The sequence below is a fragment of the Trachinotus anak genome, unplaced genomic scaffold (genome assembly GCF_046630095.1).
Source record: "Trachinotus anak isolate AG129_WGS33_773 ecotype Australia unplaced genomic scaffold, CSIRO_AGI_Tana_v1 ptg000008l, whole genome shotgun sequence".
Lineage (NCBI taxonomy): Eukaryota > Metazoa > Chordata > Actinopteri > Carangiformes > Carangidae > Trachinotus > Trachinotus anak.
In genome coordinates, this window is record NW_027273859.1 from 3,314,042 (window position 1) to 3,441,979 (window position 127,938).

Genomic DNA, 127,938 nt, shown 5'->3' on the forward strand with positions numbered 1-127,938 from the left:
GACCTATTTGAGGATCATTACCCATTCAAATATCAAATAATTAACTGCTTTATAATTCAGTATAATTGTTTTGCAATTAATACATTATTTTGTAAAAAAAAAAAAAAAAGTATTAATGCCTATTTTTACTAGACAACAATAAAATGTTTTATTAGTATTTCCATGACACTTGTGGTCCTCCATACAGATACGTGAAATGAGGTAATGAGAAGCAGCCACAGACTACAGGCTGCCTGCCCGCTGCTGCGCTCCGGCCGACCCACTCTCCCCGTGGGTGGAGTTAAAATTCACCGACGCGCTGGTGAAGCTGGTTTCTAAGACAACCCATAAAACATGCATTTGCAGTTGCGAAGCTTGTTTCATCACCTCAACCACAGCGAAGTGAGCTGCAGGAAACTGAACGCACCGCCGGGGCGCTGCAGGAGACGCGTTAGCTGTGACAGCAAAAGTGTTAGAACAACCGGGATTTCCTGCACGAACAACAAACTAGAACGGATATATGAGGCGTAATACTTCATCAAGAATATAAAACTGAGCTGTGTTTTTACCCACAACTACGCTGGGGCAGAAGCCATGTAAGTAGACTATTGCTAGGCTTTGTTGTCTTCTGTGTTTGTAGAAAGTTTAAAACTGTCTGCTACAAAACTAAACAAGAAAGCAACAATAATATAGACAGATATCATGTTCAAATGAGGGCCGCATATCAAGTATGCTCAGAGATTGGCCTGTTATTCCACAGAAGGGCAATGTTAATCTACCATCAAGTATGTTAAATTATTATTTAATTAATTAATTAGGTAATACAATTAGAAATATGCCAGAAATATTAGAACTCCAGGTACAAAAACCTCAGTGGGGTCTGTACCAGCTTACTATTAACTAGAATATGTCTGTGGTTACCTTGCAGTGGTTCCCAACATAAGAACTGAGACCTCTTAGGTAAGAGTGGGTTCTCATAGCTGGTGCAATTTTGGATCCGGTTCCAAGCTGGTAAAATACCTGTTTTCCTTAAGCTCTGCAGCCAGTGAATCCCTCATCAAAACCTCCATTCACATTCTCTGTTTGGTTATTTTGCCTCTCTCTCTCTCTGATGCTACAAGCATAAGCAAAGAAAAAAAAGACTGGTGGACTGACTTAAAGTTCCAAAGTCAATGAAACAACTGCAAAATGTAATATCTGTGGGATATTTGATATATTGACTTATATCATTGAGAAGGAGGAGGGCCTGGCCTCAGCCTAGTGTTGGTGTTACAGAGACACATTTTGTGACCTGCAGGGGACCTGAGGACAGATTTAATTAATGTCCCAGAGCAGTGACAAAATAAGGAAAGGAACCACACTCCATCACAATGTCAAATCAACTTTAGGGCTAAATCATAAATTATCTCAGGGCACTGAAAAAGAGCATACTCTTTATAATGTCATTCACTGAGACCCAACATTCCTCCATGAACGAGCACATGGTAACAGTGGCAAAGGAAAATTCCCTTTCAGTGGGTAGAAACCTTGAACAGAGCCTGACTCATGGGGTGAGAGAGAAGGACAGAAAGAGAGTGAGTGAGTGAAGAGGTGGAGGGGGTGGTTCCCTAGTAATTAAAATAAGACAATAATAGGACTTTTGTCTTGTTAGCTCTTTGAGTGAAATAAAAACAACACATATTTCAACTAACAGATGTCTCACCATACATCCACATGTCTCTGCCAAACATTATTTAAACAGATTTGCACAGGGATGTGAAAGGATTTGGTTTTGATAAGCGGATATGGAACTGCATTCAGATTTGATACAATGCTGTCGAACCCCGTCAGTGCCTTTTAGGGGTCCTACCATAAATCTTAGAGGTTCCCAACTGATTAAAGGGATGATGACAGGCAGAAAAACATATTCTGACCCCCAGCGGCCCAGAAGGTTGTTTGTGTGGAAACTGATTTGTTTGGTAATGCACAACTAAAACCCAATTTAATACTGGCATTGTAAAGGCTCTTTATAGTATGGCTCCTGCAATTTGCCCCACGTTTATCTAGGTCCTGTCCTGTAAAGGGGCCTTTATCAAAATAGGTAAGTTTGTAGTAACTACTGAGGGACCACTACTCAGAGTTGTTTTTTCTGCTGTAAAATCTTATTGCAATTGCAATTGCAATCAATCTTAAAAACAGGTGGCAGCTACAGTATCTCCAATCCAACATCTTTTCCAAAGCATTAATATTGTCACCAGGAAATAAACTAATATGTGACACATTTGAAATCAAGGATAAACATTGTCTTGTGTCTGCCAGTCAGTCTCCATGTTTCAGTGTTGCTTTGCTTGACAGTTATGTGTTGTACTGTGTCTGTGGTTTTGCTTATGTGTTGTTGCATGTATGTGGTTCCTCCTCAGTTTCTTCACAGAGACCTCTTGAGTTTGTTCCATCATCCACAAGATGCATATGAATAGCTTATTAAACCAATGGAGTAAGTACTGAGAGATTTAAATACTTTTTGAATTGAAAACTCTTCTTCATGGTGCTAACATTGCATTTCTTGCAGTAAATGCATTCATAAATCATGTATCTTCCAGGCAGAAGTGATTTTGATGATTTTTATCTGTATACTCACTCAAAAGTAATCTGACACTCAACTGAGAAACCAAAACTTTGTCAGCTGACTTGATCTATGTGTGCAGTGCTGCACTGCTTTATGTCAGTGTCTCACATCCATCACAGCACTTGCACTGTCATGTATTTTCAAGTATCAGATAAATATGGAATCCCAGTGTTCAATTCATAAATAAAAGAGACGTGATGACATATGTAATCATATGAATAAACTTTGTAAAATACAGATGAACTAACAATTTGTAGCCTTAGCTCAAAAAGACCACTCATGCTACCTAGGTAGCAGGTAGCTGGCTAACTAGCTGGGTGGGCTCGTGAGCATCAAATTGTGGAGGCAGTGTTAGCAGTGTTCACTAGCTTCTGTTCAGAGACAGACTTCATGTGTTTTTACTCTCTCGATTCAAAATGCTGCTGAAGTAACACTGTATTAACCAGCTAATCTTAGCTGCTGAGCTCCATATACACAGTAAACGCACAGATCATACACCAGTTTTCCTGAGCTCTGTGGATTGTTCTCTCTTGGTGCGTGATTTAGAAATACGACCAGAGCAGAGGTACAAAAAGCATCAGATTACGCTGGTCCCAGTCCAAAACAAACACCTGTATATGACAGTTTCCATTTGATATCGAGAACCACATCTAAATGGAGGATTGTTTCTAGTGACCACTGGCTTGTGTGCTTTTTATTTATTATGTGAAATGATCCAGATATATCCATATTATATCTGTAGCCTTTTAGCCTGTGTCGAATTAAGTAAATCAAAGTATATGGATGTAATAGTAAGTAATGTCAAGTATGTGTAAATTACATGAGGTTAAAAGTATCTTTTCCTGAAAGTACAGTTTTGCTCTGTGGGGAGCTGGTTGCATTGTAATGAGCACTGGTCTAATTTAGTGACTTTCTATTTACCTTCACTCTGTTACTATACACGCTACATGCCTGGGAAGCTTGGTTACTTAGCTACAAGGTTCACTGGCTGTGTAGGCTGTCTTTGAAAGCAGTTTTTAGCGAGCCATCTGTGCTGCTCATCTCTGTCCCTTAATGAGGGCTATGGAATATTATATCATTCAAAAAGGTAAGGTAAGATCTATAATCTTAATTTTGTAATCTTGTATATTTAGGTATCTGTCTACAGATCCTTTTTGCAGGTTTGTGCATTCATTTTCAGTCTTGTAATCTTACCTCACAAGCTGAGGCAGAAAAACAAATGCGGATGTGTCCAGTATGTGTGTGCTCACAGACTTTTGACAGGTTAAACATCCATGAGCAAGTTTCATGAGCCATTCACAATATGTAAAAGTTTGGATTTCTGAAGAGCTAAAAACACTGAAGGGTAGAGGCAGCAAGTAGATGGCTTCAGATGCAGCACAATTTCTTCAAGTCAATGGCAGTAAATTCAGCCATAGAGACTGTATTTTTTTCTTAGTGTTGGCATTGGTTTTATGGAGTCACTGCTCGAATGGGTGGAGCTAATGCTTACTCTAATGTTTTTGATTTTCTGACGGAAAAAAGAAGCAAACTCATTACAATTTTTAGCTGATATAAACTCCTGAGGTAACTGTGTTGGGGGATTTGTTAATCTATCCACAGTGGCAAATAGAGCATGAGTGTTGTTAATATTCCCAAGTAAGATTGTTATATGGAGTTATATATATGGAGCCTCTCTTTAAAAATGGCATAGTGAATTTGAAGCTTAGTTTTACACTCAGCCTTTTTGCATTCTCTCTTTTGATTTGCTACTGCTGTGACATTTCTCCATGGTGCTATGTTTACCAGAGGTCAGTTTAACCTGGTGTAATAGCATCAAGGACCGTTAGAATTTTAGATTAAAACTAAGATGGTTGTCCCCAGACTCTGCTGTTATACTTGGTGTCATATTTATTGCTTCCTTAAACAGAGTGCTGGTATTCTCATTAATGTACCTCTTATTGGCAGTTTTGGATCTGGTCTGGGTGATTGGAGTGACGTGCCAATCAAAGAAAACACATAAATGATCAGAGAGAGCCAAGTCAGTTACATTCACAGTAGGAATACTGAGACCCTTGCTGACAACCAAGTCCAGTGTGTGACTCGAACATGAGTTGGGCCAGTTACATGCCATACCAGATCAAACATATCAAACAAAACAATAAGTTCAATGTGAATATTACAATCACCAGTTATAATAAAAGTGTTACAATCTGTAGAAATGATTGACATCATTTCAGAAAATTCATCAATGGAATTTGAGTTGTGTTGTAACCATGTTTCAGTTAATAACATAAAATATTACTGGTATGGAGAGATAAAACTAAAAGTGCTTTGTTGGCAAGTGATTATCAGATGTTAAAGGCAGCTAACTTTAAAATGTTGGAACGGCTTAGAACCATCTGAGGTTTATCTAAGGAATGAACAGGTATTAGGGTTGATGTGTTCACAAAACATGTTGAGTGCTGCCTGCTTAGTCCACTTTTTCTGTTTCTTATGAAGATGGGAATTGAGGAAGCTTCTGGCGCACGGGGCACTGGCTTATCCTGGAAAAGAAATTGTCAATAAAGTGAACTGAGTGGGCAGTACATGCATTTGAATGTCATGTATTTAATGCCAACAATCTGCTATATGTCTTGGCTCCTCTTCTAACTGGTGGTAAAGGGCCACTGATAAACAACTCAGTGTTCAGAGAGTATCTCAGACACCTGCTTCACAACATTATTTGTTCCTTTGTGCACAATGATCTTTTTCACGGTTGGATGTGCGGCCGCAATATGCGGGATTCATGTCACAGACCATATCCTTGGGAAAAAGAGTAATTTGGCATTTTTGTTGCATATGCTTCTCACATCTTTTATAGCAAAGTCACCCACAATCAGAGCTCCAGACCCACTTGTTAGCTTTCCCTCTAGCCTTTTGCTTTCTGATATACCCTCAGCCCTTGCCCTTCTCTCTGAGGATGAGCGATTGTCCAGGTCATCAGACGGGCAGGACATTCAACTTCTGACCAATCAGTGTACCACTTACCTCCGGTGTGACGCTGTATTCTATCACCTGCCAGATATAGTTTGTACTGCTTCCAGGGCAGTGTTTCCCACACATAGAGTTTATTTGGGTGGGCTGCCCAGGTATATTAATGGCCACTTAAGTATGTCTGGCAACCCATTTAATATTGTTATACCTCTGTGCCGACAATGTTTTTTTATGTTTTTTTGGTTGCCCGTATGTCCACAAATACGTCTGTCCGTCTGTCCATCCCATTCTTGTGATCGGATGTCTCAGTAACGCCTCTTCATATTTGGCACAAACATTCATTAGGACTAAAAGATGAACAAATTCGATTTTGGTGGTCAAAGGTCAAGGTCACGATAACCTTACAAAACACGGTTTTGGCCTTGTGAATGCGTCATCTCAGTAATGCTTTGAGGGATTTTTCCTAGCACAAATGTCCACTTGGGCTCAAGGATGAACCGATTAGATTTTGGTGATCAAAGGTTACTCAAGACTTCACACAGCAATTATGACTGCATTTCACACAAATGGTCAATATTTTCTATGATTCTGGATACATCAGGGATGTGACCTTAAACTAGTCTGAGTGGTGGAGGCATACTGTGGTAATACTAATTTTATTTTCATCTTTTTATTTACCTGAGACAACACCATCTGAGATAAATAACTAGTGTACAATCTCCCCTTCCTCTACCCCTCCTGTTCCACATGCCCAGGATATTTTTTCATTATCTGGTTTAAAACAACCGATCAATGGCCATCCTGGCTAACCTATTACTATGAAGCAGGTTCAGGCAACTTTGGGTTTACTTATCCGGCTAACTAATTATAAGCAACATCATCAGAACCATGAATTAAGTGCTTACAGTGATATTTAATATGGAATGTAAACAATGTGATCACACGAATAGAAAAGAAACACTAGAAATAATTTATAGTAAAAGGCTGAGGATATGCTGAGTTTCTTACTGAGTGAGTATTTTAGCTCTTTTGTCTGACGATGAACAAACTACCCTGAACATGTGCTGCAGATGTCAGACTGTTGCTGCTGCTGCCGAAAAGGGGACTTGTTACTGAAAGGATAAAGATAATAATACTTAGCTGCGGTTGCTACTCTACTGCCTGCTATTTGGTGTCAACTTTTCCATGCTTCAAATGCTGCATTCAGGTTATCCATCCACATTTTTCCTACAAACATTGCGGGTTGGCTCGACTATTGAATGAGGTCAGTGTCGGGGTGGAAGTGGTGGTGGGAAGCGGTAGAAAGGGACATACATTGTAGAGATACATTGCAGATACAATGTGCTGTTTGCACATTTTGTTTGACCTCCAACACAGTGTCTCCAGCCCACTTGCCCATCTCTACAAGTGGCATATTGTTTTCAAACAGAATTTTTCCTTGCAGAAAAAATTTAGAGTCAGTTCTCTGCCAATGTTTCAAAGAAGCGTCAGGGCAACATTCTGTTGTGGAATAAAATTTGCACTGCTTGTTTGGATGCCATGCCTAGACTCTCCACTCCCAGATGGCCTGCATGCATTTGGAAAAAGGAAAGATTGAAGTCACTTAATATGACTGTTTCCAAAAGGGACTTGTTCAGTCCCCTAGCACAGCTCTTCCAACAGATTACCCAGGTCAGTGTATCCATAACTGTTCTTCTTCCTTGGAACTTGGTGCTGGGACTGCAACAATAACCACATTACCACTTCCCCATGGTATTAGGTGGTGTACCGCAGGGCGGAGCACATTACAAACATGACTGTAATAACAGCTTTCTGCTGTTTCTGAGAGCGTTTCCATCTTCATGATGGTTATGACGTAGGTGTTGTGCAATCAAACCTGTAATGAGTGTTTACTATCTGTTCTCTGAATTATCCTGTTTGTTTAGTTTGAGACTTGGATGTTCCAGCATAAAGAGCCAAAAGAAAACAGGCAGTGTGAATTAGCTCATGTGGCGAATGAGTTGACCACAGAAATACTTCACAGGTTAGAAAAAACAGTGTAACCTGAGCTTGAGAAAGGTAAATGACAATAGTCTGTGAGGTCAGTGGAGCGGAAGAAACAGAAGAAGACATGTATCCTGTATCATGTCTTCAGTGACAAGAGATTGTTCCAAGGAAAGACCTCCAAGCAAACAACAAATTTGCAAAAAACAGATTTTGTCATTTCACATTAGATAGATTTGCTCAGGCCAAATCTTGCCTCTGGATAGAAATTCTATCCATCTGCATGATGCTGAAGATGTTCCCTGTTCGTTAGCTCTGTTAAGCTTGGACTGCAGCGGTTTAGAGCAGCAGGCCCAGGTCCAGCCTCAGTCTACACACAAACTGCACGCTATCAGACTCCAGAAATCTCTGCTGGGTCAGACTATACTCAACCTCTGCTCTAAATATTAGGCAAAATCTGTATCCATGTCTTCCGTTGACAGTTTGAGTGAAATCCATGTGCCACAAGTATAATGTGAAGCCTTATCAACAAATTCTTCATTTTGAAGTTTGAATAACATTTAAAAACTATGAAATTTCAAATGAATCGTGCACTTACTAAAATCCTACTTTTTTATCCTGATTAAATTTTCTTTTGCCCTCATCTACCAGACTAAATTAAATGTTTCGTACGTAAATAGCCAAATCAGTCTTTGTAAATGTGTCATAAACAATGTATTTATGTTTTGATCAGACGAAACATGGTTCCCAGCAATAACGACAGCAGGAAGCAAAGTGGAGTTAGTGCGAGCAGCTGGTAAGACTGAAGACAGCTGTCCAAATGTAACCAAGTCCACCTTCCAGCAAATCTCACTAACTAACTAATAAGTTATCTCTTGTGTTCAGCTATTTCCAGTCTTTAAGCTAAGCTACTAACAGGCTAACAGCTTCATACTGACCATACACACAGTGATGTGATTACTTTTAATCACGATTTGCATGTGCATCATTGCTGCCTCGTGTGTCCCGCGTTCCTTGAGAGTGCTAGTTGAGCACATCCTCCCAAATTAACACCATTCTCATAGCCATGATCTCAACATCAGCAACAGTGTAATTGACCTGTGTGTATCAGTGGCCTAACTCTTGACAAAAATGCAAATAAGCATATTTCCCAAAATGTTCAAGTATTGGTGTTGAACAAAGTGCTCACTTCTTTTGATATCAATTTGAATTTATTTTATTTTATTTATTTTATTTGTTTATCCCAAATGGTTATCTTTTTCATCAGCCTGTTGTCTTCTGTATGACATACATTCCATAACTGAGATACACATATCTTTCAGCAAACACTGTTCCCTTCTCTATAGCCAAAGCTGATGCATGTTTGTGCGCATCCAAAAATATCTAACAGCATTATTTTGCACTCATTTATATATAAAAAGAAACACTGGCTAAATGATCAAGTACAGGTAACACACAGGCTTGAAACAGTTTTGTGGTTGCTGTTAAGACACTTACAGACTACATATTTAATTTTATTATACTGAAATGCTGATTTTAGATGACTTTCCTGGAGGCTTGTTAAAGTATGACCTAGTGGTTCACTGGTTATTGTAGCAGCAGTCTTTCTGACAGTATACACTTCAGCCATATACAGTAAGTCAGTCATGCTGAGCAGTGATATCATTACCCGTGGTGCTGTGTCATGCTTCGTTAATGAAGTTTTGCTTTCACCTCTAAATTATAGAACATTAACCTGACTGGAGTTCTGTGGAAGCACAGGAACACTGTGCATATTATACTGGAGTTATCATACCATTATTGCCATTACCATCCATTACATACTGTTTACAAGACCAAGTCAATATTGCATTAGTTGGAAATAGATTTAAAGTGATTGATCTGTGGTAGTACTTCCCATGGATCCCTGCACATTCTGCAGGACACTGCCTCAGGCTCATACCACCAAACATTTATTGCTGCCGAACATGCTATTTTTAAAGCTGTTGCCCAAATTAGTACTGCAGTACGATCTCTGGATGACATCAGCATGTAGGTCTAGTATGTGTGTCGTGTGTCATTGATACGTAGCCTGTTGAAGCTGTTGCACAACCCCCACTGTCAATGCATTTCAGGAAGGCACATTGACAGAGGTATTTTTAACTGGGGTGGGGCTCATTTACAAACGTTAAGGCTTTTGAGTAGTCAAATGCTCTAAGCAAACCACCAAACAAAAATACATTATGCAAAGCCTGGGATGGATGGAGTGGATGGAGGACATGTTAGGTAAATGCAAAATTATTTGATTGTGCTAAAATTCCACGGCATACTAAAAGGACAGCAATTGAGAACCACTGGTCTGATAGCTAGCTAACCACTTAGGCTACGTCCACACTACTATGTTCTTGTTTTAAAATGAAAATGATTTCCGTCCAGACAAGTGTTTTAGCTCCGTATCAGTAATGCGTCCATATTAACACACCTGCAAATGCATACATATAGGACCATTCATGGCCACCGGGCATACGCAAGCCAGTGTAAACAGGAAGCCAAGTCTACTCTCAGGTGTACTCACCTGATAAGTTGCAGAAAATACTATGAACGAGGAAAGCAAACACAGTTGTACTGTAGCGTTAATATGCTCACTATGCTTATGACATGGAGATGTGCTGAGGTGTGAACCACTTTAAAAGAGCAGTGTGTGGGATTTAGTGGCATCTAGCAGTGAGGGTGCAGATTGCACATAGGAGAACCTGCTGTGGCCTTCAGGTAATGAAAAAATGGGAAAGGCCCTCTCTACATTCAGTGTTTGGTTTCCCCATTCTTGGCTACTGTAGAAACATGGCGGTCCAACATGGCAGACTTCGTGGGAGAGGACCTGCTCCCTGTGTAGATTGGAAGGGCTCGCTCTAAGCTAATGAAAACAGAATGTTTCAAGTGCTTATACACTATTAAAACATAATTATGAATAACATTCCATTTCAGCCAATAGACCCCTCTGAATCCTACACACTGAGCTGTATTTAAAGTTTACATCCCAAATCTTCATTTTCTTTATCTTTGCCTTGTCAGACAGTGATATAACTCAAAAGTAATCGAACCCATCTCTGCCTTCAAAAACCTGCAGACGAAGGCCGAGCTCTGAGGCTGCTGTGGCTCTGAGGCCAACATCTCCTTGCTTAGCAAAATCCATGAGGCAACTGACAGCTACTGTGGCTTGGCACAGGCCGGTTTAAGAGCTCAGCTTTAATGCATGCGGCCACAGCCAAAAATGTCAGGACTAGAGGCTGTTAAAGGTAGATCAGTGGTCTGCTATGGTGCAATTGCCTTGGCTGTCTATATATTTTATGCCTGAAGTCACTGGGGCACAGAGGATGCTGTTATTCACCTAAAATCTGAATTCAAGACTTCGTTGGCATTAATTAATTTCCAGTTTTGCTATGGAGTGCAACTAGAAATTATCCATATTTGTGTGTGTCTCTGTGTGTGTGCTTGGATATTTTATGGGGTCTCAGGCAGTGCACGTCCTTGTGTGTGAACTCATGAGTGAGTCACCACCCTGACATAAGCTGAAGGTAACAGGGTTGCTCAGAAGTCTTTGGTTCACAAACACACACACTCACACAAACACACACACACACACACACACACACACACACACACACACACACACACACATATATATATATATATATATATATATATATATATATATATATACATAGCCTCTGCTTTGAGCTAATATCACATGCATGTATGATCTTTTGGGACTTCTTCAGAGAGAATCCTTGTGCTGAGAAATCTCACTTCTGTGTGAACTGATTTTTTTCAGTGAAGCGTTCATGGGCGTCATTCCTTATCAGCTGAGCGGACGTCAGCGCGGTGATGGCCAGCCCTGATATTCCTGTTGACTCGCTGTGTTTTCAGACGTAGGTCAAACTCACAGTGGGTTGTGATAAGTGCCTTTCACTACAGTATTTCCTGCGTGTTGTTTGTGTAACTTTCAAATCCTGAGTGTGAAAACACACAAAGATTGGGCCGGTAAAGAATCACGTCTCAGGAGAGCTGACAGCACACCAGCCAAGAAAAGCAGACAAAGTGGGAAACGGTGTGAGGAATACAGAAATGGAGAGTGAGAAAGGAGGAGAGACACAAAGTGCAGAGTGTGTCTATCTTCAGCAGCAACGGTGAAAACAAAAAAAGATGTGAAAAATTCTGTCAGTGCAGCGACATTATTGCAGAATATTGATGCGAGATACAGATGAGAAGGAGAAATTATGTCACTCCTGATTTTAGATGGTTTAACATATTAACAATGAATTGAAATGGCTGTTTTTTGTGAAAAGGAGTCACTCGTAATGATAACCACACAGAGAATTGTCACCCAACTCTGTGTTTCCCATCACCTGTATGGAGAGTTTTAGTGTCTTTTACCTCATTGTTTTGGTGGTACGGCCTGCAACTTTACTGATTTTGTTCAGTCTCTCAGCTCTCCTCTGTTGATCAACAGGAGAGTGAATATTGGACTTATGTTCAGTAAGTGACTCCATGGGCAGCTCACTAAAACTGACAGTACGTTTGTCCTGTCTCTGTACTTTCTGGGGCACTCAGCCACATGTCCATTTGTTCTTACTGAAGCAGCTAATGTTAAAATATTGGTCACAGATATATAGTTTCATTTAAAATAAACATAAAGCAGCTGGGCACTATAGTTTCTACTGAATAATGCATTCTGTTGTGTTTTGTTGACACACACCCTCAAGCATGCCAAAGAAAAACAGCATGGTTGGTACAAGGAAGGACAAGGTTTTGATGGGGAGAGAAAAAAAGATCCTCATCAGTCGAATCCAAAATAGGACAAAGCCTGTCAAGTGTGTTCTGTGTAAAACCTCTGGTGGTTTGTGTGAGGTATAACTTGCCTTTTTCATTTGCATAACAGAAACTCATGTAAACCATCAAAATAAACCTGCAGTGTATGTTCTTGATGTTTTTTCCAGTTAAATTTTAGTGGCCTCCTTACGCTCCTAGTGTCTGTGTTGTACATTATAACGTAAAAATGCAGGTAATGTAAGTGTTTAGGGTCATGACATGAGGAAGGAAGGAGCGGTGGAGGACAGTAGTGAGACAGAGCGAGTAACAGCTAGATGATAGGGCTGCACTGTAACCTTTTCTCTCTGACAGTGCTGGAGCTGAAAGTGCAGTGATCCAGAGCCGAATGAACAAAAGCAGCCTGAATAGCCGGGGTTGATTCCCCCAGTTTGATTGTAGAAACCCTACCAATTGTGTTTGCGTGTCAGCGTGTGCTTTCCACCAGCGTCACTGCAAAGACGAGAGAGGCTGTTGTCATGGGAAAAACAAACTCTGACCTTCAGTGTTGTCACACCCGTCCTCTGTGGCTGAAATTAGGTCAGGAATACCCGGTCTATCAGGAACAGAGAGCCAGCTTTGCTGTGGTGACTGAAGTTTTTACAACACTGCTCTTTACACTCAGCCACAATGCAAACAATGAAATAATGGCAGTTTGCTCAGCATCTGTTCTGGATCTCTCCCTGTGAAAATATATTCTCCTATTTGAATTGATGATGCCAGGCAGGATTACAGTTTACTTTGTGTTGATTTGTCCAGTTTGCCAGATTGACATCTCTTAGTTGCTGAATGATTATGATATAAGAGTCCCTTTGGGGTCTGGGATCCTACAGTGTTTTGGGGACTGAGTGTTCAGAATTATTTTTTGTTTACTAATTGTTATTATTATTGAATGCCGGCCTACTCCTGTCCTGCATGAATTGGATGCTGTTTTACGTTGGGTGTTTAAGGCCATTTTGGGAAATATAGCTGGCAATCAGCTTAGTTAAACATAAAGACTGGAAGCAGAGGGAAACTTCCAGCCTGGCATCTTGTCTTGTTGCCACCATGAAGTTGCCCTAAAACTAGTGAAGACTTCAGGAACTTACAGGCCTGGCAAAGAAATATTTCCAGCACAAATGTCCCTGTTTAATCACAAAGTGTCACTTTTATATTTTGGTTTTGTACAACTAGTGCATTTACATGCATGCTAATATCCTATTCTGGTTATGTTTTGTGCATGTTAACAGCTTATCCCAGTTTCAGAAACCTGAACGACACCTTATCCCAGTTTTGAGAAACCTGGATATACTACCTGGAGCATTCTGACATTATGGCATGTTAACACTTATCCACGTTTCTGAACCATATGAAAGCAAGACACACCTGCAGGCATACAATGAGAAACCTGAACTCTGTTATAATTATGTATATGGAGAGGAATAAGCAGGTGTTTCACGCTATATCCCGAAACTGGATAAGAGTCAAAACCAGGATACTAAAACACATGTAGATGCACTCACTCATTGTGGTACCCTTTGAGCAGAGCAAAATTAGGTGTTTATACTAAGCTAAGTGTGTCTAAGTGTAATTCCTATTACTATTCCTATAGTCCTAGAACTCTATATATCTCTCAGGGTGTCAATTTTTCCATCATCTTTTCCCTCTGGTGCAATCATGCAGCAAGTGGACACATGCTTCACTTCCATAAAGGTCAGCAGGTTGAATTGTCAAATGTTTTAGACCTAATTTTATAAAAATTATATTTTATTGATTGTAATTATAGGTGATAATTAGTGTTGTTGTCTCTCTGTCATGACAACAATTCTCAATAAAGCAGAAACTAACGACTAAAATGTTGGGTGAACTACTTCTATTATTGAAAGCAGTAGAGTATGTAACTTTTTTCAAATATTTTTAGTTGAAATATACTCCATAACATATCTTAATGCGAAGAGGTGCGGTCAAAAGCCTCTGTTAACTTGCTGGTTGCATATGATATTCCTTTCTAAAGTTTTTTTTAGAAAGTCTCAACCTCCAAAACCATAAAGACTAAAATCAGGGTCGGGAACTCATGACTGGTAATCGATATGTGAACACAGTACTGGTCTACTACTCCTATCACATCAAGGTTTCAAGCCAGTATTAGCTGCTAGAAGAAGTCACTGTGGCTACTCACAGGCTAGCAAGCTCTCTATGCCTGCGTTATATGAGACAGAGGGAGGGCTGGGCTGTGAAAGGCATATAGTGGGAGGAGCAGAGAGGTTTGCTTTCCAGACCAACACAAGCACAAGCTTGATTCCAGAACTTGAATATTGTAGCTTTGAAGAAAAAAATTTAAGTTTGAATAAATTCTGGTCAACTAAGGTTTTTGTTGATTGTGCTGGAGCTGAGCTGCGTACTGTAGCTTCTTGTGAACCATCATTGGTTATCATCCATGTGAACCATCTATGTTATCAGCTGCTGACAAATTCAATTCAGATTTTCTTCTTAATACTTTCTCACAAAGCACCATGCACTTTATTAGGAACACCATATTAGCACAAGATGTTGTAAACTTTCCTTCCTCTGCTTCATGTTGACATGACTGCAGCACATCATTTCTGCAGATTTGTCAGCTGCACATTCATGCTGTCAATCTGCTGTTCCACCACGTCCCAACAGTGTTCTCCTGGATTCAGGTCTGGAGCCTGGGGAGGTCGCTGAAGTTCACTGAACTCATTGTCATGTTCATGAAACCAGTTTGAGACTTGGTGCATTGTTATGCTGGAAGCAGCCATTAGAAGATGGTTAACTGTGGCCATAAAGAGATGCAGGCTATGGCATTGAAATGTTGCATGATTGGTATTAAAGTATGCCAAAACTTCCCCACACCATCACACCACCAGCCTGGACTGTTGACATAAGATCCATGGATTCATGCTGTTGACACCAAATTCTGACCTTATCATCTGCTGCCGCAGCAGAAATCCAGATTCATCAGACCAGGCTTCATTTTTCCAGTCTTCAACTGTCCAGTTTTGTTGAGCCTGTGTCCACTGCAGCCTCAGGTTTCTGTTCTTAGCTGGAGTGGGACCTGACATAGTCTTCTGTTGTTGTAGCCCATCCAGAGTCTGAGACTCTTTTCCAGACACCATAATTGTAAAGAGTGGTTATCTAAGTTAACAAAGGCTTCCTATGTTCGGTGAGTATACTGTACATAGTCTATATACTGTATATCATTAACTGGCATTATGTGTGTGCAGTAAAACACACTGCAGACAGGAAACAAACAGGAAAAAAGAATTTAAAAAAGGAGAAATAATGAAATGTATTATACAGATAACTTCAAACATGATCATGGCCATACAGAAGTCTACCTTCAATGCACATTTACCATCCGTCTCTGTTATATTACAGTATGTTTTGTATCAGCCATATAATTGTTAATTATACCTACATTATGTCCGTTGAGGACAAACATCTCACTTGACCACTCTGAACAGCGTGTGTGTGTGTGTGTGTCTGTGTGTGTGTGTGTGTGTTCAGTGACCAGCCCTGTTATCCATCGGCCCTGCTTCTATTTTCAGTTCCTGACATTATTTACCGTCTTTGTTTCACTCTGTAAAGTGGAGGCACTTTCTCTCATCTGATCAGCTAATAAGTGGGAGAGTGAAATTAGACCTTTTGTGAGCTTTGCTTTCATCCAGGATTGCTTTCATACTGTGAAATGCATAAATTGTCCTTTTGGTTGTCATCATCTTTTTGTGTTGATCAGTTTAGCAGCATTGTGTAGTGAAATTATTTTAGATATTGTTGGGCTGACACTGTATATACCTGTACATAAATGTAGATATAGAATATAAATATGAATTAGTGTTTGTAACTTGGTGCTGGTCAATGCCTGTAAGACTATAAGCTTAAACTGCGAGTGAATGAAAGTCAATCACATTAATACGTGATGCTCTGGTTCAGTTAGCCCTTCAACAGATTAAATTTGGAATATTTTCCACTCTGTCTGTCAGTGTCAGCGATTTTCCCATCAATTTAAAAGGTTGGTCCAATATCTCTCTCTCTCTCTCTCTCTTTCTCTTTCTCTCTCTCTCTCTCTCTCTATATATATATATATATATATATATATATATATATGCTATGCTATACAACAATTGTCATTATTATTATGTTTCCCCACTTTCCCAGTGGACATCTCCAGGATGTGTGATGTGGATGTGTCGTCGGAGCCCACCAGCCCCACCCTGTATGGTGAGTCTTCAGACAAGTACTACCATGTGGACCGCTGGCAGAAGCTCCGCACCGCCGTCCGCAAACTGGAGTTCTGGGAAAACTTTACCGCTGAGCTAATCGGAAGCGGATTTTTCTCCAAAGTCTATAAGGTATTTCCTCTGTCCTCTCCTCACTTTGCCTTGTTGCCAGCCTACGTGTGACTGCCGTCAAAGCTTGCTTTGTTCCAGCCACTAATTGGGACATTCTTGCCATTCTGTGATTGGCCCACCAGCTTTGGAGACCATGGGGGCGCAATACTCATCCCCAGCTGAGACCTTACATAACTCCTAATGTGAAACAAGTGCTGGAGCAGTGTAACAGGAAGAGCAGATTTTCATACATTTAGGCTTTGTCATGATGAAATGAGCTAGAAAGAGGCCACAGGATGGATGAGTGAATGGGGAAGTCAGAGCTTTGATGTTTTTGAATAAAGAGAGATTGAGAAAGTACAGTTTTCACTGTAGTACAGCTCTCTAAAAAAAAAAAAAACACAAATCAGTTTCCTACCTACACCTTCAGAATTTATTTGAAAAACTCCTGTCACACTATCTCCACTTTATCTCTACCAGCCCCCCCATTACTACAGCTACAACTCCAACTGCTGTTACTACTTCTACTTCCACTGTCTCTGCTACTCATGGACACCAATATCCTTCAGGTGATGCACAACACCAGTCGGAAGGTGATGGTGGTCAAGATCTACAAAAACGATGTGGACCAAGACAGCATTGTACGAGAGATCAGCCTGCTGCAGAAACTCTCCCACCCCAACATCGTCAGGTAACAGTCCGCTCAAGTCCCACCTCTTACTGAAGCCTTCATGGTTTGTCTAATGGGTTGAGTTCTCCTACAGCAAAAGGAGCTGCTTGAGCATTTCCCTCATGACACATTCAGTCTCTCTGTCTGTCTCTACAGTAGCAGTATTTAAGGCATTTAAAGGACGCAGATTTTGGCAAGTTTGCCATTTGATTTTTATGCCACATGGAAATGAATAGAAACCAAGACTGCCTGAAATAGTAGGAAAAATTTAGAAGAAATTATACGGGGATGAGCAAAAAATGTAGTGATGAATTCTTTTGGGCATGTAGGGACCACGTAGGGTTCAGTATACTGACACAACATTCTAATTATCTTACATAAAAAGAACTATTAGCAAACGTTGCTTATTTACACAACAGACATAAAGTGACATTATGGAGTTACTCTATGTGGAGTTGGGTTCATCAGTCTTTCATGTATCTTAGGCTCCACCAAGTCCTGAGAAAAATATCTGGCCCTTTATGGGGTAAATACTCCACAATATTCACTTGTTAGTTGCTAACTTGATACGTGATGTTTGACGCTGAGTAGGTGGTGTATAGTGGGTTTCTGATTTTCTGGTGAAAACAATGTGGAGGAAACTGACATGGATGAGAGCAGTGAGGCTGAACCCAAACAGAAAACGGTTCATAAAACCAAAACAATGTGCTGAAAAATACTGAAAAGCTCTGTAGAACTGAAACAGCAGAGTCGAGGTTTATCACCAGTGACCCCTTTATAGCCATTGTTTTTTTTTTTTAAGGTGATTAAAGCAACCTTAAAATTCAGAACAGAAATTGGTATTAAAAACTCAAATAGCTTGCCAGTAAGAGTGTTATCAACTGTATTTAGCTTGGAGCCTGTAATCTGACTGAAGAACAGCCCTTCTGCAGCTACAGTCAGCACAAATGAAATAAGACCTTGGTGCTATTTGACACAGGTCCTGTCATCTACAGCAGTTACATAAGGTGAGAAACCAGGCAGACATAATGTTTGTCTAAGCAGTCTTAACTTAGCCATATAGCAGGGTCATGGCAGCAAGTTTATCAGAGTGTAGCTTTTTGTAGCTGCTGAGGTCATACTGTTAATGTACCTGGTACCAAACAAAACGAAATGTCAGATTAAAAGTTTGTTGAAGCCATTGTCCTCAAGACAATGTGAGGTTGCTTCATTGCTCTTCTTTAAAATATCAGCTTTAAAAATAAACTGTGATCAACAAACGACAAAATCACGTCTGAAAAATCTAAATAAATTGATTTAGAAAAATCTCAAACAGAAGAGGGACTCCCAAATTGCTAGTTACCAGCTTGTGAGTCTGCGTGTATCATCTTGGAAAATGTGGTCCCTAAGACACCCACTGTAATGCTGATTTAACCATTTTAAGTACGTTTATACGTCTGTGGATAGTCAACAAAACCCATAAAAAGACTAAAACCAACAGTGAATGCCTCCTACTAGCAAGTATTGTTGCATTCACAGTCTGATATTTCGTATTTCTCTGTGCCACAAAGCTCCATTGTTAAAACAGTGAGCCACACGGTCGCACTGGGTGACATGTTCTTTTATTACCATGAACATTCATTCTCTAGTTTATTTTGGCTCAATCCCATATGCACGATCCTGCTGCCAGAAATTCTCCCAAGAACATCAAAGGTGGATTAATCCACCACTGGAAATAGTCCCCAACAAATGCACTACTTCCTGTCATTTGAGTCGTGTTAGATAAAAACGACAGTGACCAGCTGTTTTAGGGAATTACTGAGCCTTTTTAAAAATGAAACTGAATATTTTCAATCACTTTTTAAAGATTTTGGTCTTTGGTTGGAACCAGTAGACTTGTTGTTAAGAGCCAAACGCAAGAGAGAATAGTACTGTAAGAGACATTGTTGGTTTTGGTCTTTTCATAGGATTTATTGACAACAAGAAAATTAAATAATATCACTAGCCTTATTCTTTCATTAAGGACCATATCAGCATATCTTATTTTGTTTCAAATATAGTGATTATTAGCTCAACTTAACCAAGGGGTCTCTGATTTGATAAAATGTTCTGTGAGGGGATCGATGTCATGATTATCGTCAGTGATAAACAAAATGAAAATATAGCATATACATAAGCAATTTAAATGACCAAAAAAACATTTAATTAATTGAAATTAATTCAAGGCTATTTTCTTGGGAAACTCAACTTAAATCATCAAGTGGATAAAAAAGCATGTAAGCAGCACTTGTGCTTCCTCTCATTCTAGATATCTGGGAATCTGCGTCAAAGAAGATAAACTCTATCCGATCTTAGAAGTGAGTCCTTCCGTTTTCTTTCTTGTTTTGCTGGAGTCTTTGTTACTGTGTATGTTCCCAGGCTGGCTTTGTTACAAGTGTGGAAAAACACTATAGATAACACTGATGGGAGCTGATATTGACAATGAAATGTTGAGCTACTTGAGTCAGGTGTTAATTATGCAACTGACCTTGGTCCAGCAGTATTTGCAGTGATCTTGAATCTCAGATATTATCATAAAGGTGGGGCTAGCCATTGCTTCAGAGTAATGAGACTGTACATGGGAAGAAATTACACATAATCATAATCTGATCTACAGTAACTTCATGTTAATACATAATATACAAAAAAAACTTAACTAATGCTTTATTACTACTCGATTTCAAAGTCTTTCTTGTTTTTAATTATTTTTATTAATTTTTCATATTGATGAGTCTTTTATTTTGACACTGTTTGTTGGCTGTTTCAGTATGTAAATGGTGGCTGTCTGGAGGAGCTTCTGGCCAGGAAAGATGTTCCCCTGTGCTGGAGAGAGAAGGTGGACCTGGCCTGTGACATAAGCAGAGGAATGATCTATCTGCACTACAAGAACATTTACCACAGAGACCTCAACTCAAAGGTGAGACCCTCAGTCCCCTGTGTAAGTCCACTGTCCTACAGGGATCATTAAAGTTCCATCTCATTTATCATCATCTGCTGTCACAACTGCTACTCCAGTCTGCCACCACAGAGACCTCACAGGGCATGCACTGTAGCTGATAGTGTCGCACCAAGACAGATTGAGAACTTGAAAACATGCATGTACCTTCAAGTGTACCATCAGAGCCCATACCTCTTGGGATTTGTAATAATTGCAGACGTTAAACTTTAACTGATATGTAACATAAACTGCCCAACACACATAGGCATAGTGACACACTGGTTCTCAGCCACATTTTCTGAAACACTCTGGAACAGAGGGCTTTTAATCTCTATTGTAGAATTGGTCTTAAAATTTTAATTTCAACGGAGGCTTCTTCTGGTTGATGGGCTCCATTTGGATTTACAGGTATGTGAAAGACCAGACCACATAAGTGACAGATATAAAACATCACTTCTGGATGCAAAGCAACTTCACCTCTTATCATTAACAGTTCCTGCATGTAGTAGACCTTGACATTTATAAGGCCAAAGAGAAGGAAAACTTTATCCCACAGTCAAAGTAAATTGACAAAATTATTTTGTGTAGCGTGGTAGGTGAGTACATGCTAGTAGCCTAACCAGTCAACCTCTCTTTAGATGCCTACCTGTCTCTTATCTACCCCAATAAAGAAAGCGAAAGAGATTGAGCTCACACTCTGGATTTGAGAGCCCTGGTAGCACAGCTGACAGACCATGTAGTAAGAGAGACTAGGTCTTTGGCCTGAGTTCCTCCCAAGACATATTTTCCCCACAACTGTAATCTGTGGTTTGTTTGCAGTCTCTTTAACTACCAAATGCTTTGGAGTTGTTGCATAGGAAAGTCAGATGAGTGCAAACGTGTACGTGGTCCTAGTAAAAGGCAGAGTGTTATAATCGTCTAAAAATGAAAAGAAAAACAGAAACAAAAAAGACCAGAAATGATTTAATTAAAACGGCGATGTCAGAAGTCCAACACATATTTATTTCTTGTGTAATATATGAAATACATTATGTTCAGGCACATGTGTTTGTTCTTTGTTCATGTAAGTCTATTTTTTTGCAGAATGTCAAAATATATGAGTAAATGAAGCATGTCTCTCACTATATCCCCTCCAACATATTGATATTGCTAATAGTATTTGTTGTAGTGTAAGTGTAGAAGAGGAGAAGAATTTAATATTTAGTAGACTGGTTTGAGTTTTATCAATAATTTCACTTAAGTCTTTTGTTAAACCACTGGCAAAAAAAGTGTTTTATAGACTGTGATAACTCCGTCATCTGTTAGAAGCTGATCTTCATCTGGTTTGGGAAGCATTGTTATTAAGCCTTCTTTCTTTATTTGAGTAATTTCTTTATTATCAATACATTTCTCAAACATAATGAACCAAAGGACAGTTACAACATATACAAGATTCAACCAGATGACTATTTGTTCCTGGACATTGGCCTTTTTTCCTCTCAAATATTTCTGGTTTTGAGATGCGTGTATCACAGTCTATCTTTATCTGAACTTTGAGGAATAAATTCTCTCATGGCGTTAATAAAAAGTTTAACACTCCATTTGGTTTAAATTGGAATTATATATAAAACGCAAATATATTTGGTACAAAAAACCCCACACATTACTGCTGTTGGGAAAAATGTGTGTTGGGTGGAACTCAGGCCAGAGACCTGGTCTCTCAACTATTGTTGCAGAAAAATAACATTATATTTCCACCGTGCTCAACTTTGGACTGGCAGAAGCTGGTGAGACAGAGGCTCGTCCAGACATGATGTCATGACTTCAGCTCTCTGTTCGAGAAGATATAAGAGTCTGCTTTAATGAAAACGACTGCATTTAATGGTAGAAAGATTAAATAAAAAAAAAAAAATCCAAGTTTTCATTTATTAAAAAGTTAAAACTTCAAATTTTACATATTTCCTAGTAGCCTGTTTGTCTGTGGCATGGCTTTATTGTGGTGTGACAAAGTCACAAACTCCATATAGTTGCAAGTGATTGTAATCCAAACCCCACCCTGAGAACTGCCACCACCCTGAACTTTAAATTTGTTGAAAGAAAGTTTACCGGGGTGAAGTTCCTCACTGTGCCCGGTGTCTTGACATGTGAAACTTCTGATGTCAGTGTTTCAGGGCATCCAAAAGGCAAATGACAGAGCCTCTTGAACTGATGCAGTCATTGTGAATATGCCTCAGTAACAGATTAGCTTGTGCTGAAGCTATGGAAAATTGAGGCCCCTTTTAATTAGTGCTTACAAGCTTGCCTTCTTCTCCTTGTATCTATAAGAGCTTTCCATTTTTGTTCCCCAAACCGTTACTTTCCTTGGCAGAGAGGTGAGGGGCCAGGGCTAAATTTAGGGGTGAAGTGTGGGACTGAAGTTTTTCTCAGGAGAGCCTCGTAATGACAGGCTACCGGATGGAAAAGGCCTCTTGTGCAATGGGAGCCAGATGCTAAGAGATTTAACTTCAATACACACACCCAGTCACACACGCACACACACACACACACACACACACACAAACTCACTTATAGTAGATACGCAAAGACAGACACATTTGGTTTTTTTGCAGCCACCAACAAAGCTCTTCCTATACATACAGATTTATACCCATGCATCAATATTACACACACACGTTACACACTAGACATTCACACACACTTCAGGCCACCCACCATTGTTACACAACTGTCATCACACCTCCAGCTCTCAGCATCTAAACTCACTGAACCATGATTTGTCTTTTTCTACAGAAATTATCAACTTTTTAACAAAGCAGCAGATATCAGTCAGTCAGGCTGATGGAGGCCACCTATACCTCACAGGCAAACCTAAAAGAGTCACTGACTCTCTTCACGTGTGGTGTGGGTGAATTATTTAGTGTGCTGGAAAGGTGCTGACAGCAGATCCTATTGAGCCTATTGATAAGTGGGGAGAATGAAGAGAGAGACTGTTTGTCTGGCAGTGGGATGTTCACTTTGTTCCAGGGAACACATGCACACTCAATGGAAACACATTCAAAGATCAAGATGTTTTAATATTAAAGGCAAAGTGGACAAAAGGGACTGTTGATGCTGCCTGCTTTTTCACATGTTGACCTTACACTGCCATCTGCTGACTAAATGTTACATTGCAGTTGCATTAACCTGCAGCTGCATTTATGCCTGTCCTGTAACTGCTGTTTGCGTTTCTTCAGAACTGCCTGATCCGGGTGACGTCTCGGGGACGGGAGGCCCTGGTGACTGACTTTGGCCTGGCCAGGGAGGTGGTGGAGCTGCCAGTGAAAGATCCTGCCAGGAAGCTCTCACTTGTGGGCTCAGCCTTTTGGATGGCGCCTGAGATGCTCCGAGGGGAGCCGTACGACCGCAAGGCACTGGATAAACTTCCTGCTTTTAGTATACGCACTCCTGTTTCAGCTCGATACAGATTTACTGTAGAGTTTAACTCACTACTTTGCTCATTGTCATGTAAGCAGGAAATATAATGTAGGGAAATGTAATGTAGGGAAATTAATGATGATTAATCTACTTATTATTTTCTCAATTAAACTGTTAATTGTTTGGTCAGAAAACAGTGAAAAATACAGTTTCCTCAAGCCCGTCCATGGTGGCAGCAGATATCAGTCAGTCAGGGTGATGGAGGCAACCTATACCTCACAGGCAAACCTGACTGAGTCTTTGCTGTGCACTGACTCTCTTCATATGTGATGTGGGTGAATTGTTTAGTGTGCTGGAAAGGTGCTGACAGCAGATCCTATTGAGCCTATTGATAAGTGGAGAGAGTAGAGAGAGACTGTTCGTCTGGCAGCTGGATGTTCACTTTGTTCCAGGGAACACATGCACATGTGGTGTTTCAAAGCTTGTTTTTCCAACCAATAGTCTGAAACCCCCAAGATTATCAATTTACTATCATATGAGAGAAGGAAATATAGCAAATTATCACAAGTGAGAGGCTGGACTTAAGTAGTGTTTATAAACTCCAAGCCAATCTGTCTGTCAGCCTAAATTATTGCATCTCATCTCTCTCTTGTTCCAGGTGGATGTTTTCTCCTTTGGCATCGTGCTCTGTGAAATCCTGGCCAGGATTCCTGCTGACCCAGAGATACTACCCAGAACACAGGTAGAGCTCAAAAAGAAACCCACTCTCACAGAAGATATCACTTAGTATTAGATTCATATATTTTACCTGATATTAACTTAATATCAGGTGAAATATATTTTATATTTTACCTGATAAAATATATTATATATAATATAATATATTACCTGATCCTGATATACATACATACATACATACATATACACACACACACACACACACACACATATATATATATATATATATATATATATATGTATGTATGTATGTATGTGTGTGTGTGTGTGTGTGTGTGTGTGTGTGTGTATATATATGTATATGTATATATGTATGTATGTATGTATGTATATGTATATGTATATGTATATATTTCATATATATATATCAGGTAAATATATTTTATATTTCACCTGATATTGACCCTAACTGTGGACTATATCATAGAAATGTGGTTCTCAAACTTGGAGAGAACCAGACTAGCTGTTTCCTGAGTGGTATCATTGTCTCAACAAGAAACGGAATAAGCCTCTTTCTTCAAAATGTCGAACTATTCCTTTAAAACAGACTTTTACTGGATTTAAAGGAGTTATTGGTAAATTTGCAAATAAAAAGCAGTCAGTGCTAAGTTTGGCTATAGTAACAGCAAAACCTACAAATGGCTCCTCTAAGGACATAATAATATTAAATGTTAGCACTTAGCAGTTCTTCATTGTAAAAGTACTGACTTGTATGAGCCATGAATACTGTTCTTTGAAACAGCTTGTGAATAGCAGCATATGTTAGCTTAAAATGTGCTGTTACCAATTTATCACAAGCTGTGAAAGGGACACAAATGTTCATTGTCCCAGGTACACACACACACAGTGTGTACAGTGTAGCACACAGTGTTACTCAGGACACAATGCATGGTAAAATGTGCCATAGTGTGCCCATACTGCAGTGACTGTTAATGGAAATGTGTTTCAGGACTACGGGCTGGATGTGGAAACATTCAGGGAGTTGGTGAGCGACTGTCCTCAGCGTCTCCTGGAGTTAGCAGCCAGCTGCTGTATGGTAGGTAGATATAAGAGGCTACATGGAAACACATGAACACAAAAACAAGATTACAGCATTGTTCTCGCCTTGTACAAAAAGTCGAATTTAAATCAAAAGCTATAAGACTGGTATGTTTAATGTGTGAGGACAACTGAAAAAAATACTAGACATAAAGTAATTATGTATTAAAAAGTAGTTTAATTAGTGTTTTATCTTGCTTGATAGTTAAGTTAAATGGAGGCACATAAAACGAGATGGATGAGCATCAAAGAGATAGTAAGTGAGCCACTAAAAGAAAGAGAGAGAGGATGTTTCATTTATGTTCTTTATTTCACCTCAGAAAAACATGCAATATAATGTTATACAATTCAACTACAAAATGACCATTATAAATGACCTTTATAAACTTTATGAAAAAAAGGATTTACTATAGAATAGACTGCATTAGTTTTAACCAGGTGGAATAAACTGGCAACTCAGTGTATATGACATGTTACCTTACCTTATGTCATTAATTTGATATTGTGGATAACTCCCAGAAAAAGGTATATCTTCACAGAGCCACTGTCATCTTTCCAATCCAAGGTGGAGTCCTTCAGACGGCCGGCGTTCACAGAGCTGCTGGATGACTTGGGTGAAGTTGCTGAGACCCTGGAGCTGCCGCCAAAATCTGATCTGACCACGAGCTGAGTGGTTCGCCTGTAAACCCCACCTATTCAGCTTTAGGACCAGAGGGTCTTGGATTATCCGTCACTGTCGGGACAGGAAACTGGACTGAATAAAAGCAAAAAATACTTGATCAGGTGTTCAGCCCTCTCTGGCATCAATCTTCTCCACTGCACAACACATGACCATCGTGGAACCTAACTTCACTGATGTGGTGCAGATATACAGTGTTAGATGTTTTCAGTGAGTGATGGAAATTATCCTGACTTCTTACGGACACAATGCTTTGACACATTTGTGTACATATAAATAGCAGTTTGACCTCTGTTTTCTTGGCACACGTCTTACTGGAGTAAAAATTTAGCCCGTCTTCCTTCCTCTGTTCCTCCTATTCTTTGTGAGTGGTTTATTTTGTAACCAATGAGACAGGTGATCAAGTCTGTTGATGTACTCTCTGCCTCCTCTGTCTGCTTGCCTGTCCCTTTTGATTCTGTAGGCCTGGACTCCGGTTCGATGCTTCTCCCACAGGAAATTGCATTTGTAGACTGAGTGAGAATCTTCTGCTCTCTACTGGGACTTTAACCAAGAAATCACCAGACATTCCTCAATACCAGATGGGACAAAAACTGTTTCTGAAAGCAGAGAAGCAATAGATACACACAACAAATACAGGGCTAAGGAAACAGGAGCTGAACAGATTATGAGTTGTTTTGTATGTTTTGAATAGTTGAACTTGAGACAGAAACCTCAAATATGGCAAAGTTAAACCCAATCATATTATGCCATATTTAATGTTGGTAACCTATTAATACTGAAAGTATTGATAGAAAAAATTTTTTTAAGGCCATTAGAATTTACTTAGCATGATGACTTTCCATTTTCAACAGCATTTGGCTGCTTTTGTTTTCACCTCGTGAAAAACTTGTAAGTGTGTGTGTGTCATCATGGCAAATACGTGGTCCTGGAGACACCTGCTGCAGCAGGAACTACCACAGAGGAGAGTGGCAGGCGTTTAAATGTCTGCGGACAGTTTTTGACACCATGAGAGAGCATCACAACTTTTCAAGATACAGTCATGAAACTTTTCAGGTGTGTAGCTGACATCAGAGTGAACGCCAAACTCAATGACCGGTGTGGTATGACCGATGAGATCTGAGTAGTCATGTATAATTTAGTAATAACTACTGAGCACTGAGTTCAATCACAAATCACAAAAAGCAGCTATTTTTAATAACCATGTGCAAAATTTAACGTCCTCATCTCTTTTTCCTTTGACGTAGTTTGTTATTTTTTATGTTTATGTGGTTACTTTGAGCAATGAGCTGTGAGCTATGTGTAAATATGTAATCTTTTATCTTTTGCTTTCTCTCTTTTTTTGATTCTGCCACCTTTTAGGGAGTGAGAGTGTCCAGATTCTTTTAAGTTTACCAGTTTTGACTAATTTCTGGTTTGTGTGTTATTGATTTTTCAGGCAGCTACAATACAAAATGAACTCAGAAAAGCGACCTTTATTTTCTGCCCTATTAACTTTCTTCTGCTTTTTTTTTTTTTTTTTTGCACATATACACAATAAAAGAGTGAAAAATATGACACAATACTGAAATACAATAAACACAAAAAACCCTAGCAGACTTTTACATACAGAAATAATACAGAATTGGGTAACAAACTCACCACGGAGAAGAATGTCTGAGAAGGAGAAAAAATAAAAATAATCCATAACTGTATTTCTCATGTAGACAGTTACACAGGCATTTTCTTCATTCTCCAGGTAAATTATCATTCAGACTCACTGTTTCAGTTTTCATATCATGCTATGGAATACTAATGTAACATTTTCATTTATTCTACTGAAATAAACTTTGCACAAGAAAGTTTTAGTCCCATTTAATATAAATACCTGTGTGTAACTTATATTTTACGTTTATTGGCAACAATGATTAAACTTTATAAATGCTCATTAAATGTATTATTAACCAGGATGATTCAATGGTAGTTTTTTGTAATGAAATGACTGATATACAACCCATTTGTACAGGGATTTATTAAATATTTTTTCATTTTCACTGTTTATTTATATAATGCTTCTGTAGCCTGACATCCTGCATGGGCCATTCTGCAGTAGGATGAAGAGCAGCATGTAGCTAGTAATTCAGGGGTTCTATGAGTCCGTCCATGGCCACTCCACCACAAGACCACAATCTGAGTCAGAGAAACTACAGTGGATGATTGTAGGTGAAAAAAGGCTGTTCTTGAAATTTGTTTTGTGTGGGAGTTAGAGGACATATCCTCCTAGATCCCTTATAATGGTGCTGGAGGCCAAGTAATAACTTCAGTTTTGTCTGAATATAATAGAAAATAATTGCTGGTTATCCAGGTCTATATGTCCATGCAAATTTGAAGTTCTGCTAACTGATAGGTTTCATCTGGCTTGCTCAACAGGTAAAATTGGGTATCATCTGCAGGACAATGGAATGTTTTTCCCAATAATTTAATAATTTAATTCCTAATAATTTTGCCTGAAGGAAGCATATATATATATATATATATATATATATATATATATATATATATAAAGTAAATAAAACTGGTGTGGATTTATTGTTAGCGCTTACAGACTGAAACTGATCTGATAAATAGGACTTAAACCAGCTTAGTGTTGTTCCTTTAATGCCAATTAATTGTTCCAGTCTCTGTAATAGAATGTGATGGTCTATGGTATCAAACGCAGCACTAAGATCTAGCAAGACACGTACAGACACTGAAAATCCTCAAATAAACTACTGTTATATAGAAAGTCTGATTGACGACTGCTTTCTCAAGGATCTTAGAGAGAAAGTGAAGGTTAGCTATACAGTTGGTTGATAGTTCAGATGATGAACTTGTCGAAGTTAGTTGGTGAAGGTCGATGGGGTTACACTAATCCTGTGTTTGAGGATGAAGCTGTTAGGATTAGGCCCCTGTGGGCCCTGTTTCCCTGTTCCCTATTCCACAGAGATCTGGAGAAGTGTCGGAGCTTCCCCATGCAGTGCGACATGGTTTTCCATCTGTGACCACTCACTTTCCCATCTGATTCCACCAACGTAAGCTATGTTCTTGGGTTATTAAGGGGAAGAATACTGGCATGGGCCAAACCTATGAACTGAAACAGCACCACTCTGCACTTCGACAAGTTTGTTGCTAAAATTAAGTCTCTGTTCGATCACCTGAATTATTCTGGCAATGCTTCCAATCACCTGTTCAACTCTGCCAAGGTAATCGGAGTGTAGCTGATTACTCCATGTAGTTTTGGACGCTGGGTGCAGATTCTGGTTGGAATGATGAAGCTATGTGAGGAGTTTTTGTTAATGGACTTAATAAGAATCTCAAGAATGATGGCCCTGAGGAGCAGTCCTGGTTCATGCTAGACCATGATATGGTGAGGGACTTTCATTGGGCCAATCCTAACAAGTCTGATGGGCTCCTTAGTACTCCAGCCTCTTATTGAAACCAGGAACCACTGTGCCAACCAACCTGCTGGAGAAAAGTGGGAGGGCAGAGGACACACCAACACACACACACACACACACACACACACACCACTCCGGCACGTAACACTTTCCCTCATGTGTTTGTTTGTCCCCAGTTTGCCTTTTGGTCTGTCTGTGTGTGTATGTGCCAGTGTAGCAGGGTGCCCCCTGTTCAGCTCCACCACCCCCTTACCCGCAAAGACTCTTTTTATTCACAAACTGCTAATAAAAGAATCATCTTTTGTTGCACCTCAGTTTGTGTTTTCTGCTTCGTGGGTCCACAATATTCTAAAACCATTACAGAATCATTGCCAGTTGAAGGCAGGGGGTGGTAAATTTTGTCTATAATAGTTAGAATTTGATTATTAAAGAAGTTCATGAAGTTGTTACTACTGAGAAGTGCATGGATCAGTAGAGCTGTGACTTTTTCACAATGTTTGTTTTAATTTGTGGGTTTGAGAGTTAAATCAAGGGGTTAACCTCCTTTGTCTTATTATCCTCTTTTTTTACAGGGACAATAAAGTCGAGTGTCATTTGCACTGAGCCCGCAGCACTAGCTGTCAAAAACCAGGCCACACGGCCATGACAAAACAGGGAGATACACACCAGTAGGGGCCTCATGTACAAAGACTTGTGTAGAGTTCATACTGAAACGTGGCGTATGTGTGAAACTGGAAATCTGTGTATGCAGCAAATAATTTAGACGTATGAAACCATGCGCACGCAGGATTCCACACACATTTGCTTTGTACTTCCCAACTGACGTGGAATTGAGCACACGTGTACACAAATACCACACTCCATCGTCTCTCCCCCCGAAATTGAATATGCTAATGAGTCTACATGCCTGGACTACCCCGCTCTTCAGAACCAGGAAAATGGCAAAACCAAATGGAAAAATTTCACCAAGTATGAGGTGGCGGTGCTGTTTTCAGAGGTAGGGACCAGAAAAAAATATTTTATTCTGATCTCAGTCCTCTGACATCAATCATAACAGAAAACAAACGGAGTGGCAGAGGCGGTTTATGTGGTGAGGTCCTGACCTGCCTCACAGCAGAATAGAGTTTTCTTCTTGTACATTATCCACGTTCTCTTGATTGAAATTAGTAAAAACAGTTTACAAAAGTATTTTGTTTATTTAGCACACTATACACCACAGTGCACTGTTTTCATTATGCCTATACACACAAGTGGAATGAAGAGATGCGCCAGACAAGCAGTGAGACTATCCAAATCTTTTCAGACTTTACACATTAGTTTACCCACGGAAGTAAATGACTCACTCAGACAGACAGGAGCTTGTCAGAAAGTTTAAGAGGAAGAAAACAGCATGTCTCTATCCCATGACTTAACTTATCTTAACACACAGCACAGTCAGGAACAGACAGTTGCTATGAATTAATAATACATTTCTAAGTTAAATTAATTTTAAATCAACTCATTGGATGCAAACAGGACAGCATCCACCCCCAAATGTCACGTTGTCTTTAGAACATTATTAGTTGTCAGTGGTTTTAGATAGAGACATGAGACTGTTTTCTCCTCTTTAACTAAAGAATCAGAGCTTTCTGACAAGCCACTGTTTGTCTGTGTGAGTCATTTACTTCTATCGGTAAACTACTGTGTAAATGCCTCTTCAAAATACAGTCAGCATCATAAATTACACACTATTTAATTTTAATACAATTGAGTGCTATTATTATTATAATGCATGGTATGCATTGTATGCATCCCTTTGGGACAAAGTTCCTATTTGGAGAGGAAAGAAAGTCATAAAATCTCATACCGCCTTTTTATGGAATCATTTATCTATATTTGCTTATCCCATCAAAACTGTCAATTACAAAGATAAACTTGTCAAAGGCATCTTAAATAAAATCTACAGAAAACTTAGCTTTTATCTCAAGTGCCATTCATTGATCACACATACACACAACTAATAATACAACTGATGTCCCTTTTTATACCACTTCACTCTCTACCACTGACTCCCTGCAAAACAAAGACAGCTCTCTGCATGGGAACAGCAACAGTACATAGACACAAATTATGTAGAGGAGAGTCAGTGGTTGTCGACGTTAGATAGTGGACAGAAATTCCTAACACACGTGTGATTAAACAGTGTGATAAGTGAAAGTCTACCTCCATTAGATATGTTAACTGATGCATATGTCTGCTGTGTACAGGTTTGTGACATTGTTTGTCCACAAATTATTGTTACCATGGTCAGTCAGGGGAAGAGCTTCTCAACACTGGAGTCACAAGCAGCTGAGCAACTGATGACATGTTATAGCCCATCGTAAACCATTTAAAAGACTACAGAGAACTCTGTCAAAGATATTCTCAGTTGTTAGTGTCTAGATCGTTCTGGATAGTTCTTAGGTCTATAATCTAGTTCTCAGTCAATCTAGGTCTATCTTGTTCTAGTTGTTATGTAGTTCTCTTGCCTTTGACTTTGTTACCCATTAAACCAAACTCTATACTGAGGTGATGGAAGGTGAGCTTATGAATGTTTGTCGGCCTGCTGAGATGGATGCATCTCCAGTGAATCTCAAGAGCATCTTTTCATATCAAGGAACCACCTGCACGGCCACTACGATCTAGCTGTTAATGGTTAATGCTTGGGGTTGGGGTCTTTCAAATTTTTATTGTTCCTTTTAGGGCAGTCAGCATTAATCGCGATGAGATTAAGGGCTGTGCATAAAGCATTATTTTTTTTTAATCATGTTAATCTCGTGCCACCAAAGATTCTTTATTTTACACCTTCACTGCTGCTGTTACCAAAGATTCTAGAGCGCTACATTCTAGAACCTTTTGCTGCTGCTATTATGACCCTTTGATGCACCCTTACTTGTCGTCAAGCTGCCACAGACACTTCCTACAAAGATTTTACATGGCTGAGCAAGATACTTCATGGCAAGGGGGGTGGTTCCTGTCTGCATAAAGGGGCATGCTGGGAGACCTGAAGTGTTTAAATCCAATCTTCATAATTACATGTCAGACTTGCTAACATTAGTTTCTAGTTCAGACAGACTGATGGTTATGTGAAGCAAGAGAACAGTTCTGAAACGCAAAATAATTTTAATCATGCAATTAACTATTGAAATTCAGCAATTAATGGCAATTGAGAAAAAAAATGTATAGTTTGACAGCCCTAGTTCCTTTAAATTAGCTCATATTAATGAAACTGAATGATGTTCATAGATGTAATCATACAAAAACTGTCATGCACTACACACAGTTTCTTTCATTTTCATTGGATAATTATTTTTTGTCCCATTAAAAATAAATCTGTTGCTTTGTTTTCTTCATTTGTTGCTTCCCTTCCACTTTTCTCTTCCCTTCAGCTTACTCTGGCTCTTGTCAGGTTTGATGCACTAAGCTTTGACTCCAATTCTGTAACAGTAAAACAGTATGGGTTCATATATACCCCTGGAGCTGCTCGCTTTGCCGAGTGACTAATCCAGCTTTGACAGAGTCCATTACAACAAATACTAAACTACCATCTTAACTTTTCCTTGCTCTTAGTTTTTTTTTCTAAGTCAGGATCTAACAAACATCTGTTGCTACAGCTGTGGGCAAACTGCTTTTATGTCTTCTTAGCGGAGCATGTAGTAGTTTCCAAGCAGCTGCTGACCATGTTAATTGTGTCTTTGAAGCAAAGCTTTTTAACATAATCAGTGTGGAAACATAATGGAAATATTTCTAATTAAGGAACAAAGCGAGACTTCCCTTTAAGCCATGACCTAGGTGTTCAGGTTTTCTCCTGCCTCTCAAGACTGTCCAGTCCCTCACACTCTGTCACACACAAATACACACAAACACACACACACACATACACACACACACTGTTACATAAAAGCGCCACACAAACCCATCGAACGATCATGAAAGATTCAGTGGCTCCTTTCAGGTTTTTTTTTTTTTGTCAACACGCTCTGTCTGCCCTCCACCTCTCCCACAACATCAGAATAGAAAGAATAGGCTTGATGAGGATGAATTATGCAGACAGTGATCTGTTTTTGTGGGTGTTTTGATGAGGTCTGATGAGGATGATGATAGGCTTTATATAGTACCTCTCTGAATGCATAAGGTCATACATGGCAAGAAAACTATTGCACTTGCTAATGTGTGTTTTTGCTCTTATGAAACACTGGATCACGAGCTTTGTCATGCAATCTGACTACTTTGGCAATATTTTGCCTCAAAAAAAAAAAAAAAACATTCCAAAAAATTTGGTGATATTATGGCAGCAATTTATCAGTGCCAGTCAAATTCCTAAAAAGTGACTAAATTTCAAACAGAACTAAGGTCTATGGTCCAACTTTACATGTCCTCTTACATAAAAATGGAAATTGCCATTGTCCACAATAGTTTTAAAAACAAGAAAGTCGTCACTTTGTAAAGTGTACAAAGTAAAGATAACATAATCTGCTTTTAAAACAGTATTGCTAGAAAGGTGAGGCTCAAGTCACATTCTATAGGAAGATGGGTATAAATATGTTCATAGTTCCTTTTAGCCTGTGAGGCTTTGAATCTGTGACCTGTGAAGAAACCTTACAGGAACAGTGTTGGGGTGAGATTATTTTCCAGTCTGTTGAATGCCTTCAGACGGTGGTGAGTCAGTAGAACTTGTTGTCCAAAAATGTCCAGACTTACAGAGAAAAATCTGGGGAAATAGCTCTGTGAGCGTATAAATGTGAAGGATGGTGTGGTGAAACGTCTCTCGGTAAAAAGGTGAAAATGTTTAACAGTCCTTTCAACTCTAAATATTAGCTGACAACATGGGCTTTAGCTTTATATAATCACAGAAACAAAGCCGTACCAAAATTATCTATATCATCATAACCCATCTGTGGCTAAAAAGGTTGCATCTTCATTTCCAATTTCCAATTTTGAATTAACATTTTCAAAACAGTGAACATTTGGATTTTTTCCATCTCTTACTTAATACTTATGGATAATTATATTATGTGAATCTATAGTAAACCTTACACACAGGGGAAAAATAGTCTGCCACTGAAGAGTACAGGTCTAAAGCAAGAACAGCACACACATACTCATTTTGGTATATCTGTGCTTAAATCAAGTATTATTCTTTTTGGAAACTTGACTTTTATTCCACTGACGATTACTATATTTTTGACTCCACTACATTTCTATGAAGTACTTTTTACTTTGCAGAGCATTCAGTCACTGGAATGAATTTTCTTTTAATTTGAAAATGTGATATAGCACACGCTGTGTTTGCCACAGGAGAAAAATAAAAAAAAAAACAACCAAAAACAAATCACAGCCAACTCAACTGTCAGTCATGTTGTGATTGCTACATTTTTTGAGCAGTTCAGTTTTAACTTGGCAGTGGCAATGATGGCTATGTTAGAAGATAGAGGTGTGTAATGAGGCTGGGTTGTGTTTTTTTTTTCCTGTGGATGCTGCATCTACAGCAATTCGGCTGTAGATGCTATCTGTTTGATGGACATGTGCACAAACACAGAGCTATGTCAGAATATTGCCATGATTGTGGGATGAGGGGCGAGGAGAAAAAAAAAGGTTGTCCTTTTGTTGATCCAATTGTGTTTTTATGACTATTTCTTTAGGTTTTGTAGTATATTTTACAAGCTTTCTTTTCTACGGGTTGTACAAGTAAGTCAGTGCATTGAGTAAAAGTACTCCAGTACTTTAACCCGAGTAAAAATTTGACTGAACGACTTTCACTTGCATTGGAGGTACATTTGACAAGGAGTATCTATACTTTGACTAGTAATAGAGTTGTGCACTTCGTCAACCTCTGCACATGCTGCACTGTGCGGTTGACAGACATTACTCTGACTGTCCACAGAGTGGTGGTGTTTGCTCAACCAAGACTCTGCCTCTTGTTCCACAGCTTGAATTGCTATGGATGGGAAACGCTGGGACAGAAATGTCAACAGTTTACTATCTTTATTCTGAAACCAGAGACTGTAAATGAAAGGTTAAGATGAACCACAGTGTCATCGGCTGCACTGAAGTAATGCCTCCCTGGTCTAAAAGCATTTCAGGTCTGCTTTAAATGGCACCTGATGTGTTTTTTTTTAAATCACTGTCACAATGTGCTAGCTGTGCAGTTACTGAGAATACATACAAATATAGTCAGGATGTCAGTTACTGATTGTGCTTGAGTAGTGGAGCCAGTGTCACTTCTTGCTGGAGAGGATCTTTATACTGCATATCTGGCCAGTTTTTGTTTGACTTTAATGAGGAGAAAAACTATTTGTAAGAGCATTGAGTGCCTAACAGCACAATTTTTTGGTGGTACAAAACAGCCAGTCCCCTTAAACCTAACCTGGTGGCCCACAATGAAAAGTACAGTGTGCCAAGTTTCCTATTTTTGATAATCAAACAAATGTCTTCAAATTAGTCTAGTGTTAGTATTATGTATGTATTAGAATCTTGTTGCTAATGGTTATGATTTCACTATTCAAATTTTTGAAACAAATTTACCATATTCATTCAGTCTTACTGATCTCATCAACCGTTCTTTCAGCAGCAGCAGGCAGCGGTTTTCAGCAAGGAGGCTCTGATTAGCTTCCTGTGCACGACCTGCTCAGCCCCAAACAGCAGCCAGAAAGTTGTGTAAATAGCCAACTGTTAATGTGTTCAACAACTAAAAGGTTCCACATTAAAGGTTTATGTGGCAATAACATATTAGTGAAGTGTTTACTGCTTCAGATGTTAAGTGGGCTTTATCCTCTGTCTGTGTGTGAGTTCTCTTGCTAAGTCGAAGCATTTTTCCAGAACCAAGGAGCCTGTGCAGCAAAGGCACAACCTCCCCTTGTTATGCCTCTGTACCTCGACAGCCAGGGTCAGACGCATCATGCTTTCGGGTTGGGTTGTCTGTCTGTCTGTCTGTCCATCCATCCGTGTCTATCCTATTCTCCTGAACGTGATACCTCAGTAACCCCTTGAAGGAATATCCTCTGGAACAGTTAGAAGACCCAGACTGGCAGACCTGAAGACCCAGTTCTGTGTTGCATCATATGCGTTGGACCCATACCATGAAAACCTTGTCTGTAATTAACAGTACTTTAAAATGGATCCTAAAGGAGACTGATATAAAACCAAGACTGGTGTGATATGGTTCTGGTTGGTATTCTGGCTGCTCGATTTTGAATAGTTTGGAGTTAGGCAAGTAAACAAGGCCTTACAATTATCTAGATGGGTGGTTATAAAAGCATGTATAATTTTCTCAGTGTCACTAAAAGACACAGAATCAGTGTAATTTTGGAGAAATTCCTCAGCTGATAAAAAAACACTACTATGGGGCTACTCTCCTCACATAGTATTCCAGCCACAGTCCAAGATAATACCCAGATTTTTTTTGTAGCTGACTTAATGTTAGGAGGCTGTATTTTGAAATGTGTTCTGTTACTTAGAGCAGATTCAGACTCAGACAATTACCGGTAGTTGCGACATAATAAAAGGATTTTATTATATTTTGGCAGTAAGAGGGTGAGTCTTCGGGGAATGTGGGAGGAATCCGGGAGGAGGACAGGATGAGTGTCTGCAGGTGAGTGGCGTGGTAGCCGATGGCATGGCAGCGTGGAGGATGCAGAGAGGTGTGGAGGTAGCGGGTGAGTGGCGTGGATGGTTAGTGGGATTCCCAGCAGGAGCAGATGTCAGCACTAGAGCACATAACTGGAGCGAGGAGAAAAACACAGGTGAGACAACTGTGATCCACAAAACAACAGCGCAATCAAACTTTGTAGAGACACTCGAGAGCCTGAGTGGCCTGAGGTGTTACCACATGAGACGTGGAATAATCTGGTGACGAGTGGGTGCATGACCATGGTTTTTCTACAGAGCTTGATGAGGATTGAGTTGTAGGTGTGTCAGACTACCAGTGCTGTGCCACATCCCTGCTGAGAGATAATCACACACTCACACACACACACTCACACACTCACACACACACACACACACAAAGGGAAGATGAGACACAAGGGAGAAACTCATAGGGAAAAAAAAACACAGACACAGGGAAAAACTGGGGGGAAGCTGAGGTTACAGCAGGGCTGTGACAGTGTTCAGGGCCAATGAAGATGAACTATTCTCTTTGTCAGGGTTTGACAGGACCTGCTGCTTTGATTGACAGGTGGGTGAGTGTATGCTTGCTACAAACCAGCATGCAGCGAAGTCTCGGCTCCACACGCACCCTAGCCCTTTGCTCATTTTTCAGTTAGTCGGGTAGAGTCCAGCACTGCCAAGATGGTGATGGCGGAGCAACCCACTGAGCTTCAAAACTGCTCTTCAGAGACCTACGGGTGACGTCATGGAGATTACATCCATCTGTATTTGCAGTCTATGGTCTTTTATGTCCTCTTAGCAAGGCCATATCAATGATTCTTTAGAGCCTTTTCTTTGGCATCACAGGCCTACAGTTGCCTTTTTTTCTGGATGGAATGCAACAGCGGGGTCAATCTTATAATTGTAAATGTCCCTGTGTGAGTGAGTGACTGACTGATCATAGCTGAATGATCATATTTCCACCTTTGTACAGTTGGAGTTTCCCTATTGGCTGTTGCTCTTTCAAAATGAATTGGTGCAAACAGTTTCTATTAGCAGCACGTTTACAGCCTGCATTGTTGCCAGCGACTTTTTGGCTTTTGGGGCCTTTATTTACCTCAACTGCAGAAGACACCAGGCTTTTTAAGAGTCAGGGCTTTATTTGTAATTCCCTCTGTTTATGTAAATAGTTATAGTGGTATTTCAATATGAAGAGTTCTTTTGATCCACTCATATTAAAGTGAGTACATTATTTTTTAGTACAAACTCAACAGCTCCTGTAATAATTTCAGATAGAAATCCCTTTAGCATTTCAGTGGATGGAAAGCCTTTATTTCTCAACAGGGCTCTTGTTGTTGTGCTGCAGTCAGCATATTGTCTGGTTCCTGGTGTTTCTGTTGTTCACATGCTATTCAGATCTGCTAGCTTCTTTAGCTTAGCAGTTACCGATGGCTACTCTTTCTCCCTCCCACTCCTCTGCTCTGTCTTGCTTGGTGTGTCTTATGATTAGCTATTCTGCTGCCCTCTTTAGAGATAGGGGCACATAAATTTTTTTGTCGTAATGGAGGCGAGGCTCAGTGAATTTGAAGCATGACTCTGCTTCCCCACAGCCTCTGAGTAGCCAAGAAGCCAGGGTGGCTGGGTGGCTTCATGATAAAAGTTCATAATATAACATAAAAGATGTTTAGCATTGTGCTGCTGCTGCTTCTATGTATAGTCGTTGGTGTGCAGCGTATTGATGAACCCTTTTGAACCATGTGCCTGGAGCAGTGTGTTATTTCCACCATCAGAATAGCAAAAGTAATACGGACATGCCCTAAATGCAGTTGCACCATGTGCTTTAGACCATGCGCTATATATCACAGTTTAAGATCAGTGAATACAAAATCATTGCAGTGCATGTCAGTGAATATAAAATCAGTGCATATAGTAATAAAACAAGAGCAGAAACCATGCATGAAAACACACAAACAAACAAATGCAACACAGACCACAAAAACAAATACATAAAAATGCATAGTAGTTGGTGTCATGATTATAATTCTGGCCATGTTTTAACCAGGACTGGACTGTTTTAATAAACGTTTTAAGGAGGAAGGGAATTCCAGAGGGTTGTGCCTTTAAATTGAGAAATAAATGTGTGAAATATGTTAAATAAATGTCTGTGTTTAGTGTGTGTGCATGAAAGTGGGTCTTCATGACATCTGTCCTATGTTGTAGAGGGTCAAACAAGAAAGTCTTGCCTCAGTGCTGGTTGGATGTTCGCTAAGCAAACCTTAACTGCTTGTGTGTGTGTGTGTGTGCGTGTGTGTGTGTGTGTGTGTGTGTGTGTAAGTGTGTGGAGAAAATGTGTATGCATTGCCTCCTAGACATGGATTTAAATATGATGAGCCCACACCTGGTGAGATAATGAGTTTCTGGACTTGTGGCTGAGACTATAAAGATTAATATTCCTCATGTCTCACTTAGCTCATAAAAAAGCCATAAAAACCCAGGTATTCAACAGTGTAGAGACAAAATATGAGGGTCTCTGTGCATATGTTTGTGAGCATGTGATTGTAAGGATAGGTGTGTTTGTGCAACCAGAAGTGTGTAGCTTTGTGAGTGAGTACAACAGGCACTCACTCACAAAGTGTGTGTGATGGTTGTGTTACTGTTAGGGTAAGGGGCTATGCATTAAGTCCCCAAGAACACAGTAGGATGTGTATGCGTCTGTGTTTGCTAATGTGTATCATAAGGGTCTGGAATTGAAGTTAGATTGCCATATAAAAGCAACTATTAAGGTTTTTTATGAGTCCTCCTGCTGCAGGATGTTATCAGTGCAGTAATCACTGCAGGCCAGGCAGAATGTCTGTTTAATAGTTTAATATTTTGTATAAAATGGAGGTGAACACAGGAGTCTGGAGGGGAGGAGCAGATGATTTCACTCCTGGAGGAGAAAGGTATGTTTACACTGACCTTCATCTAACACCTCAAAAACCCACACTCTCCTGCAGAAAGTTTACACATGGTTGGACAGAGGCATAAATGCTCTGGAATCACATCATATACCTTAAGCTATATGTGGCTATTTCTTGAGTTTTGGTAATTCCATTTTAGTTCGGTAAAAATTTTATTTGTATAGCACCAAATCATAACATACATTATCTTAAGGCACTTTACAATATTATAGAGAGAAACCCAACAGTTGCCACAGAGAGCAGCACTTGGTGACAGTGGACAAAACCCCCTTTTAACAGTAAGAAACCTCCAACAGAACTGGATTCAGAGTGGGTGGCTGCCTGCCATGAGGATGAAAATAATAAACCATTAAACTTGTTCTGACTAGCTCTAAATCAAACAAAAGATCAGTGTCTATGATTTGTGTAAATAATGGTGTATCCCATTTGTTTATTTAGCATCCTCATTTCTTCCTCTCTTCCTGGTGAAGAGACTCAGTAAATGTGTAAATGGGATGAACCTAAATGTTTGCTGCATCTTTTTCTATTAAGATGGTATTGAGTTAAGTCCTGCAAACATTAACAGTGGAAAATAATCTAGTTAATAAAAATTTGAGCACAGATTTCCTCACATGGAACCTGTTGCTTCATACAGGACATTTGGATGCAGGCTGCTATATCAAATCACAGCTGTAAGGATCAGAGCATAGGCATGACGTCTCATTCATGTTCAAAAGCCTTCGTTTTTATAAAAACTAGAATTACCGCCTCACAGTTGTATGTCTCCACGACTAAGACTAGTTTCAGATTACATCCCTGTACCAGAGTCATATAAACTATGGTTAAAGTTTAATGTCATCTTAGCATATAAAATAATAAACATTTGCGTGAAATTTTGTCATAATTGCTGTGTAAAGTCTTGAATAATGGCTGAAAAGTGTTTTGTGAGCTCACACTGATCTTGACCTTTGACCTTTGAACTTTTACTACCAAATTCCAAGAAATACCAAGAAATTCCCTCAAGGTGTTGCTGAGATATTGCGTTCACAAAACTGCATTTTGTGAGGTCACTGTGACCTTGACCGTTGCCTTTTGACCACCAAAATCTAATCAGGTCATCCTTGAGTCCAAGTGAATGTTTGTGGCAAATTTGAAGAAGTTCTGTCAAGGTGTTGCTGAGATACCATGTCCACGAGAATGGAGGAGGATGTACGATGGATGGACGGAAAACCCGAAAACAATATGCCTCCGGCTCTGGTTGTCGCTGACGCAGAGGCATAAAAAATATTCACATTGTACAGGAGCACTGAAATGGTAATGATATCACACTGCCACATTTTGGCAGTTGTAATAAAACTGTGTTGATGTTGATAAAAATGAAAAGGGTGACATGATGATCACAGACATCCTTAAGGGTGACTGACAATTTCACAAAATGTTGCTTTCCACACACTCAGAGAAGTAACCTCACCTCAGCTTCATGTGTGTTAAGTTCGATGTCACATGAATAGTAACTCTTGTGGTCCTGCAGTGGTTAAGGCACAAGGGTTACCAGTGAACACTAACATACATACATGATTTGAGCTGTGAAACCCAGTTTGGGGTTGACTGGACCCTTGCTGCTTTGCTTTTCTTTTCCAGCATCTCTCTTCACTCTCCTATCCCATAAAGACATCACAATGAAAAAAATGAAAAAAAACCACAGCACTACTGAAGTAGTGGCCCTGTTGGTTTTGGGGATTTTGGGGGGTGAGGAGGTCTGTGAGTTTTATTTTAGTGGCTAAGTGGTCCTTGGTCTGAAAAAAAAGAGAAGAAAAAAAAGCAAAAAATAAATAAAAAAATAAATGCTACACAATTGGACTCTTTTTATTATTTTTATCTTTAATCTGATAATCCCAAACATCAGATGTAGTCTTTCTTCCACTGTACCTACATTTAACTACTTGTGGGAACCTGACAGTATTTCATTGGCATCTGATTCCTGCAAAGACATTACAGTTTAAATTGCAGGCTGTATTATTAGGTGTCGACAAATTGAATACCTCCACTTATTTCAGTAGACTTTGCACCTCCTCCGGTACGTGCCAGGCTCTTTCAACACATCAACCAACACATGGAGCCTTTGATGGATGAACAGCCTGGAAACGTCAGACTCCAGGCATGAAAAAAGCAGGCCAGGAGGATACAGCGGGATTCGGCATGGCGTCAGATCAGTTCCCTACAGATTCACAATGTATGGCCTGAATAGTTCAGACAGATGGGGCATCTGTGAAATAGTGCGTGAAGGTGTGCTGTGGGAGATGGCTTTTAAGATCAATATTTGGAGTTGAAGAAAGTGGGTTATATCACGGATCGAGATCCTGGCTGATTAGACTGTCATGTGATGTTGGTTCAGGTGGCTATTATGTGTGTGTGTGTGTGTCTATAAGTGTTTCATGATAAAAAAAAAAACAGGGACATGTTGCCAAAGACTATTTCGTGTTTCATTCCCTGACTATTAAACAGCCCACATAGGAGTTTGTTTTGTAATAGAAGGTTTTGAATAGTTTTGTTTTCAGGTCAAAGTCAAGAGTCACAAATTGCTAGTGTGCGTGTGTGTGTCTGTGTGTGTGTGTGACTTAAGTAGGCCAGGATGAGTCTCTGGTCTACAAAGAGGGAATTGGCAAAAGTGAGCTAATATCAAAGAATGAAGCACAAATTGATTTTGGAGGATGGATTTTTGGAAGGACATTTGTGTCAGACAGAGGCAGCTCACAGGCCAGCAGTGTGTGCATTTTTGTGAAACCACGGGACAAGCAACCGGTCTAACCACAGGGGCCAACTCCCTATCCATCTTAATTGGCAGGTGCTTTTTGCACTTTTTTACCCACAGTGCTGTTAAATTTTATTGGAATCTCTCCAAACTACCAGGTATCCAACAGTCTGTTATATGTTCATCATCCACCTGAAATAAAATCATTTACAGCAGTAAGCTATCATATATATTGTACACACACACACACACACACACACACACACACACACACACACACACACATTCGTATATGTAAATATATACATATAATATTTCTTTTCTGAATTTGTGGCATCACCAATGCAAAGGTTCAGAATGTGAATAAAATGATGGAAATATGGAACAACACATACACATTTTCTGCTACATGTTTACCAAGGGAGAATGATTCATGAAATGAGGACTTAGCCTATATTACATCTCATTAACAACAAACTTTTAGCAAGTTGTTTAGCAGGTCAGTCTTGGTCTGGGGAAAAATCACGAGGACACACAAAGAGATGAGGGAAGCCTTTTCTGTGTGTACACAGAGTGACACAGCGAGTCCAGGATCTACTGGTTTATCACAGCAGATGGTGTGTTTGTTGTTATGAAGTTTTCACAAGCCTAAAAAGCATAATGATCCATGAACATTTCCATCTTTGAAATTGTAGTTACAGCTTCAAATTGACACACATCTTAATAGGTTTTACACAGAGAGGTTGGCAGATTTTACATTTTGGAGGAGTAGTGGTGTCAGTTTGATACTTGGTGTTGCCAGGGAGAGAAAGTCAGATCAGTGCATCATAACCAAATGTGACCATAGATTTGTAGGCTTCACATAATCACCTATAATCATGTGTAGCACTTGTTCTACAAATGACTCACCCTTAGAGTGTTGAGAGAGCTGGAAAAGTATAGCCAATGTGCATTAGTGCCAAGGCGTCCTGTTACAGGAGCATCTACAGAGCATACAACAACATGAGGGAGGAGGGGAAGCCAACGAGGGAGTCTGGCCATTCCAATACAGATGACACCCCCACCCTGTGATCCCCACCTCGCCAAGTTTCAAGTCGATCAGATCAGCTGTTGTCAAGAAAACTGAAGAACAGACAGAAATACACAATGAGATTTCTCCATGTATTAGTAAGATTGGAGTGCACCCACTGACGGAGGATTTACTGGTGTGCCAATAGTGAGTGACTGAAGATAGATCAGGGTTGGCAGAGGAGCAGCGGACTATCGTTGGGCTTGACAGAGTCATTTGTTATCCACTGACCACTAGCCAAAGCTGGCCCAATGCCGGCGTGAGGACTCCAGCACACAGTGATTAAGTGCAGCCAAGTAGGATTTTAAAGCGGAGGCTAGTGGAAGAAGAGGTGAGGTGAGGGAGTGAGTTTGTAGGTTGTCCCTCAGTTATTGTGGGGGCTTGTGGATGCTTTGCACTGCACATGCAGAGCCACACAAATGGTCCATGATTTCACAGCCTTCAGGTGTGAGTGATTTCACTGGGATATGGGGGTGTCGTTCAGTAATTCAGGTTAATGTGGAAAAAAAAAGTATGTGTGAATTATGTGTGGAGTTTCCCTTTAAAGGATCACACCACACATTTGCTGGACAACCCTTAACCAGACAAGAATGTTGCTCCTTGACAATTCTGCAAAATCACAGCTTATGTGTAGTTTCCTCATTATCAAAATGTCCTGCATGGAGTTCATTCAAAGCATCGTCACCCAAACACCAGTTATATCAGTGCTTTTATCGAATTGCTGTGACATGTTTGTCCACCTCTGTGGTGGCTGTGGAGTGGTGGCTGTGGCTCCGACAATGTCACACAATCACCTTTTTCTTGGATGTACTGTAGCTATCAAAGCTAATCTTTGCATTAGCAGCAGGAAGAGAAGAAAATGGCATGAAATACTGCTGCAGCTTTGAGAAAATGTGTCAGGCTGCCTCAAAGGAAAGTCAGTGAAGAAGAAGCTCAGTCCCCTGTGTATACCTAACACACACATATCCACACCCAAAGACATGCAGAAAATCCATAATCATACACAGACACAAAAGCCTATTTGCAGACAGACCTGGAAGAATCAACCCTGTAGATTTTGAAAGAAAATGTATTTTTGCTCTTTGTATATATAGTGCAGATTGACAGTGTATTTTATTTGTTTCCGCTCATGGATTCATGTTTTATTGGTTATGTTCATGTGACCACAAGCACTTCAGGTGAGGGAAAGACTGTGTTTGAAAAGACATTTATTTGATTATTCAATATCTAGCCAAAATCACAATGAATCCCGAACCTGAAAGTTGCAACAGTTGATTTTCTGGACAGAGTTGTTGTGGCTAACTTGCAAACAGCTGCCTATTGGCAACATAAGCATTCATTTCATGTCATGTTTCTGGCAACCTGACAAGTCCAATACTCACTGTCATTCTAGCTCTGTTTTTGTCTCTCCCAACTCCTGAGGGAAACAGGTGTCTCTTCAGCTGCTAAATGTTTCACCAGCCCATCACAAACCTTATCTGTCTTGGAGGTTTTTTTTAGATCCTTTTCACTGAAAATAGCTAAGGCATTTGGAAATGACACTATTTTACCACTACTAGTGGTAAAAGTGAATCAAAACAGGTATGTTGCAGGATGCAAAACCAAAACCATGAGTTAAAAGATGCTGAGGGGAACAGCAGTCAGGGGATAATTCTGTGTGGGTTTGTCATACCTTTCACAATGTGTCAGTGTGTCAAAGCTTTTGTCCATGTGGAACATGAATTACAACAGCCTGAACATAAAGTCCTGTAAATAAAAATGAACAAAAGGTCACATATTTTACACTTCTCTGGTGTTTTATTTGAAGTTTTGATAACCCTAAGAAGATACACTGCCTGGCCAAAAAAAAGTTGCCACCAAAAAAAAAGGTCACACACTCCAATATTTCGTTGGACCGCCTTTATCTTTGATTACGGCACGCATTCGCTGTGGCATTGTTTCGATAAGCTTCTGCAATGTCACAAGATTTATTTCCATCCAGTGTTGCATTAATTTCTCACCAAGATCTTATATTGATGATGGTAGAGTCTGACCGCTGCGCAAAGCCTTCTCCAGCACATCCCAAAGATTCTCAATTGGGTTAAGGTCTGGACTCTGTGGTGGCCAATCCATGTGTGAAAATGATGTCTCATGCTCCCTGAACCACTCTTTCACAATTTGAGCCTGATGAATCCTGGCATTGTCATCTTGGAATATGCCCGTGCCATCACGGAAGAAAAAATCCATTGATGGAATAACCTGGTCATTCAGTATATTCAGGTAGTCAGCTGACCTCATTCTTTGATCACATACTGTTGCTGAACCTAGACCTGACCAACTGCAGCAACCCCAGATCACAGCACTGCCCCCACAGGCTTGTACAGTAGGCACTAGGCATGATGGGTGCATCACTTCATCTGCCTGTCTTCTTACCCTGATCAGAAAAGACAATGAAATCTTACTTTGTACAATATGGGACCTTTAACATCAATCAGGGTGTCACCTTTTCACACTAGTGGAAAGTAATTAAGTACATTTACTCAAATACTTAAGGAAAATTTTGAGGAACTTATACAATACTTTGTATTTTCATTATCTATACTTCTACTCCACAGCAATTAATAGGGAACCATCAAAGCTATTACTTTACTAGGTGACAGTTTTAGCTACTTATTTTGAGGCTTAAGATTTTCATTTTTTTTGTTGTCAGCTGTAATATACATATCTGCTCTGTAAATCTCTTGTCCTGTGTTCTCCTTTGAAGAAAAAAAAATCAACCAAAAAAGAGAAATTTATATATTGTATATTATATTATAATATACTATATTTTGCAACCTGCATACAAGCAAGAACCCAAACACTGACCAGACGAAAGTGACCTGATAACACCAGATTGCTGCCTCCTTGGCTAAGTTGCAGTCCAGCGGCAGCACATTTAACAGAATGTAAACATACCTGCAAATGTCATTTTGGTCCAGTTAGATGTTGGTGTGCTCCGTACTCTTCAGTACCATGAACAACACACTGTCTGCCCATGACTATAGCTAATGTAGCTAAAGCCAGGTTTGTTTACTTTGTCTCTTGTTCCCTACAGTGTAGCACAGTTTGGCCGTGTATCCCAGTGCTGTCAATCAAACACAGACACGGACACACCCCTCCAGCCAGGAGGATTTCTGATATTTCCCTAAAGACCCCTTTTTTCCGTCTTTTTGATTAAAAAAGAAAAAAAAGTGAGAAGTCTAAATGAGTTTTCAGTTGGACTAGGCGACATTTTCAGTGTATGGCTTTAACTTGTAATGGAGTATTTTTTAAGTGCAGATATGTTACTTTAACTTAAGTAATGGATCTGAATGCTTCCCCCACCTCTGCCCTTTATTTACCAAAGTAATGCAAAGAAATTCAGAACAATAGGTGCAGATAGCTATTGTTTTTTTTCTCTGGGGGCCATTAACAGGTTAATCACTCTTTCTCTGTTTTTTTTTACTCTTTGTTTTGTTATAGTTTAATTAACAACATACAGTATATAGCCTACTATATGTCATCACTTTTAATTAACGCTGCACTTCACACAGTGCAGGGGAGACATGATGAATTCCACAGTCAATTGATTGTTGGTGTGACTAAAAGGTCACAGGCTCTACAATTATGTTATGTAATCTGCTTCTGAAATATTTATTGGGTTCTTGACCACACAAAAGCCCACCTATTTTTATACTGATGAAGAAGATGCTTCAGCCCAACAAGCAAATAAATATTTACCATATCTTCCTATAGAGTGCCCTTACAAATGTACTCAGTTTTGCAAGTTATTTGTACATTTTGCATCATTATAAGCATCAGCTGTAATAGATATTAGATATTAGAATAAAATTAACAAAAAGCTGATCAGCTGGAACAAACTTAATAAAGTGAGCCCTGAGGTGGTATGACTGGTGTCACACTGATACATGTGAGGTATCACATCAATACTGTATGTGTTGGCCAGTTGTGGATAGCTGTTTCACATTCTCTTTGTGATGGACTGTTCTTTTTTGAACTAACTTAGAGGGGTCTTCTGAAAATCCCCTCTGGTAATCAAGCAGTGGACTATCTGCAAAGATGTACACTGCAACTTAAGTTTTTGCTGAAACCATCAAGATTATCGCCACAAATGGAAATAAAAGACACTTTTCTAATGTCCTCTTCTGTATCAATCCCTGCTTCTTCCAAATCATTAAGGTCTGCGATAATACTTGAAAACACCTCAACACTCCTCAAGTCATTCTCTCTGCACAGTAGGACCAACTGCACGGGATGGAGGGAACAGTTGTGTGGCTGTATCTCACTAAGACTCATGTACACTGCTAAGATCTTGTGTATAAACTTCAAATCCTGGTAAGGATGTATCTTTATATTAAAGACTGAGCTCAAATTTACGCTGGAGTATTTTCTTTCCTAATATTAACTTGAAAAGTTAACCTCATATTATAGATCTAACTGTCTGAATGTAATATAGGTACTCTATGACGACATTAAAGCCTGTGTAACACATGGTTGGTAGACTTGTCATTGTGGATTATTATTTAATCTTCGGATGATGTAGCTGTAACTGCTGTTGCTAATAAGTTAACTAAGGCAATGTTCTCTGCAGACAAAAAAGTGTCAACAGCATTAAACATCCTTTTATGACTCAAACCGTGGTCTGGGGTGTGATACAGATACTTATGGAAGTTCAATGGTTGAGAAAATGTCATGCTGAAGGAAAGCGTTATTTGACAGCAAGACAAAGAAGTGAAAATGTTCAAAATATTGTATACACTTAAACTGATATCGGTTTTTAAGGTGGACTTTTTTTTGCTGTTGTCCCCACCTACAGTGGTACATCACTGAGCTTCAGTGCCATTGCTCCTGGTTGCTTCCAAACTGGAAGCGTGCCAACTTCAATCTACTCGCAGTAGTACCTCTTACAACCTCCTGCCAAATAACCTGAACTATCACTTTAACACTTTGTTGCTCACAGCATGATAAATTCTCTTGGCACCAAAGATTTATCTGAAATGACCCTAAGGCCAATTTACTTACCTGTCTTACCCTCACTTATCTTATTTACTTAAGGATCAAAAATAAATGGATCTCAAGAACTGTTGTTTCTTGCCTTGTTGTACCATGAATTCATATTAATAATGACAGAGTTCTTTTATTGCAGTGCAGTGACCAGTCGGGGAAAGTGGTGCTTTGCTGTGAGAGAGCTGATGAGGTTCATGATGGTGCTGAAGAGGTCAGGCTGAGGCTAATGATGAACTTGCTGATGAGGTTTGTGTTGATGCTGTAATGATGTCATGACGTCGGTGATGAGTTTAATGATGAAGCTTGTGCTGAGGCTAATAATGAGTGTGAGGATGATGTTGTAGGTGCGCAACACGAGCAACATCATTAGGGAAACAGTTGAAAAAAATATATGAAATTTCTACGAGGTAATTGGTAATTCTGGGGCAAGATTTATCTTACAATAACGTAGTAAATTAGAATGTGGATGTTTAAAAGAGCAAAGATCCAGCTGCTGGTTTGAAACACGTGAAATCAGTGAGGAACAGGGACCAATGTTCGCTCACAGTGACAACTCCACTTTCCAGGAGAAATTTATTTCTGTTAACTTAAAGTGATTAGGAAGCAGCTATGAGCAAGAGACTGATGGTGCTGTGAGTCAATATCCAACACTCACAAAATCCATTTCTTTTCTGTGTCTTCTGTCTCACACACACACAGAAAGAGAGAGAGAGAGAGAGAGATCAGATGTAAACCTCTCCTGATCCTAACTCCATGATGTATACCTGGAGTTCAATCCAATTAACCTTCAAACAAAGGCCGGGGTGTGAGGAGGTTTGTGTGCGTGTGCTCGTGTGGAGAAAAAAGAGAAAGGGTGAGAGACAGAGAGGAACAAAGATGCCCTAATCACGCTGAAATTGACGCATGTATGCTGTTTTGTGGTTTTTTTGTCTACTGTGAAGGTGGTCAGAGTAGATATTTTGAAATATCGCAGTGCAGGAATTTATAGTGTGGTAGCAGCTGTCAACAAAGACCCTTAAGTTAATGTTCATTAAAAAAATAGTCTGAGGATTTGTGTTTCGTCTTGCATTAAAGCCTATTAAAAACATACAACCCTTTCCCAAACATTAAATTATCTGTTCTAAAAGATTGCATTCATCAAAATTTACGACACACCACAACCTCATCCAGACAGTTAAAATCCTACCTGAGAGGCGCTGTAGGGCGATCAGCAGCAGGATTTAAAGCTTCTGTTATTATAAAAGCCTTTTATAGAATCCATAAAATCTGCTCTGTAATCTGCCTCCAGGAGGGAGAGTTGTGAGTAAAGAGGAGTGGACTCAGGGGGGAGGCTGAAGGTCAGGGCTGCAGTGAACTATGTTGTACTTTTTATGAGCCCTTGACACCAGTCTGTAGCAGGGTGTCAAATCCCCCAATCAGGAGGAAAGCAGTTCGCCTCACAGTTTCAATCAGACAGGTCTGGACACTTCTCATCACATGTGGGATAACAACAGCCTGCTGAGGATAGGATGGCACTGGATGGCTTCAGGGCATGTCCCATAAACCTTAGTCAAACTAGTTGCAGGTGGTGTATTATATTCCCAATTATTCTCTATCTGTGTCTTCTAATCACTGGCTGCATATGTCTATGTAAAGTGATTAGTTCAACGGTTTTCAGAATGTGACACTGTGCCCCCAGACAAAACTGGCACCCATAGACTGTACATGAAAAATAGATGTAGACTCTGGGTCTGAAATGTGAAGGCAGTGCAGAAGTCTATCTTATGACCACCAGGGGGCAAAAAAGAAGTCTGATTGTATTGATGTCTATGGGAAAATGACCCTACTTCTCACCTGATTTATTACCTCAGTAAACATTTTCCTAATGAGTTTATGGTCTTAGTCACTAGTTTCAAGTCTCCTTCAATACAACATGATGTTCATTTTTTGCCGCTTGTTGGCACCAGTAAAAGTATACTGAATCAGCTATTAGGAGTTCCCCTGTGCAGTGTACACATGAATGTACAGACAAGTTGTTTGATGTTGCAGCATCCAGGTTTAATGCAGGAGTAGCAGAGCCGCCTCCAGCTCACTTTCCTCAGCTGCTAGACCCTATGGGCAGACCAGTACGGTGCCAGTGTGCGCTGAGGCCAGCCAGGGGAATGTGCATGGCTGCCAAGTCTGAGACCATCAGGGACATCAGGGAGGTGGGTAATCAGGGACCTGGGACAGTGAGAGTGGAATATGGAGTACTGCAGAAATTAGTCATGAAACTTCCGGTTCTCTTGTCATTTTCACATTTTATTCGACTTTGAGAAGTCAGCAGCTAACAAGTGTCTAAATCAGACTACAGAGATGGTCAGGGACATTAAACATCATCAGGCTGAGCACAAACACTAATACATTCACCAGACTCCCTTTATAGCCTTGTTATGTTTATACTCACGCTCTTATGATGAAAGGCTTTTGTAGAAGAGCTAAGTGCTAAGATGTAAGCTTAGTGGTGATGGTGATGAAGTCATCAAGGACCCCTCCCACCCTGGTAACCACCTGTTTGACCTGTTACCGTTGGGCCGTAGGTACAGGTCACACAAAACTAGGACAAACAGACTCAGGGATAGCTTCTTCCCGAGGGCTATCACTGCAGTCAACAAAGACAAAAAGAAATCCGGATGACCGGTCGATCAGACTGCATAACTTCCAACTACCTGTGCAATAAAACTGGGCCTAAAGTGCAATAATCGGGTTTCATTCATACCACGTGTAAATATATCTGTACATATCACTTGCCTTTTTATACCTCCTCTATTTTTAATTCTTGTGTTCTCTTTAGGTTCTTATTTATTTTTATTTAATTAGCATTGTTTGCACCAAGGGAGCAGCGCTCAAATTTCGTTGTACTATGTATAATGACAATAAAGGCGATTCTGATTCTGATTCTGATTCATGTGACCGTGTTGTTTGTTCATAGCCTTACATTAGCTTTTGCGATTGTATTTAAGCTGGAAAAAATCATAAAGGTGGTGTTCATTTGCAAAGATTATCTTCATGAAAACCGTGTTAGTATCATAATATGTTTGTTACTCACAGAGCTTATTTTCCACAGTAATCCAAAAGCCAGTGGAAAAATCCCATTGCCTTTTGGTCAAAGGAGCCAAAGGGATGCTAACTTCCGGGTTGGCCTACAAAAATATGTGATCACTCCTGCACTCTATGGTCAGTGGAGTACCAGGAGTTGAAGAAGGATAGGCTGCCAGACCATGTGAAGTTTTGAATAGGATTGATTGAGACTGCAGACAACAGAGCGGCTGCAGCGTTAAGGGTAGTGATTGGAAGAACATTTACTGGTGCCGAGGGTGGTGTGGTGATTGTTTTGTTGGGACATATGGCCTGTGTGTGCATTTCTCCATGGAATGGATGCTTTGGTAATATCACGGTATTTATACAGAACTTAGACCTGCTTTAAAAAATAAATTAATTAATTAATTAAATGTAAATCTCACTTTATACAATATTGAGCCTTACTGATTCTCAGGCAAATTAAGTGAGTACTAATAAGTCTCTTTTTCTCTGATTTAAAAATAGATCAATGGATGTTTATTTGCATTGGAGAGAATGTGTCCCACTGAATATAAAACATATTTAAATTACTGTATATAAGTTTTAACTCAGATGAGTAAGAATCTAAAAAAATAAAAATTAAGAAAAAAACCCCCCAAAAAAACCAAAATCCAATTTGATAGATGAAATTCTGAATCGGGTGCAGCTCTCTTTTTTTTTTTTTAAATCTTTGGAGTAATGAAAAAAAGAAAAATACTATTCCAAGAACAAGAGGTTTATTTTATATACTATGCATTTAACAATGGTTTTTGCTGCATGCTTTTGGCACTTAAATGAGAGGGGTGCATCATGCTTGATAAAAATATATTTATGAAGTTTTTAATCAGTAGTTTGTCAGTGTATCAGTACACACTATGGAAAGGATTGAGAGATTTTGGGGGCTGTATACACAAGGCTAAGAGAATTTCAAAAACTTTCATCTTTGCCTGCTGCCTCTCTCTCTCACACTCTGGTCCTCACCTGCCCCTCAGCCTCTCTGGCTGCCTCTCATCCCCTGACTGTTGAGCTCCATCTTTGTTCTTGTTCTGGTGTGGCCTGGTTCACTCCAACCTCTCTTCAATTATTCATCACATGATGGTTACTGTAAGGCTGCCAGCTTCTGAGGGCTACAGTGTCCTTATATGTCTCTGAGTGCGTGTCAGTGTGCATGGTGAGTTGTGTTTTCGTTTGGTCTTTACCTTCAACATGTTAAACTCAGTCAGTCACGCAGCCAATCAGGAATGCATGATGATGCAGCATGACTTTAAAGCATCTTCCATTTTCCTAGCTGTAGCTAACAATGCACATCTGGAGTCTCGATACATATGTTACCTCCATATGTTAAATGAATAATAATATTTGTTAATCACAGTGGAGGTACAATGCATATTAGCACTCCAGGACACATTTATATTATGCAAGACAAAAACTCTGTCTTATGTCATTTTAGAAGTAGGATAAAAAAGAAAAGCATTATTTCCAAAAACTGATATATATTATATATGTTTGGAAAACACACATCCCTCCTCTTATCAGTAAGTGCAAGTTCCACTTCTAAAATATTGTTTCGAAAGCATTTCATAGGTTGGTAGAGGCACCCTGACTGGGATGGGGTCAAGGCAGAATGAGGGTGAATTTTCTGTGTTTGTGGAGCCACCAAGAGAAATGGACAAGACAAGCGACCAAGTGGACCAACCACAGTTCTTGCATAAGTAAGTATAAGTGTAAGTATAAGTTGGCCTATAGTGGCATGGCTATATGTCTCATGGCAATGTTGATCTGTCAATCCACCATTTTGATCCAGAATAAAAAATCTCAGCAGCTACTGGATGGATTGTCTTGAATTTTGTACAGACATTCATGGTTCTCAGAGGATGGATCCTACTGATTTTGGTGATTCATGTTTCCTCTAGCGCCAATAGGCGGTTGACATTTTTGTTTTTATTGAAATATCTTAATAAGCTATTGGATGGATTAGCATGAAATTTGGAGCAGATTTCCATGGTGACAAGGTGAGCCCGATTACTTTGATGTCACCTTGAGGTTTCCACAAGCGCCAACATAAGGCTCTGAGTGCAATATAGCAACATTTTATTGGATGGATTACCTTGAAATTTGGTACATACATTCATGTCCTCTTCAAGATGAATCCTAATAATGTTGGCCCTCATCTCTTCATCATACTTTAGTTTATGACCAAATACCTGCTGAATTGACATTCCAATCAGCCTCAATTGAGCTTGTGTTTAGTGCTAATTAGCAAATCTTAGCCTGCTAACACACTAAACTAAGATGATGAACATGGTAAACATTATACATGAGTATTTACACTCTGTGTAAGCATGGCTGTAGGTTTTCTTGCCTTGGTTTTACGCCCCCACACCAGCAACACTCGTGGCCACAGGCATTAAGTTTTCAGGTCGTCTGCTACATTGAGAGTAGCACATTTCAACTGCATTGATGATGTCACTCAGTCAATAACAAGTCAATGAAACAAGCTGTGTAGAACTAAGATTTATTTGAAAATATGCTTTAAAAACAATCATTTTTCTCACAGGTACCGACATTGCGTAATGCAATCACATTTCTTTGCTAATAGTTCAGATACGATAATTCACCATGTTGGAGTCAAGTTTCATCTATAATGTCTATTCTAAGGAAGAACCCAAAAGCTCATCAAAGCTACCCAGATATATTAGTAACTTTTACTAATATCAAAATCAACAGATACAGTATACAGTAATGTTAATTGCTATCATACCTGTTATAAAGAACAAAATTCTCTTTATCAAGACATATGGATGATGAACCTGTTTGTTTTTTTTTAACCTTAGTGTAACATGTATCACTCTTAAAGTCTCTAGCTATTCCAAAATCTAATGCTCAGACTTAGAAGTTGATTCAAAGTGAAACAGACGTTACATAAACACATTATTTTCCACTCTTCTGAAAATACAATCACAGCCTGACTGGCGGTGTCAGGGTAATGAAAACAGCATCTATCCATCATCCTCATCAAACTCAATCACACTCCCAACTGAGCCCTGGCAATCTGGCAAGAGCTTGGGCCTGGAGGGGGGGGGGGGTCTGCATCTCAACAGTGGCACACAGTTTAATTTGGGAAATAACAGGAGATGTGAGGTGTTCAAAGACCAATCTGTTGATTTATTTAATTACTGTATGTTCTCATGAAATGGAAATGGCTGCTGCAGTGAGCCAACATGACAAATTAAGCTCTGTGTGTTGCTTGTTTAGTCGAATCTAGCGTAATGGATTTGCGTTAATCTTAGTCTCTTGACATCGGAGGTATTCTGCCCGAGATTTGGTTGTTATCTCAAAGTTGCTAGCATCCACCAAAGATTGCCACGGCTGTCCTTGCATGACTCTCTCTGCAGGTACCCCTGCTTGACTCCTCCCCTGCTTGGAAAAACATTATGTTAGGTGAAATCTTCTGCTTCCTCCAGTGCCCATACAGTTGAGCTCATTTTTACTTTAAAGCTGCACTAAGCAATATATTTTATATTGTCAACTGTGTATAGTGGGTCTCTTGCAGTGGTGTTTTTGCTTAAACATCAGCCATAACTTGTGATAAGTATGTCATTGTTGAGTCCTTAGCTTGTTGGGCTGCTATCCAAAAAAAAAAAATTAATGCAGCTTTAAAACCTTAGACAGTTGAAACAAAATTTGACTGATTCAACCTGGTAAAGACCACATTTAGGTACAGCATGAAGGAAAGAAGTCCCACATCAATACTGTATGTGATCCTGATTCTGAATAAAGTACATATGATATATTATATAGTGTATATTTTGCCGTCCCACCAGGCTCCATACGCCTTTAAGACCCTGGGCGAGCAGGGAGGATTGTGGCTGACCCACACAAACTGCTGACCAAAACCTCATACCACACGAACAGTGTTTTAGCGACTGCAGTTGGTTTCATCAACAAGACCAGAGACCCCAACTGTATCTAATTATTATCGATTTATGCTGCCTAGCTGGCTGTACTTGCTTTACTTTCTTTCTATATTATTCTACTTTAATTATGCACCAAAAAGCCAAAGCAAATTTCTCATATGTGAAAACCTACTTGGCAATAAGTATGATTCTGATTCTGAATAAAGTACATATCATATATTATATAGTGTGCATTTTTATTTTGCACTTTGAATCAAGGGAGAGCCAAAAAGTGGATATAAGTCTAAGCTGTGTTGTCCTTCGCAGGATGTCAAACACCATCCTACATTTCAGAATGATTTTCTCCAAAGCAAACAGCGACAATGTTAACTAATCTTTGCAACATGTTTTCAGCTCTGCTTCTTCAGGGTTGCTAGCTAGTGCTAATTATGCAGCTGCTGTGTTGCTGAGCTCCTGCTTCACGTTACTAGTGCTGGTTTGTGTTTCAGACAGGTGAGTGTGTTATCTGTTCACAGCCTCAGGGAGACTTTGTTGAGCTTAATGGCAGATAATTAATCTGTGTTATTTTTTTTGTGATCAGAAAACTCTTTAGAAATCCTTCAGGCTCATGTCAGTTTTGAGTCATCTTAACTTGATAATAAATCCAGCTGCAGCAGCAGGATTAAATATATTAACCTGAAATGCAGATAGAAGAATTGAGCAGGTATGTAATGAGGCTCTGGGGTTTGGACTTTACTAAAACTCCTAGCAGAGGAGAAAGCAGATGAGTCCTCTAGGAGCAGGATTAGTGCTAGATGGCACTCCAGGAGCCAAGCAGTGAGCAGACTGCATTCTGCTGGGTCAGTCTTCCATGTTATTTATTACTTTTTGTTTCTGTCCATCATCCACAGTACTGTAAAACAATAGTCATTAAAATTCAAAGGTATTACAGACTTATACAATACCTTGAACAGTGTACTCTGTCCTTTATGTTAAAGAAATTTAAATAACCATACAGAAATGTACACACACACAGTATATTGCTACAGAGATTTGGAGAACAGGTGATGTTTAAACAAATATATAAAGCCAAATCCTGAATGTACAACCATTACAAAGGTCAGATCCTACCTTTAAGCAAAGGGATAACACATAAGACAAAGAGAGAGGCTGCAAGGTTCAATAATCAGGATATAATGTTTTAAGAAACCTGAAAGTGTACTGTGATTTTAACATGAGTGAACATTACATAAATTTTGAGGGTGGTATAAGAGCTGTGAACAAGCAAGACCATCAATGAGAATGGCATTACCTACTGGCTGCAGGAAAGTTCATAAAGTTAATATAACATTTTTAAGGGGGCAGGGTGAAAATACCTGATAAATTCAGCACAATGAACATCGCCACAGCACTAAATCCACCAGAATAAAAACAACACACAGATTGTGAAACACTTGTGTTCCTCTGAAGGGACTGACAGTTAACCACGACTAAAGAAAGAACAAAGTGGAAGTTGAAATATTTCTGAGGGACACTCCCAACAGCAGCATGATGAGTATGATATGACTCGGTTGTTGTACTGATGGAACCAATGCTGTGAAAATGTGCAATATGTTGTATTTATCAAGACAACAGATCAAACTGGAGGAAGTTTGGCATTAACAGCAAACCCACAAATAAAATTGTAGGAAGGGCGGTTTCTTACTAAAACGTGACAAATATACTCACGAAAGAGAAGAATTCAAAACAATTGAATATATGATTGTATATCTAATATAAGCCAAAGATAATATGCTTTAGGTAATTAAAGGATCTGGCTACTATTTGAGAATTCACAATGTGCTGGATGGATTAATGGCAAAAACCAGGAGTAGTTTATCATCAATAAAACTACTGCTTCTCTTGGCTAATGTCAGTATTGTAACCCACACACATACTAGTGTTTCCAACACAAATGTTGTGTTGACCACTATGGTCTCACTGTGACCACTATGGTCCTAGCTGTTTGCAGTTATTCTACCAAACTTGCACAATGAACTGATGAGTGATCTAGTGATACATGCTACGTTGTATGGACTGTCTGTGTAACGTCTGGGACGCACTGCCTGCCCTGTGTATTTGTATGTGTGTGTGTGTTATGTAATTGCATGTTACTGGTGTGATGCCATTATCACTATCAACACATCTTCACTGTCTATTTTTGCAGTGTCACGAGTGAAAAATTGGTGAGACCCCAAAACTCTTGATGACATGTCGCAGCAGTAGGAGACTGTGTGGCTCTTCTAGTCTGTTAACACTGGCACCGAAATGAAACTCACGTCATTCCACAACAGCCACGCACATGAAACGCAGGCAGTGTGTCCCAGGCATAAGCATTTTTATGTGACACTAGCACAGACATAAACAAGAAGTGCACTCAAGAGAGCGCAGATGTCCACCAAGGCCAATGTCAAACAACACGAGCCAGACTTCAAATTCATAGTAAATGATCAGGATCTGCCCAAAAAAATTCCCTGGGCCGTCCCCCATTCCTCCATCAAGTTTGGTGCAAATCAGTTCAGTACCTTTTGCATAACCCTACTGACAAATAAACAGATATCGGTGAAAACATACACTCCTTGGAGGAGGTAATCATAATTTACAGTGATACATGAATATTTTAAGTACAGAAAAAATATCATCCCAGTTCATAATAGGAACCAGATAATGCAAAGGTCTATATCAATGTGAAGTCTAGAATAGCTCATTTCACTTTCTTCATCTACTTAAAGGGCCTCAGTCTTATACTACAAAACAGTGCTCCTAAGACAATTAGTATTCAATAGCAGGACTTATGTCACAATATTTTATATCATGTTTTACATCCTCACTGGTAACAAGGGGGTATTTCAATTGCCTTTATGTCCCATTTTGGACCAAAGTGCTCCTTATAGATGTATATAGATATGTCGTCATGGATGCATTAAGAGCTGCTCAAAACATTAAATGCAATAGACACTTCTTCTCAGACTTCCATGGATCTGGAAGCAACAACAGCTAAAGACAAGAATGTAAAGATAAACAGGTCATGACACACACTTTTACATGTGCGGGGAAGCTGGGATATAAAGGTAGGAAGCATATGTGAATAAATAAAGACACATATTGTGTTACTACACTGAAAGTCCCTCCTTGAATCATTCCTTAACTTTAAACTAAATCCACATTGTAATCCTGATCCTGCAACCAAGTTACGGAAGATATGAAAATGCAAAAAGTCTACACACTTTCAGTGGATTCTGCTCATACTTTCACATCTTTGTGAGGACACTGGGTCTGCAGAACACACAAACAGTGAGTTTTATCAAATAATGAACCTGCTTATTTGAGGGAGAATATATAACAAAGGACATGGCCACCTCAGCACAAGCATGAGATGGAGCAGTGTACATGCCACTCATCCTATCTGACACTACACTTGCTCAGTACCGCAGTCCAGCAGTTATACTGTTCCAAAAAGTTTCCTAACAACACTCTCCCCAATAACTTGCATCGTTAGTTTAAATTAACTGTTTGCAGGAGTTCATTATTTATCATTAGAGTGAGTATTCTATGGCTATACAGTGCAATAGGGTAAGCCCTTTAAAAAATATAGCATTGTTTTTAATAAATACAAGTAATGTAGCATCCGGCTAATGCTGGCCTTTGTTGTAAAACAGGTCTGATATAATGGATGAAAGTTTGTAAAACCTTTATTGATGCCTGTCTGGTGAAGTTTTGAATTTCTTTTTACCCTTTTTAGGCACTCATGAAGATGAGTTCATTTGTCATAAGGAGTACGTCTTCTGTATGTCTGAAGGGAGCTTTCTAAAGTTGGAGAAAATACCTCTGGTGATGTCATAGTGTCCAATGATGTCACCCAGGTTTCTAAGTTTGGGCTTCAGACTTAACAAAGAGACTATTGCAAAAGTTGAAGGTCAGAGGTTGAAAGACTGCATTTACCATGCAGGCAGGGTCTAACAGAAAAAGATGCTATCCTGTTGTATTATGGGAAACATATGGTGCAGTGTTTTTGGAGTTTGGCCCACAGGATATTTTGGTCTTTTTTTAACCTGTCTCTCTGAAGTCCCCCAACTTTATGGAAGTCTGATACTAAATCTCCAGAGTGCGCTTTTTAAGTGTTTTAATGCTTATAGAAAATACACATAATTTCAACTTCAAATTGAACAACCTAACATCTAAAATGTACTGATGTTTTAAAAATGGATATTAATGCCAGAAGGACTATTTTGAGAGACAAACCTTTATATTGTGATATTCACTAAAATTTATTTACTTGAGCCTATTAACACAAAACAATTTGGTGGTGAGGAGAAACCAAAATAACATAGTAAAGTATCACCTCTGCCACTGCTACTTTGAAAGATTCAAGCTAAGTCTTTAATAGGATATTCTAATTTCCTCAAAACAATGTGAATAAATTCATTATACAGTACAGTATGAATGTTATCAGTATGTATTTGTATCTATTTCTCACAAAGACACTGCCAGTGGTGTGCAGGAGTCTGGTGTCACAGTCTTCACCTGCAACCTCTTTACAGAGCGAGAAAATGCAAGTAAGCTTATGGACACACACCAAATACAAACACGATAAAAAGGAATCAGCACCCATGAGCCAACAGCTCGAGAAAGAATTGCAAGTGTTGGCTCGGCAGGGTCAAATGTAATGCTGTAATGTTAAGAAACATGCATGAATACATCTGTCTGTTCAGCTACAATTGACCAGAAAGACTATGAAAATGTAGAAAACCTCCATCCTTCACACACAGGCTGAGATGGGACATCCCTGACAGTCATAACGTTCCACTGGAAACTCTGTGTGGAGTATGTAGGCCTTGGATTCCGATCTACAGTATGTTGTACAATTTTTAGTACCAAACAAGTGATTTAACCTGAGTTCATACAGTTAAACAGTCTGTACAAAATGCTAATATAGTTAAAGTTATTTAAAGTTAAAAAAAAAAAAAGCTGTGTTAAGTAGAGACATCTAATTTTTTTATGAGACTACTTTAATGTCTAGATTTTCACACGATAGCATGGTGAGAGATGCTGGCATTCTCTAACGCTCTAGTAAGCACTTGTTTATTTACATATAGGCTCTAAATTCCCTTGTAAATAACTTCCACACTTGACAAAGAAAATACTTCCATCCTATAAGCCTCAATCTTGAGAGAACAGATGAGGTAAAGAAAGGCAAAAAAACAAATAAACTGTCACCCTCTAAACTCTCGCTGTTCTCCGCTGCCGCTCATTCATCTAACATCCTCTCTGAACTTAGGGATCTAACTCTAGTTAGTGTCTTCTGACACATTAAGGATAGGATGATGAGTCCCTCGCTTCGCCTCCTTTTTCTTGTCCCTCTCTTTCCCTTTTCTCAGAGAGATAGGCAGAAAGTGAAAATGGATAAGGGAGAAAAAGTACACCACTGGCTGAAACTGCAGGGCCACCGTGTTGCTTCAGAAGGGACAAACGCACCCAACATGTGCTGCTGCTCCAGTTCTGCCCCAGAGCGGGTCTGGGTGCCTCTAAGGCGCCCTTCAACCAAAGGCCCTGTCACCGTACATCAGTGGGCTCAGACATGAGATAACCAGCTGACAAGCCAACAGAAGGTGAGTGACATCACAAGAGGTCGTCGTAGTCCAGCAGCTTCGAGTGCTGACGGCTCTTCCACAGGCGGAACAGGCGGAAGTCAAAGTACATCTCGATCATCTCTTTGCCTACAGTGAAACAAAAACAAAAGAAAACAAGGTTAATAGTATAGAATATGATAAGAAAATATGAAGTCGCTTTCTGCAGTCATTCCTCTACAACAATATTTGATCTGGTTTATCTGTTGACACCAGATAAAAGCGCAGCTGAGGTGTCTGCGGAAAGGTAAATCAGCGTAAAACGAAGTTTTGTTGGTAGCTATAAATTAGAGACATTTTGTTAGCAGTTGTTTTGAAGAGCAAAGACTAAATCATTTGGTCAGTTTTGACAGTTTTAGGTGCCACGAGCAGAGCTAGTGAGTGGGCGAGCGAGAGCACTGATGTATAGTGGGCGGTTTCTTCTGCCCTTGCAGCAAAATCTGACCGTGAGTGGCTGGTGCAGAAACAGGTTCTCAGAAAAGAGGGAGAAAATCAAATCAACATTTTTTTTTTAAATTAACACTGTGACAGAACTGTTTAATAGACACACATATAACTATAATAATTAAATTATGGGACCGTTTTTGAGAGAACTGACAAACTGTAAAATCACTTCTCAAACATCACTTTTATGGAGTGTTATGTTAGATGCTTCATGCTAATGAATTCTAATCGTAATATCTTCTATGACCTAGAAAACAAATGCTTCGTTCTACTCAAGGCAATATATGTACACTTTACTCAAGTAATCAACATGCAAAAAGAGATCTGCGGTGCAAAAGATAATCTGATATGCAAAATGCAAAGAAAATACTGAGGGCAGAAAGATACTGTGCAAACATCTCAGCCTCTGGCTTTCATCAGATACTGAGGTCTAAGGGCTGAACTCTGCCCTGCACTATTAAATATATTTATTTTTCCGTCTTTTTCTTTTCCAACATTCAGTCTGGTCATATGAATAAAATAGTGCTGAATGCTCTCTCACAGCACTACATGCACGGTGTATATCCGGAAGAAGGAAAGAAAGGCGGAAATGAAGCAAAGTGTGGTGAGTCAATACAGGATAGGAAAAGCCATAGATGCAATAATGACATTTTAATAGGAAAATAATTAGTGTTGCATCAATAGATGTCAGGAAAATGACTGATGAGGGATGTGTTCAGAGCCCAGCAGAGTTCACACCTGTATTTGCTCACACTCCCTAATGTGCTTTCTTCATTGCTGAGCAGCTCACTGGCATTGATTAATGCCCACTATTAACATTCAGTGGGCGTATTGGTGAGTCTGATGCTGCTAAATCAATACAAATACTGTATGCATGTGTTTTTGTGTGTTTGTGTGTGTGTGTGTGTGTGTGTGTGTGTGTGTGTGTATACTTGTTGTGGTGCATGCAGCTCTTTAAAGGCACAAGATGGATAACCATGTGTTATCTGTGTGAAGACATGCGTGTGTGTGTGTGCATGTGTGAATTATTACATGCAGTGTGTACTGCTCTCACCCTGTGCAGAAAGCTCTAGTGGGGACTTGAATTCAACTGAGGAAGGTCTCATCAGCCTCTTCAGTGTCTGAATAAGCTACAGGGGAAAAAGGAGAGAGAAAGAGAGCAAGAGTTAGTGAGTGAGGGGGAAATTCCAAATGCCATCAGGCATTTTCAAATGAAAACAGACAAACCAGTGACAGAGATATGACTGGATGGAAAGAGCAGGAGGAGGGCACCGGAGCACTTTGATTCTGTTTGTGGAGTGTATGTGTAAAGGTCAGTGCGCCACTTACACTGCAATAGCTGAGTACACACGAAAGGCACATATGTTTTCTGTCCATAAAGACACATCTGTCAGAGTGGATCTATAGTGCAGTAAAGGTGCCGCAGAGCAGGGTCACATACAGGGAGAGAGCACAGGGTAGAAGCCACTTCACTCACTGTACCTGCCCTAAAATGCTGACACCAACCTTTGTTCTGAATTAATGAGGTAATTCATGACACAAGCAGGAACCTGATGAGTTTTAACGAGAAAATGTATTCTAAGGAACACAAAGCATTCATTAAATTCTCAGGTAAGATTTCCTCCACCTGCAACACTTTTGTGGATAGAGAACAGATTTCTGCCCTTTATCTACATGGAAGACATACCACGTTCTGTTTAAGTAAAGGCTTTTGCTCATTCAGAGGCGTCCGTGTTGTTATGAATAAATAAATGAATGAAAAATAAATTAATTATTTAGACAGGACAATATTGTATGACCACTGTGGCTTGTGAGATATTTGAGCTGTGGTGTGGCTGGAGTATAGCAGTGAATTGATCTATGAGTGGTCTGGGAACTTATTTTGGTACGAAGCAGTCATTAACGATCACGTGGCTGCAGGGGATGCTCACGCTGAGTCCCCAGAGATGTTTTCTCATCAGATTCATTAGTTATTATCAGTTATTATTGTTAGTTATTGTTTTATTATGTCTGCACAGACAAAAACTGTAAAATTAGGACTCTCATTCACTCACATTCTGTAAGTGAAGCATTTCAACGGACATTCATTAGTTAAATAAAACACAAGAATATAACTGAAAATATAGGGAAGTTATGTTTGGGTCTGTTAAATTACTGTATGATTATTTTCATCCCCTTTTTGATGCCAGCCTTTTCCTGGTTTCCAAAGAATAGTGAGACCTGTGTCTGTAATAAATTCTTGATTCAATTAGTTTTTCAGTTATTTCAAGTAGTTATTTAATTTGTTTCTTCACAAGGTTTTCAACGTGGCGCTAAAAAGAAAGACATTCATCAGGCCAAACACCAAGACATTTAGTACACAAGTAGCTTCCTCTCTCTTACACTGAGTTGTCACAATATAACAGTGTCTGAAGTTTTTTTATATATTATATAAACTACAAAAAAACCCCTTCCTCCCTTTTATCATTTCCTGGAAACGTTATATTGCCCATCTTTGGAGAAGCCCTATAGGCAGTTAGATTTGTGTTTACACATGACTGGCTGTTTTTTTTGTTTCATACCTGTTATTTAAATGTCACCCGTTATATATATTCTACGATGACCCTGATGAATGCCACAAGCCGAAACGCATCAGTCAAATAAGGTTCTTCTGTTTACTACAAGTATTGCTGGAGTTTTTACTCCTTTGGACCTTCTCCTTTCTCCATGCACCTTGGAAGTAAGTGAAGTTGTGCCAGAAGACTTATTTTGTTTCTACGAAGTTCTTAGAATTGCAGTTTGGATTTCTGTTCATATTACAGAAGCACACAAGACCAAAGCATACCAATGAAATTTGGACAGGCAGAGATCCTTCACTCACATGATGGTCAACAGGAACAAGTGAGGGACAGGTAGGACAATGCAAAAACAAATCCCACACAACCCCACTCTACTGCAGCAGTACAGGGATGAGTGGGTAATTGCAAAGTCATTGTGGTGAGTCTGAGGCCATCATAATCCAATGGATTGCAGCAAGTTAGTTGGAAAGTGTCAGATCATAAATTAAAATCCATTGTAGATACTGGCACACCCAAAAAAATATGCTGGAGCAAGATTTCCTATATATGGGTGTTTAAAAAACATAAAACGCAGACTACTCTGACACAGACAAAGGATGTACTCCTATCTTCCTCACATACAGTGAGCAAGTGAACTCCAGCTGATGGACTGAGAATAATTGTTCAGATATACAACTAGCAGTGTAGCACTATGAGGGGATGTGGGAGGTGGGGATGAGATGTTTTTTTCCTTCTAAACATCGTCGTCTTTTGATGATATCCTCATATCCTGCTGTGGGTTATATGAGATGTAAATTACAAGTAGATGCAAATAACAAGGAGGAACAAGAGTCAGATTCAGACTCAGATTCAGCCTTTAAAAGAATCTAGAGTTAATAAGTCTGACCCATGTTAGATTGTAGTCAGGCTCTTGTTTGACCTTAAGAACAATGGATTTGTATAAAATCTTTAATACAAGAGTTATGGTTACCTGCTGCTTCAGTATGAATTGTATTATGTAAAGAAACTTGGTCTGCCCTACCACCACTACAACTACCTGATAGTGTCCAAGAGCTCAGCAATCTGTGTCCCATCACATATCAGTCTACAAAGGGTATATCCTGTGATTACCTACCGCAGGTTTCTAGAGCACACACGTATCTGTGCATCTGGAAGCCTGTGACACTTGATGATACTAAGGTTTCTGGCAAACACACTTTCACTGCCTGCTCCTCCTCCCTGCCCTGCTTCTCACTCCCTGGGGCGGTCCAGTGCCATCACACATGGAGCCTTGCAGCATTTGCAGGTTTCATCTCCAGAAGGGGTTAAACTGGACTGGAGCCCAAATGAGCTCTGTCTCCTTGCTCATATCATCATATCACAATCTCTCTGAAAATCTAATAGTATATGAGCAGCTTATAGCACCATTCCACACTCAGTCAAATCATCTTGGTAAGTTTAAGGTCGCTGTGTGATAAGACACTGACAGTGCACAGACAGACAGACAGAGCAGCAGTGAGTTCTTCAGACCATCAGACCACTAGTCTGTTATCGTCATTTATTGCCATGATGCTGCTCCTCTCACATTGTGTGCACACAGGCAGGTGTGTGAGTGAGTAAGATCCAGCCCAAGCCTTCATTGGGCCCTAAGCAGAATTTTATTTGGGCGCCCCCACCCCAGCACCACCTTGGTGCCACCAATACTGTTGACTACACTGGTTGCCTTGTTGCTTATATCATACTGATGTCAGCCTGGGATATTTCTACCCTTCTATGGTTTTTCATCCTAAAAGGTACCAAACTCACAAAAGTGGTTTACGTGTTAATTTGCCCTTTATCATTCAAAATGACAGCATTAAGTTACATGCTGAACGTGGTGTAATGAAAAGTAACAAAATAAACTAGCCGACAATAAATTTACTGTATATAAGTGAACCACTTTAACTACTGTTGGTTAAAAAAAGTTACATGCTAATTATTAATTACTATGGTCACGCCGGTGCTCTGAGTCTCTGAGGCTCTGAAACTTTCTCATGATTCAAAGATGCACTTTGCCCTGAGGGGCAGTGAGCAGAACTGGAGCTGAGTGGGAAGGTGAAAGGTGACATAACCTGCACAAGACTATGTGTGCTGCTATTGCAACCTCTGCTCTGGTGCTCAGCCTCAACATTTCCCGGTGGCTTTACAGTGACGGGCCATCAATAGAGCATGACTTTTCAAGGATGGGGTCAGCGACACACATTCTACTGCAAGGAAGCAAGTATTTTAGCAATGATTCATGTTTTACTAGCGCAGTCAATCTGATTTTTGTCGATTTCTGTTTATAAACACACACATTTAAAGTTGGCCCGTTCTCCACAGCTATGGTTGAGCAAGCTGGAGTGAATGAAGAGAGGGAGAGCAGAGGAGAGAGACAGAGATGGCAACGTCACCTGGTCGCAACGTTAAGCTTGCAGAAGCTTGAACTTCATTTTTTAAGTAGGCAGAGTAACTAAGTTAATTAACTGTGGAATTGAAAGAACCTCTTAAGTTCTGCCCTCATGTTCTTAGCTGCTGCAAGTATTATATTGCAATTTATAGTTACTGTACAGTATGATTTTTGCAGGGTAAAACCACTGATAGCAGGCGCTGTAAGGAGTGATGCTGGGTGGGGTGGAGCATCATCTGAAGGTGGATCAGTCAGTCAGTCTATTAATAGTGGCTCTCCAGCTGAGCTTGCAGGAGCGCACACAGGCAGCAGCAGGGGGAAAATTGTTAAATGCAGCGAAGAAGCCCTTCCCTGCTCACATCCCTCCTTGTGCTACTTGTACAGAATCACTGTGGAGGAGATGCCAAATGTCACAGTGACTGTCACGGTGCATTGCGACATACTCAGGCCCAGGGATCGAGCGTAATCGGTTAATCTGAGTGACTGAATTCCATCAGATCATTTTATGTGAATATCTACTAATATGAGTCAGGCACAGTGTGTGTGTGTGTGTATGTGTGTGTGTGTACACGTGGATGCAGTCAGTGTAGCCAGCAAGCACAGGTCAAAGCCTTTCTGATTGTATTAAATCAGTCTAATACCAGGCTCCTGTGGAAATCTCCACTGTAGCCTCAGGTTGGTTGTGTCTCCATTTTGTGTATTTTGTAAAGCAAAGCCTGCCACACACACAACTGATGATTTTTGTGCTTTCTGAATGTCTTAACCAGGTATGTTTTAACAGCTTCAGTTGTGCAGTCATAAACAAACCAAACAAGGCAAAGTGACTGACCTACTTTTTTTAAATTCTGCCAGTGATAGTTTTGTGATAGTTTATGTAATGAAACTGAACTGTATTAGAAGTGCATTTTTGTGTGTCAACCAGCAACTAGCCTTCATTTAATATATTTATTTAAGTTTGGTATATTACTCACGTTACATTCACACAATCATTTTTATTATTGCGTATTATTGAGAAGATCATCTGAGAAAAAACAAGTCTTCTCAGAGCCAAGCTTAATACCACACAGACACACACAGCTGATGATTTTTGTGCAATGTGCCAAGAAAAGGACCATAGACCCAGCATTATCTGCAACATTTGCTGCAACATCTCCTCATGTTTTCACGCTTACACTGAAATATGGTTGAAATAAAGTCAGCACCAAAAACAGTGAAACAACATTTAATGGTAATGGTTGTAAAACATCTATCAAAAGACATTTATACCCTGTAAACTATTACTATGATCATTATTATGATTTCTTTATCTTTTATTATAACAGACACTTCTTCAATAGCAATAAGAACATTGTTCGATAGAAAGTCTGTTAGTTTCACTGCTGCATGGAGAAATGCCAAGCTTGCTTTTTCCCACCCTAGGGCGTTAGCAGTCTATCATATCTCTGGATAATGGAACATGCTAAATGTGGAACATGTGTAAACTGTGCAGGAAAACCCTTCTGACCACTTGGTCACCTTAGCTGCTCCCACCCATGAGATTCCACAGCTCACTGTGTGACAGAACTTCCCAACAGACAAGGATATAACCCATAAATCTTAATTTTTCATTCTGGCATCTAATACAGTGTTTCTTGTTCTTCCATACAACATGGACCATCCCACTCCTGCACTACACAATCACTAACATACTAAACAGAATGGAAATTTGTAACAGCTGCTTTTTCCTCATATTTATTCAGGGAGGTGCCTCAATCTTTTTTCCAGGGTTCCAGTTTCTCATTTGATCATATTCAAGCCGAAGAGGACGGCGAATCACAGATTTTTAGTGAAACTGCTTTATTCATTGTTTCTACTGGTTTTTATCCCCTGGTCCATTTGTTAAGAAGAGGAAAGATCCTGTGGATAATTCGGCTGCTGGTGAAAACCTCCTGAATGTCATAAGATCATAAGTTATCAGACAACCAAAACAAAGGTTAGCAGCAGTCTCATCTCCTAACCCTTCCCTGACATCTCGTGTCTGCCTTACAGTGTCAATGAAACACTCACTTTATATATGAAACTGCTTAATTCTGTGTTTTTACTGTTTAGGATCACCGGGTCTGTTTGTTTTGGAGAGGAGGAGACCTCTGTGGACAATTCGGCTCCAGGTAAAAACCTCCTGAAGGACTACACCGACACTGAAGGAATCCAAACAGGGAGATGCTGACACAACCTTTCTCAAATTCAAACATGAGACAAACTGAAATGTCATAATTCCAGCGTGTTGTCTAGATGGTTTTCACAGTTTGTGGATTGATTGGAGCTCTTCTAATGACATTATGTTATTGCAGCCGCCTCTTCATTAGTAGTGTAATGGCACCTGGCACTGAATTACAGCTGGCTGTTTACCTTGGGGTCTTCACCTGCTGATATTTACATGATGATGATGAAGGTGGACGGAGGCTCACATTAATTCACATTTTCTCTTGCTGATCTTCTGGGAAATCGGTTAAAATTTGTGCTACGTTTAGATTTTTTTTTTCTGATTGTGGCATATTTCAAAGTTGTGAAAATGTTTTCCTCACTCTGCTGTGTTTTCTCTATTTGTATTTTCAAACTAAGTTTTCCACTCAGAGTTGCAGAGCTTTGAGTTCTCAACCATCATGAACCGAGTTTTTGAGAAATGCATCATACATTATAAATTGTACTGTAGAGGCCTCCAGTCTTCTCAGTGATGGTTATTTTTGGTAATTATTCAGAGAATGAATTTAATTGTGTATTGTCTTGTTACATGTGGCAACATAAAAGGTTTATCAGTTCCATTTGTGTCGTGACTTCCAGCTTCACACTATTTCTCACCATTAAGGTCAAGAGGTACACACAACAATTGATATGCCTTAAATGCTCTTCAACCAGCACCTACCTCTGATATCCTGGGATTATTATTCAAGTCTAATTACTGTAATATGATATTTCTTCATGAAGAGGACAGGAAAAGCTCGACATGAGTTTTTACTACTCGTGCAGAAAAGTGAAGAAAGCAGTGGGTACAGTGGTTCTTGAAGGGGCTGCATGAGAAAATATCAATATTTTAGTGTGTTTGCATGTTGAAGTACATATGCTGTATGTGAGTGTGTCTGCATATAGCAAGTCTCTGTTGGGTTGGTAAGGTTGTGGCAGAGGTAATGGAGGAGGTGTGTGTGTGTGTGTGTTTGTGTGTGATTGCATCATGGTTGAGTGGGTGTAGCTTAATTAAGTGGGTGTCAGGGAGTCTATTTTCCTGTCATTTGAAAGTGCTGTGTGTGTCCTTTTCATCATTGTCCCCCCACCTGCCTGTGCTGTGTAGCAGCCTGACAGCAGGCTCAGAGCTGCAGCCAGGCAGCAGGAGGTGCTGCTAAGGTCAGAATTCATACACTTGCCTCTAAGATTTCTAAAAAAATAAAAAAAAAATAAATTCAATAAATCACTTTCCTTTACATTATTGTATCTTTCACAAGTGCAAAAACCACTCCCTCATTATTCATCATTCATCATTCATTCATCATTAGTCATTATTTTACCAGGCAGGCATATGCAAACAGTGCTCACCTCATTACACTCTGCATGACTCTGCGTTATTAAGACTTAAAGCCAACAGATTGTCTTGATGATTTATCTGCACCATGCTAAGAACAGCATATGGCTTTGAGCATGTTTAGCACATGAAGACATTTTTAAGTCAACTTTCACACTAACTGGTAGAGTTTCGGAGACTTATTTGCTCCTAAAGCTTGTCGTGACTCAGAAGACAAAGACAACCAGCCTTTTACCTTTTCTCCATTGGCGCTCCCCAACACGTAGCAGCCCATGATGTGGATGAGGTTGGGCTCTGGATTAAGCTTACTCATGAGCCTGCTGAGCCGCCGCCAGAACCTGGCCACACCGGAGAGGCAGGAGGTTAAGAGAATCAACAGCAAGTAGGCAGCAGCAGAGGAAATGAGAAGAGTTTATAAGAGGATTAAGGTCACTGAGTCAATGATTGACTGCATGATCACAACCATAAACACAATTCAGAGGTTTTCACAGTGTGCTTTTACACCAACGGCCATCATTCAAATTGAAAGGGTAAAAGAAAAAGCTGATTTGAATTAAACAATAATCTCAATTTAAACAATAATCTTTCTTTTAAATTGCTGAAGGCTGCAGGGAGCACAGCTGACAGGACCATAAACACTGTAAGTCCCTGTGCTGTTTGTATAGTATAATTTGCCACCCTATTATCCAAACCCACACAACAGTTACTAAACATGTGGCTAATAAGACATTATTATTTATTCAATGAAAGACCGTTATTAATTAAGAAAAAAGGGATTGAATAATCTGCTGAAATGACTGTGTTTGAGTGAATACTGACTGTTCTTTCTCTAAGTCATTATCATAGAGTCTCAAAATCTTACTGGATCATGTCTTCTTCCTTCTCCACCTTGGCAAAGGTGGCCACTTTATTCTTCAGCAGATACAAATGTCCTGGACCCCCCTGTGGAAAGGTGTTTGTGTTACTATAGATTCAGGTAAGTATAAAAGCTGTGGAACTGAAATAGTATTTTATCTGTAAAGTCCATCAGCCACCACACAAAGCAGTATTTAGCTCCAGTTGCTGACAAAATCCTGAGGAGAATCACCAGGTCCATTATCTTAAGATAAAGCTACGTGTCTGGCACAACAACTCAGTACATCTTATAATGAAGTGGCTTATTTAACCAATTTCAATTAAAAGCATTAGCATGCCTAAATATGATACTGGATATTGATTATGACTAAAACATATTATCAAGGCAGCAGGAAATGTGTTACATTATTCAACAGGATTGCAAATGAGAGCAGCATGCAGGAAGGAGACACTATCAACAAGTACAGAGGCACTAGAAAAAAACCAAAACAAAACAAAATAAATCTGGAGCCCTAGTTCACTCACTGAAGCACATCGATTCTGACCTGCAATGCTGCTTTTATATCCCTGTTGTAACTTCAATGCATCGGTGTAAACTGTGCTGAGTCTCTCTGTATAATGGGAAGTGTAGGCAGAATATTCATAAGATCCCCACATCAGGATCACACCTAGCTCAGCAGAGTGTGTCTGTGCAAACAGCCACATCACCATTATTAAACTGAGGTGTGGAGTTTTAATAAAGACTGAAATGAATGGATTTTGATGAATGGATCAAAGCTTCCAACAGCCGATATCTTCAAATACACCAATGTTTGGGGCAGAAACAAAATAAACATATCAATATGCTTAGCAGCTTATTTTAGTTTGTCCTTCAAGCCATAACTACTAGTTAGAAAGTACTAACCTGACTTATCATAACCTGACACTAATTTAAAAAAAAAAATTGAACAAATAATGTCACAATATTTCTCAAATCTGTCTCTCCTTTCACTCACCTGACAGAAAATGAGCATGTTCCAGATTTTACAGCCTTTTCTGTAAGCAGTCAGCTTTTTCTCTATCTCGTCTGGTGGGAGTGGGAGAGGGAGAGAGAGAGAGAGAGAGAGAGAGAGAGAGGGGTGTCATTTTTCCGACTCAGCCATAATGGTGAGACATATAAACTGGCTATCTCTTGAGACAGACACACAACCACACACGCACTTGTGAGTAGAGAAACAATGAGTCATCTCTGCACTTCAGCAAGCTCAAACATATTCCAACCTCGTCTTTTCCACATTTTCACTGAGTAATTTTCACTTGAGAATTGATGTAAAAAAAAAAACAAAAAATGTCCCACTCACCAAGGATGTCATCAAATGTAGCACGTTCATGGTCCTTTAAATGGAAAATAAAACAGAATTATTAATTGATGAAATCCCACTGAGAAGAAATGAATTTAAAAGGAAGCATTCCACTCATTTTCTAGAAAGAACATTAGTTCATTTACAGCCATTAGGAGAATCAGACTGCGTGCTAATTCTACTCAATCACAATTATGGCCTGTTAGACTTTTGAAGGGAGACTTACAACAACCGTGCAATCAATTCAAATTTCTCAACCGTCAACATTTCATCTCTATCCTAAAGAGTCACAAGGTGAAGTACGGAGAAGTCAGATGAATAACGGGATAGAAATAGTACATCATTTTTTAGATCATTTTTTAGACATCACTTCATGTCAATGCATACAATATATATATATATATATATATATATATATATATATATATATATACAATACATGCCAACCCCACCAATAATCATCAACAGTAAATCTCAACAGTGACACTAAAGGAAAAAATCACATGATCACCAGAGTGAGTAGGAGTTATCATGTGACAACCATCAATATCTGCAACAAATGTTGTGCCAATCAACCAACTCGGTGCTGAGACATTTCACTTGAGGAGTGAAAACTTTGAGCTGTTTGACGTATCGGTGCGGCATGTCAGTAATCAGATTTCTCATCTACTATACATTTATTTACTCATTCTTTTTAACTGTATAGTGATAGAAGACAGAGCTTTTTGACTCTTTTTTTGCTGTGTGTGCTATCTTTAGCTTCAGTCAGACTTTGGATGTACTTAGTTTAAATGAGGACGTACTATTCAATGTCCTTTTTGAAACAGAGACACAAGATGTCACTTAACAGAAGCTCAAAGCCAGGGAGTCTACATGTTGCTTAGGAAATACATCATTTCAAGTGGATGATTGACAGCGCTCTTCCTCACTGAGACAAAATTTAACCCTGCGTACTTCACTGAACATATCCGTCACTTACTGGGCTGTCGCCGTCAAACTGGAAACAATGCTTTTTTGAAATTCAACCAACTTCCTATTGTGATTTTCTAGATAGTTAATGCACGTCAACATCAGACAATAAGACAGAGGTGTACCCTAACAAGCTGATGCACATGAACCTGTAACTAGGCATGTCAAGACGCTGCCAGTGTGTGTGGGCCACGTGCATTCCAGTGCAGTCCAGCTCCGGCTGTTAGGTGGATTACCATGACATTCAGTATTAATGGCCTGTAGAGGATGAATCCGAATAATGTTGATGATCATCTGACATCGTTTAGTGAAACTAATCATAATTTCCCCTCGTCCAATGAAGTTTGTGACAGAATCCCTCTAAACCAACTCAAATTCTCATCAACCTCTGTTGTGCTGAAGTTGACAAAGCTGAGATCAGGGCTGGGAAATATGAAAAAAAGACATTCTTGATTTTTTCAAGCTTGGGGATGATTTGTGTTTTTCCCATCAATTTTCCTCCTGCATGCAGGAAAACTAAAACATGACTGAAACATCATATTTTTGTGACTTCATGTGCAAGAAAAAAAGACCTGCACTACCTACAAGCCTGTCATCATGCATAATACAGGCTCCCCCAGATGTTCCCAGATGCTTTAACTGAGCAGAACATGAATATCCACTTTAATGACAATAACACAGAGAGCTCAACACACAGATCAGTGTGAGTCTTTGTTCAGTCTGTTCCTCTTGTAGATGTGACCATTCAGTACAGAGGACATGAGCCGCGTGGAGTCACAACAGTCCCAATAACTGTGGCATGTCGATAGTATTACTAATCACCCTACAGTTTATGAGACATGACTGTAGCCAGCGAACATGTACGTTGCTATTTAACTGAATTAATCTGATATATTGACCAGTCTGATTGAACTAATGATAGCTCAATCAAGTCTGACAATTTAGAGCAAAGTCTGGTAGGCTGAGTCCAAGGTGCTCAACCAGGCTGTATGCTAATATATATATATATATATATATACACACACACACACACACTGAATTTACATATATAAAATATATGTATGTATAGAATAAATACACATATGCAAAAATGTTATCTACCTATTTGAAATTGGAACAATTTCATATATTGACACATGTCTTTCCCTGTAAATATGCTTATATTGTAGACATATATTACATAAATATATATCCATCCCAAAGCCTGCCAATATATGCTAATATCATACACAATGGTTACAATGGGGTCCAAAAGTCTGAGAACACAGCCATGTTTAAAATCAATAAGAAATTATAATGTACATGTATCCACACACACAGTGTGTGAAAATAGTTTAATATAGGTTATATCATTCATATACACAGTGGTTGAGTATATATGTTATACCATATACAGATTCATCATAGATATTTTAATATATGTACATATACAAATTTTACTATAGGTTTTTCATATATGTTATAAACTTATACCTTCATATATCCAGATATATATTTGATAATAATATCTCCGTATAGATGACATGTATGGCAACATCCCATTGATACTGGGACATACATGTCATATATTACTCATCTTTACGGGTTAAGCTGCCAGGCTGTCAGGCTGAAGCACTTTCTGTGTGGACACTCCTGAGGCCAGTGAGGGAATTTAAGAAAAGCAATGTTGTATCATAATTTTTTCCTCCATCTGAACAGTTTTGCTTTGTGTTTATTTGCAACCCGTGAATGGCCGAATAAACAAATACAGCACACAATGGCATAAACCTAAATACAATGGTAGTGTAAAGCTGTCGGTGGCTGACACTCACATAAAGAATGGGGATGATGGAGGGGTCATCCCTGCGGATGATGTTGGGAACATATTCAGCCTTTGGGACCTTGGAGGATATCAGCTGTGGAAAACAAGGAAACATGCACAGAAATCTCAGCACCTGCGGCCGTACAGGTATAAAAAAACCTTATGAACGTTTGTACACCCTGACTCCTGACAACCATCCTCACCATGATTTTCGGCGGGATGAAGTCCTCTCCTTCACAGGCTGCTCTCTCCATCTCCCTCTCCTCCTCCCACTCACCATCCTCATCCAGCCCTTCATCCAGTGTCCCTGAAGAGGTCTGAAGCTCACCACCTGGCTCAAGCACACACACAGGAACAAAGGGCGAGATGAAAGGATAACACACAAACGCGATTAGAGAAGGTGCTCCATTTTTAATTCCTGCACCTGTTATTTTATTTTGCCGGCACAGAGGGAGGGGAGGAGTGGGGCGTTTAAAACCAGACAGCAGATGACACAAAACAACACAATAACTCCCTCCCTAGCCAGATGCAGACAGCTATGACACAAAGCAACAGGCAGAGGGACAACAGGTTGGGAGATGTGGATGTCTGTGTGGAAGGAAAGCAACAGCCATGTAGAGAGGAGCACACACACAGGCAGAGTGGAGGTGTAGGCCACGCACACTGAAGACAGACACACTTTAGTCACTCAGTGACTACACTAAGAGCGTGTGTGTGTGTGTGTGTGTGTGTGTACATCATGCATGTGTGCATACAGTATGTAGATGTACAGTACATTCTCCCAATTCCAAAAGAGAAGGTGTATGCTACATATGTTTATTTTTTAAGAGAAGTGTCTGTGTATGTGTGCATGTTGTAGAGTAACTGTGTGTGTGTGTGTGTGTGTGTGTGTGTGTGTATGTGTGAGTGTGTGTTTTTGTTCATGTCTGTGAGTCATAGAGAGGGTGTCCACTCACTGTCTCTGGAGTCATGCAGTGAGTCAGGCTTGACAGGGGTGGGGTCACTCCACGAGCGGCTGAAGCTCTTGGCTCGGCGTTCGACAAAGGCTGATGGAGTTAGGGGGGAGAAAGTCACTCACATGCACACACGCACACACACAAACACACACACACACTCTCCGAAGTATAATCGACTCCAGAAATCAAGTGCTCTGTCTTGCTGATCCAGTGTGAGTGAAGAACATAGACACTAGATTGGTTCTAATGTCCTTGTTGGGTAAGTGGCCTCATTGTTTTATATTGACATAGAGCTAGGTGGTAATTAAATCATTTCATTTGATTTTCATTGTGTCAGATTCATATTTTTATCATTCTACAACATTCTAGTGTCTAAATTATTGACTTTAAGCAAACAATAGTGACAGTCTAACAGAAGTTCTTAAAGAGCAAATCCTGCTTTTTGAGATAGATTTCAGACTGCACTTCACACATTGTTGCAGTAATGTAAACACGATATGTGTCAGTATATTGTTACCGCACTGCTGGATGTGGCTATAGATGCAATAGAACATACATCCCAGTGGAACTGCAACTAGCTATAATATTCTCAGTTAATTGATTAAAAATTTGCCTATTGGCAGGTTTCCAAAGCTCAAGGTGACGGTTTGAGTTCAAAACCCAAAGACATTTTATTTACTGTCATATAAGCCAAAGTCAAGTAGCATTCTTACTAATATCAAGGTATTGGACTCCATCTTTAATCTTTTAAATTATAACGATGACGTATGTGTTTGTTTGTAGAGAATCTCAAGCCAGTGGTGCAGACTTCAGCTGTTTTCCTCTCAGTCTCCAGTGAGAGACAGAGACGGACTATAGCTGGTGAGGCTATCTGTACATTTTTCCTGTCGTTACAAGCTAGGCTTGAATTCAGAGCTATTGGCATATTGTATATTTTCTTGCTGAATCCTTATCTAGGCTTCTAAACTCCCTCTCTCACCCAGTCATTTGATTTTCAGTACACGGTGATCTGCCTGTCACCCAAATGACACACAATTTTAATTTTGAATATTCAATGACTGTCATTCAATCTTGAAAAATAGTGGTACCAAAAACTTTACTCAAAATCAAATCAGAGGTGTCAGAGACATTAGCAAATAAACACAGGCATGTAAGTTTTAAGGTTCTGAGTTCATCAGTGTAGGGAATAACAGCACATATGAACTGGGAGATAAAAATCACATTTGAACTTCCCTGTATACAATCCACATGATGAATTATTTTTATAGAGCAAATGTGAGTGAGTGCACAGTCACAGTACCAGACAGTCATTAACACATACACCACTTTAAACTTCACTGCAGACTCACCAAATGACAAACAAGGAGCTTAAGGACTAAAGTTTCATGAAGATACTGCAACACAATATCCCCATACACATGCACGGTACTGTCACTCCATACTTAAAACATGAATATGTTCTGTTAAACCTGATGTTAAGATAGTACAGGCTGTAGAGCATGTATGAATGAAAAAGCAGTGACAGCAGCACAGATACATGCATAAAGATAAACTGAGAGACTTACTCTGGGCCTTCATCCTGCGGCTGCCCACCATCCTAAGGTGTTTGCGGAAATTCCTTCCATTTTTAGGGGAAGAGGAGGAGACAGAGATATCAAGACAGAGAGACATATCCAGAGAATGAAAGAATGAGTCAAACTTAACAGACCTGAATGAATAGAAAACACAGACAGAATACGATTCTGAATCCTAACCACAGTGGCCATGCAGAGTACAACACAATTTAAGGATCACTTCAATGTTTTGGGAGTTTTGGCCACTGGTCAACATGTCCAAAAGCGACCAGACATGTGACAAGAAGACTGGTACCAACATCACCTCGTAGGCTTCAGTGGAATCACTGGCCTGCGCACACTAAGCCCCCAGGAACGGATCTTTGCTATGAAGTAATTTTGGCTTAGTGGCTGCAGAATGTTGCAACTTCCATGTTCATTGTGTGATGCACACTGAGCAAAAAAAGCATGTTTCACACACTATATTGGAAAAAGAGCTGCTGAGAAACAGTGAATACAGTTTTCGATAGTCAAAAACCCCCTGAAATGATATTTTTTATTATCATCAAGTCTTAACTCATTAATTCACATGTGCAGGGAGCCAACAGGAAGTTGGCCAGAGGAAGTGTCAAGGAATATTTACATTTGTGCAGAAAACCAAAAATGACAACCAATCACTGTTGACCGCCATTTGAACTGAAAGGAAACTGAAACTGAAAATTTCTTGAACTGTCCAATAACAAATTGGCCTCATATCAAGACTAAAAAACAAAGATATTCACTTGCAGATGTAGCTACCACGTTTATTAGAAAAACACTGTCTGAGTCTGAAATGTAGCAAACTATTGCAACATTACCATTGCAGCTAAAGTTGGCTGTTAGCTTTCAGAGTGGTTAATACTGCGCTGACTTACAAACAATGCACAGTGCCAGACCCTTGTTTTTCCACTATAATGTGTATTCGCTATCAAATGTGCACACTCTCAACTTAATTAGCTAGAGGACTCTACTGAGCATGCTCTATGGGCCAAAGTACACAGAAATGTAAGTCAGTGTGAGGAGGCCCATGGAGGCTTTTTCACCATATGCGCCTTGTGTCAATCAATGGAGTGCCTCTGAATGTGGTATAGTTCTCCCTAAAGCCTCCTTAGTGTACATGCTAAAGGTTAGCATTCATTATGGCACAGAGTAACCTGCAAGCCCCAGTTTGTACCTCTCATGTATTAATAAAAGTGTCAATGTCTCTGAAAAAGGAATGCTAAGGGATGTCTTTGTCGATATTAATTTGTGAACCAAAATTGAGAATTTTTATGATCAGTTATATTTGTCTACATTAAAATAAAACAAGTAATACATCAAATGATACAATGTAAAATGACATTTTGTGTAATTTTCAGCTACCTCAATGGAAAACAGGCTTAAAACTTGACTTGACTTTAATGTAAGGTTAATACATAAGATGCACAAACTCAGTACTAAAACATGACTGAAGGTGTTGCTGCACTGACCTGTACTGGGTGGAAGTTTTTAGTCTATTTTTGATGTAGGACAGAGGCATGGTTTTCACAGCTGATCTACATCTTTTGAATCAGAGACCATGAGTGTGAGTGACTACAGTGACTACATGTTCCCAGCTGACTAGTGTGGTGTTAGCTTGCCTGCTACAATAGCTCATCACCTCGCCCTGCAAGATAACTAGTTTTTATAATTCCCTGATAATTACAAGACATACTGCATGGTACCACCTTAGTGTTCGAAGAGGACAGAATTATCTATCTGATAGTAAAGTGCTTTTGGTATCAATCCTTGTTTATACATCGGCCCAAACTCCCAAGAATCGAGTGTAGTGCTTTAGATGATGAGTGTTTGAAGTTACTCATACATGTTATGTCAAACTTTTTATAAACTCCTGCAAGTCCACGAAGTCAAAAGAAAATTTCTTAAAAAGTTGTACTCATTAAACAGGCTATTTGAAAATGAGTATTTAATAGATGTTCAATCATCTGTATTGGAAATCTTAGAATTGAATTGTTATCTTGAAGTTGACTCTCTTCCCTCTTCATCTTTCTTTTCTCTCCCTTCTCAGTTGGTTGACTGACTGGCATTGCTTTTACAGAGTTGTGGCCCTGATTACAAAGTCCTGAATTCTATTTTTTTCAGGAAAGGCAATGTATGATTCATGATTCATACCACAGGACAAAAAGGAGCAAAAAAGAGAGAGAATTAGAAAAGGAAACAGAGAGAAAGAAGAGGAAACGGAATACAGAACAGCTTTAAGTGGTAGCAAGTGGAACAATGTGTGGCCTAAAAGACAGCTTTTATTATTCATCAAAGCTTGTCTGACTGTGATGGTTCAGTGTAGTGCATGCAGGCCTTGACACACTTCAGCATTGGTAAATCTTTAAGTGAGGCTATGAAACAAGCTTCTTGCTGCAGAAAGTACGCACTGCCTCAGCTGGGGCAGGGCAAAATTACTGGTGCTGAAATGAATAGCTAACTCAACGGGTTGTACACATCAAGATCAGTTTACTCACAACTGGGAGAACTAATTAGCCTGTGAGCTTAAAGTCAGAGATAATGTCATCAGGGGTCATCGCAGCCTGGGCTTGGGGACTACAATTTTTTAATGGAAGCCTACATTACAAACTGAGTTCTGAGTAGAATTTGAAAGACATGGGGATTTACCAGGCTAAGCTGTTGAGTTGCATTATGGGAAAGGTAGGGTACAGCACTTTTCTAGAGTGACTCCCCCTCTTTTTTCGGCTGGACTGCAACAGCGGGGCCAGCCCTATATTCTGGAACACCCATGACTGACTGAGTGGCTGAGTGACTGATCATATTTCCACCACTGGTCAGACAAACATCATTGAGTTAGAGTTTCAGGTTCTATTAGCATTGTCGGTAGATTAAACGACTTTTCTCAAATAAGACTGGGTATAAACCTGATACATAGCTGGATCGAGTATGGATGCCAAACAGGGGCCCGGGGCTGAGCCTCTTGTTACAGGCAGTATACCAAGCCACTGGTTTCCTGGCTGCTCAGGAATGGCAGGGAAGTGGAGGAGCTCTTCTAGTTTACTGAGCCCCGCCTCCAATACGGCAAATAAACTACTTTCATTACATGTATCATCATTACTAAAAGAGGCTGATGAATAAATAAGGAAAAGACACACCGAGCAGAGAGAGCAGCAGAGAGGGAGGGACAGAGAAAAGACACTGGTAACTGCTAAAGAAACTAGCAGATCTGAATAGCATGTAAACCAGAAATTAGACATTACGCTTACCGCACCACAGCAATAAAAGTCCCCTGTAAACGGGACTTTAAATTTGAAGCAATTACAGGAAGTGTTGAATTTGCGTTAACACATGATGTAGTGACTTCAATATAGCAAATGGGAGCAAGTGAAAATGAGGCTTCAAACTAACATACCGCTATGACCAGTTCTACATATTAGTTAGAAATAAACTAGAGTGAACTGGAGTTGAGGTAGATTAAGGCTAAACTATTCTGGATCCCAAAAGGAGGCTGTGCACTGCGTGAGAGACAATGTTAGAAAGATATCCTGCTGGTTCTAACTTTCTCTCTGAGCGATCATTTTATAAGTAAATATAGCTGAAAACACAGAGCAGTCATGGTCTGTAATTTAATTATTTGGTGATTTTTTCAGACAACATCCTGGTTATAAAACCATGATTTGACCATAGGTGGTCCAGCCATATACTAGGTTTTGACCTAGTCTCATTAATCTGTCTCTTGGTAGCCCCACAGTTTTACTGTAGTGCAATTGCTATATGATATTACTGCAATTCCAAATATTTCTGCACAATGGGCAAAATTTTTCATCATGAAAGTTGAGTGCTGAAAGTTTGGTGAATCTATATTTTTCGACAAGTCACCTAAGTCAAGTAATTCAACACCTTTACACATTCTAATTTTCCCTTGGCAACGCAGCTGAATATTCACAGTGTAAAGCCCAGTGGCGGTAAAGGAGAGTAGGGTTTACTGTACTTAAGCCAGGACAGATCCATTAGTAGTAGACCCAGGATGGGCTCTTACATGAGCTCCTACACTGGATATGTCCAGCTGCATTTTTACTCATCAATATGACAATACTGGGCTTACTATTTTGTTTCAGATTTGTGGAGCTGTAATTTTAATAACACGGTCGTTGTGTCTGCAGCTACAGGCTGATGAAGTTTGAGGTTCACTAAAAAAAATGGACTGATAGGAAACGAAGCTAAGTGGCTGCTCATATGGCTGGCCCACTACCCACAGCTCATTATTTTTAATGAACCCAACCTCTCTCGTCAGTCATTGCTATCTTTACTATAGTGTTGCTGTGTTTCATGCCACTCCATAACACTGAATGACATCACCATCAAGTGAAAGTATTAAGTTTGTTCATAAAAACGCTAATATCAACCTAATATAATAGTGTAACCCTGACCAAACAGTAGTGAGGTTCGTGAAAGTGTCAAAGTAAACCCGTCCACTTATGTCTGAAGCTATTTCATATCCAGGGTGCAGTTTCGAGGCAAAAACATGTTGACATGTCAGTGAAGACTGCAGAAGTCGTGAAGGCAGAGCCTAAAATAGAGGGATGACTCAGAGCAGAGAGGGATCCATCAGTCAACTACTGCTGTATTTTCATACTTAGTGACAACAGCTTTTAAAATCACTAACACCCGTGCACCATGACAATTGAGTCAAATTCATGTCAGTGTGTGTTTTTGAACTTATGTGTTTCTGTAATTCTGCAACTATCTCACCCGAGTCTCTCAATCCGGCTGTGACCTTTATGCCTCGCTTATTCAACCAATGCATAAATAGATTTGTGCAACTGAGATGTACCTTTTTATTAAAAAGTTGTATTCTGAAAGTTTGTCACACAGCCTTACACACACACACAGACACACACACACACACACACACACACACACACACACAAAGAAACGTAACTCTCCTGCACTGCAAAAGAACTTGCAAAACAAACACACACACACACACACACACACACACAATGGCATGTCTGATTTGTTGGTGGATGTGAGGTCTGATGCCAAATATTGATTGAGTCGTTCACTTTGAGAGTCAGCCACAGAGCGGTGAGCTACGGCTCTGCATTGATAGACCTTGCCTTTACACGTCACTGTTCAGTGAGGAACACTGATTAAACCTGCCACTCCCAGCCTGCAGGATTGATGGTACAGTACACACACCACAGGACACCGTTTCCAGGTTTGTGATGTGACGGCCTAATAACAACAGCTGAGGACAGGTGAAAGGAGTGTTTTATGTGTAGAAGTAAAGCTAATGGTCACCAGTATGTTGTGCAGTATATGTAGATCAGGAAGGCAAAGACCAATCCATAAATAGTGTGCTGTGTGTGTGTGTGGGTGTGTGTGACACTCTGTGTCAAGAGCCAGTGTTTCAAACTGCTGAATCATCAGGACAACAGCAGAGAGAGGGTCTAGAGTGAGTCACTGTGTGCTTGAGTATAACAATAGTGACAAAAGTGATTTGTCCCTAAGCATGAGATCATCTCATTAGCATTTTAAATCATTTTTTCTGGCCTTTTATGCCTTTATTTATTTATTTAGGTACAGTGAGAGAGAGACAGGAAAGTCGGAGAGAGAGGGGGAGAGATGCAGTGAAGGGCTGCGGGTCGGGTTCGAACCCTCGGACGCTGCGGTTAGGACTAAGCCTTAATGGTACGCGGTCTATCAGGTGAGCCACCATCTCATTAGCATTTGATGCAAAAAAAATTTAAATAAATTCAGAGTTAAGTGTTATCAAGTGATGATTTATTCTACATTACTTCCACATTATTCTACAATTTCTTATTAACTGGCATTAACCAAGTCTGATGTAACTGCCTGCTGCAATTTTTTTGTCTTTTCACATATTTTTTTTCACACCATCATTTATTAGCAAACAAACAAACAAATCTCTGAATTTCTTTTACGCAGACTTTAAAGATTACGGGCCCGGAGGTGTAGTAATACAGAGACAGAGAATGCTCCACCTTCATGTATGTCATGGGTGTGGCAGGAGTTGCTGTCAAGATGAAGACAATGATCTACACAACAGCGAACACTCATCTCCACCGTACTAGTGACAAAGGTAAAAGAGCACATCGAAAAAACTGCCATACGACCGAAAAACACTTCTGAAATCATTTTCTATAGCTAGAAAGAGGAAATAACCTCAGCTGACAGCCATTTTCTGTAGCTGAGAGCGATGGCTTTAGAAAGTTGCTTACGGTGCTGGAGGCAAAATACTAAGTTCAATCAAGAAAACACTTTTCTAGTGTAGTCATACCAAATCTCTACAGAGGAACAAGACAATGTGTTATGGAAAACTTGAAAGCAGCCAACTGCATTTTGCTGACAACGGACTGGTGGAGAGTGGTAGCGTTATATCACAATAACAGCTCATATTATGAGGGGGAACTGGGAGATGGATGGCTACATCTTGCAAACTCACATATATTGTATAGAGGTAGTACTGGCAGCTGGATTTGAAAGTTTCTCATCTTAGGTTTATATTGCATTTTATGATTATATTTCTTGAATTTGTTTTGATTTTTTTTTATGCATGTGTGGTTGTTTTTAAAATATCAAATCAAACCGGTGCCAGAAAAAGGAAAAAATATGCATGTGCTTGAATCAAATCTCAAATGCCAAATTGTGTATTGATTGTATCAAGAAAAAACATCTTACTGTAAATTCTTAAAAGCCATAATTCAAATAATGGCAGCTTGAACAAATAACGGCTGGTTACTAATGATGTCCAGGTAAAAAAAAAAGGGGGTGGAATGACCTATACTGTAGTAAATATAGTCAATGCAACATAATGTATATTTCTACAACCTTAATACCAACAGAGTCACATGTGAGTGATGTTAACTTACTGTCAATGAAACTCAATATTTCCTGCAGAGGTTTTTGAAAATAAAAGCTACAGGAGGGAATATCAGTCATGGGGATGCTTTTGATCTCAAAGATCTGTGCTGGAGGTTTTGGCTTTCATTGACAGTAGCTTAACAGGAGTTGGCAAAAAAAAAATTTAAAAAAGCATGGCAAAGTAGAGGACCTGGTACTCTCTGCATTTGAGGTAAATAAAGCCTCCATACATAGAGATCAAAGAAAAAAAAAAAGATTTTAAGATCTGATATGATCTAAGAGGGGAGCTGTGACAGGGACAGTTTTGCACCACACAGGACAGGACAGGACAGCCAGGACACGGTACCTCTCCATCATGGTGGCTGCCTCCTGCTCTCTTTTCCGCCTCTTTCTCTCAGCAATGCCCCGGAAAGCCCTGCCGGGACGTCAAAGCGTTAAGTGGTTTTGTGGGGAAATAAAGTTTAAGTTTTAGCTGCACCTGATCTAATACCAAAGAATTTTTGTCTGAACCCAAATTGACCCAAGGGGTAAATAACCTTTACAGAAATTATATTATGTCAGTCAGAAATCATTTATACTGTAGGCCTGATACTTTTGGTTTTGAGCTACAGTTTTTGTTTGTGTGTGTGTGTGTGTGTGTGTGTGTGTGTGTGTGTGTGTGTGTGTGTGTTTTAACTAAGCCTTACTAAATGTCATAAAGCTGAGAGAAACTGACCAGACTTAAGCCCTGTGGGTCTAGTCGGGTTCGGGCATAAATATAAACTCCAGTCAGGGTGGGTAGGGGGTAACAATACAAGGTTCACGGTGAGGGGTTTTAAGTCCATACGGGTAAGTGCAGGGTTTGGTAGCTTTGCTAAGTGGTTAGCGTGGTTAGAGCAAACAGCACAGGGCCGCTTTATCCACCATTGTGGATACTCTTGTAGCGCGTACACAAACACACATACAAACATACACACACACACACACACACCACAATTCAAGATAGAGGTCTACAAGAAAAGACAATGATTTGCAACCAAGAAACTGCCCAATGTGTGTTAACTTTAATGTCAAGTCACTAGTATTAACCATTTCTAGTCCAATAAGTGTCGTCTTTACTTTCATTTCATTTGAACATGAATTTTAAAACATTATGTTTTGTGTGACTCTCTTGATGTCCATTATTTCTCATCCTGCAAAAGTGTACATTGGTCAGCGTGGGTGTGCCTTTCCCAGAGGGGACAGTAATGGCTCTGACAGGATGTCAGACATAATGAGAATCATCTGTGACAGTGTGTGTCTGAGAAGAAGTCACGTCCTGTCCGTCACTTTCTCTTCCCTCTCACTGAAAAGATGAACATGTTCGAAGCAAGCGACTCTTCCTTAAGCCTGTCACACTGCCCACCATCTGCCATCACCAAAAAACCTCTGAGAGCTGAGAGCTCATTTTCTCTTTTTTGCCCCAAAGCAGTCCAGCAGATTTCCTGCCAAATTCAAACACTCCTGTGAATTAAACTCTGGGCCTGTTTGGCGATCAACATGACACCGAACACAATAACTTGTAACAATGATCACAAATTTATCCTGTTTGTACCTGATAACTGACTTGTTTGATATCTAACTAACTAACTAATGACACTGCTGATGGTTTTTTTGTTGATGACATGTGCGATCAACAAGACTGTTAATGTTGAGACAGGCTGACCACTCTGTACAAAGCTCTAAGTTCCATTTTCTACCTTTCCAATTATCTAAATGATAAAGAGAGATCGACCTTCTTTGCTGAAGAAACCATCTTTGCCTGAGCGTTATTCATACGGACACTGGCATGAAGACAACTCACTGACCAGAGAACAGCCAAGAGAATTAATGCTTGTGACAATTATCATATCAGGTGGACAAACACAGCGACCAACTCAATGTAAATCTACATTTTTGTAAGTAGACTCTTCTCTTTTATAATGCTAAAAGTAGCATTGATGCTACATATATGGACACACATGGCTTATCCTATTCATCAGCTTCACCCGCGTCTATCTTTAGACCTAACAAGAATGACAATGGCTTGCTTGAAGCTATGCTTTGCTTTGACCAATATGCTTTTCATGATGGTTGCATAAGCTAATAGCTGTAGGCACCCATTAAGTGTATAATAAATCATCTGTGTTGCATTGTGCTGGTGTGTAATATAATGTCCCTTTTCAGACAAGGTGCCTCAACACTGCAGCCCTTTAACTTGGAATATTCCTATCCGATCTGTGTGATTATCATTTAATTTCTAAAGTACGTTCCCTGCACATCTGCAGACTATTGACAGAATCCGTAACTTCAAACACCCAGTCCAGCAGACACTGAGGTTGGGGGGGTGAAGGACATAGTGGACTGAATAGCAGAAAGGCACATGAGGAAAAGGGTTAAAGACATGTTACCTAACTGACAGAGTGAGAAAAGGGAAGAGCAACAAGAAAGAACAGTGGGGGCGGTTCAAAGAGTTACTCACGATATTCTACAGTCGTGGTTTGGAAAGCCGCCACATAGAGAGGAGAAGAAGGAGAGAAGACCAAATGAAAAAGAAGTTAGCAACAGGGCCAGCCACATACTCCACACACTTCAGAGACTGTGTTATGTTCCAGTTCTCAACTTGTGGTGAGGTTACAATGAGCAATAAAAAATGAACTCGAGTGGAAAAGTCCTGAATATATATTCAAAATGTCAATGAAGAAGGACAGATGTGTAATAAGGACATGCATGAGTATCAGTGGAGAAAAAGAAGAGAGGAACATAGGGCAGATGATTATAATGCACATACATAACTCTAAATATAATCCAAATGTATCAGTTTATGTCGAGGACTGTCAGTCTCTAAAGTAAATGTGTAATCAATCAAACAAATCATATTAGATCATATTCGAGGTACAAGACAGTGACCGACAATTTTAATCAAAGGCCATTGTCAGGACCATATAACAGTCTGACCCCAGAAGGGACACGGACAGATGGAAACAGATGGAGAAAAGGAGGAGAGGCGCTGACATGTGGAGAGAGAAGACTGAGCGTGGGAGAGCTGAGGGCAATGATCATGGTGGGTGAGCTTTGACTGTTTCAGGGTCATAATTACAAGATCAGGGTGGCAGGTGATAATTAACTAGTCATGAAGAGTGGAAGGCACTTCCGTGTGTGTGTGTGTGAACTGTCTAGGTCAACGTACATCCTCTACTTTCTAAATCTGGTCAGTTCCAGATTTGGATCTATATACTGTATGTGATGATATTAATGTCAGAAATCCTGCATAAAGATCTGGTCAAACCAGCATTTCAAGCAGTGATTCCAAGGAAATATAGCCACTAATGCGGGGGCAAAGTAAATCCTTATGAACCTTTCCTGTCAAGTTCAGCTTTGTTAAACTTTGACCTGCAAATTTGGTGTTGTTGAAAAATAGCAAGCCATTCTGACAGTGCTGACCTTTGAGGGGAGGGGGAGCTGGAGAGTCCAAAATGGAGGAAGCTATCCTGAACTGTGAGCTGTGTGTCAGGGAGTATGAATAGTTACACAAAAGAGCAATGGTTTGTAGACAGTAATGAAAAATAAGTTGATGGTGCAATATACATGTTTTTAATTAACTATGTGAACCTGTTACGTAAGCTGACTGCTAGCTAAATAAGCCCTTTAGCTTGGAGAGCTTTCCCCCTGTAATAAAGCTCATCATGAAATGATGTGCAATCCCAGGAACAAATTTCAGAGAGTAGTAAACAGCTACATTTGAGCTACAAGGTCAGGCCTTATCCTGCAGACACGTGGTGGTTCAGTAAGATACAGTAATGTACAGAGTGGGAGTGAATTTCCATGGCATACTCACGCCTGCATGGTGGTGGTGGCTGTCTGAAAGCTGAACATATTCTCTTTGGGAAACCAGCTATTAGGAGTGTCCTCTGCAAACAGAAGACAAAAGGAAGGTGTAGTATCAGCAAGCAGAACGTTCAAGCACAGGCCTTACAATTAGCAGAGGAGGCTAGTGAAAGCATCTGAGGGTGAATGAAGTTACACACTCCTTGTTTTACTGTTTTACTTACATAAAATTTAGGGTACAAACCTGTGACTTTACAAAGTGTAATGTAAGTGATGAACCCTGACAGATGTATGTTCCCTTCCCTCTTCCATATCCATTTATGCTCCCACTGATTTTCCCATCAATCTCTTTACCCTTGTCATCATTAGATGCTCTTTCCTCGCTGTACATCCTCTCCAGTTTTTTGCGGTGCTTCCCTCCATCCCGCGGTGAAGTATCCAGGTCAAGGGAGCGCTGGCTTTGGCATGGAGCTCGAATGCAGGCCACACAGTCTGGGGTGTAGTCGTCCCTCGACCCCCCTCGCCTCATCCCCCAGTCTCGGGTGTTGTTAGTATTGCCTGAGCTCTGCAGCGGCTGTGATGATGACGGCGGGCCTCCATGGTGCTGGTGGGCGTTGTGATGGTTGCTGCGGTGGTGGCTACTGCGATGGTGGCTACTGCGGGCAGCTGAGGCGGATGGTTGGCTGGTGCAGGAGGGGTTGTCGTTGGCAGTGGCAGGGGCCTGGGATAGAGGCTGCTCCCTGGAGCCCTTCAGCACCTCCAGCTCCAGGCTCTCTTCAGTGCCACGGCCCCCCAGGGTCATCCCTCCTTCCCTGGTGATTGTGTAAACTCTTGCCGGCTTCACCGCAACACTGCCCTCTGGACCCCTGGCACCTCGTGGGTCCTCCGCAGAGAGGCTGCGCTCGACCGAGAGTCGACGTTTGGAGGGGCCCAAAGGTGCTGGAGTCTGGAGGGTGGTGGCCAGGGGCTGAGACTGTGGATGAGCAGTGGGATTGGATTGGCTGGACTGGTTGGGTTTAGCTACAGGCAAACAGCAGCTCTGTGGGGGAAGATTGTTGTTATGCAAGCGGCTGACGTCTGGAGAGTCGCAGTCCTGGCCAGGGAAGGTGTCAGACAATAGATGATCTGGAGATAGATGGAATGGAGGAGAAAGAAAACAGAGAGAAGTAACCCACATGTAAAGAAAGTGACAGAGAAGTCTACTGTCTGCAATTTATACAGCTCTTGTCAATGAGTATCAGACAAATACCTATAATGTACATGTAAATGAACAGAGAGATTGTTTGTCTCTCCTTAGGTTTGGAGGGTTAGCAGCAGAGTGGTAAACATTCATGAGCCAGCAAAGCTTTTGTGATGATCAGGAGAGGTAACTTGATAGAAAAGAAAAACAAGAGGAATGATAAAAGATGTAGAAACATATGAGCGGGTACAGTACGTAGTATGAAGGGCTTTGGCAGAAACAAAAACCCCATCATCCTGTACAGTCTTGGAGGATGGATGCCTCTTCTCACTGAGCAAGCAGCTGCAAGGCTGCAGGTTTGTAAATAAGTGTTAGCTTGTGGGAATGGGTGAGTTTTTTTCATGCTCTTTTTGCTGTGGAAAAAATAGTATGGCACATGCTTGTTGCAGAGTGATACTGGAAATAAAAAAAAGAGCATGCTTACTATTTTGAGTAGGCTTCTTTTTTAAAAGTATAAAGCCAGAAAGTGGTAGAGGGAATTTCATCCATGCATCTTTGCAAAAACAGGTGGTGTTAGAAGCTTTGTAATTTAGTAATACTAGTGATGAACTACTGTAGCTGGAGAGCTCACTTCTACACACAAACTAGGTGGGAACACACTAGTGCTGTCAGTCAGTCAGTCACAACAACTCACTCAAACAAGCTGGCTTGCTAACAAAGGCCCTGGTCATACCTGACATTCATATGCGCCCTGTGTGATCTGATTACAAGTGGACAGCTCTAAGTACAGGTGTGAATGTTTGGAAGAGGAGTTGAGGATTCATTGAGATCTGACCGCTCAGACCATGTTTGGAGGTGGTCCGTTGTTTTAGGACTGGGTGCACAAATCTGTCCGGGGGCACATTAAAGGACTGGCTTCCCAGCGACGAATAAGCAGATGTACAATCTCATTCTCAAACAAATACATGTGATACTATACATGTAAACTGGCTTTGTCCATGATGTCTGAAAAAGAATGTCTGAAAAAAATCCATAGAGATGTTATGAGTGTGTCAAACCCTTGAGCAATTTGGTTTGCCTGGAGTGTTTTGATTTCTTTTTCTTTTAATCTATGGCAGACTACGCACAGGAAGTGCATTGCTGCCTCCTGCTGATTAAAAGCAATACATTTAGTCTTTGCAAACAGGATTGATGTACGTGTTTATTTGCATATAGAGCGGGTAAGTGAGTTCTGAAGATCCGGAGATGCACTGATGTGCTTAAAGCTGTCAATGTGTGATCAGATCACCAAGGATGGTGATTGGTCTGAACAGGGCCTGATTGCCAGTTAGAAAGACAGTCATTAATAGAACAATAAGCAATTACCAGGACAATACTTTCACACAGTTTATCCAAAAAATGGCTCATACACACATGTCAAAGTTATCAAAGTTATATTTGACAGAAAGTTTCATGCAGATTCCCCAAAAAGTGAATTCTGTGATCGTGGCAATTACATTTTAATGAACTGATTTTGCTGTGACTTTGCGGTGTTTTAATGCTGATGAGACCTTAATGTTGACAGAGTCCATGGCATTTACTATCTCATGGATGGTAGTGAGGCATGAGATGTCTAAATACAGGCTTTTTTCCTGCAACTCTGATAGAATTGCAACTGCAGTGATGATCAATATAAGCATATTAGACATTTTTCTTCCAGTTGTGAGTTTTCGCTGAATGCCAACCCTGACACTTTGGGTAATATGTCCAACCCATCCGAAGTAATAGCAAGGAATTTGTTAGTGCAATGCAGTTGTACTTAGTGGCTAAGTTATACTCCAGGTTTTTCATGTTCTTTGCTGATGGTCAGTGTTGGTTGCTACATCATGATTTTATTTCCAATGTGTGTGCGTGTGTGTGTGTGTGTGTGTGTGTGTGTGTGTGTGTGTGTGTGTCACCTACCTGCTCCGTTACGGTTCTCTGGATTGGTATTGGACAGGTATTCTCCAAATGCTCTGGCTGCTCTGTAGAGACACAACAGGTGCAGCAGTTGCTCAGCCACTATTGTCAAACATAGAGAAGCTTTCACAGGAATTTGGCCACAGAAACTGTCTGGCTGAGCTCTTTATCTGTGAGGCCTCTTCATGCTACCAGTCAAGTAGATTACACCACTACAGCAGTGTGTAAGAGGTGATTTTATTGTCAGTGTCCTGAAACTACACTCTATAACAGCCGTCTCTCACCAAGGGAACAACATGTTCTTATATAGTGACTGCAGGACTGGGAAACAGCTTGGGAGCTACAGCTTGCCTCCCCTGCGCAGCTGATAGACCCCATAGGGAACTGTTACATTGCATGTGCCAGCCATAAAGCCAGGAAGCAAAGGCAAGCACATACACATGAGGAACTGGCTTGGTGTGCAGAACATGTCTGTGTCAGACTCTCTGTAGTTTATGAAAGCAACAGTCATTCTCCTCACATAATTCTCTCAGCATTGTTAGCTGTCAGGTTTTAGCGAAGTATCACCAAAGAGATTTAACAGGTATCTTGTCCAGAATACCTTATGCAACCATGAGTACATTCATTTTCAGCACTGGTGGAAACAAAATGTCATATCCTGCACTGCTACAGGACCATATCTATAACAATACTGTGCTCAAACTACTTCAGAGCGTTACATAAAAATGGCTCAATGCACCAATGCACCTGGATGGGGGAACAGCCTTGGATTACTATGATTAGCTCATGAATATAGTTCAAGCTCTGTGCCTCTGAAGTGACAAGGCCTTCAGAGCTTTAAAATAACACTTATCAGCACACAATAGAACCAATAGTGACAATCTAAAATAAAAATAAAAAATCAGATCATCAAAATAATCTGGTGGGCCAGATTATATTGCTGGCGGGCCAGTTTTGTAAATGATTCAACTCATAAATGAGTGCTAAATTTGAAAGTTTCAAAGTGTATGTGTACTCAGGTAAAAACTCATGTTTTCACTTGTGTCCTTATTTGGTCAAAACTTGTAATTACACAAAAAATAAAACTAAAAAGGAAAAAGAGAAAAACTATTTTAAGTGTTAATAATGTCCCCTATATGGGGTATGAATTTTTGGTTCCATCTAAATCAGTAGGTACCTGTAATTTGATTGGTACATCTGTGTGGGCAGGCAGTTTTGTTATATTGCTTCTGTTCCAACTATTGTTTCCAACTTAGTAACGTAGCTAAATTTGCCGACTTTTAAGACAACTTCAGATACTATTTTCTACAAAAAGAGCCTAGCGACAAATCCAGAGACTTTTTGGCCAAACCTTAATTCCTCTATCTTGAACAGAGTTGTTAATATTTCTTAGTGAATTTGCTGCCATGTGCCAGTGTTTTCTCTCGGCTGACTGTGTTCAGTGAATAGGGCAGAGCAGTGTGAATAAGCTGTCAATGTGCGTAACTTACAGCCAATCATTGACTCTCAGTGTTTGTTCGGGAAACACCTTCTCCTTTATTTTATTTTTGTTTTTGTTCTCAACAATTTAATATTACAATTAAAGTTCTCTGTTCATGATATTTCAGTTACACAGTCTATACAACAGCTTTATATATGATTTTGTTCTATAGCATGAAATAATATTTTTTTATAGTTGTATCCACATTTCTCCAGTTGAGACGCCCACATTCTTACATGTCATGAAAGATATAGGCCACACAGACACACAGACACACAGACACACACACACACACTTATAGAGAAACAGTAAAGCCTATAATCATTTTCCTCCCACTCACTACAATGTGGCATTCTTGCCATCTGCACACACAGACACACAGGCAGACTTACACATCCTCAGAGTGTGCATGTGTAACAGCATGAAGAAAAATAAAAAATAAATAGGCTACACACATATATATACACACACAATATGCTTTCTACATGCACACAGGGCAAAAATCTCAAGGGGGCTGCGGTGAAATGGAATTGCTGTGTTGTTGCCATACCCTGTATGCCTCCCTGCGACGACACTGTAAGTAATTAAATATGAGGCGGCACGTGCAGCCAGCAGCACTCCCTGTGAAAACTTCCCTCCCAGCTTGGATGATGGGAGAGGAGGAGGTGTCATCTCTGATATGTCTGCTTGACTCCGTTAACCCCTTCCAATAGAAATTCCACACACAGCGCTGAGAGAAAAGGGATGTCAAAACATATCTTATATATAAATGTGTGTGTGTATATGTATGTGTGTCAATGGTAATAAGGTAAATGTATACAACATTACAGTAGGCCCACATGTAACCCGCGGTAGCCACCATCGCAGTAGCCACCACCGCAGCAACCATCACAACGCCCACCAGCACTACGGAGGCCCGCCGTCATCATCACAGCCGCTGCAGAGCTCAGGCAATACTAACAACACCCGAGACCGGGGGATGAGATTAAGGCAGAGTTTCACTTCTGTCAAAACACGAGACCAGTTTTTTTCCCCATGACTTGTTAGAATCCACAGGCTATGGGATGTGCAACTGTGCCTCCTGGTACGAGAAAACCCTTGTATTTTATTGGCAGTTATCTTAAATTTAAATTATCTTTCACTCCTAAGACTTGGTCACAACACAAAGTAGCACAGTGATGTTAAACTGTGTGTCTTCACAAATTATTTGGCTACAGCTGATGAACAAACGTTAGCTTCATCAGATGGACAGAAACATTTCTTCGAATGAATGCTAATGCTAACACATTAGCCATTTCAGCTTTAAAAGGTGCTAATGCGTCAGTATTGTGTTTAAGACTTGTTTTGCCCCCCCCCCCCCCCCCAAAAAAAAAAAAAAATACTTTTCCCCAAATGATACCATTTGCAATCAAAATCAGCAAAATCAGCTGGGAAGAAATTCAGAGATAGATATAGATCTTTTCCACATAACTTGACTAATAACTGAAATAGCACAGCTGGAACGAATAAACAATTATGATGCCTCCCTGCTATTTAAGTGCTCCAGTACATCATGACAGCGGACAATACCAGGGACCTGGAACTGCATCAGTGGATGTCAATGAAGCCATTGTTAATGTTGTAGGTTGCAATGTTCACTGGAAAAACGCTCTGGTGGTTAAAAAAAAAAAAAAAAAAATCCATGCATACACCTGTGCTTCATTTTGCTGTGGCAGAAAGGAGACAGAGATCCAGAAATGGTATTATGCTCTTGTGCCTTCATCATATGTCAAGCTACTCCTCCTCCTTCTCTCTATGTGTGAAGCAGTGGGATGACTATACAGTATGTCAGGTACATAGAAGTGGTGTAGCGTATAGATGCCCGGGGAAAAATTCACTTCTAATTGCAGAGTGGTGAAAGCCACAGAGCTGGAGAAGCAAACAGAAGAGCCTCAATAGCACAGATACAAGAATAAAAGGCTTTCTCTGCCAGTTTGACTGAGTGGTTGTGCTCTGTGTGTTTTGCTCTGTGTGTAAAGGATTTTGTGTATACAGTACATGCCAAGCACTATATAAATACATGGTTGCCTGTGCATGTGTATGATACTGAACCATTAGTAAATAGGTGGTCGTGCATCATTTACACTGCAAGTCCCTTTATTTAAAGAGTGACTTCACACTTCCACTTCTTTGACTTGAATGACATGTACAGTAACCGTATTCCTGGTTCACTGTAGAGTGTTTACACTGTGTATATGTTACTGTATTCCTCTGACAAGATGTCCCTGTGGTTGGGTAGTCACACTGACTCTCCTGTGACCTCTTTAAGGTTAGATACTCGGTCTGTTCAACCAATCATGTTCCTGCTCAGATCCCCACACTGACCTCCCTCTGCTCCTTTAACTTCTCCAGTGTGATCTTGTGCTCCTGCATCCCTCCTCTGTTCCCTCTTGCCTGCCTCCTCCTCTTCCTCACTACTCTGACATTTCCTTTTCTTCTTCCTTATCTTTCCCTTTTCCTTCTACTTTATCTATCCTCCTCATTCTCTATCTATGTATATCTATATCTGGCTGTCTAAAGGGGGCTTGTGTCCTGTTCCTGTGGTGGCATCAGGGAGTCCTAACAGGAAAAAGAATTGGATTTGGCCAAATGCCTGAGCTCCACAACAACAAAATTCCTTGCTCACACAATGCCAAAGTAAAATAATGAAACAAATGATTGATGCTGTTTAAGGCAGCAGAAATTTGCTAATCTAATGGCGGAGCAGCAAGTCTGACTGAGGACCTGCTTTATAACCACTGCTCCAAACTCTTCCTTATTGCTGCCCCGATTTTAACATTTTTAAACCAGAATACTTTCAGCGTTAATCCCTCGTTGAATCTTAACCAGGCTGGAACAATATTAAGACTACTGTAGGACACCAAAAGATTCCAGTGAGGTTCTGACAAATGACCTTGTTTCAGGTCCATGACGAGTGATCAACTCAGAGAAGGACAAGAGCTAAGTTTGAAAGAACTTCAAAAGTATTCATGCACAGCTGTATCTCAAGGGAGAACCTGTGGGCACTTTGATGTCCACTAAAAAAAGAATGTATATAAGCTCAATTACACGACTTTCATACAACACTGCTGATTTTCTATTGAATTTGCTTAGTGTGGTAGCACTATACAACAACATGGCATCTGACTATCATAAACTTTTTAATTGTGATTTTTTTTTTGTATTAATTGAGGGGTTTTTTTAGCCACTTTGAGGGACAAGTTGTAAACGCTACACTGGCATATTATTACCTTAGAGGTTAATATAGTGAACATGTTAGCAAACATCTGCTAATTTACATACCCAGGAGACAGAACTACATCAGCCCTCTTTTGGAGTTGCGTTTGGCAAATATAAGTCCAACGTTCACTCTCTCTTGAGCTCTGTCCTGCTTTGGTTTTTGGCAACTCCTGAGAAGAATATCTGACTCTTTTGATGCTAAATGTTGCCGGTCGTAAAACTAAAACAATTAACTAAAAAAAGAGATTCAAACACTCTGCAGACCTGAGAGGAAACGCAGTTCTCTGTGGTTTATCACATTATTTGTAGTCTTCTATATGAATATATATATATTATCATATAAAAATTCTGATTAGTGCAGTTTTAATATCACCAAGCTATGACCCGAGACAATGTGTGTATGTGGAGCAATTTTCTGACTGGTGTATGGGTTGTCTTAAGACTATAGGCATGCGTCATGCTTCTAGAGGTGTGTAAGCATTATGCAGAGCCAAACACTGGCTCTGTATAATGCTGCAGTTGAGGTCATACAATGCTGCACAATGAATGTTCATTTGCAACTCATGTTGTTAACGGTGTGCTTAGCCCTTTTGTTTTAATGTTGCTGTTGTGTATATCGTACTTCAGACTACTTTTGCATTAAATTGTGTGCTGCATGTGTAACACCCTGTGGTTCATGAACACTCATTTCAAGGATCAGAGCCTTTCACCTGCCATGTGGCTGCTCTGTGTTCCGATACATCCATCACACTGCTGCCTCCAGATGAAGAATTTCTTTGAAATGTTATTCACCAGTTAAACGTAGCACTGAAATGTGTAAAGAAATCTCAATTTGATTGGCTGAGACATCCATCACACCAGACATCGATGACAGTGATGGGCCGATATTCAATAAAAAGGCAATATCAGCCCAAATGTATCATCTAAGTAATATATTATAGTAACTGATGCAGCTGTCGTTTTCTTTAAAGTGAGGTTGTGTCATTATATGGTCTGTGAGTGAACGTTTCACTGTGACGGGCTAGAAGGTGAGTGCAGCCTCCACAACCAGCTCCAGCTGATGGAGGAGGTTTGTTAAAGTTTTGACCCTGCTGTGCCCTCCATGTCCCACCCCCTCGCTGGGAGGTGATCACTGATACAGACCATGATTAGTCCGATCAATGAGGGAACCGGCCATCTTACTGCTCACCTACCTGCTTCTATCATCAACAGGGCATAAGAATAGCCTAGAGAGTTTTCTGTTATTAAAGCCAACAAAAGTATATGTGGAACACAGGCGGAGGAGAGGAAAAGGAAAGAGTGAGAATCTAGGACTACTGTTTCTCAGTACTCTCCTCTGGCCGTGAGACTGTCAGACTGTGACTGGGGACAAGTCTTAAATGAGTCTCATTCCCTTTTGTATTGTACATGCTATGATGACTTGAGAGTCCATCGTGTACAAAATTGCTCAACAAAATCCTAAAATACTCAGGTGTGCAGATGATCAAAGCTTGGAATGGCTGCTCATGGCTGTTGTAATGTGTTCAAGTTTGCTAGCTTTGTTTCAAAAGCCTGCAAAAGGACGGTCAACGGCTTGTTTGAACTTGTTTTCATTGGTCCTTTCTTACCCTTCAACTAACAAGTCAACTGCTTTCAGTAGTTAAATGCCAATTTATTGCTTTAAGTCACATTTCACCTGTTGTCAGCTCACACTTTTTGGCTGGACTGCAACAACAGCCCTATAAATGTGAATGTCCACGACTGACTGACTGACTAATCATATTTCCCCACTGGCCATTGCACTTTCAAAATGATTTGGTGCAAACATTAGGGGGGCGTTTACAGCCTGCCGTTAGTGCATTTGTTGCTAGATTTAGACTAGGTATAAACATAGTATATGGCTGGACTGTATATGGGTGTCAACCATGGGCTTAGGCAGTCACAGTTTGGCCCTTCCACTTTACTAAGCCATGTCTGCATTACAGAAAAAAACTACTTTCATTACATGTATTATCATTACTAAAGGAGGCAGAGGGATAACTAAACATAAGACACACCACGGAGAGAGAGCAGGAGAGAGGTAGGGAGAGTGAGAAGTCATCACTAACTGCTGAGCTACAGAAACTGTTAAGATATATAGGGTTTCTGTCCAGGCAGCATGGTGGTGCAGTGGTTAGTGCTGTCGCCTTGCATGTTCTCCCTGTGTCTGCGTGGGTTCCCTCCGGGTACTCCGGCTTCCTCCCACAGTCCAAAGACATGCACGTTAGGTTAATTGGAGACTCTACATTGCCCTTAGGTATGAATGAGCATGGATGGTTCTCTGTATGTCAGCCCTGTGATAGACTGGCGTCCCTGCCCTCGTCCAATGTCAGCTGGAACTGACTCCAGCCCCCTGCAACCCTGTACTGATAAGTGGTATATATAATGGACAGATGGATGGGTTTCTGTCCACTAACATGCTACAGGGCTTTTAATTCCACATGGTTACAGGGAGTGTTTTTGTGTATTTGTATTAACTCATAATGCAGTAACTTTAACATGGAAAACAGAAGAGATTCAAAAGTTTCGTACTAAAATACTGCTATGACCAATTCTACGGGAGAGGCTCCCTGGAGCACACCTTAAGCAGCTGCCCAACTGCACTGGGAACTCCACTGGCAGCGTGACCAGGTGCTAAAGACCGTGGCAGAGGCCATCTGTAGAGCTGTGGCCAATGACAAACATGTCGGCAACCAGAAGAACATTGCCTCATCAAGGATGGCAAGCAGCCGCAGGTTGCTCATGCTGCTGGGACACAAGCCAGAGCCTAATCATCTCTGGTGAGGGTGTATGATGTAGAAAGACCCAAAACACCCAGTGGCCTCAGGAACATCACTGATGATGTGTCCCAGCGCATCCTAGAATGTATGCTACTGTTGTGGATCCCAGAAGGAGGCTCCAAGAGACAAAATAAGAAAGATATTCTGTCGCTTCTTACATTCTCACTGAGCAATGATTTTAATTTAGCTGAAAACACAGCACAGTCTTTGTCTTAACTTATGTGTTTGATCGATTTTGTCAGATGACATTACATTTATAAGATTGGGATCTTAGCAGCAGCAGAGCAGAAATTCAGCTTTTTCAAGTCATCATTTATTCTGATTTCACCAGTATTATACTGCACAGTTTTTTGTCCATGATTTATGAATTTTGTTGTAGACATGAATGTATGACAGTCTGATTGTGATTTTTTTCCTAATTGGTTCTCTTTGTTTGGGGGCTTCTTGGAGTATTGTCAAAATATACTATACAACATGTTGGTATATATATGTATATGTGATGCAATAATAACATTTTCATTCATTTGTTCATAATTGATTAATTGGTTGAATTATTAACTGATTAATCAAAGGAAAGTGAAACAAAGGACAAGAAATAGCAGCAGCACAGATCCTGCAGGGAACACACAAGGGTCCACTAGGGTAGATTTCGTCATCAGAGGGTACACACAAGGCTCCACTGTGGACGTCTGTTGTGTCTACGCTACATGGTTAGTATGTCAGCTACAAGAGCGCCAACTGCACATCTGCTCTACTGGAGACCAACTGCACAGGAGTCGGAAAACAAACATGGGCACTGAGTTTGGAGAGAGGCTGCCCTCACCTCTACAATTTATCTTTAACAATACAGCAGACAAAGCCGCTCTTCTGCTCTGCATGTGTGGAATGTGTCGTCCAAGCAGAGAAAACAGCTCCACATCCACAGTGTCCACAGCTGTGTGTGTACGCATCTGCAAGTGAGTATAACTGAGGCCTTATAAGACACCAGTTTGGCCTGTGCTATCTCTGTCTGTTGTATCACTGCATCACTGCCTGAGTCACCATACACTAGGAAGGCTGGCTTTATTAAGAGACACATGTTTCACTACCTCCACTGACAACACAGGCCATGAGTCAGGCAATTACCCACATCACCCAAGAGAGTGTAGGAAGGTTCATCATGGGCTCTGGAGGGGGAAAAAAACATGTAAAGTATCTCATCTAAAGAGACGAGAGGCAGCGCACTCACTCATACAAAAGCATCATCAGGTACAGATGGGTGACACCATGTTGGTTTGCTGACATATTGTTCTGATATTGGCTTTTATTAAAGGCACGAGGTTTACTGACCCTTGAATCTAATTTCTCATACTTAAAATTGGCCTAACCTTATTGCAAGACAGGACAATATTGGAGGATTGGAGCAAAACCCAGATTACTGTACATTAACTGAAGATGTTCTTAATGTTCACTAGGTTTTGAAAATTATTTCTTTCTACGATATCTGTAAAGTAGGGTATGCAGGAATAAGGTCATTGGTTACTGTCAAAAAACACTGAACAGTTCAAACTCGTGCATGAAAGTCGGACAGCCTACACAGCCATCCACCACCTTGACCTCCATTTCCTCACTGGAAATTCACATCAGATACTAAAGCGGACAAACTTGTGAAATAATAAGAAATATCATAAAATTGCTAGTCAAAAGTAGTTTTCAATTAGGCCCCATAAAAAGTATTCAGGAAGAAAATGGCGTTGTTTTTTTTATTGAGTCATTTGCTTTTATTTACCTGCCAACAAAGACTTTATATGCCTATAGTGAGCCAGAAAAGCAGGGCACCCAGGTGGCCTGTGAGCTGAGGTGCCAGCAATGAACTGCAACATCATTGGTTCATCTTTCCCCTCAGTTCCTGTGGTTCTTCTACTGTTGGCTGTTGAATAAAGGCATAACATTCCCCAAAAATGTTTCATATAAAAAATAATACCCACTTAGACACGAACACTACACAAACTACATCAGAGAAAAAAAATTAAAACACTGCACCTATATTAATAATTGTGGTGGACTGCACTGGGGCTGTTTTGCTGCTAGTGAGACTTGTGCATTGGACAAAGATTACCTCTGAATTCCTAAGGACAACATCAAAGCATCAGCTGTAGAGTTAAACACCAGATACTTTTAAGCTCACAGTGACAGTAAACACATGAAAAGTGGTTATGGGATGGCTAAATCAAGCTAAAATGAACAGAATGGCCTTCCTAAAGTCCTGATCTCAACCCCACTGACAATATGTGGACTGCCCTGAAAAGACACGTCCACGCAAGAAAAACATGTCCCTTTCAGGTGTATGTAAAGATTCAAAATTGGTTTCAAAATCTTGTGTTGTTTCACCTTTACAGCCTCATATATAGTTTTCCACCAGATATTCGGGCAGGTCTGTGTTTTAAAGGGGGGGCCCAGATGTTTTCTACCTAATAGCCACAGTGGACCATGACTGGAGCTAATCCGTGCAGTGATGAGGACAGGGTCGCTGCTGGTCACTCACCCGTGTGGGAAAGAGGCCATGAAATCCCATTTTCACTGAAGTGGAAACTATTAAGGCCCAAAAACTGTTGTGCTGTGCAATGCTTTCAGAAGTGACTCAAACATTCCTGAAATATTAAAGTTGACGTTCGCTAAAGTGCTTGTAATCCTCTATCGAGTGGCTGATCAAAGCAGACGGCCTGGTTCAGGTGCGCTGCTCTACAGAGATTTCTCAGAAACAGGACTGGAAGGCAGTGTGGGCCTTCACTCTGTGCTTCCAGTACAGCGCATAAAAGAAAACTAATTTCCCCCCAAATTCCCTTAAAAACTGAGACATTAAACATAATTAATGTTTAATGTCTCAGTTTACCTTCCCCTGGTAAAACCAGCTCTGCCAACAAGATGCCACCCATGCAGCAATAACAAAGATCATAAATTATAGAGACTAGCAGAATGGCCTGAAGTTAACATCAACATCCAGTCAGAGAAAAATACATTTAGGAAGGGTTGGTCTGATTCGCACCTGATTCCCGACCAAAGGAGCTAATTTCCAATCATCACATGTCAGCAACAGCCCCAGGTTTCTATTAGAAAATAGAAATAATCTTGATGAATTCCCTGAAATCCTGCAGGATGTTGTCAGCTGCAGTCGGCTGCTCACAGCACAGTCACAGTTTGCCAACCTGGCTGCTTCAATCTACCAGAGAACAGCGAAGGAACGAGAGAGGAAAAGAGTCGAACGCAGCATTCACCCAGCTTTCACAGGACAGAGAGCTCCCTGCTGTTACGTGGGCAGTTTAAGCTGCACTTGTGACTTCTTCTTCTTCTTCGACTAATTTTCACACACGAGGAGCGACACTGGAAATGACACGATACTATGTGATACTTTTTTTTTTTATAACTCTTAATGAGAAACATTTTTTTAAAAATGCCTTTTGTAAACACAAGTCTTTGGGGGAGTGTAGCAGAATATAACCAAAGAGTAAGACAGGAAAGAAAAAGTAAAGATTGTTTAGTTCCAGTAACTTCTTCCAGGCTTTCATTTTATCAGTGTAAAATCTGGCTAAATTAATGACATATTATTCTAACCCTGGAGAAATAAGGATGCTTGAATATTAATAAAAAATCGTATTTATGTCAAATTTCCAAAAGTGTTATTAGATCAACTGAAAATCAGAAAACACTGTCACAAGTACAGACTGAATAAACACATGTTGTAGAATCTCCAGCATGTAATTACAGACAAAACACTTATCTTTAATATTAGGAATACATTTACAAATAATGGAATTTAGCAATTAATTCAAAAAATTTTTCCCTTGGTTTCCTCTCACCCCGGATCTTGCATTCTCATTGGCTGTAGCTCATCACTGCACTAACTACCAGTCACAACTGAGTCACAACACATTTTACACTACTGGATTTGGACTCCCCCACAGGTCCAGATCTTTAGCCTACTGGATATCTTCCAGGTGTCTGTGATGCATCAGTGAGTCTCTCAATGAATTTAGCATATGCATGGTGTGGGGCTGGGTCTGGCTATGTGACATGTGACTGACCGAGAATGCTGATTCTCACACATTAGCTTCTGTTGGAGATAAGTATCATTGCTACTGGCAGTATTAACAGCGGCTGCTACTACAACACCTGACACCAGAGCTGAGAGCACTAGAGCTGCCAACACAAGTGGCACTACCCTGCCTCACCGTCACCATCACCGTTTCTACTTGCATCACACTCACTTTTGTGGTTCATTTGTCATTTTAAGACAAGACTTGGTTGTAAAGTTTACAGCCTGCCACACTATTGCTCCTGCAATGCTCTGTCTACTGAAGGGCAGAAAAAAAACTGTATTTAATGAGTTTACTCAGGGTCTTCTTGATTGATGCATCGCCTCATCAACTGTGTTGATTCACTTGTGGAGGCTGTCCCGTATTGATTTTCTATTTTTTCACTGTTTCAAACGGGTAAAATTTGATTTCACTGTTAAGTTGTGATTCCCTCAGCCCCTTCTTGCTCCATTCTCTCTCTCTCTCTCTCTCTCTCTCTCTCACATACAAACATATTGACAACCTGTCTGTCACAGTCAAACTGGCCATCGGGAGCAGCGGGAGTAATCCAGCCACAGTGGTGGTCCGGTGAACCGCCAAAAAATCAATTTTCACCATTTTTACTGTACTTGTTTTTCTCTTTACCGGCCCTCTCTCTGTGTCTGTCATTCAGGGTGCACAGGGCTGGACATGCTGGCCAATCACAGTATGTAATTGTTATTGGAGGTATTGTTCAGGTATTTCATTTTTATATACAGTAATACAGTTATTTAATAATTAATGTAAGAATTCCTTTTTATTTTTTCAAGTTTGTTTGTTAAACTTGATCCAGCTTGGCTGCTCTCCTTTGTGTGACGTAAATGCTCCAGCATTAAAACAGACATTAAAAGTGCCCTGTAAAAATAACGTCACTGTAGTGTGGGTATAGAAAAGCCAGTATCTACATCATTTTGCCACATATTATTTATTGTAAATAGCAACCTAAAATCTGCTCTCTAGCCAATGTAGACCTATAGCTACAGAGAAGCACTCAGTGCGTTCATCTATGATACCACAGCCATACAAACACAAGAGGGAGGAAAAGGAAGAAGGCCAGGAGAAATTAAAAGTACAAAGTTGCAAAAGTTAAGACACTGGATTCTTTTTTGGTTTGTTCTCATCACTGTCTGAGCTATCTTATAACAAGGATGCCCTGGCTAGCACAGCAGTCCCACCTTTGTTACCGTCTGTCTCTTCTGATTGGTTGGCTAAGTCACCAAGACATTTCTGCTACTGCCGGAACCTGGCCAATGTATCTCAAGTCAACTTGAGCTTATGCTCAGGCACAGATCTTTGCAGAATTTTCAAGTGAACCAGTGAATAGACTAAACACATAAAGGGAAAGATGTGTGAGGCACGGGGTCAAAAGCAGAGTGCAGGGACAAGAGGACTCTATTACACACACTCAGCTCCAGCGTAATCCCTCTAAGGTATTATTAACTACACTCACCCAAAGACAAAAACGTGGGATTGGAGTAGGTAAAATAATTTTGCCTCGCTCATTCAGTGTAAAACAGATAAACTCAGATCATGCAGCAGGATTGAGACTCCACTAATCCCGGCTCAGCTCAGACAGAGAGGCTGGGATTCTGGTGAAGCGCTACTGTTCACTGAGGTCCATTAAACTCCTTGTCAACTGGAGTGTGGCTCATGATCACTGATGGAGCGGGAAGTATGGACACGGCTTGGCTGCAGTCCACATTTGTCTCTCGGCTTCGAACGGAATGATTTATGGAGAGTTGAGGAAGAGGTGTGAAGAAGCGAGCGAGGCGATAAACAGATAAGCAGTAAAAGGGAGACTGAGACAAACCGAGTTGGAGAATGTGTGCACAGGCTAAGCGAGTGTGGTGCTGACTGCGTAAGCAGATGGAAAGGTCACACACTGTGTGCTTAAGCAAATGTGCATTTGTTTTACTGCAGAGTAGCTGTGCATAGAATCACGCATTTAAAGAGCAAAGTAGGAGTATGCACACATGACTATAAGCAGAAGAGCTTCAGTTGTCTATGTTCTAGCAAATAAGGTCAGCAAGTGGGCGACAGAGTGCATCTCCTATAGATCATTAGTCATCCTGCAGCCTTCAGACTGAGAACACACTGATGTGACACCTGTGACACAAAGTCGCATTTGAATTAGTAACAAGTCCAGCTGGAAGTTACTGAAGCAAAGGAAATGCATGGGTGTGCATGATGTCCTGATGTCATAATTATAATGCATTGACTGAACTTTGTGTAAAACAGCTACACACCAGTTTTATGTTATTTTCACATGCAAATCACACACTGCACTGAGCCTATACCGGATGTTTGCTTTCAGTTACACTGGAATAAAAAAGATTAGGGACACTTGCAAACTGTATAAAGCATGCTGGTTACAGCTGTTGCTGTCACTGATGCACATGTTTAACACAAAAAGGGAGTTTACAGAAAGGTTTACTTTAAAATAGCTGAAATGTATATCCTGCCGTAAAAGGGGCTGCAACGTGGGATGTTACGTAGCCTATATTCAAGGAGGACTCACGCATTTTATTCATGGTTTACTAAAAAGAGAGATTTCTATATTGATAAAAGTAATCAGGAATGTAAAATACAAGCAAGAAGCCAAAGAGAAACTTTAAAAGCAGCTACGCAACCTGCGCTCCTCTGAAGACAGCCGGAGCGATGGAGCAGTCACGAATCGTCTAAAAGGAGCAGATGAACAGTTTTTCTTAATTTGGGAATATATAAGCTAACTGGATCCTCCTATGTAGCTTCATATCCAACAGTCATTTGTCTAAAATCATCTGAAAGTATCGACTTCGGGAGTTTTACGGCATCTCCCCTTCTCGCCTCCTCGTTTACTCCGCTCGGCTTCAGAGCACCCGAGCCCCGCTACACATCCCCCGGCCACACTCACCGAACTTTTGCTGCCACGGAAGAAATCGCATCACTCCTCAGATTCTTCCTTTTGGACACCGCAGTTCCCATGCTGAAGTGGAGACGACCCACGGAAGAAAACGCAGACCATTCCACAGACCGGCCGGCGAGGGAAAACAAACGAGAGAAAAATCACCAAATGGGGAAATTAAAAAAAAAATCACCCCTATCCACCAAGTCGCGGCTACAATTATTATATATTTATCGTTATCATTTCGGATGAAAAAGTGAATGTTCCAGAAAGCTGCAGGCTGTGTGCACACCGCCGCCGCTCTCCTGCCAGGGAAAGGACGGCTGATGCGCTGCGCTGCGCTGCGCTGCGCTCTCCTCAGCCAACTGTGAGGCTGCCAGGAAGGAAACGGGGCCCATAAAAGGAAGGGCGGCGCGCCTGCCCCGCACGGCTCTGGACAGGTGCGGGGGGGAGGGGGGGTCTGTTGTCGCGGAGCCTTCAGGCCACAAGAGTGCAGGGCAGCATGAGGCGTAAAACCACATGCGCCTCTATCCTCCCAACATGTTGAACTACAGGCTACAGGGGGACTTAGGTTGTAACTTACTGCGATGACTGTGTTGATGCTCCGGGTGTATTTTTACAGCCTAAGTAAGGAGAACTGTACCGGCTGGTAATGCACTGACTGATCCAGGACGTGACAGCCTGCTGCAAAAATGCGGATGGGCCAGAGGTTTTTAAAGCTTAGGTATTTAATACCTAATACCATGAAGGCATATCAGTGAGCCAGTAGCCACGTTTCAATCAGTGCAGGTGAGGAACATTTGACTCCCAGAACTGATCAGCTGTTTTTACTGTCACTCAGCTTTTCCTTTTGTTTTCCTATGCTGATGTTTTCCTTTGACACCCTGTATGTTGACAGTTTGAAATAAAGATCAAAGTTTCTGCTCCACCGAAGACTGAACACCACTACACTCTGTTCTGTATTGTGTTGTAGAACCGGACATTAGCCATTAGATTTATTATTATATTATCTTTTACACAATCCATGTTCAAAACGCTGTTAAGGTTTTGTTTTTAATGCTGTACCAATTCAAGCTTATTTACACTCACCATTTATTATCATTCTTTTTTTTTTTTTAAACCTACATTTTAAATTCTTCTAGGTTTTAATACCCCTTTCACCACAAGCAAATCAATGGTCATCAAATGCTGATGAAATGTGATATACAATGTGAGAGAGGCTTAAAGTGCACATAATGATTTAAACCACAGCATCTCATGAGTCTCTCATCAGCTTTTATCAGAGAAACATACGTACAATAATACTGTTTAACATTTCTTTGCAGAGGATACTTTCTGTTACTGTCAAAGAAACCTGTACCTTACATCTATTGTGATTAATCCCATAATTTACAAATCTGACATCATATATATATATATATATATATATATATATATATATATATATATATGCAACAAGAACACGGGCTGCTCATTTTTAAGATACTAACATTAGCTAGCTGCTGCATTGGGTCCACTCTCGCTACGCTGTGGACTTCCGTTGACGAGCCGGACCACCTTTGTTGTCCCACTGTTGTGTGAAATACTGCTGGTGCTAACCACAGCATGAAATGAGATCTTGGTTCTAGTATTTTTTTTTTTTTTTTACCAAAACTGAAGCAATGGACAAACTGATCACTAAAGTCTTAGGGATTCATCCTCTGGGAGCTGCAAATCTTATAGTTTATAGAAATAGAAATTTCAGTCACAACAACCTGACTAGAGGGTTCATCAACCAGGGGAACTGAAAACACCGGCTTAAGTGTGCAGACTGTAGAGCCTTTCATTTGCAAATTAATCAGTATCTACAGCTGTCACATAAATGCAGTGGAGTAAATAGTGCAGGATTTGCCTCTGAACTGCAGTGGAATAGAAGATAAGGTAGCAAGTACCTCATAAATGTCTTTACTGTAATCACAGTAGGCTACTTAAAGGAATGTATATAGTTACTTTCCATCACTGTTCCAAGGTTACCTTTTAATAATGTGTATCATTACACATTATCAGTGTGATTTTGAATGATGTTCCTCTACTTCTGGAACATAAATTGAACATTACAGTTTCATTTGGCCTCTTTATATATCTCATGGCCTCTGGTGGAATCACTAAGTACCTGAGAATCCTCTGAGAAGCACGCCAGATGGCATGCAAGAAGGAAATCCTACACTGTCTTTGAATTAAGATGGTTTGCATTGACTGAAATGTCTGCCTTCCTTGAAATGGCTATTCACAACCCAAGTGCAGTTCATAGGCTACAAGGGGAGTATGACCACATTAGAAATGGAAACTTTTTATCTGCTAAACATTCAACAATCACACTGGTTTAATATGCTAGTATCTACATTTGCCCCTTAAATTTGTTTAACCCATTTTACTACCTCTAATGAAAGGGGGAAGGTGCTTAAGGTTGAGCCAACTCCATGGTTCAGCTGAATAAAGGAATAACAGATCACACAGGTACACCTCTTTATATTAAGAAATGCAGAGCACAGTAAAAACACAGGGGAACATTGGACTGAGGAGTCTATTGACCTGAGAGTAATGCAGAGTTGCTCTCCAGAGAACTGAAATCAATTCAACATCAATATTCAGTCAAAGGAGAATAAGACAAAGAAACTCTCTTTTTAACCAAAATGGAACCAAACCCCATTTTGATTATGGAAACATGTGGAATATACACAACAGGCTGCATGATATACACAATGCTCCCCATGTTTCAGACAGGAGCTGAAGAGTCCCCAACTCTGATATGAAGAAAGATCCATAATGTCGCTGCTGATAAGGTGCATGGGCACAGCAGTGTGAAAACTTCCCTCTGCGATGGGATTCTCCCGATTAACATATACCAAAACAGCACATAATGACAGGTCCATCGGTGCCAGTACAACATGAGTGACTGAAGGCCAGAAAAGGCCTTAAAAATAAATCTAAGAAATGTAGATACCAGAGCAAAACAGGATCACAACTGAGGAGGCTTACCTCAAAAAATTAACTAGCAGTTTGAGAATCTCTAGGAATTCAGTAGCCAACCCCTGAACACCTCTACTGATTTTAACAGCAGTGTGCTATAGTGACTGTATGATAAGAATAGAACAGGGGATGGTACCACACTATCTGTCATCACAGTCAAGGAAATAAGATCTGTCACACACTATCAGACTTCAGTGACTTCATACCTGCTTCATTATCACAGACATACAGGAGATGGGAGTGGGTAGTGAGGAAGAATTCAGTCACAGGATTACAGACTGCACTGTCTCTCTATGACTTTGACTTAACAGCCCAACTGCAGTTGATGGTGAACATCCAGTTCATTTAACCCACCTTTATAGCTTTATATTTAGATTATATTTTTAAGTGTTTGACATAAACTGTCAAACTCACTTGCCTTCTGAACGGCAAAATATGAGCCTTTTCTGATCTGGTGCCCCTGTTACTGAGGTTTGGTTCGGTTTGGGCACAAAAACTATGTGATCCAGGGGCCAGATGCATAAAACTCAGTGTAGATTCATGAGTAAAACGATGTGTGCGCACAAATCCAGAAATATGCATACGCATTCTTTTTGTCAGAATTATAAAGGCATGTGTGTACGCATTATCTTGTTTTATAAAGCTCACGCATTGAGAAATTTGGCGCACGCACATGAGCCTCGTTTCCACTCTCACAATTAGCCTGAAATGGATGAAGGCCCTTCCTGAATCCATCAGTTTGCACACAGAAACACTGTCTGTGCCACAAGTTATCAGGCATGGCATAAAAAAGAACAACAAAAAAGAACTTCACCGATTGTTTGGCGGATTGCAGACAGGAGGTCATCAGTAAACTTGAGTACAATAACTCCAGCAGTGAAGTCCTGTTTTACTCTGAACTCCGTTTGTTGGGACAAGAGACATTGTAATTCAGCAACCAGACAGGCAGCTGAAATTGTGATCAGTAGCCTAAATATAAAAATTGTATCAAAACAGTTTACAGAATGCCTTGCAATAAATAATGAAGACATATATAATCAAAACATTTGGACAATGGACAAAAATGAAATTGAAATATATTTTCCTGTACATGCATTATTATGTCTCCATAAAATTTGCAGTGCCCCAAATATTTCTAGTTTGCAACATAAACGACCAAAAAACTGTCAAGACATTTTTCGGAGCCAAACTGACTCCATTTATAATGAGAATTTAATTCATTCTGCTCAGTAACATTCAGAAAGTCTCGAGGAGCCGTAGGATTATATAATTTTACCCCATTCACGTGTGTGGGAGTTGACAGGGGGTCAGCTGACAGGCGGGCAACTCTTAGCCAGCTTGACTGGAGGACATTAGTGTGTACACGCGTGCCAACAACACGGAGCATTTGGAAACCTATGGAAACATGGCTGACACTCTTTTGGCATATGTGCCCAGTGAGCAACTTTGAATAGGCTGTCATCTCATATTCAGTTCTTCATAATAAAGCCATACTTCCTAGAGGTTTGCTCAATTTCATTCAGACTCATCTGCTTTTCATTCGTTGTTCCGTCCCTATGTGGCCAGGGGATGCGAGGAGTAACACAAATATTCAAACCCCGGGGAAAAAGAGAGGAGAAAAACAGAGGTATACAAGGCTGCCGAAAGGCCCACTGGCACTGACTGGGTTCCTCCTCCAGCTTTTAATTCTCAAGCCACCCAATTGCTAGACTGCACACTGGTCTGTTCACTTACCATGGGAACGGAGGAAGGGAAAAAGAAGGCGGATACCTGGAACGACAGGAGGGAAACACACAACCACATCTACACATGGCCCAATAGCTGTCACAACTATTGAGAATTTCACATAGTAAAATGAATTCAGAGGACCTGGATTCAGAAAGATGGTTCTCGGAGTCCAATATTTAGCCTATTAAGTATTAGGAAATAAGCATTCAGTAGTGAATTTGGTCTTCACTTGCTTATATAATTAAAGTTATTGAGGAAGTGTTCCTCTCCCTCTCTCTGTCCTCATTCTGCAGGTATCTCTGCCCTGGGAGCGGCAGGACCCAGATCCACCACTACTCATCTTTACTATTAACCACTGTTACCTGTCATTATTATTGATAACACCATTACCGACACAGCTGTTCCTGGTCTCTCTCTCTCTCTCTTTTCTCCCCTCCCCTCCCCCTCTTTCTATCTTCTCCTAAACCCAACCGGTCGAGGCAGACGGCCGCCCACCCTGAGCCCGGTTCTGTTGGAGGTTTCTTCCTGTTAAAGGGAGTTTTTCCTCCCCCCTGTCGCCAAGCGCTGCTCTTTGTGGGAACTGTTGGGTTTTTTTCTGTAACAAAGTAAGGTCTTGACCTTACCCTGTAAAGTGCCTTGAGATAATGTATATTATGATTTGGCGCCATACAAATAAAATTGAATTGAAATTGAATTTTATTTTCCTGGCAAATTGTGCCAAAATTTGTACAAAGTATAATTGTTTTTCAACCTTCAACCACTCCCTGTCTTGCCATTCGGCATGACCATCTATCCCACAATGCTTTGAGAGGTCAGTCTCATAGAAAATAAGTAGGGTGCTGCACTGCAATCAGTTGGTCTTCATTGTTTTTGATTTGTTCAGGAGTTTTTGGTGTCAGGTTACTTCTTCCTTTTCCTCTGAGACACAAAAATCACATTTCACCTGGCAACAAGAGGCCCTTGATATATAAATATAAACACGTTGTTTTAAGTATTTTATGAAATAGCACATGGTCATGCCAGTATGTTTTACAAAAACAAAAATATATAAAAGTTCAATCAAGACCATGCACATATGATGAAAATATTTTCTTTTATTTGTGTCAGGGCTTTGGACGACCTCAACAGGCCGCACATACAAATTTAACTGCCATGTTTTATTTGAGTAATAAATACAGTGCAGTTCTGTGAATCTGAGCTTTCTTCATCAGATTTCCAGTCACAGCTGAAGAGATTAGACAGTAGCAGACATGTCTTACTCACCAATGCTTCTTCCAGATTGCACAGAAGAGACAGATTCAGACCATAAACTCATAAAGTCAACTGGGGAGAAAGTTTCTGCACCTCTGTAAATAAGACCAGGAAGTAAACACCTTTCAGTGGCTATACTTCAGAGTTGCCAGTTACAAGGCCAGGAAGAGAAATTTGGCAAAGCAGCCAACCTGACCTCTATGAAGCGGGGTCACGTCCGCTCGTCACTGCAGAGCCCATAACCCATCACCATCTATCACTCCATTCTTCCCCTACTGTCCCCTGCCTTCCTCCCTCTTTGTTATTTTGCCTTCACCATCCTCTGTGCTCTTCTCTAGCTCCTCCTCCTCCTCTTCCAGCATGTGAGGCCAGTCAGGCAGAGGTGAACAGAGCATGTTAACAAATTGACTGCATGAATATTTAAGCAGCCATCTGTTTTTTTTTCTGCTGCTAGTGTGTGGCTCCCACGCCCATCTACAGCGACAGCTCTTCCCTGGCCTGGCGCACGCAGGCACGCACAAACACACATTGTGTGTGCTTCGACACACAGAGTCTGCCGTGCTGCTGCTATATGAATGTGCCTCATGCAGAGAAACTCAGCAGAGACAGTGAAGGATTTAGCTTGTGCGGTTGCAGCTAGAAATGAAATCCTACACATTCCTCAGTGACAGCATGTTCATATTACCAGTAAGAGCCATCTCTTATCTGAGAGGTGTGAGCTGACAATACATGTCCAATGCATGCAGTCAGACGTGATAAGGAAACTGTGATCCCTTGAAATCTCATCAGTGTGGGATGCTGTTTTTTTTTGGTTTTTTTTCTGTCAGGATGTTAATGATTAGCAATCATGATTTAGCTGTGGAATGCAGTTTTCAAAGATTTATAAATGGCAGCATAATACTGGTAATCAGCTGTTACTGATGTAGTCCGTACCACCCACGGGTATGTAGAGTAATCAGGAGAGGGAACTGAAGCAGACAGACTGGCACAGGATATGCCTCATGTAGAGCAAGGCGGATAATCTCCAATGGAGAGGAGAGAAAACAGCACCAGAGGCACTCCATTGCCTGAGGTTGAACCTCCCAGGAAGGCTGCATATTTTCAACCTCAGCTGCCGGACCATCGTTCAAATCAATAGACTGCAGCTCCACTCTAAGACCCAAAGTATCTGACTGAGAGAGGTTTCTGGGGGCAGTAAAAAACCTGGAGGAGTCCTGCCTGGGAGGCTCAGCTTAGAGGAAAAATGAACTTTTCCAGTCAGTGTAGCCTGAAGCAAGTTTCCATCAGTGTCTTCATGTGATGACTACCCAACACATCTGGGCTGTAAAACTGTTTGTAGTTTCTCACACTGAAATAAATTCATGCCCTCTAGTAAAATGAGTCAAATATTGTAGATCAGTGCTACAATAACTATGAAATTCATCATTGTGCATTAGAATTCAAAAATGCTATACTTTTAATGTGCAGCACAGTTCAATATCCACTGCCTGTTGAGCTCATCACTCTGAGAAGTTTACTCCAGCATGAATTAGACAGAAAGTGAGGAAAATGTTGTCCTGGAGAGCCACCATGTCCAGGTTGTAAGGAACCTTAAATGTAATGTAAGACTGTGAGGCCTGTTACATTCACAGGATTATGTCATGTGTTCCACCAGTTGATTTGATCATGAAGATTTTATCATTCAATGGGACAGCACAGACAATGCAATGACTCTAACACAAAAAGTACAGCTGAGGCTGATGGGAATACCATTAGTTTTGTTAACCTCATAATATCAACATCCCTAAGAAACCCCTGAAAAATATTTTGTCCCAGTCCCAGTCTAGCAGATGTTGAGATGTCTATCAGGACAAGTGAAAACTATGACCCGCTGGTGTTATTTGAGGAAAACTGAGGGGATAACCAAAGTGTTAAGGGTTAAATATATAGGCCTTAGGATATGGACCAAATTTAGTTTGATTTAATCCAATAGCTGCTGATTGATGTTTCACTGGCTAGAGCTAGAAGAAAAGTCAGGGGATGGGTCTGGGTTCATTCTCTCAAATACCATAAAGGGAAACCATCATAATGGTTGCTGAGATAATGAGAGATGAGCCCTGAACCATCCCTTAAACAGCCTGGGGCACTCCCACAATGCACTGAGAACTCTCTCTTTCATCATGCATTTATATCATACTACTACATGTCATCAACTTTGTATTTTCTCTGTCCTGTCGTTTGTGCTTCTCCTTTGTCTCTCTCTCTCTCTGTCCTCATTCTGCAGGTGTCTCTGACTCTGGAGCTGCAGGAACCAGATCTGACACAACTACTCCACATTCATTAACATTAACAAATCACAGAGCATACAGGAACTCTTGAGCTGTCGGTTTGGTGACTTAAAGCATGCACAATAATTTATTAGTATAACTGATATCTAGTCGTCTGTAATGACCACTTATTGTGCAGTGGGAAACCTTCGTGTAAGTTTTAGGTATTACATCTGTTTAATAAGTGCTGGGAGGAAGTGCAGCAAGAAGTGCTAGTTAGACATGTCCAGGTTTTTAGGAAAGGAGGTGCTCTTGGAAGAGGTGAGTTTTCAAGAGATTTTTGAAAATAGAGAGGGACACCCCTCCTCTGATAGAACTTGGTTGTTCATTCCACGCAACATGAGGCATTGATGAAATGACATGATCTTCCTCCTTATAAAGGTCCTTTTAAAAAGAAACAAGTCACTTACATTATCAAGTAGGTACACAAAACAACCTATTTGTCAGCTCAGCAATCTTAATCCAGAGGCCAGGAGGATGCCTAAAGTGTACTGGTGGATTCCCCTTACAGAAAGTGTATGCTACTAGTCACTGTGTTGTAAGACAACAGTTCAATGCAGCAGTTAAATATTATATTCCCACTAAACCAGCATTTTTCTACACCTGAAACCACAACTTTTCCTGCATGTCCTCCAGTTAGCAGGTAACATTTGCATGAATGTGCTATAATCAAACCACTCTTTGTGAACATTAGGTTGTCCTACAACAGAAACAGAACAATACTGAAACCAGATTCTCAGTGTTTAGATACAGTGATGTTATGGATGATAGTGAAGATCTGGACAAGACTGAATGGAGGTTTAACCAGCTGCAATTTGACAGCAAAAACAACTTTAATTTCAACTTCACTGCTAAAATGCTAATAGTGAACTATGGTTGTGGCTGTGTCCTAGGACGAGAACACATCAACTCCACCATATCAGTATGCAATAGATCACAAAGGGATTCAGCCTGGTATCACCAAATGGCTCATGGATAACATGCCATTTTCCACATGTCATTTCACATGCACACCCAGCTGTGGCTGAGGAGGTAGAACAGGTCATCCACATGTCATTTCATACCATCTCTGCATTTTACACTGTAGCTCATATTTTTTAATATTTTTTTAATGATTGTAATGTTGGGTTGTAGTATGTCTTTTGGATGGTTTGTGATTCCACATTTCTTTGCTTTTTAATAAAGAAACAATATTAACCCCCTATCTAAGAGGCTTTTAAAGTTTAAGTTTAAGTGGTGGTGTGTGCTTATATCTGATCTGATCTGCTGGTTTAGCATGCTCAGGTCACTGTCCAGATCAACAACCGTCCAACAGCAGGAGCCTGCTCACTGGCTTCTCCACTGCATTTCAAGTAGGGTTTAGAGTAATACCAACCTGTCACTGCCAACCTGCAGATTATAAAAGAGCTTATGTTATGCTAAAAAAATATTGCTTCACAGACTCCCACAAATAAAAGTGACGGGTGCTATTGGGACTGTGAAGGCATTGAAATGTTAATGTCCACAAGAAAAGTAGATGCTCATTTGGGTCATAATATACACAGGTGTCACAAGGAAGGATAAGAGGAAGCCCTCTATGGGACATTACTTTGGGGGAAGGTTGTACTTTGCAGCATTACAGCAAAAGATGTGTATTGTGAATTTATAAACAATAAAACATAAACATCACTTTCAAGTCTTCAGTCAAGTCAAGTCTGACCTCAGTCAAGTCATGTGACTCAAGTCCCCCCACCTCTGCCGAGTGAAAAGAACTACAGAGGTGTCAGGTTTTAATACAACAGACTCAGCTGCTTTAAATATGCAGATTTGTGCAATTTTTTTTGCTCTAGTTGAAACAACTCTTGCCACCTTGGTAGATTCACATTTAATTGCATCTTTCAAATCACAAACGAATAACGAGGTTTTTTTCCTGCTCTTCCCTGTCGACCCACATTGTGTGAGTGTATTGTGACTGCATCTAAAATCCCATACGAGCCATAACAACATGGAATAACCCAGGTTTAAAAAAATGTGTGTATATATATATATATATACACACATTTACACACACACACACACACACATACATACATATACATGGAAATATGGGTGTGTAGCGCAGGGGAGTAAGCAATGATCTGCTTGTGCTCCGTGGTGATGAACAACTCCCTCCCGTGACAAAACAAGTTTATAGCTGTGATATACCATGCTGCTGTGGGGGTATACAGGGTTGTAAAATGCAAAGCTCATAGGAGAGAGGACAGTAATGAAAAGCCTTCATGAGTGTACAGACTGTGTACATGGAAAATCAGGACAGCACACACTGGAATAAGACCAGGGAAGCATTCTGTCCTGCAAAAATACAGCACGCAGGCATTTCCCCGAGAATTGGTTTGAAGAAAAAGCTTCTGTTTCTTAAAACAAATCTGCCTGTTTCTAACGCAGTGCTACAAACTTTAAGTCATTTTATGTGTAGTCAGTGGAGTGACCATTCCCTTTCTACTTTATGTCAAGACAATCCATTTTGAACCAATGACCAAAGATTTTACCATGTTCCCCTCACAACTGTACACTTTTGTCTCAGGCAGCCCAGAATCATACAGTGTCAAGGGACCTTAAGACCAAATTTGAAAGGAAATGCCAATCACTTACTTTGCAGTGCATCATTTGAATAAAACTTCACCTGTCCGTGCCTCTCCTGCCACCTATGCCCACTTGGGAAAATCAAATTTCAAAGTCAGGAAAATATCAAACTAACAAAGCCTGTGGTGACTGTTAGGATGGCACTTTTAAATCAATATTCAACCTGCAAAGGCGCTCTATAAATTTAAATTTAATTTAGTTCTTTTTTCATTAATCTAGTTATTGGTTGTTTAGTTTTGATATAATTTATTATTCCAAACAATAACCACACCTCATTTGATCTATGTAACCTTATGTTTTATGCATATTCAACTAATTTCTGTGATTTGTACTTTATTTTTCATTTCTCTTTTTACCATCAGATAGATTATACATTTCAGATGTGCTTTATAATAATTTAAGAGGCTCTTTACATCCGCCATTATTTCTGTGAAGGGCAAACTATTTTGCCAACAAAGTGCACTATTTTGTGCTACATTTCTTTATCCAATGGGTCGATTGAAAGTGGAGACCTTCCATTCACAAATCATGTCTCCCCATTAGATTCAACCCCCAGTATTTTCTCCATCTCACACCGTTTGTCTTGTGGCAAAGAGGAAGAGAGTGTCCCCACATCATGCTGAAGGATCCATGGAGCTACTGCCTCATCTGCACATTACAGTAAAGATGCTTTTATATTCAGGCTCATTACGATGCTGACCTTGCTCAAGGATACATTCTCTAGTCCAATCTCCATAAGTCAGCTGCTTGGAGGTGAACATTAAGAACAGCCATTTAAATACAGCTCCCCCCATCCCTGTCCTCATCAAGCCCCTCCTCCACCACCGCCAGCACGTCTCTCAGTCGAGCCAGCACCTCCTGGTGATGGATTGGGCCCCATTGACTTCCCCAACGCTCTCAACACTCTGATAGTTTGTTCCCATTTAACAGTCACGATGAGTGAAGGGATTGGAGGACAGAATGGCGAGATGGGGAGGGGAACAAGGAAGACGATTGGGGGATGGTGGAGGAGGAATCAAGAGTGTGGAGGCACAGTATGTGCACGTACTGACAGAATTGATATCTACTGTACCAGACCAGTGGGTGCTGAGCATGTTTAGTGTAGCTTTGATAAACTGGATAAGCCTTCTGGCAGGCCCGGCAGTCAGTGAGCCATCAATGTCAATGCTCCAGTCAAACCTACCTCTCTCTTTCTCTCTCTCTCTCTCACACACACACACACACACACACACACACATACACGCATATAGATTTTCTCACATGTACAGGTCCTCATTGACCCTCTTCTATTCCAGGCTGAGTCTGGGTTGTGACTGGTACATTGGGTGTGTGAGTTTTTACAAGGCCTACATCATTTAATAATGTTCATCAGTGGAGAAAATAAAGCAAATAATTTGATTTGAAAAAAAGGTTATCTCTGGAAACATGCCTTTGCATGACCCAGTATTGATATATTTTACTGTAATATTCTACAGTGAATTTTTGGGACTTATTGGGGCTATTTCTTGGAGTGTGCCTGCTGTCTCTGTCAGTCTCTCCCTCTGACTAAAGTTTGCCAAGAGAATTGGGCAGGCCTCCAATTAGCAAGTGTTGAGTCTCATCCTGCTCGTCTCAAGAAACACATACTAAATCATCTTGACCTACATATCCCACCATACTGTAGCTGCCGGCAAACACACAAAGAGGAACTGATGTGTGTCCTTATCTGGATTGAATCAAAAGAGATGACATGAAATTTATTCTTGAATTTTATGCTTAGAATCAGATCTTTGACCACTTGTGGTGACGGCTGGTGGAAAGAAGGTCACTGGAAATCATGCAGGTTTTAGGTAGTGGTCTCCAGGGATGAACATAAAGAGGAACTATGAAATGTATGTTTTTGCCACACACACAGGACCTCAAAATTAGTTTGGTGTGATGAATCAAAATAACTTTGTCCACACTTTAATGTTCTTTTAAACTGAAAATACAATATTAATATTTAACAATATACTTACCCTGATTTGGCCAAAAAGAAAGCTAAGAAGATTGTAAAAATATTTGATTGAAAATTTTCAAGTAACAAGTCCAGAAATATGGCAAGCATGAACAAACTGACAAAGGTTAGGTAAAAGGCATTGATGGATGATTAAATGACCTGTATTGCAATTGGTCACAGGATAAATTCATTCTAATGACACATTTCCACACCAGATGTTCATCAATAAAACAGCAGCTGTGTCATACTCATGTGCTTCTCTGTATTTTCCTTTTTTAACAGAAATAGGTTTTCTTCTACTTCAGCATTCTTTCCATCGGTGTAAAGTTTCAGTTCATTAAACACTTCTTGTAGATGTTTCAAATTAAAAGTCTACCAGGAAAGAAAAGGATTATGCCCTTTGAGCTTCTGCAGGGCTTTTAATGTTTAATGTGAGACATCTGTGCAGGAAGTGTTGAGTTTCCTTGACAGAGGCTCAAAGTTGTAATCCTTAAGATTTGAGTCCTGGTTGATCTTGCAACAGCTGTGGTTACTGTGGGAACAGGAAGTGTGGTTTAATACCACAGTACACACTTTTAAGTGGCTACTTTGTCAGAAATGCAACAGAGGAGCAGAGGAGTGGACCTGATACAGTGAAGCCAAACAGTTAGTAATTACATCAGTGATCTAATTCCATGCTTCACACAGTGTGAGCAGTTCTTTCCCACAACAGCAGTGCGCAGTGAGAGGAGGTGGTTAGCTGGTAAAGGAGCTGGACTGGTGCAGCCTGTCACCAGCAGCCATTTATCTAACAGCTCACAGAAGCTGCTCCTGACTCTTCCATTAAACCTCAAATTAAAAATGTCAAAAATGACCATCGGACTATGACGGTTAGTATTAGCCATGGTGATAAATAAACTCTGTTTCTGCTTATTCATTACAATTCATACAGGGGCTGCTCGGCTTTGATGATTATAATTTGCTGAGTGGAAAAACAGCAAAGGAGAAAAGAAACTCAGTCAGTCGTGTGCATGATATGACTGATGTCACTGTAGAGATTCTCTCAAATTCTCCCTGCAGCAGGTAAATGAAGGCTCCGACCACTAACTGAGAATTTAAGGTGAGCATTTCAGGATGAATCAAAGTAGAAGAATCACAGTAATCACATCCATATTTGTACCCCTTCATTAATATTATTTACTAAGAACCAGAATTAAATGTTAAAGGGGCTACCCTGCAGTCCTGGATATTAAAGCTCTTTAAGAAACTTATACAGAATAATAAATATCTGGTCCATATTGAAGCTCAAGTGATGTCTAAGGCCAGAAGAACAATACAATGTTCCAACAGCTGGGCCAAAGACACAGAGATGAGGTGAGACTGGTTAACAGAGGAGGGGCGACCTGGTTTTTGGTTCACGTGTTCTAAAAGCACTGTAGGACCAAACAGACAGACGGCACCAAAGGACCATGTGCTGCATATCACACTTCCAGAACCAATGTGTGTCCCCCAGGACCATCCGTGTCTCCAGCTCCAGGTCTGATGACTATAAAAATCTGAAATTAAAGAAATATGGTAACACTGAGTGAACAACAGACCCAGCAATCCTGACCTGCGTATGTGATGTGGACACACACACAAACACACCTCAACAGACCCACTTTCTCCCCTTGTCTTTCCTCTGGACCAGAAAGACTTTCATGTAAATTAAGGACAAACCGCCTGTTCTCTGGAGCACCGCTCTCAGCACTCTGCTCTCAGGTGACGGTCAGCTCTGCTGACATTTTCATTTCACTTCATACATCTCTTTCAGTGTCAGTGTGGTTTGTCCATCAGTCTCATTAAGGCAGTGTGTTTTGTGTTGTTGTTCTTCTGTAATTCTTTACATTGTACTAGTAGCAATGAACATGTCCGACACAAGTTTGGTATTTCTGTGTTTTTCTTTGGCTTCACACCTCAGTCCTTAACTTAAGAAAAGATTATTTTTCTATAGTGTTATTACACCTTAACGTCTGCATGTTAGCATTGTCATTGTGAGCATGTTAGAAGGCTATAAATGGTTAACTCAAAGCACAGCACAGCTGTTCTGAAGTATAGCCCAACAAGTCCTCCAAGTTAAACGACAGCATATGTCATCTGTTCATGCCCTGCAGAACGACACACATCTGATGCCCCTACACTCATACTGAGGTAACAGTAGACTGAACACTGGCCCCGCTCACCATACTCATCTAAAAAAAAAAGAAAGTTTGAAACAGGAAACAAGCAGCAGCTTCCAGTGTTTTGTTGACCCATCCATCCATGCGAACCTGTGCACATGTGACATGAAAGGTACCAACAAGTCACAATTTAAAACATGTTAAGCTTCAGCTTCGCAAATGTTTTGTGAGGAAGGAAGTGCACTCAACATGTTTGTCAGGCCACATGGGTAAAAAGTGACGTTTAGTGAGAAACAGCGAATGGCAAAATGATGTTCACAGGACAAACCCTACAGGGCACCTTTAAACAGTACTTAGCTTTCATTTATATATATATATATATATATATATATATATATATATATATATATATATATATATATATATATATCTTCCATATACATATATGGAAGAAATATAATTCTTAACCACATTATCTGCATCATTTGTATTATTTTGTAAAGCAGAGTCATGAAAATGTGACAAAAATCTGTTGTTCTTCATATTTTCTCCATTTTTCAAACCACCACGGTTTCCTAAAGCATAATGGAGGGTGACAGATAAATACATTATAAGATAAATACATTCTGGAATGTGAATGGCTGATAGCACATCAATTATATACTTGCCTTTGGGTCCTCCAAACACCCTGATTTATGAATATATTTTCTCTGTTTCACTAGAGAATTCTTATTCAGCTCTCTCTTTGAAAATGAATTTCTAGAGTGGTTATTTAGTACCGCTTGGCATTCAGTCCTTTAATAATGGTATTTGTCATGCTTCTGAAATCTGTTTGCCCTTCATTAATTTAAGAGGGAAATTCCAACCTTGAATCTCCTTGTACTAATGTGTGGACTGTATATCAATCTGTGTTGCTGAATGCATGCCAGGAAGAATTTTAAGATGAAGTCTTGCAATTTATGCTTCTGATGCTGTCCTTGAGCTGGCTCCTAAATTTCCTAGTGACTTTAAATGACCATGAGATTAAAGATCCAATGAAAGGTTCCATATTTTACAGTTTTCCTGTGTTTTATTTGAAGTTTTGATATTCATGATAAGATATTATATACATATTTGAGGTTTTAAGTACCAAAAACCATCTCAGTGTAGTTTTACATCTCCTCTCTCAGGCTTCTCTCTGGAGCTCTCGTAACAACAGGTCAGTCAGCCAATGGGCTGTGGGCAGTGGCTTCACTGCTTTCGGAGTGGTCTAATAAAAATATAGCAGATTTCAGGTAAACACTCAGAGAAACCAATTCCTGCAAGGTTGGATGGTCGGTCCTGGTGGGTGGGGCTTGGGGGCATGGCTGAGAGCAGTTACTCCTTGTTGTGATATCACAAAGTTACAGAAGTCCTGGTGGCTCGTTTTAAGGCTCAGTTTCTGAATACAGGCTGTGTGCATTTCTCTGTGGACTGAGGCTTTGATACTTTCGTAGTATTAATATAGAACCTAGATCTGCTTTATAATCAAAAACACATGGAAATCTACCTTTATATAGTATGGGGCCTTAAATACTGGATATTTTGTAGATATGCTAACATTATTAACATATGCAATGTTAAAACCAACGACTGTAAATTGTTCTTCTCCAGAAAGCATGAATAAATTGAACACTGTGGTTTTTCAACTTTGCTATAAAAGTCTTTAAAGGTCCTCACAGAACAGGCCACTTGTCAGTCACATCCAAGTGACTTCTGGTAGTTAGGCATCTCGACTTATTTCAAGAAAGCTAAAACTGCACTCACAACCACATTTGGTTGCATAAAGTTTAATATACTATAGCTCATGTTTAAAATGTTTTCCTTAACTTGATTGGCCACTTGTCTAGAGAGATAATTTTACACATTCACTGCAAGCAGCTGTCCAGCACAGCCACAGTGTTTTTTACACCACAAGTGAAGACAGGCCAGACACATTTGAGCTATCCTCTACTTGACTTTATTGATTTAATCTGTGTTAGTGACCTGCTTCCTCATGTTTGCAAATTATTTTTTTAATCTGGCATTTTTCATCTTCATTGTAGCTCTCCTCTACTCCTCCCGGTTTCTCAGGGCTTCTGTGTCATCCATTATCAACATAAAACAAAGCAGGTCGCATAGGTAAGTAGGTCACTGCACAGCTGAAGATGTGAATCCCTCTGGCTTCAGCACATGATTATGTCCTGTATGTGTTGCAACTCTGCCAACTGCTCCACTAAGACGTCAGGCATGTGGAGACAAGGCACGTTTCTCTCCAGGCAACTCAGTCAATGTGCCAAGTGACCTGTTCGTTCTCTGGCACCATCACACTCTGCCTTAATTGAATTGTCACAATAAAAATGATTTATATTTATTTCTTCTCGGCTGGTTTTCCTGTTTGTTTAGTTATTCTTTTTCTTTTTATCCCTTATTTATTGGAAGACTATTTCACTATAATCTGTTTTTGTTATTAGCCTATGTTTCTTCTCTGGCTGAAAGGCTGTAGTACTCGAGTCCACACTCCAGACTTTTTTTTTCTTTTAACATGAACTCGTCTTCACCTCGACCACCTGTCTTGCCTGTTGTTCTTCTGCTGATGGTGCTCTGCTGTCATTCAGATGTCAGTTCCCTATAAGCGCATAATAAATCTTCAACATCAAATGCACTTAATAAGTCTTGGTGGTGGTTCTTCTTCATAGTGTGTATTTGTTGGTAACAACCAAGTGCAGGAAACTGCCTGTACTGATCACATCACATGATTTAAAAAAGAACACAAACTGTGGCCTCCGCTGCTCTGAGCCGAGGCTGAATGGTCGGGGTGAAAGCATTACACTCCACTACATCAGTATCTGCAAAATAACTCACTGACCCATGGGAGTGAAGATATCACATGGCATGTGAGTGTGCAAAACAAGCACAAAAGACCCGGGTCTCACGAGGTGCGGCGGTGTTGTGTAATGTAGAGATTCGGTGTCTCGCTTATTTTTCACGTGATGCACAAAAAAAAAAAAACCCAGCAAAAAAAAAGACAAAAGACCTGTTGTCCAGTCATTTCGACATCATACCAGCAACATTACATAAAACTGACAGCTTCCATTACAGTCTCTATGTCCAGGCTGAATCTGAATATGACGCAGATATAAAGGAATATAAACACCTTTTTTTAACCATTTTAGCAGTGACATTTGGAGACAGTGGCACTTTGGTGAAACTCTCTGTCAAAAATAAATCAGAAATGAATTTATGATGATGAAGAAAATCCAACATTGCAGTAACCTGCAAACTCTGGCAGTAGCAGGAGCTTTACTGTGAATTCAAAAGCTAAAATGCTAAAATCCATCTGCTGTTCATGAACTGCTCAGGAAACAATCTTGTAATTGATCTGCGCAAGAAATGTACTGTATATACTGTATGTATTTAAGTCCCTTGTTTTTCCTGATTCAGGATTCTTTGAACTGCAGGCTGTTGCGTTGATATCTTCTGTGTCAGTTCATTGTGTCCTAGCAACACAGTGATCCCTCTTTAATCCCTTGTAAGCGTTTTTATCATAAGCAATTTGACCATATCCGCAAAGCTGCAAAATCTTCACACTGAACATATCTGCCAGTACAGTTAGTGACAATGGTTTTCATTTGTTTGTTTCAATGCCTTTTTAAAATTATAATTAGGCTACGAATGCCTAAATAATAATAATTATAATTATTGTGTACCTTGGGCAGGGCCAGGCTCACCATGTCCCAGCAGTTTGTCAGACGGGCTCAGCGGCTGCTGGCTGTTGCTTCATGTTTATCATAAAGATTTAAGTGTGGTATCAATCTTCATATCTAACTCGCAGCAATAAAGACAATTTCTTTACCAAAATACCAAGTGATTTTTTAAGATCAAATCTGTGTGCGTTAATAAACATGGCCAGTTTGTGTCATGTGATGGTAAAGACTGATGTACAGAGTCACTAGAACCATTTCCCTGTTTGGATCCATTGGGACGGAGCAATCTAACACACTACAGACATATTCAGGTGCAGGCAGCAGTGGAATATCACAGTACGGTCTGTTATAGGTGCAGGTTCCAGCAGGACAGCAGTGATGGGAATGCATGGTTATTTGGCAGGTAGTAATAGGTCAACTCACTCCCTACATCCAGGGAAAGTTTAGACAAGGTATCAGCTGATTAACAGTTGAATAGAAAACAAGTTCACTTCAGAGGTTTTCTCCTGAGTGTTGCTGTGTCTTGTGTAGCTCCTGATGATCTTTGGTCCTGAATCTGATTAAATAATAATCTGTCTGTCATCTGTCTTCAAAATGTTTGAAACAGTGCTAAAGTCTTTTATCTAGAGGAACCCTTCTTCTCACATGAATTATGTCTTTGTTAATTAAAGATGAGTTATGGATAATTAATGAGCAGAATAAATCAACAAGACTTGGCAGATTTACAAAATTGAAAGTGAAGTTGACCCAAATTTTGTCACTTTGTCAATTTAGAGGTTAATCTTTCAGTTTTAACAACCAGAACTGTGTTGGATTCAGCCTAAAACACATATGCCATGAGTCAAAGTGCATTTTTATGTTAAAAATCCTTTACTTTACAGGTGTATGTGTGTGTGTTTGTGTGTTGAAAAGCCACATCACAGAGCTGATTGGATTTGACAGGACAGAGTTGTGCTTGTTGCGTTATCCATTACAATGCATCGAACTTGATCTTATTCCCATGTACAGTACTGTATGTAGTATATGTGCTGGTCAGAGGAGAGGTTACTTTATATAGTTGAGTTGATTAATGTTTACATGGTGAACTGTTTACATATTTATTTTTACACTCTTAAGTATCAACATATTTACACGTCTGAATATTTTATCAGGAACTCTACAAAAATGCCATTAATCTCTTTACAGCTTCCCTCACATTTATCTTAGTCTAAGCCTTCAGAGCTTCTGGTTAGTTAGCTGAGTCACATGTGAGTTAGAAATAAAGAAATGTTGTTGTGAAGTTGATGAAGGTTCACTTCCCATGTCCCACCACTCACAGACTTTGGCACTTGTCGATGAGGATTTAAAGGTCCCATATTTTACTGTTTTCTGGCTGATCTCCATCAGAAGATACATTTGTGGTTTTAAGAACCAAAAACCATCTCAGTGTAGTTTTACATCTCCTCTTTCAGGCTTCTCTCTGGAGCTCGAGCAACAGCAGGCCTGTTTTCTGAGTGATTGAATAAAAATATAACAGGTAAACACTTGGAGAAATCAAATCCTGCGAGATTGGATGCTGGCTCCAGGTAGGCCATGCTGTGACATCACAAAGTTACAGAAGTCCTGATGGGTCATTTTGAGACAGTTTTTGAATATGGGCTGTGGGCATTTTTCTGTGGATTGCATACGTTCATAGTACAGATATGGCTCCAAGATCTGGTTTATGATAAAGAAAGACATGGACATCTCACTTTCTACAATATGGGACCTTTAATGTTGAAGGGCTTTTTCCCATCACTTTTCGTTACTCTGCAACTCTTCAGACCCTGCTTGAGGGAAAAATCCTCAAAGCATAGCACTCTGACATTAAAACGGCAATGACACTGAAATTGTGCTTGATAAAAATAAAATGAATTATTAATCAAACACTGAAGGAGTTGGAAAAATGTAGTTTTCTACACACATTATGAACCAGCAACGTGTATTTGTAGATGTTTGTCTCATGATTTTGACTTGACTTTGACTTTTGAAATGAGTATATCAGTGTGTGTTTCACTGAAATCATGCTGATGTCATTCTTCCTTTCTTTTTATATTCAATTTCTCTCTGGGGGTACAAGATAAATAAAATAAAAACAGGAGTCATAGAAATGTCCATAATATGTGCTAACAGTAGTCCAATATGATTTCAGCATGACACCACGTTTATCGTTGTGCACTGGAAACGTCCGTGAACCCATGAGGGTTTAAATGATATTTCGGATACATTTCCACATAGAACAGAATAAACCAATCAGTAAAAGTATTACTTCAGGTGAGCAGTATTTTTAATCACTGAAAAAAAACCATTTTGTGCTAAATGTGCTAACAAATGTGCTAACATACGGTGCCTATTTACATCACTGGCAGGTACTAGTGGCAGCCTCTTCTTAGTTACAGGCTGAGTCTGTCTATTTTAGTTCAGTGATGCTAGCAGGGTGAACTGAGGAGTTTAGGGAGGTAAGGGAGGAGGGGGCCTCCTCATGTGCGTCACCCTCTCGTCAGACAGCTAAAAACAGAACAGCAAACATGTGAACGACCCTCATGACCACCGTCACCATCACCACAGACAAACCCGGTTTTCACACCTAGTCTCCCGTGTAGAGTCGGAGCCTGCAGCGGTCCAGATAATTATGATGGAGCACCTTGACTTACATGTTTGATACCGTGGCTAAATTTCACAGAAAGCCGAATGAAAGGCTGTGTGATAAATGACTTTAAGCAGCTGCTGTGACAAATTCTGTTGTGATCAAGATGATCAGTAATAACAG

General features: G+C 40.2%; 2 protein-coding genes across 5 annotated transcripts; one reads left to right on the forward strand and one right to left on the reverse strand.

The window, feature by feature from the left end:
• Nucleotides 1–221: 221 nt before the first annotated feature.
• Nucleotides 222–27,726, forward strand: LOC139623592 (dual specificity testis-specific protein kinase 1). 3 transcript variants are annotated; one of them, XM_071481917.1, is made up of 11 exons: nucleotides 222–575; nucleotides 908–939; nucleotides 2,379–2,452; nucleotides 16,526–16,719; nucleotides 17,268–17,389; nucleotides 19,656–19,704; nucleotides 20,154–20,303; nucleotides 23,537–23,710; nucleotides 24,376–24,459; nucleotides 25,405–25,491; nucleotides 26,059–27,726. In XM_071481917.1, the coding sequence occupies exons 3-11, from the start codon at nucleotides 2,422–2,424 to the stop codon at nucleotides 26,161–26,163; spliced, it is 996 nt and encodes a 331-aa protein (XP_071338018.1). In that variant the 5' UTR covers nucleotides 222–575; nucleotides 908–939; nucleotides 2,379–2,421; the 3' UTR covers nucleotides 26,164–27,726. The 3 variants fall into 3 exon arrangements, with proteins under 3 accessions (XP_071338018.1, XP_071338017.1, XP_071338019.1); XM_071481916.1 differs by lacking the exon at nucleotides 908–939; XM_071481918.1 differs by lacking the exons at nucleotides 908–939; nucleotides 2,379–2,452 and having other exon boundaries at nucleotides 223–575.
• Nucleotides 27,727–54,555: 26,829 nt separating this feature from the next.
• On the reverse strand, nucleotides 54,556–106,772 carry nsmfb (NMDA receptor synaptonuclear signaling and neuronal migration factor b). 2 transcript variants are annotated; one of them, XM_071481919.1, is made up of 15 exons: nucleotides 106,424–106,772; nucleotides 91,907–91,968; nucleotides 89,140–89,910; nucleotides 88,796–88,868; nucleotides 85,307–85,375; nucleotides 78,067–78,119; nucleotides 76,502–76,591; nucleotides 75,749–75,876; nucleotides 75,556–75,639; nucleotides 72,776–72,809; nucleotides 72,431–72,501; nucleotides 71,443–71,522; nucleotides 70,816–70,918; nucleotides 63,117–63,192; nucleotides 54,556–61,708 (listed from the first exon to the last, which is right to left on the reverse strand). In XM_071481919.1, the coding sequence occupies exons 1-15, from the start codon at nucleotides 106,492–106,494 to the stop codon at nucleotides 61,611–61,613; spliced, it is 1,863 nt and encodes a 620-aa protein (XP_071338020.1). In that variant the 5' UTR covers nucleotides 106,495–106,772; the 3' UTR covers nucleotides 54,556–61,610. The 2 variants fall into 2 exon arrangements, with proteins under 2 accessions (XP_071338020.1, XP_071338021.1); XM_071481920.1 differs by lacking the exon at nucleotides 85,307–85,375.
• Between the last annotated feature and the right edge of the window lie 21,166 nt (nucleotides 106,773–127,938).

Excerpts from the sequence above, each read along its gene's own strand:
- LOC139623592 (XM_071481917.1), top strand. The coding sequence starts at position 2,422 with ATGCATATGAATAGCTTATTAAACCAATGGA. Across the intron at positions 16,720-17,267 it reads TTTTCTCCAAAGTCTATAAG|GTGATGCACAACACCAGTCG; the intron begins GTATTTCCTCTG and ends AATATCCTTCAG. Across the intron at positions 20,304-23,536 it reads ACAGAGACCTCAACTCAAAG|AACTGCCTGATCCGGGTGAC; the intron begins GTGAGACCCTCA and ends GCGTTTCTTCAG.
- nsmfb (XM_071481919.1), bottom strand. The coding sequence starts at position 106,494 with ATGGGAACTGCGGTGTCCAAAAGGAAGAATCTGAGGAGTGATGCGATT. Across the intron at positions 72,810-75,555 it reads CCATCATCCCCATTCTTTAT|GACCATGAACGTGCTACATT; the intron begins GTGAGTGTCAGC and ends TTCCATTTAAAG. Across the intron at positions 63,193-70,815 it reads GGAGCGCCAATGGAGAAAAG|CTTATTCAGACACTGAAGAG; the intron begins GTAAAAGGCTGG and ends TTTCCCCTGTAG.